Source organism: Diabrotica undecimpunctata, chromosome 8 (assembly GCF_040954645.1).
Source record: "Diabrotica undecimpunctata isolate CICGRU chromosome 8, icDiaUnde3, whole genome shotgun sequence".
Classification (NCBI taxonomy): Eukaryota; Metazoa; Arthropoda; class Insecta; order Coleoptera; family Chrysomelidae; genus Diabrotica; species Diabrotica undecimpunctata.
Window position 1 is genome coordinate 3,730,292 of NC_092810.1, and position 144,179 is coordinate 3,874,470.

Consider the following 144,179-nt stretch of genomic DNA (forward strand, 5'->3'; position numbering starts at 1 on the left):
ACAAAAGAAGAAAAGCCAAATATGACCTGGACATATCTCTCTCTTCAATTCTGACCCCCGGAAAGAATTTAGTGATTATCGTGATCGTCTTGAAGGGCTGTGTCGTCTGCAAAATGGGGGTTGTTTGAAATCCTTTAAATTAATAAAATACTATCTTATAAAAAAATCTAGCCTCTCTTTTGAAGGAATGAACTTAATCCAGTTGATATCTGGCTTTTATATATTATGTCTTACTTACTTACGACCAGATAGAAATAAGCCTGGCAGAAGTTAAGAGAGCAATCAAGACATTGAAGAACAAAAAAGCCCAAGGACCCGGAGGAATACCAAACGAACTAATTAAAAACGGAACGGAAAAGTTATTCCGCATGCTACATAGAATGTTCGAAAGAGGACTAAATGGAGAAGAAATACCTGCGGAATGGACACAAGCATACATCACATCCATACATAAGAAAGGAAACAGGAAAAAATGTGAAAACTATAGAGGAATTAGTATAATATCGTCGGTAGGTAGACTTTACGGGAAAATTATTAAGGAAAAACTAGAAACTGAAATAATAGGAAAAATTGGAGAAGACCAAGCAGGGTTCACAGTAGGAAAATCATGCCTAGATCATACGTACACATTAGAACAACTGATAGACAAGAAAATGGCAAAAGGTAGACCGGTCCATCTGGCCTTTGTTGATCTAAAGAAAGCATATGACTCAATACCTAGAGTCAAATTATGGGAAGCAATGAATGATCTCGGAATCCGACAAACACTAATAAAAGCAGTTAAAGCACTATACAAAGAAAACAAAGTAGCTATTAAATGTCGAAATAAAGCCTACAATCCATTTAAGACGACAAAAAGACTTCTACAAGGCTGTGCTACGTCCCCTACTCTGTTTAAAATATTCTTGGAAAAGACACTCAAACCATGGAGGAGAAAGTGCGAAGGAATGGGCATACCAGTAAGAGACGAATACCTATACACCTTAAGTTTTGCCGACGATCAAGTAGTCATCGCACAAGATGAAGAAGATCTCAGCTTTATGCTCAGAAAACTAGAAGAAGAATATAAAAACAACGGAATGGAAATAAACTTAGAGAAAACCGAATACCTAACAACAGAAAACAAGGATATGAGAAACCTAGAGATAGACGAGGGAAGACAAATAAATGGAACAGATAAATTCAAGTATTTAGGAACCATAATATCGAACCAGGGAACAACAGAAGAAGATATAAACAACAGACTGAGACAAACAAGAAACTGTATAAGACAACTAAACTCAGTGTTGTGGGATAAGAACATTACGATAAAGACAAAAAAGAGAATATATAATACCCTGACAAGAAGTATTCTGACATATGGGTCCGACTGGACAATAAACAAGAGAAATAGAGGTAGAATAAGAGCAGTAGAAATGGAGTTCCTGAGGAGAAGCTGTAGACTTACAAAAAGAGACAGAATTGAAAACGAAGAGATTAAGCGGAGAATGGGAGTGCAATCAGACATAATCGACTATATAGAGGAGAAGAGACTATCCTGGTACGGCCACTTCAGAAGAGCGGACAGAGGACGCTGGATAAACAAAATCACAGAATGGAGCCCGATTGGAAGAAGAAAGAGAGGAAGACCCCCAAGGTCATTCAGAGATGAAATCGACGAGGCTATGGAGAAAAGAACCCTGCGAGATGGAGACTGGAATGACAGGGAAAATTGGAGAAAACGGTTGAGTGAAGGAAGACAGTGAAAACTGTGGAAATCCTTAGTAGTAGTAGTATGTCTTACTAAATTGTACAAGTCATTGATGCTGTTTATTGATATGCAAAAATAAATAAAAAATCTTTCTTGATATTCAAGTAATTCAGCAAAACTGATATTAAGTTCTTCTTAATCCTCTCAGCCGTTAGTTGAGTGCACTTATCATTTCTTTTTTTTTCTTTTACGCCTCCAGACTCAACAAAACTAATGCTTCGTCGTCAGAAAAAGAACTATCTAGGTTGAAAACTATGTTTCAGGTTCAGAAAGAAACTGCAACGTTTGTTCCGCAACGAGAATGCACAACTCGAAACACCTGACCACTGCCAGAGGCTAATAGACTGCAAAAAAAAAGTCATACAAAGTCAAATAATTTATATTTATTATTTTATTTAAATATAAATTTACAATGATAAAAAATAGAAAATATTAATAGGAATAAATTCTCAATTAGCGTTAATTAAGCAGTATAAAAATATTATAAAGGCTACCGCGTCATGATTACCTACACTAAAACAATAAATAGCACAGCCAAAATTATCTAATAGTCTAGTCGGGATCTGTTTTCGATTGGACATTTTCCATAGGAAGCTATTTTTTTGCTGGAATCCCTTCAGGATGTGCCCAATATCGATAATCACGATATGCGCCAGTCGCAAACCCTGTGCTAAATTTTTTATTTAACAAAATCTGAAAACAATTGAAAATTTCTCATTTTTTTGCTCCTATTTTCGTTTATAATTCGGAAAATATTGATCCTAGAGAAAAAATTATAACAAGTTATAAGTTTCGTTATTCAATTCTACACAATATTTCGTTAGCTAGAAATTGAAAATTTAATGTTTATTGTTGAAAAATAGCAATAATTGAAAAAAAAGTACAAAAAAATGAAGTTAATCCTTTAAATGTTTTCGACTTTCTAAACTTGACATACAAGCTCCATATTCCGCCTAGAAAAACCTTTTAATATGTTTAAAACGTGTGCTAAATTTTGTTAAGATCGGTCGGATAGATTTTGCATAATAATTTTGCAATCCAGCATACTAAAAAAAAATCGCAAATTTTCAAATTTATAGTAGGCCCTAAATAAGGCTCTCAGATAGTTGCAAATTTTTTTACATATAAAGGAAGGCTCAAACTTTCAAACGCTTTTTGTAAAATTCAAATCGGTTCACTAGGAGAGCTTAGAAATTTTTTTAAAGTTTTAAACATTTTTTATATATATTAGGCTTATAAACAAATTGAATAACTTTACGAGCTTTACACATATCAATTTCAAAATTTATACACTTAAAGAACATTAAAAGACGCTTCTTTAACCTTTTCACAAAAAAAGATACATTCGGCTTACTGGTTGCCGAGATATTGAAGGTCAAAGTTGGCATACATTTGCCGTGTAACCATTAGTGATAGAGGGCTCGTTTTTAAACAAATACCCTTGTCTTGTCAAGTACTTTTTATATGAAAAGATGTAGTGCTTTTTATGGCAACATCAATAAAAAAGACAAATAAAAAACCGTTTTCGCGTAAAATGTCGCTCGGAATGCATGAGAGGTGGTGGTGGGGGACATTCTCTCGAAATGTGAATCGGCGAGTTCAAAATCATAGCGCGCGCTAAAAATTGCATTATCTCGGCTTCTTGTTAACCAATTTTGCTCTTTTTTTTTTTAATCGATGTCTTGGACGACAAGGATTTCAAATATCATATTTTCAAATACCATTTTTAATTGCAAAATTGGGAAATTTGCAATAAACAATTGTATGTTAAACAAGTAATTGCATTTTTTTCTTCATGCATTTTTTTAGGGCTTGCAATTTATACATTGAAGTAAATTGTTACTTTTAGTAAACAATTATGTATTTTTAAATTGTTAATAAATAATTTAAATTGTTAAAACAAAGGCGAACGAAAAATTTTTTTTTTCATAAATAAACTTTATTTTGACTCAATCTTCAATAATTTTTTTAAAGTCTTTTTCTTTTTTTGGAAGGACAAGAATCTTCAGGTCTGACCTTGACCTTCAATATCTCGGCAACCAGTAAGCCGAATGTATCGTTTTTTTTTTAAAGAAGCGTCTTTTAATGTTCTTTAAGTGTATAAATTTTGAAATCGATATGTTTAAAGCTCGTAAAGTTATTCAATTTGTTTATAAGCCTAAAAAATGTTTAAAACTTTAAAAATTTTTCTAGGCTCTCCTAGTGAACCGATTTGAATTTTACAAAAAGCGTTTGAAAGTTTGAGCCTTCCTTTATATGTAAAAAAATTTGCAACTATCTGAGAGCCTTATTTAGGGCCTACTATAAATTTGAAAATTTGCGATTTTTGTCCAGCAGGTTGGATTGAAAAATTATTATGCAAAACCTATCAGACCGATCTTAACAAAATTTAGCACACGTTTTAAACAAATTAAAAAGTTTTTCTAGGCGGAATATGGAGCCTGTAAGTCAAGTTTAAAAAGTCGAAAACATTTAAAGGATGAACTTCATTTTTTTGTACTTTTTTTTCCAATTATTGCTATTTTTTCAACAATAAACATTAAATTTTTAATTTCTAGCTAACGAAATATTGTGTAAAATTGAATACCGAAACTTTTAACTTCTTATAATTTTTTCTCTAGGATCAATATTTTCCGAATTATAAACGAAAATAGAAGCAAAAAAATGAGAAATTTTCAATTTTTTTCAAATTTTGTTAAATAAAAAATTTAGCACAGGGTTTGCGACTGGCGCATATCGTGATTATCAATATTGGGCACATCCTGAAGGGATTCCAGCAAAAAAATAGCTTCCTATGGAAAATGTCCATTATGGTCTGAATTTCTACAGACCCGCCTAGTTAATAAAGTTATCTGAAGAATCGGTAAATATTATATTAATATGAAATATAATATTGTAAAGAATATTTAATATTCAAAGTGTTGTAGTATGCATAATATCCACCATCCATCGAAAATTCTGACTACTTCATAGCCAGTACTCATTATACTACGCATCTGTGTGTTTGGTTGCCTACCAGTCAAGCGAAAGATCGATATAACTTGTTCGAGACAAGACTGTTGGAAAACGTTTAAAGAAAAGCCACTCGTATTCCTTTGGGACCGAGAAGACCTTCTTCTGCAAAAAACTTAGTATAGCTAACCTAACTTCTTTTGAACTTCGCCCACAACGTGGAGACTTAATTACAAAATGGATCCCGGGAAGTTTTATGGCTCATCTAAATATGTTAACTGTAATCCTGGTGATGGAGAACTAAATCAAGACGATTTAGGTTCAGATTCAGATAATTAGTATATTCCTTTTAAAGGAGAACTAAGTGAAGACCAATTAGGTTCAGATTCTGATAATTTGTATATTCTTCGATGTCGCTAGTCCCAGTTTGATAATAGTAATAGCAATGAACAAAACAATTTGGATAAAAATATACCTACTTGCTCTGGTATAATTAGAATTGTCAAAAAAAAAGAAACCTGAAAATTTTTTATGGGAATCAGGCCATTTGAAGCATTTTAATAAAAGTGATTATGCATTTATAGGCATTGTAGATCTACCAGAATGTATCATTGTAGAAACTTCTGCAGATTTTTTTTTGTTTCCAAGAGAATTAATATCCATGATTGTTGATCAATCAAATATAAAAGCTCTGCAAGATAACATAAACAAACCTGCCAATATTATTGAAAATAAAATGGAGCAATTCATAGGAACTGTAATATTTATGTAGTTGGTGAAATTACCGTCATCAAGACTTTACTGGAATGCAACTGTAGGTCAATCACAAGTATTTGAATCTATGACCTGCAATAGATGGGAAATTATAAAGCAACACCTTCATTTTAGTGATAATAGTAGCTCTGTTCCTATTGGTAATACAGGCCATGATAAACTGTTCAGAATTCGACCTTAAAAAGACTTTTACTGGTTCCCAACGAGAAACATCTAGCTGTGGACGAACAAATGATCCCTAAGAAATGCCTGTACCACCTCAAAAATATAATCCGGCATAACCTCACAAGTGGAGATACAAAAATCAAGTACGTAGTGGTGTATCAGGTTTTAGTTACGACTTTGATATTTTTGCTGGTGAACAAAGCAATACTTATTCAATGGAGCGCTTGATTTATGGGTCAGTGGAAATGTTGTCACTACACTGACAGAGACAGTGCCAAAAAACCTTAATCAAAATATTTTTCAATAACTCAGATTTATCTGAAAAGAAAAAACGTAGAAAGAGATTCCATGCCCTCAATCTGTACTGGGGCTTTACAGAATCCATCGAAGATCAAGAAAATAGTATAAACGAATTTTGTTTTCATATGATGAATCTATGTGTTGTGAACGCATGGATACTCTGGCGTAGAAAAAATTAATAAAATTGCTATATGTCCTTATTTGGCTTCAAACAAGCCGTTTCTGAACATTTATGTAAATCTGGGAAGTCACTACCAATAAAGAGAGGTCGTCCAGTAGGACAAAATGGAACGCCAACGTCTAGTCATCAAGAAACTCCAACGTGTAGTGGTTAAGGAACTCTACCTGTGTTGTTTTCACCAGGAAAGGGTGTTGTAGTGTCATTCATTGGAATTGCTTGCACTTCCACCTAACACGTTACAATTAAAAGTAGGATTACCAAATCACGACAGGCAAGTACAACGTCGGTAGATCTTTGAACCCTTTGAATTTTTACAAGAAATTTTTTGGAACTTTGGGACCTCTTCACTGTAACAAACTGTTTTCTTATCGAATTAACAGTTTCTTAGTTTTTGAATGTTGATATAAACTCCTGGACAAAATTAACGCACCACTCATATTTTTCTCAATAATTTTTATTTATTGATAATTTACTGTACGACAAGTTGCCTATGGACCTTGTTTGACAGTGACAGTTGTTATGTAAGCTAATAATAGACTAGTTTTAACAATAATTTGTATTAAACTTCGTTTTAGACTAAAAGTGAGTTAAATTTTTCATTAAAAGTGCCGATTATAGCAAAGTGTTTGTGACAAACAAGCTTTTTATTGTGATATTTTTCATCATATGCATGTTTGGAAGTTCATTTGTATAAAAATCAAATAAAAAAATGAACCGCCAAAAAAATTTGTCAATGGAGAAGGCAGTGCGAGCATTGACTCTCCTAGATGAAGGATATTCAATGCGATACGTTGCAGGTTTGTTAGAAAGACTACGTTAGGACATACGTTGTTTGTTATCAAATCGATGATCGTTTTTTGAGACAATGTGCTCTTAGAGATAGGAGAGTCACCAGCAATTTGCTAAAAAATGAACTAGCAGATGTTCGAAATGTCGCGATATCATCTCGAACAGTTAAAAGACGTTTACATGAAGTAGAATTGAGCAACAGGAAACCGGCCAAAAAACCCTTGCTTACCAGAGAACACAGGGTTCAGAGATTGAATTTTGCAAGATTGCATCAAAATTGGACCATCGATGATTGGAAACGAGTTCTTTTGGCGGTGGCTCTAAAATGTTTTGGGAGGGGGAATTTGCTTTGCAGCTCGTACGGAGTTGGTCCCGTTGGTCCCGGAATTTTTTATACATGCAAGACAACGCTCGTCCTCATGTGGCTCGATAGATTTTTGGCTACCTAAATGATGTTGATATTCCATTATTAGAGTGGCCACCTAACAGACCGGATGTGATTCCTGTAGAGCATCTATGGGACTATCAAAAAAAAAAGATTCGAAGTCGTAGACCCCCTATTGACAATCACAACCAACTCATTGAGACCGTTATTGAAGAATGGGAGAATATTCCGCAAGCTTTTGTTAAACATTTGATATCAAGCATGCCTCGACGCATAAATGCAGTCATAAGAAGTAGAGGAGGGTCTACACGGTATTAGTGTAGATCCAGATGCATTTTATGGTGTTACTTTACTATTTTTTTTTTATTTTTGTAATTTGGAGTTATGCTAGCTTATTTACGCATTTCCGGCAAAAACAAATTTTTAAAGAAACAATAAGGCAAATTAAGGTCATGATGGACTTATTTAAATCATGTTAGACTTATTTGTAGGTGTTTATCATTATTTCAATGTAACTTAGTTCTATTTTGTGTTTATATTGTAAATATTTAGATTAATTAAAGTGGTGCGTTAATTTTGTCCAGGAGTTTAGTTGCACAAATTATTCTGCGATTTAAGATATTTCACCAAAAGTAAGTAATGTTTATTATGATTATCAATACAAAATAAAAAAAATTGTATTTAGTTGTAATATTTTCTCTTAAAGAATTCTGACTGTACTATTTAGCGCTTGCAGATCGAGCGTTTTGACATCAGAAAAGATTCGAATAAAATTGTAAGCCAGGCTATCTATTTATTTCTTGCCATAATTTTGTTTTGATTTAGATGCACCAGGTTTTGGTTTATTAAATTGGTAATCTGCACATTTAGGAATATGACGTTCGGCAGCAGCTTCGTTAAATCTTCTATTACAATGTGGGCATTGGACATAGTCGGGATTTGTCGATGGTGGGGGCGGTGGGAGATCTGATAGCTTTCCTCCTTTAGACAGATGAGCTTGAGCTTCTTTCGCTGCTCTGATAGCTGCTATGAACTCCTCGTGCGTCCTTCGCCAGTCTTTTTTTGGAGGAGCTTTAGTAGATGCCTAGAACATAAACAAATTGACATATAAACGTATGGTAGGAAAGAAGTGGTATTATGGTTTCATGTCCAGACATAAAAAAATATTTTACGACAGGCGGAGAAAATATCAATGGCAAGAGCTGCAGAATTTAGCAAAGCACGAGTTGATAAATTCCATGAACTTTTACAAAGAAGTTGTGAAGAGGAAAAATTGACCTCCACACGCAAATTCAACGTCGATGAGACAGGTTGCAACCATACAACGGTAATGTCAGAAAATATTAACCAAGAAGGAAAAACATCAAATTGGGAGTATTTCTTGTGCATAGAAAAGGGTAAATACTACTGTAATTTGTTGTGCTAGTGCAGCAGGGCAGTTTGTACCACCCATGATAATTCTTAGGAGAGAAAAATTTAGAAAATAAAATTTTTAAAATTTAAAACATGTGTAATACCATAGATTTTTAAAAAGTGGTCCAAATTAGAAAACCTCACACTATATTGGTCTACTGTACCTTCATACTATTTGCTTTAGCCTTTCCCTTGGATGGAATAATATATGACTCCAATTCTGTACCCATAACCCTGTGCTTTGTGGCGTCATATGCTTTCCTTTTCTTCTTGCCTGTTTTTGAACAAACCTCTTCGTGCTTTTGAACTCGATCCTCAGCGAATCTTCTGCCACAATAATTACATTCGGTGAGATCGTCCCGAGTTACTACGGACCGGGGACTTTGCTGTTTAGCGGAAGGGCGAGATGATGACGGTGCCTTTTGTAGGGATTTAGACTAAAAAACATATTTTGTTAGTACAAAAACAACTTTTCATGTTCTAAAAACATATTATACCTTATAAAAATAGATTATACTAAAATAAAATAACCAATATAATACAGGGTGTGTTTTTTGTGCGACATTGGTCTATAATTCCATTGTGGTACAAGATATCCAAAAATTTTATTTAGAAAAAATGTAGACAATAATATTCTTCATACTAAAAACATATCTGAAATTCTACAGGGTGATTATTAACTACGTAGTATACCAAACATACAATTTTTTAACAAAACAGCGACGACAAGGATTATAATGGTGAAGAAACGGAAGAAGAAAATTTCATTGAAAATAGCAACCAGTATAAGGTTGCTAACGTCAACAGCCTGAATAAAACTGAAAGTCGCAATTCAAGAAAACGTAGTTGTTTAAGAAGAAGAACTGGCTTCAGCTACGTTGGTTACAAAAGAATGCGCGAAGGAAAAGTGTCTCATATTACAACTAGAACTCCAAGAAAAATTAAAGAACGCTGCACTCATAACGTTACCGGGGAAAATCAGAAAAGCAAGTACATTAAGATAATTTTTCGATGATCGTAGAAAATTTTTTTAACAATTTTGGAAATTGAGGGGAAAAACAGGCTTACGTGAAAGGCTTAATAGTTACTAGAGATATTAAAAGAAGAAGGAAACAGGTTGATAATAAAACAAAGAAGAATGTAGGTCATGACATTTATTTGCCAATCAACGATGGCTGAAAAGTCAAAGTTTGCAGAACGTTTTTGTTGAATACCCTGGATTTAGGTCATGGTACCTTAAATAGATGGAATCAGATTTCTAGTATCTTTTCCATGATCACGAATGACAACCTGGAAGACTCAGAACATGAACTTAATCAGATATATCTAAAATCTGCTAAACGAAAAAAAAAATCTATTGTGCATGACAAGATTCGAGAAGGGCTTTTTGGAAAGTGGAGAATGGAGAAAGTTTTTTACCAAAAGTTCCCAGCGATTACTGTAGGTCCTTCTCCACAAAGACTTATGTAAAATCTACTTTTAGGTATATGTGCCATATGTACTCTGTTTATGAAGAATGGTGCAAAGAGAACGAATTGAAGCCTGGGTCTATAAAGCTTTTCACTGGTGTTTTGAAAGAGGAAAACATCTCAATTCGTAAGCCCAGGAAAGATCAGTATAATCTATGCTGCGGGGAAAAGCTAGGTCTTGTAGATGAAAATACATTTCAAAACCATATTAAAATAAAGATGAAGCTAGAGTTTCGCGTGAAGCTGAATAAATTGCTAGCCATTAGAAACTTTTCAGTCTAAAAACTCTGGCATCTAAGATGTACTATAAGCAAAAGTTACAAACCCATAATTTTAGCATCTACGAAATAAATGATAGTAAATAAATCATTTCATCTCAAACTTCGATATAGGCTATAAATATGTAACCTTAATTTTAAATGGTTGTAATTATCAAAATCGAAATAAACTTTTAGCTTTTGTCTTAAGTGATACTGCAAAATCTAGGAATATTATTATTGAACAATTATACATGGAAAAGGGGCATACTATGATGCAAGCGGATTCTGTTCATTCCACTCTTGAACCTTACGTTCAGCCTCCCATTAACTCCTCAGCGGATTACATATCTCCCATGAGAGCAGCAAGGCCAAAGAAACCATACCATGTTATTCCTTTGGACTATACTTTTTTCTTCAATTATGAAGTACACTGCCTTCACTAAGACCAGGTAAAAAGGTAGGAGACCCTGTTGTCACCGATATTCGTGGTCTAAAATACTTGCCTAACGGAGAGATACAGTTTTGACTCTATGCTATAATGAATCATGGGATAGCTTACCTCATAGACGAAAATGTGGCAATGAAAATCCAAAATCATTGTATTTTGCTCCACGTCCTATTGCAAAAACTAAATACGATCATCTCATGGACAGTCAGTGATAGAACCAGACCACCATGCGTTTTATGACGAATAACCGTACGATAAAGAAAAATAATACTAAAACATAATCTGTAATTTTTTTTCTTTGTTGGTAATACCGTTTTATACTACTACTATCGGTTTACAGCAATCTCCGACGCCTTCCGACTCCTAACCGCCATTCTTCTCTATTTAACCATAGGCCTGGAGGTATTTCTCTTTCCTCTAGTTCTTTTTCAATTCCCTCTCTCCAGCTTCTTCTCGGCCTTCCTCTATTTCTTCTTCCTTGTGGTGTCCACGTCAAAATCTGTTTCGGAATCCTGTCATCTGGCATTCTCTGTACATGGCCGTACCATATTAACTGTTTTGTTTTTATCTCATCAACTATTGTATGCTTGACTCCCATCATTTCTCGTATTCTCTTATTTGGTATCCGATGTCTTTTTGATTTGCCTGCTGCTCTTCTCCAAAAGTCTATTTCTGTTGCTAGTAACAGTTTCTCTGTTCTTTGTTTCTTTGGCCAAACTTCACTGCCATATATGATTACACGTTTAAGTATGGTGTTGTATATGAGTTGTTTGTTCGCTTTAGATATTGTTTGGTCCCGCAGAATGGATATGGCTTTTCTGTCTTTTATAGCAGCATCGAGTGTTCCATCTTGAGTTATCTTCATACCCAGGTACTTGTATTCATCACAGTGTCTAATTTCTACCCCATCGTCTAATATAATGGACTGCTTTGTCCCTCCAATACACATGGTTTCAGTTTTCTTAATGTCGACTTTAAGACCCAATTTGTTATATTCTTCTATTAGCTTCCGAGTCATGTAACTCAAGTCGTCATGATCCTGAGCAATCAGTATTTGGTTATAAGCGAAACATAAGGTGTACAGTGTAGTCTCGTCATTGAGAGGGATTCCCATGCCATTACATTTTCTTTTCCACAGCTTGAGTGCTTGTTCCAGATAAATTTTGAAAAGGTTAGGCGAAATACAACAACCCTGCTTTAGTCCTTTCGTGACCTTAAATCCCTCAGATATCCTTGATCCAGTTTTAATTTTTGCATTCGTTCCATTATACAGACTTTGGACTGCTTTGATAAGACCATGCTTAATGTTGGTTTGCTGTAGGGTTGACCATAGTTTACTAAGGGGTACATTGTCATATGCTTTTTGTAAGTCTACATACACCAGGTGAACTTCTTTATTGACGACTGTTTTTTTCTCAATAACTTGCGGAATAGAGTACAAGTGGTCTACTGTGAATCATTCAACTCTAAAACCAGCTTGCTCCTCTGCTTCGTAATCTCTATAGTCATTTTCTATTTTGTTCTTAATAAGTTTCCCATACATCCTACTTATTGTGCTGTTTACCGCAATTCCTCTGTAATTTTCACACTGATCCTTGCTGCCCTTTTTGTGGATAGTTGACATGATAGATAATTTCCATTCTTTTGGTAATTCAATCCCATTTAAGCAGTCTTGAAAGAGTATTCTTAACTGTTCCTGGAGTTTGTCTGTGCCGGCTTTCACTAATTCTGCAGGTATGTTACCAGGACCAGGGGATTTTCCATTTTTCAGGGATTTGGTTATTCCTTCCATCTTTGATTTAGTTATTTGTAATGGTGATGAATTTATACATATACCTATCGTGTTGTCTTCCATGCTAGTAAATTCTGGTCTTTGTTTTGTTAGTAATTTTTTAAAATATTCTTCCCATGTTTCTGTTGTTATTGGTGATATAACGTCTTTTTTCTTTTCTCTTTAATTTTATCAATTTGTATATACTTAGACTAATAAAACCCTTAGATGTGATTAATAACTATAATTACCTCATTTTGCTCAAACATTAGAAAATTTTGTAAATGGGCTAAATTTATCATTGAGAGTTTCCAAATTCTTTAAATCTGCATAGATCAACGCTTTTGTGTTTAATTAATATCTGCCATGTTGCATTATTTGAACTAGTAACACCTGCCATGTGTCAAATTAAACTATTTTTAGTTAAAATTATCTTAAAACTAATATTTAACCATTATTTATGATCCTCACATTGTATAAACATATGCAAATGGTATGAACAGGAAATAAAATAAGAACTAAGGGGTTTGAACAAAAATTTGAACAGTTTTTTTCCTCTCCTGTAAAATTTGGCATAGCAGATATTACACGCGCAATGACGATGTACATGGTGTTGATTTCATAGGGATTTAGAAGTAAAAATGGTCATAACTTGTTAAATACTCTGTAGAGTAATGCAAAAATAATATTAAAAGAACTTTGATCAGATAAAAGGCATATATCGAGCACAGTTTAATTTAATCTTGCCCAAGTACTTTCGATCCCTAGATCATCTTCAGGGGCATCTGAAATAAGCCAAGAAACGTTTTTTTATAACTAAAGAAATTGATTAACTTCGATAAAAACTCGAAGTTTATGGTTGATAAAGAGTTTTTATGTGATTAACGTTTATAGACTTACTTCGTCAATTGCGGCCTATCCGACAAGAACAAAATGTCATAAACATATACATGTACATCTCACTACACTGCAAAAGGACAAACAAACACTTTAAATTATTTAAGAAAGGCTACATGACTTGCAGAAGCCGGAGACAGAATGGCTCCCGATCTAACGGAAATGTTGGGGTGACATGTGACAAATGACAGCTTGGATGAGCAGTCACAATCATAGATATGTGATCTGCACCTTTTACAATTCTATAAAACTAAGTATTGACCAAAAGTCCAACTGACACTACTATAGGAGGTCACTGATGAAATATACAATTATATAGAATATTTTTTAAGTAGTTTGAATAATCCAGATCTCACACTCAAACCTGTCTGTAATAATTAAGGTGTTAGTTTGAGAGCAACTGAAGTCGACGTAAAGTAAGAATGCAAGAAAAGGACTAAACAATATATTAGACAGTGGGTAGTTGACTACAATAAAATGGTCTACCAAGCACTATCTGTAATGTAGAAAGGACGAGATCTGACTATGTAATTAAAATACTAAAAATTGAAAATCAAAATTGAAAGCAAAGTATATAAATGGGGTGTAATCCAAGTAGTTCAGTTGAACCCACAGTCAATGGTATAACTATAAAATTAATATGGATGTGCTCAGTGCAGGAAGTCTAAACAGTCGAGCTGGGTCCCCTATGAGGTGAAGCTGTAATAAAGTTTTTAAAAATAGGTTTAAATTTAGTACAATTTAAATTAATTTGAGTATTAAGACAGTGAGAGTTTTCATTTGTTTCCCTTGTAATCTCCAAATCTTCCAATAAATCCAACTCCATTTAGTTTTTCTTTCTACTAATGTCATGTAAGATAAATGAACCAGTGTTGATGTTAAAATTGTGTTTACTGGATAATAAGTGTTGACCAAAACTTGAAGAGTCAAGTTGACTTGACTCTTCAAGTTGACTTACTGGATAATAAGTGTTGACATGAGAAGTCAACACTTATTATCCAGTAAACACAATTTTAACATCAACACTGGTTCATTTATCTTACATGACATTAGTAGAAAGAAAAACTATATGGAGTTGGATTTATTGGAAGATTTGGAGATTACAAGGGAAACAAATGAAAACTCTCACTGTCTTAATACTCAAATTAATTTAAATTGTACTAAATTTTAACCTATTTTTAAAAACTTTATTACAGCTTCACCTCGTAGGGGACCCAGCTCGACTGTTTAGACTTCCTGCACTGAGCACATCCATATTAATTTTATAGTTATACCATTGACGGTGGGTTCAACTGAACTACTTGGATTACACCCCATTTATATACTTTGCTTTCAATTTTGATTTTCAATTTTTAGTATTTTAATTACATAGTCAGATCTCGTCCTTTCTACATTACAGATAGTGCTTGGTAGACCATTTTATTGTAGTCAACTACCCACTGTCTAATATATTGTTTAGTCCTTTTCTTGCATTCTTACTTTACGTCGACTTCAGTTGCTCTCAAACTAACACCTTAATTATTACAGACAGGTTTGAGTGTGAGATCTGGATTATTCAAACTACTTAAAAAATATTCTATATAATTGTATATTTCATCAGTGACCTCCTATAGTAGTGTCAGTTGGACTTTTGGTCAATACTTAGTTTCATAGAATTGTAAAAGGTACAGATCACATATCTATGATTGTGACTGCTCATCCAAGCTGTCAATTGTCACATGTCACCCCAACATTTCCGTTAGATCGGGAGCCATTCTGTCTCTGGCATCTGCAAGTAATGTAGCCTTTCTTAAATAATTTTAAAGTGTTTGTTTGTCCTTTTGTAGTGTAGTGTGATGTACATTTATATGTTTATGACATTTTGTTCTTGTCGGATAGGCCGCAATTGACGAAGTAAGTCTATAAACGTTAATCACATAAAAACTCTTTATCAACCATAAACTTCGAGTTTTTATCGAAGTTAATCAATTTCTTTAGTTATAAAAAAACGTTTCTTGGCTTATTTCAGATGCCCCTAAAGATGATCTAGGGATCGAAAGTACTTGGGCAAGATTAAATTAAACTGTGCTCGATATATGCCTTTTATCTGATCAAAGTTCATTTATTCGAGCATTCAACCTTATATTTATTTAATATTAAAAGAACAAGAATTATGATAGGAATGTAAAAATGAAAAAATATACAGGATGTCCCATTTAAAAAAATTGTATGTTTGCTATCCCACGTAGTTATTAATAACCCTATAGAATTCCAAATATTTTTTGAGTATGTTTATAAGTTCGATTTACCTTTGTACGGTTTAATTTTAAAGCAGAATCAATATTTTGACCTCTAATCAAACAAAAAATAATAGTCTAACGAAACTTGGTTTACCTTATCGTTCATAGTAGGAGTAGAAGTATTTTTCTTTACGGGACTACTTGGTGTGCTACTTTTAGGAGATATAGGTGAATGTGCTGCAGAATTCCTTTTTGTGTTCGGTAAGTTGTTCTTTTTCGGTACTGACTGTAATGTAAAATAAAATTATATATAAATTGAACTTATATGTCGGTTGTATATAAATGTCAAATAACTGATATTTTGTCAGTGTCAAAAAATATCAAAATATAATAGTTTAATGTAAAATTTCTTGCACGTCATTGAATAGTAGTTAACGTGGACTTTTATCTACATTTGTAAAAACGTTGAACATTACAAATTTGATTTTGGGCTTATTGGCTTTACCTTATACAGATTCACCAACACAATCTTATTTTAATACATTTACACAGATTTTAGAAAATAAAATCTTGTTTAGATTCACTTCTTTGTTCTCTCCACGTAACTTTAAAATGTCGGTTCGGTTTTCTTCATTTTGTGACCTATACGCATTTTAGTATTGAGTATTATATATTATGACAGTTATGATCAATCAGTGACTTAATAAAACAAGAATTTTGATGGTAATATTATTTTTTGCTGTCAATCATGTCTAAACATGATTTTACTACTGTCAAAAAATTAAAATAACCATATTATCTTAAATTTAGAAGTTACCACGTTACAAAAAGTAGATTCAATAGAAAGGCGTGTAAAGAAACAAACTCCCATTTCTTTTAGACTCTTTAACCCTCCGGAAGTCGCGGCTGATGTGAGAGATACATTAAAAACATTTTTCTAAATATTTTAAAAGAAGTGCATCGTATAATTCTACGGCACTGTCTAGCTTTAAATTTATGTTTTAGGAATGGGAAAACACACAACGTCTGCTTTCAGGTAATTTCTAGCAGTTGAGAAGTGAACGTTTGTCGTAACCGAACAGCAGTTGTATCTGACAGATACCGCGACCTCGCAGATGGAACCTATATTATTTCGTGTTTATTTCGTTGTGTGATTTATATTATTTTCACAATGTCGAAAAAGGTATATAAGTTGGATGATTCAAAGAATGTTGAAGAGCTTCAGAGTATGTTTCTCAATTCTGACGATGAAAATGAAAGAAATGAGTTTGAACACTAAAGTGGCGTGGACGAAATCGATTATGTCGAAGAGCGATCAGAATACTCAGACAGCGAACAAGACATTTCTGGTGAGGAGAGCGAAGAGAACGTTTATGAAAATGGGGAGTATTTTTTCGGAAAAGACAAAGTAACAAAGTGGAGAAAAAAGCCAATTTACGGAAATAAAATTAGGCGACAGAAACAAAATATTCTATTAATTGCTTCTAGTAAAAAATACTGCAAAAAATGCAAAAACTGAATATGAATGCTGGAGCTGTTTACAATAATAATAATATCAGCAGAAAAAACCAAATCTATGACAACATCTAAATACCCACTACGATGTAAAATGGAAATTGATGGAAAAATAATAAAGCAGGAGGTAAGGTTTAGATATCTGGGAATAGATATAACTAGTTATGGAGATGTAGAAGAAGAAGTACGACAACAAAGATTAAAAGCAAGTAAAGCGAACACTGGATTCCTGACAGATAATCAGGGAAACATAGTACTGGAAATAGAGCATAAAAGAGATATTTGGATTAAATACGTAGAAAAAACTTTTGAAGATATACGAAGTAACTGGTATTACAACAAACACCAATTGCGAATCTGGACCACCATTTACAGTCGAAGAAGTAAAATATGCCATCAAAAGCACCAAAGATGGTAAAGCAGTATGCCCTGATAATTTTCACTCAGAATTCTTAAAACTTATGGACTATGATGGCATAAAATGGTTAACAAATATATTTAACAGTATATATGATACGGGCGTGGTTCCCCAAGAGTGGTTAGTGTTAACTTTTATAAATCTTCCAAAAAAACCCAATGCGAAAAAGTGCGAAGACTATAGAATTATAAGCCTTATGAGCCATTTACTTAAAACATTTCTAAAGGTCATTCACAAAAGAATATATACAAAATGTGAGGAACAACTAACAAGAACACAATTCGGATTTCGTGATGCTCTGGGAACACGGGAGGCCCTTTTTGCTGTACAGGTGCTATTTCAGAGATGCAGGGATATGAATTGTGACATATAGGTATGCTTTATAGATTACCAGAAGGCATTTGACAGAGTAAAACATGACAAATTAATGACTCTAATTCAAGAAATTGGAATTGACAACAGAGAATTATCAGAAACATTTACTACAATCAAACGGCCAAAATCAAAATAGAAGACCAGTTAACTGATAAAATTGCAATAGAACGTGGAGTACGACAGGGTTGTATTTTGTGTCCATTGTTGTTCAACATTTATTCTGAATGGGTATTTAAGGAAGCTTTAGACGGTTGTGCGAAAGGAATACTAATAAACGGTGAATGGTTGAATAACATTAGATATGCAGATGACACTATAGTTTTTGCCGATAATCTGAATGACTTACAGATATTAACAAATCGCATAACAGAAGTCAGCAACAGATACGGACTTGCTCTTAACATAAAGAAAACCAAATTTATGACAATTAGTAAAAAACCAATACTAAACGCTCATCTTACAATCAACCAACAGAATATCGAAAGAGTCGAGCAATATACATATCTAGGCACCAATTGGGACCACTCAACAGAAATTAAACAGCGAATAACAAAAGCAAAAGCAGCATTCGTTAGAATGAGAACCATTTTCAACAGTCGAGACATATCATTAAAAACAAAATGCCGTCTATTGAACTGCTACATATTCACAGTTCTGCTCTACGGAATGGAAGCATGGACACTGACTGTTGCATCTATGAATCGGCTCGAAGCTTTCGAAATGTGGTGTTATAGGCGCATCTTACGTATATCCTGGGTTGACAGAGTTACTAATGTGGAGGTCCTGCGTAGAATCTGGAAAGAATGTGAAATTCTCATGATCGTCAAAACTAAAAAGTTGGAATATATAGGACATGTAATGAGAAATCAAGAACGTTACGGCCTTCTCCAGCTGATTCTCCAAGGGAAAGTAAATGGTAATAGAGGACCGGGAAGAAGACGCATTTCCTGGCTTCAAAATTGACGAAAGTGGTATAACACGACTACCACTGAACTGTTCCGCGCTGCAATAAATAAAGTAAAGATAGCCGTGATGATCGCCAACATCCGGAACGGATAGGCACTTTAAGAAGAAGAAAGCGACAGGATCTCTTAATGACACAATCTGGAAGAACAAATACCTAATTCAATACACAAAAACAAGAATTTATAAAGCAGAAATTAGACCTATATTAACATAAACGGTGGAGACAAGACCTGACACATAGAGAACTAAAACATACTAGAAACCATAGAGTTGAAAATACTTCGACGAATATCAGGGAAAATTCTGTCCGATAGAGAGAGAAACGAAAACATAAGAAGATCATGCAATATGAAAGACATAAATGGATAGGTGACAAAACGGAAACAGGAGTAGAACGAACACATTAGTAGAATGGCAGAGGATAAGATAGTACGAATAGCACGAGAAGAAGTATTGACAGACCAAGAAAAAGATGGTGTGATAATTTAAACAATTTATTAGGCTAATATTAAGTAAGAAACTGGCTTTAAAGCCTACATAAAAGAAGGAAGAAGAAGAAGAAGCCTCAGTAATTTTCAAGATGCTCAAACTCGACATAAATGACAACTAAAAAAGACTCTACCTCTAAGAAGAGGTATGGTACTGTACAACAGTAATAGGATTATAACTACGTAAATTCATTATTCTACATAAAGTGTATATTTCATTTTAAAATACACATAACATTATGAGATATTGATACTATTATTTTTGAACAGTAATCGATACGGATAAAAAACAATGTATATAATTATCTTCCTTTCTTGACCCTGCTACCTACTAATTTATAGTTAACGACCTTGAACATGAAGTATTTTTCAGAACTATGTTTTCAGGAAAGTTTAAAAGCTGTTGCGTGTTTATTGTATCTGGCGTTAAAATTAACGATTTTTTTTTAAATAGCTGAGTATATTGGGCAACCAAAATTTGTTGTCATAACCTAAAACCCAGTGGGGGCCGGCCAGGGTCGGCAGGGTGTGAGTCTGGTTACGATAATTTAAAGGGTAATGTAAAGAATGAATTTAGTTTTGCAGGATACATGTAAAAAAATTAAAGAATGTCTTTTGACGTGACAACGTCTTAAATTAGGTTCTGGCTCGGAGTCACTCATGAAAAAGTGTAACGCCCGCTCACGTCTGTTACGATGAGTCACCGAACGAGAGAGAGGCCCGCCGGACCGGCGAATGCCTTGCGTCTCTCTCCCACTCAAACATGATCGGTCCGCTGCGCGCGCAGCACTAGAGAATTAGGCGCGTTGAATCGGTGCGTGCTTGTGTCTCTGTCTTTCTCGAGCGTTCTTGGCGTTGGAAAACCGAGAAAGCGTCATAATACGAGTTCACACGTGTGGTTAAAGTATCGTCAGCTGTGTCTGTAGTGAAAATCTGGAGTGCTTAGATTCGTCATTTACAACAACTACAACAATAAAGGTAAATAATTGTACACTAATATTTCATTATCGTAAACTATGATTGATTGATTAATTGTTAGATTGACACAAAAGTTGAGAAACTGAGTTTATAGGTTATGCCATACTATTGACAAATTTGATAGTGTTAAGTAAATTATTAGTTTAAATCACTCTGCAATCAATCGTAATTCAGTCGATTGAGAAGAAACAGCGCGTTTCAACTGCAAACAACTATTGTGCAATTTAATAATATTCATATCAATAAATATTCTACCGAGAAAAAGACGTTGTCACGTAAAATCTTCGCCCGTAAAACCGACTTTACAGGCAACCGATTTTTTTTTGATAGTTTTAGCGGATTTGCTTCACTTTTCTCAAGCTCACCTAAACTGACGAATATTTTAGAACAATTTGTGTCGAAATTTATGCCAACAGTTCATAAGACGCGATGGAATTTTAAATCTAGAGTAGTTTTTACTATAGCAGATTTTCGTGAACAGTTTTTGGAAGTTTTTGATTTTATTATTAAAGGCGACAATTTTGAAAATAATGATATCTCGATCCGTGAAGCAATCGGTTTGAAAATTTTAATAAATGATTAAACTCTTTTAACATACTTTTAAATATTTTTCAGTTAGTGTTTACCCAAACCGATTTGATATTCAATGTTGTTCAAAATCAGTCAACTGACATTATTTGTTCAAAAAATAGAATAAAAAACCTGGTGCAAAATCTCAGAAATTTTCGTAATGATACTGATTTCCAATATATACGAAGTGATGTTTTGGATTCGCATGATATTTCCAAACCCCCCAAAAAAAAAGACAAAGGCATACTACGGAAACAGATCTCGAAAAACGAGTATATTTTGAAATTTTGGATACCATTTTTATGCTAATAAATACTCGTTTTTTTAGTTTTGGAGATTTGCTAATTTTTTTAATAAAATAAAATTAGAAAATAAATGAAAAGTTTTATATGCTGATCCAAATATTTTCGGAAGCTGAAATAAGTTATAAGTTATGTATAATTTTATATACTGCAGTTCATTATGACAACCTATTATTGCTTGTCAAATTTAACGTGATACTTGGCCGATTTGAAATTAAGCTCCAGCCACGATGCGCATTCGACCACAACACAATTCGTCCTTATTATTTCTTGGCTCTTGGAAGTGCAAGGAACTTGTATAGTCTACGACAAAGTTTTTTTTTATTTTACTTATGTTTAAAGTTACTGTGTGTTGAAGAAAAAATATCGTATTACAATAGATTTGACTTTTTAAATAATTATTGTTAAGTATTTTAAATTATAAACATGGATTTTCATTCAAAATTAGAAGGCAGTCTTGTCTGGACAAACGAGGGAGGTAATAACAAATATAATTATTTTTATGCAGAGCCACTATAAAACGGATATAGCCACTATAAAACGGATCTCTTGTAAAATGAAAAATACAGAAGAAGGTGCTTCTACATCATTTTCGACGCCCAACAAAAGAATGAGATCTGCTCCAAAATCCACCTTGGGCGATTGTGACAAAGGTTTACTTCGGCGTATAATAATAAATTATTATGTCACGGAAAAACGAGTTCCTACATTGCGACATATAACAAAAAAAAATTAATGAAAACAATATTTATACAGGGTTGCATGAAACTTTGAGAAAAGTGATGAGAGATATGGGATTTCGATGAAAGAAAGCGAAGAATAACAGGAAAATCTTAATGGAAAAACCCGATTTACAAGTTTTTATTTAAAATAAAAATTATTCTTAGGCTATTTTATTGTGGCATAATAATGTAATTTACTATTTTTATTGGGAATAAGCTACAATTTTAGTTTAAAATAAGTTTATTTTGAAGTTTCGAGTTCCACTTTGGAAATCGTTAACTCAAAATACGAAATACCAATAAATTAAACAAATTTTGTTTTTGGTACTTGGTAAAAAAATTCTTCTAATAATTTTATTTTATCTGACTTATTCATATTGACAACTCAGTCACTATTTGAGATATATTTTATACGATATATTTCTACAAAATCTCCTTACGGAAATAAAATATTCGGGAAAGTTAATAAAGTTATACAGTTTAGTACCTAAATACCGGATGTTGACAGCCATCCCAACGGGGCTGGTATTATTCTATTGTAAAGAAATAAACAACAGATTAAAATATTTATGACATACTAAAATTTAGAACTACTGCTCTTTTATTCTTATACAGTTTACTGTAACGCAAATGTAAAGCTTTCATCTCTGCCAATATTCCTCTTATAAAATTACAGAACGAGACATTTATAGAAGTGTTCGAAAAAACTTTCGCTTCAACATGACTGAATGGTCAATATTAATGAGTCAAATAAAATATAATTATTAGAAGAATTTTTTTACCAAGCAACAAAAACAAAATATTTTGTATTTTGAGAAAAATTTCCGAAGGAAAAATTGAAAAGTCAAAATAACATACAATATAGACATATCATAGAAGTTCCATTAATAAATAAGGTCACTCTCTGTAAACTTGTAGTACGGAGTGTACCAACGAGGCGAAGAGACCGAGCGCATTATGTATCTCTTTTCTTCCGAATGCGTTCTCACTTAATTTTCTACGCAAGTGGACAAATTTGTCAAGTACAGTTCATCCCAAACCCTTCTTTCAGTGCGTCATATTTGATCGAATTCTCTCTAACACATTAAGCTAGAAGTGACAAAAAAACGTGAGTCTGTGATTATTATACATAAAACTTAGAAAATTATTTATCGTCAAGCTAATTCTACTTACGGATGTATAATTGGCTGGAGTTTAGAAGACGCTAAATAGATATCCAATCAATGATGCGCATAAATATAATTTGACGCAGATTGTCTCGATTGTGACAGTACTTTCACAATGTCAACTGATAAAATGATAATTGTCATTCCAGGTAAGTATTATCAGACATTTTACAATTTAATTTTGTATTTATTGCCATACAAATATTTTAAATATGCCGAGATATATCGAGAAAGAACAAAATCTAATATTAAAATTATTAAATTATTTTCAATTAGAAAAAGAGAGATTACGATCCTGCAATTGTCAAATTTAACTAAAATGTCATGTAATAATACTCGACGTTCTTAAAATCCTATATGACGTCAAAATTAGTGACGCACTGAAAGAAGGGTTTGGGACAGACTGTATCACCTTAAATTTGACAAGCAATACCGAAATTGATAAATTATTGTCATTAGTTCTCTTATTATCACCAACTTCTGCCTCAAATGAACGAGATTTATCTTCTTTCAAAAGAATCAAAACGTATTGTCGAAACACCATAAAACAAGTGAGAATGTCAAGCATAATTCACTACCATAAAAACATTACTTACATTTTCAGTTTTAGCGGTAATTCCATTTGTAACAGGAGCTTTTGTGTATAATTTTTTAACAATTCCATTATTATTATTATTGGTTAACATACTCTCTTTTTCATATAATTGTGTGTGATCAACTTCATCGAATCCTATGCGAGGCATCTCTTCGTTTTCCAAACTATCACTTGAATTGTTGTTATCCAACATTTCTATCATTTCTCTGTACGACTTAGAATGAATCGCGTCAGTTCCATCATCAATATATCTACCAGTTTCAAAAGGTTCTTTTCCTAAAAAATAAATTGCTGTGCTACAGAATTAATACGTAAAATAAGAAAAAGATCAGAATAAAATCTATCTATATAAAAGGGTACTTGAAAGATGACAGGTCACACCGTTCGTCCAGTAAACTAACGACGCCATCTAGGAAAAAATCTGAACTACCGCCATTTGACATTTCAATGATATTTTGTTCTTGAAAGGATACGTTTAATATTAGTATAATTAATAATTAATTTTAGTAATATTTTAAAGTTAGAATTTAATACAAAATAATTTAAAGCTTGATGTTAGTTTAGATAATTTTAAATGGGACTTTATGACAAGTGATACCTCTTGAAAGGTATTGAAAATACCTATTCAGTCATAATAATTTTCTTTGAGTTTAAGCTCATTTTGATATATAAATTAAATAAATACTAAAATTGTAGCTTCTCATTTAATTAATAAATATTGAACAACCGGTGTTCAAAATGTTGTTATGCAGGGTAAAGTATTTGGCAGAAGAGGACCGGGACGCCGTCGTATCTCGTGGTTGAAAAATCTCCGACAATGGTTTGGGATGACCTCAGCGGAGCTGTTTCGCAGAGCAGTCAACAAAACCATGATAGCCTTGATGATCGCCAACATCCGGACCGGATAAGGCACTGAAGAAGAAGAAGGTGTTCAAAATGAACTCAATCTACATTCTGATAGTTATGCATCCTATTTCTAAACTTTTGCCCTACTTGTTCAATTGCGTCGGGGAAAATTGTCCTACATTCTTTAACAATTCGTTGTTTCAAAATGGATAGTCTCTTCTCCTCTATATAGTCGATTATGTCTGATTGCACTCCCATTCTCCGCTTAATCTCTGCGTTTTCAATTCTGTCTCTTTTTGTAAGTCTACAGCTTCTCCTCAGGAACTCCATTTCTACTGCTCTTATTCTACCTCTATTTCTCTTGTTTATTGTCCAGTTTTCGGACCCATATGTCAGGATACTTCTTGTCAGGGTATTATATATTCTCTTTTTTGTCTTTATCGTAATGTTCTTATCCCACAACACTGAGTTTAGTTGTCTTATACAGTTTCTTGTTTGTCTCAGTCTGTTGTTTATATCTTCTTCTGTTGTTCCCTGGTTCGATATTATGGTTCCTAAATACTTGAATTTATCTGTTCCATTTATTTGTCTTCCCTCGTCCATCTCTAGGTTTCTCATATCCTTGTTTTCTGTTGTTAGCTATTAGGTTTTCTCTAAGTTTATTTCCATTCCGTTGTTTTTATATTCTTCTTCTAGTTTTCTGAGCATAAAGCTGAGATCTTCTTCATCTTGTGCGATGACTACTTGATCGTCGGCAAACTTAAGGTGTATAGGTATTCGTCTCTTACTGGTATGCCCATTCCTTCGCACTTTCTCCTCCATGGTTTGAGTGTCTTTTCCAAGAATATTTTAAACAGAGTAGGGGACGTAGCACAGTCTTGTAGAAGTCCTTTTGTCGTCTTAAATGGATTGTAGGCTTTATTTCCACATTTAATAGCTACTTTGTTTTCTTTGTATAGTGCTTTAACTGCTTTTATTAGTGTTTGTCGGATTCCGAGATCATTCATTGCTTCCCATAATTTGACTCTAGGTATTGAGTCATATGCTTTCTTTAGATCAACAAAGGTCAGATGGACCGGTCTACCTTTTGCCATTTTCTTCTCTATCAGTTGTTCCAATGTGTACGTATGATCTAGGCATGATTTTCCTACTGTGAACCCTGCTTGGTCTTCTCCAATTTTTCCTATTATTTCAGTTTCTAGTTTTTCTTTAATAATTTCTGACGGCCAGGTCAGAAGAGCGGACAGAGGACGCTGGATAAACAAAATCACAGAATGGAGCCCGATTGGAAGAAGAAAGAGAGGAAGACCCGAAGGTCATTCAGAGATGAAATCGACGAGGCTATGGAGAAAAGAACCCTGCGAGATGGAGACTGGAATGACAGGGAAAATTGGAGAAAACGGTTGAGTGAAGGAAGACAGTGAAAACTGTGGAAATCCTTAGTAGTAGTAGTGTTTCAAAATGTTAATATTGTCGGTTGTTAAAGCATAAACTTTGGATTTCAAGTATCCAAACAGAAAAACATCTAATGGTGTGAGGTCCGGTGACCAAGTTGGCCATTCTATCGTACCTCGTCGTGCAATCCATCTACGTTTACCGGCTACAGTACGTACCATTCTGCCTTTGTGAAAATTTAAACGTCTCTTTAAACAATAATTACAAAATGTTAACTAAGAACAACTAACTAAAAACAACTTGACTAAACTAGAAATCAGAAACAGAAACAGAAACTAAATATTGAGCTATAAACGATTTTGCAAACTAAAAACAATTAAAGAATTGACAAACGTCGACTTTTTTGACAAATAACCCAAGGCGGACGTAAGAATTTTGATTAATTAAATGCCAAACTAGAATTTTAATTCCCTGATTTCTTTATCAACTCCTTCTCTCCAACTTCTTCTAGGCCTTCCTGGTCTCCGCCTAACTCTTGGTTGCCATTCAAGGATTTGTCTTGGTATTCTATTCTGCGGCATTCTCCTTACGTGTCCGTACCATCTGAGTTGTGTCGTTTTGATGTCATCAACAATATTATGTGTAACCCCCATGATTTCTCGGACTCTCTCGTTTGTTATTCTGTCGCGTATGGAGATTCCCGCCCAGCGGCGCCAGAAGTCCATTTCTGTTGCTCTAAGTATTTTCTCCGTTCTGTCTTTTAGGAGCCACACTTCGCATCCATATGTTGTGATACTTTTTATTATGCTGTTGTATATTTTTCTTTTATTTTCCTTAGAAATGTTTTTATCCCACAGTACGCTGTTCGGTAAGGCTATGCCTTTCATTCCCTGTGTATTTCGTTCCTTAATGGCTGCATCTAATTTTCCATCCTGAGTGATTTTTACTCCTAGGTAGTTGTAGTCCTCACATAGTTTGATCTCTTGATTTTCCTCTACGAGAAGGTTATGTTGATCTCCTCCGATACTAGAATTTTAATATTTATTTAATTTATTCGTCAAAATCACCTTTTAAATCCAAACAAAATTATTAAGATTGAATAGGTACTCGTATATTAAAATAATTGTAGTTTCGCAATTAATTAATAATTATTCTAACGTTCGCCTCTGGTTAATTGTCAAAAAAGTTGACGTTTACGTAAAAATAATTCGAGAATTGTCAACTTTGTGACAATTACCCAAAGGCGAACGTTAGAATATTTATTAATTAAATGCGAAACTACTATTTTAGTATTTATTTAGTATTAAACTCAAATAAAATTAGTATGGTTGAATAGGTATTTTTAATATCTTTTAAACGATGTATTACTTGCCATAAAGTCCTATATAAAATTATCTGTCACAGTGGCGCTGAAACGTCATCTGTCACTATTACGTCACCTGTTATGACTAGTTGAGAAGCCTACGTCTGTTTATTACCTTCCTCCAAATTTCACTATTATAACAATAACCGTTCAAAAAATACGAGGAAGGAAATGGACTTTTGACTAAGACTGTATATATTTCTTAATAATTATTACTTACCATTATCATTTTCATACAGCCTATTTACAACTTCTCTTTTTTTAACCAGTGGTTTTCCATTTTTTATTATACTACTACTGCTTTGCACAGTACTTTTAACAGTCGTCTTCATGGTTCCATTTTTTCTTTCAATATTTACGTTTTTATTATTACTTTTTGATTTTAACGGTTCTAAAGGATAACTTTTATCAACTCCGGCCTTTTGTCTCCGTTCGTCGAACATTTGGCGTACTTTACCTCCAAGCAAACCAGTATTTGAGGAATTTAGACTATCATTACTGCCGGCACTGCCTCTTCCAACTCTATCAAACGCTCTTTGTTGTTGATTTTCGTATAACTTTAAAAGCTTTTCTTCTTTCTCTTGCATCTGCTTCTGTTGAAAACGAGCCTGAAACAGAAAAGTAAATGTTTTATAACCGTAAAGGTTTTATTTCAATTAATAACAAATTTTGGAGTATCTGATAATAAGAAATAAATCAATTTTATTATTCCACGACTAAAATAAGACATATTCTTTGTATGGAATATAAACAACCTACAAGGAACTTTCTTTAATTAGCTATATACCATAAATAACAAAAATTTTAAAAATAAAATAGACGGCTTAGGTTTCATATTGTTACAACGTACCACTGATATGCCTATTCAGCCTCTTGGCTTCTTTAAATCGAGAACTCATGGCAAGCTTACCATGAGTTCGCTAACCTGACACTAATTCGACTAATCTGGTGCTAAATCAAAATATTGCTATTGATGAAAGCGATATTGTGCACACAGAGCATCTCAAAGAGGTACTTATCAAGAGTAGTTATCTTCCAAATGGACAAAGTGTTATGTGGACGGAGTAATTCTACCTTCTTTACATTATTGTCTGGAGTAAATCTCCAATAAATAAACTCTAAGATTTAAATACCAGCTTGAAGGGTACTACGCATAAGCTTGGTTGATATAGTGACAAACGAAGAGGTATTACAACGTACAAAAAAACAAAACCAGGTAGTGAAAATTGTAAAAATACGAAATTCAAGTATTTTTCCCGTGCCATGCGACACCCAAAACATTATGGAGTCTACCATCTTATTATTTATTGCAAAATGTGTGAAAAAATGGGTCTTGGTGGAAGAAGAACATCATAGCTCGGTAACCTATGTGAGTGGTTTAATCAGTCTTCATTGTCACTCTTTAGAGCTGCGGTAAAAAAGTTATAAAAGCCAACATGATAGTCAACGTTCAATAATGGACATGATATGGAGAGAAAAAGGGTTTTTAACACAAATTGTTTGCATGTTATTATGGTTTTTATATTTACTACGTGGTCATAAAAAACACATTCAGGTGATTCCACTGGGTCTTTGTTCCGCAAATTATTTGGCAATTAAAGTTGTATAACTATATGCATTATGTTTGAATGTCAAAATATCTACAGAAATTAGAAGGTTTTTCATTTTAATAACTTAGAGTGATAAAAGATCATTAATGCATTTAGAATAACCGAAAATTTTAATATGTTTTGGACCATTGTTTTTTATTTATTGCAATGCGCGCCTGGTATGCAAAATAATATTTTCATTTAGGTCTTTCTAATACATCTCCACTTGACATTACGGCGACATCATCAGACGATACCTCTAACTCTAACTGTGAACGTGATAAATGAAAATAACTGTCTTTCCTTTACTTTCTTCTGTGTCTGTAATTCAGAATCCAAGAAGCAGAATAATATTTACTAAAACCAATAAATGGTTTCTTAAAAAACTGCAAAAAAGTTACAGACTTATTAAGAGTGGAAAAGTATGTAACACTTCGAGTGTGGTTATGTACTTAAATTTATTACTCGACTACCTCGAGGAAATCAATTTAAAAAACTCTTTTATAGCAGTAAAAAATAAGGTTATCAAATACTACAATAAAACAAATTGGGTGTACTGTATTTCTCTAGTAATCGATCCCCTTCATAAATGGGAAGCTTCTGATTTATCAGAATGGAGCCGTTTCTTAAAACAAAAAACAGGCAGAGACAAAATATGAAAAAAAGAGCCTTAACCTGGAAGCAACAAGAAAGTTGGATGTTTTTCTGAGTCCTCAAGTGATAAGAACGATCTCAAAATTGTGCTACTTTATAAGAGAAGGGTTCGCCCTGAGGACGAACTGGATATCTAGCAGAAGAACGAGAAGACAAAAACGTGGACATCTTATCTTGATGGAAACACAACCAGAATAAATTTGCCTCCCTGGCTCTTTTGGTCGGAGATATCCTATCAATTTCAGCTACGTCTGTATTAGCAAAAAGGCTCTTCTCCAGAGCCGGCTTGACCATGAGGAAACGAAGAAGCCAGCTCAATGAGGATTCAGTGACTGCGATTTTTTGTGTTAAGTAATGGCCAAAAGACTTTTTTTGGTTTAATTAAAGAATACTTGTAGATACAAATAAATAAAGATTTGTAAAATATATCGATATTGAAATAAGTTTATTGGCTTGTGGCTCTATTATATATACATAGACGGCATTACATTTTTTTTAAATATAAGAGCAAAATGCTCATCTTGCAATAAGATGTTTGTTTTACCCCTATAATACGCTTCATCCAGTACGTATGAAGAGTGTGAAGATAACTTAATTATCAATTATTAATAATGTGATTCTGATTCATTTGTGGAGTGAATCATCATTCCTAAATATGCATATTTGTCCACTTGTTCGACGTTGGTTCCGTTTATTAGAAGATTCTCGTTATTTCTTATGTTTTTGATATTTTCATAAATTTCGTCTTCCTGACATTCATTTTTAGTCCGTACTCTTTTCTATACTCCGCTATTATGGTCACCAGTCTCTGAAGATCTTTAATATTTTCGGCTAGGATCACAGTGTCGTCCGCATATCTAATGTTGTTAATGGAAACTCTATTTACCTTTATTCCAGATGTTTCACTTTGCGATTGGCGACAATACGCATCCCTGTCTCACTCCACATCTAATTTTAATTTCCTCTGACAGCTGTTCATTAACACTTACTTTTGCTTGCTGTTTGTAGTACAAATTTGATATGATCCTGAGGTAGTTGTAATCAATCTTCTTTGATTTCAGGACATTTATTAATTGTTTACGTCATACTTTATCGAATGTTTTATTATAGTCAATAAAACATGTGTATATATCTTGATTGACGTCCAGGCATCTTTGTATTAGTATATTAAGTGAAAAAGAGCTTCACGCGTTCCTAGGCCTTTGCGAAAACCAAATTGTGTATCATTAACGTCTATATCCAATTTGTGATATATTCGGTTATGCACGACTTTTAGTAGTAACTTTAGCACATAAAATATCAAGCTAATGATGCAGTAATCGCTGCATTTTCTTGCGATTTGGACCCGTCTATCCAAAGATAGAAGAGTAAAAAGTCTCACAAGGAGTACGACAGGCTTGCGTCTTATCACCGCTATTATTTAATTTGTATTCGGAGTCTATATGTAGGGAAGCATTAGATGAGGTCCAAGGTAAAATCAATACCAATCGAACTAGATAAGCAATACCGCCATAATATTAAGCGATGCACAAGAACTGTAAAAAAGAATAAATAAATTCAGTTTGTCATAGCGAAATATAAAGTTTTCAAAAGTAAAATTGTAGCATTTTTAAGGATACCAATAAATTTATATTTGTATGCCAAGGGACAAATAATAGATTAGGTAACCTCCAAAAAATATTTGGTAACAAGCAAAGAAAACATTTATTAGCATAAAAACATTTCTTATAAGACTAGAACTTAGTCTTGAGCACAGAATCCGAACGATCAGATGTTACAATTTTTCTGTTTTGCTGTATGGCCGTGAAAGTTGGACAATGGACTGAGAAACAGTAAAAAATAATAGTTGCATTTTAAATGTGTATACAGACGGATGCTACGGTTTCCATTGATACAAAAACTTACCAACAATGAGGTACTTTGGAGCCTGAGTAAACAAAAAGTGCTAAGCATGATCAAAGAGAGAAAAATACAGTACTTGAGTTATGTGTTAAGAGGTTAAAGCTATAAGTTACTCAGGATCATATTAATAAGTAAATACAAAAGTAAAATATCAATAGAAAGACACCAGAACTCATGTCTGAAGCAAATGAGGAGATGTTATGACCACTCATCCTCAGAAACTTGTCGCGCAGCAATTTTAAAAGAAACATTTTTATATCCAACCTTCAAATGGAGATGGGGGAATAAGAAGATTTTTTGTTAATAGCTTTTTTGTATCTTTAATAAACAAGGTAGCGGGTAGATACACTTTACGATCCTCGTAAAGATAGGTCTACTTCAGGGTCGCGACCATGCCAACACGAGCCGTGGTTAACTCTCACTCCCTTTGACTGAGAGGGCACCACATCACAACCTATGATTCTTGTCCAATGACTCCGAATTGCATAACCTTTCCCAGCATTTTTCTACCAACCAGCACAAGCCAGCGTGTTAGAGAAACGGCCAGTAATCTTCGTAAAATGAGAAACGAAGAAATTGCATGGCCACATTCTTTAGAATACGTAATTAAATTATCCGACGTACGGCGAAGAGGTGAAGAACAAATGATACTTTCGTCGGGAAACCTATTGCATTATAAAGAAAACTCTTCTAATTTATGGTAAATAAAAAACATACAAAGAATATATTTACAATAAAAAATATAAGTGATATAGTTATATATCTTATCTACAAAGTAAACGAAAAGATTCTAGTTCAGATCATCCTGGTAAACGTACCTACCAGTGCCCCTACAGACAAATAAGTTTAATGGTTCTGCGATGACGTTACCACTGCGATACAAGACGTACCAACCAACTATACTAGACCTAACGCAACAAAGAAGGAAAATGAAAGATAAGTACACAATGAACATTGCAGAGCTGAGGAATTTAAACGAAACCATTTTAAAAGCCGTGAGGAAAGATACAAGGAAGTTTTAAAAATAAATAAACGGCTTATACTATAGAACAAAACAAAAACCTTAATGTTCCAAAACGTTGAAAGTTGAAGACAGGAACGAGAAATATTTATAAGTTAAAAAAAAACAAGGACATGCCATATATAAATAACAAGAAATCTTGAAAATCATCGAAGAAGATACAAAACATTATATTGTAGTCGATGCTCACATGTTTAGCAGTGGACAAAACGGCTGATGATAACGATGATCCCTTAAAATAGATATACCTTACTTGAAGTTTTAAGGCGAATGAATAGAGAACGTGAACTCACAGAAATTGTCAAGAAGCGTAAAACGTCTTATCTTGGACACATATTTAGACACGACAGGTATAACTTCCTTCAGCTTATTATAGAAGGGAAAATAGAAGGCAGACGCGGCCCGGGTAGACGACAAATGACCTGGCTGCGCAACATCAAAGATTGGACAGGATTAGACTTTCAAAGTGAAATAAGGAGAGCCCAAAATAGGGAAGACTTTGCAGAGGTCATCGCCAACATTCGCTAAGAAGACGGCATCTAAAGAAGAAGAAGATACCTTGCTTTGACGAACTATTGCCGCAACCCTACATTTAAATTTAAAATTATTATTTTTGTAATACTCACATAATTTGTTTTAAACATCTCTGGAGTTTTGAAATACTGTGCTGCCCAAGAACTCTCGATATCCATTGACACAACGTTGTTTAAGCTGGTCGATAAATATTTATTCATTTTTTATACACGAAAATATAACTAACGTACCGTACTTTATTTTAAACAAGAAATGGTATATAAGATTGTCTAGTTAATGTGTTTTTGCTCAACAAAACAAAAATATTTTGTACTAGTTAGTATTTTTATAAATTAAAGAATAATTTCCTAAAACAAGCTATGTTATTAATTAAAATACTTGGCCGCTTCAAGTAAAAATGTATTGCATTTATTTGTTGTCTAGTGTGTTGTGATTGTGCATTAATAAATTAATAAAAATGATCTCTACTATGTAGTATAAAAAATAATAATTTCAACCCATCACTTATAAATTATTGACAACTTGTACAGACGTCAGGTGTCGCGATACAAAAGATTGTCGTGAAACACTCGTTCGAACATCTACGTCGGATCTCTAAACTAGACCTCTACCGTGGATTTGGTATGCATGAGCAAACAACCCCCGTTGACGAACATGCGCTAAAGGGGGACGGGTAGCGAATGCAGGAACTGGGGTTGACAGGTATCTGTGGAGCGTGGGTTAAAAGTAATTGTGTTTTGTATGTTTTTTTTTCAAATAAAAATCAGCTGAGTAAAAAAAAGAAAAAAAAACCAACATCTAAATACCATTTATAGTCATGTTGGGTATTGATTTTTATTTTCTACCTTCTTTTTGTATTTTTGTAATTATTAAAATGATTCTTGTATTTATACTTTTTATTTTAGTAAATATATACCGTTCTTACAGATCTTCTTTTTATAATTTGTTACATACATACACAGAAACTAGTTCTTTTTCTTCTTCTTCTTTCTCTTCCTCTTTATAAGCAATTCTGCTTGTTCATTGGTGGATTAATATGTACCTCTATCGAAGGTTGTTACTTCATCTTTTGCGTGGTCGTCCGATACTTTTTTTTTTTTGCCGATTGATGTCTTATCTCTTGCCATTTTGATAACACAGGTCTCCACCATTCTGCTCATGGATTATTCCATTGCGTATTTCCTTTAATTCGTCTCATTACTCTCATCTCTGCCATTTCCAGTAGCCTTTGCGTTGTGGCTGTATTGAGTCTTGTTTCTGAAGCATATGTCATTATTGGTCTTACACTGGTGTTCCGAGAATCTGCCTAAATAAACAGAGGCTATTTTTGGAAAGCCATGTTCTTAGAAATTAAACGTAAAAAACTACGTCACAGATCACGGGAATTATTATGCATCGTAAGAAGGTCGAATCAATTTTAAACAGTTAGTACCAGTCCACTTTTGGGGCGTATAGACGTTGTCGTTTCCGCTAATATTCGGAGATTGAGAGTCGAGAAGTGCTTTTCACCGTTGGGGGTTATACAAATGTTGCTAGTTATCTCGAAATGAAAATCATGGTTTTTTTATCGATGAAATATGTTCGCAAGTAGTTGGAAAGTATTCGCACGTAGCGTGGAGAATAGTAATAGTTCATCTATGGTAACTCGTATCAATACCATACATTATAATTTGAAGTATTTGTAATAGTGTAAAAATTAGCTAAGAGTAGTTAGTATTCATGCAAGAATAAATCCAAGTGTTTCAACCACATTAAGGTTCAACAACAAGAAGGACCTGTAAGGACAGCCAGGATTCCAGTTTTAACCTTGCTCAGGACAGGACTTGGTAGATATAAAAACATTTTGACATTTTATTTGAATTCTGAACTATTTCGTCATGGTATATAGTGTTTACTGACTTCATATTTCGGTACAAAATTGTGCTAAATTAATATTTGTATAAGGTCCATGCTTTTAGTATTAGCGTTTATTCAGAAATAAAATCTGTATTTACTATACTCAACTTTTTATTCTAATTTATATTAAAAAAGGATTAGACAAACTTACCATCCCGGGACGGGGTGTGATTAAAATCAAGCGTTGGTGAAATTAATACAGTCCATTAGGGGTCATTCGGACGCCTCTTAGTTAATAATAATAAGGCACATAGCCCTCATTAATCAACTGGCTTTATAAATTCTTGACTTCATCTCAGTGTTAATGTGTCTGTTTCGCCATATAGTGTTATTAAGGCACCCTGTCAGTCTATTTGCTTTTACATCTGGTTGGTTCTTGGCTGACTACTATTGTTTTAGTTTTTTGAGGTGAGATTGTCATATAAAATTCTTTTGCTTTTATGTTAAATCTGTGGGCCAGTCTTTGCAGATTATCTTCGTCTTGGTCTATCAATATTGCGTCGTCAGCGTAACAGAGTATTTTTATTTCTTTGTTTCCCATTCTGTATCCTCCTCCTCTGTTAACGCTTTTGATGATTTCATCCATGATCAAATTGAAGAGCATTGAATCCTCTTGTCTTATTGCATAGTAACCCCTATGAACCAACATGGTATTCCATTTTATTCAACTACCTCATATGTGGTCTCCCCAGTTTTTGTTTGTATGTCTAGGGTCTCTATTAATGTTTAATAATCTTAATCCATCTCCCATCTTTTTTTCTAATAGTATAACCTACATATTTATACTTTATTTTTGCTCTTTGGCAGGTAGTATTTTTAACTTTTGTGCCGTTTTTTGAACTAATATTGTAGCAATGAACATACCAATGAACATGATGAACAATGTCTATCATAGGCGACTTTTCGGGAAGATTGAGAGGTGGTGATCCTTCGACTGAAATGTCGAGATCGCAGAAGTGCAAACAAGATGCCAGACGTTCTAGTCACTGATCTGTGTTCTTAGTATTCCAGACGAGAAGACATGAAGCCACTTTATTCTCATTGCACATAACCTTTGTGCTGTTAAACGAACTGCAAGCTAAAAGCGTCTGGCCATGAGCTAGACGTGAGCTTGTAGTACGTGCCCCCTTTGGCGTAGAAAAGTAGGCTTCTTGGAGGAGACTCGCTCAATGTGTGGACCTTATTCCCACCTGCGTTTACCTGTTTGGCCATACTGGAAGGAATAATGGGCAGGTGCTCCTATAGCAGCACAGGTACTACGGAGAAAGTGGAGACCTAAGCTGTAGCAGCCAGAGTACCATTCTGGTGTCACTGTTATTGGACATAGGGGTAATGGTTTCACTAATGGTCATATACCCAAAGATCAGTTGTACCAGGGTCACGCTTGCCTCATTTTGTTCGTTTTGAGTTATTGAGAATACCTTTTATTTTTCAATATGTAGCTAAGTTTGTATCTTAATTTCTATAGTTTGATTGACTTTATTTACTTTTATTCTATCTATCTATCTATACAGCCCTTGCTGTCCAATTTTGGACACAGGCCTCCTCTTCCTCCTTCCATGTCTCTCTATTGTACGCAGTTTGTATCCACTTAGGGCCTGCGTGTTTCTTTAAGTCATCTGACCATCGCATTTGTGGCCTTCCTCTTTTTCGTTTGTAACTATATGGTCTCCAGTGTATAATCATCTTACTCCATCTGTCGTCTTTCTGTCTTATGGTATGTCCAGCGAACTTCCACTTAAGGTTTGCTATCTGCGTTAATACATCGATCACTTTTGTTTTGTTGCGGATCCAAGTATTTCTTTTCTTGTCTGATTGCCTGATGTTCACCATTTGCCTTTCCATGGCTCTTTGGGTTTTTGCTATTTTTTCCATGTTGTGGGGTATAGTCCCCCATCGGGCGCATCCCCGGGTGGCGGATAGGGGAATGTCTCCCAGATATGGGTGGTACCGGGGAAATGAAATACCCGACGTGGACCAAAAACTAGGAAAACAGTAGCGTCTGATCCAGAGTGGACGGCTACGAACAGAGTCTGACCCAGAGTGGGCGGCTGATACAGAACTGACCAACCCGTCTGGCAAGCGAGGTGTTTTAATACCAATAAACCCTCTTCAGGAAACATGTCGAATTATAAAACAAACGGAATTTAATTTTATTATGTGTCCCAAATGGGACACACACATATAATTTTCAACACGCCTACTTTATTTGTCATCACCTTTGTTTTGTGTTTTATGTTCAATCCAAATTATCTGGCTTCTTGGTCTAATTAATGTACCTGAGCAGAGTATGGGTTACTTGAGACAGACGGTCAAAGTCCATTCTGATGTCACTGTCGGTAAGCGTTGAATCTGCATTACCGGTTGAGCATAAACCTTAGCCAAGACTGGAACCGTTTGTCAACTGTCAATTCATCTTCTTTTTCTTGTCTAATGTCAACTGTCAATACTTCTTTGTCTGTCAACTATCAATTCTTCTTCTTTTTCTTTGCTAATGTCAGAAAATATGAAATTTGGAGACTCATAATACATAAATATGCAAGTATAAATGCAGATCTATTAATTTATTTAGAACAGCAAGTTTAAAAATAAAAATAGCCATTATGATTGCCAACCTCCGTAAGGAGATGGCAAAAAATATTAGAAGATATTTACGATGGTGTCAGATACTCGAACTGATGTGACAATTTTAGTTTTAGTCAATTTTAAACAATGTTTAATTTATTTATGTTTTTGGAATACCGAAAAAAACTTTCTAGAGTTTTAGACACGCAATAACCAAATGGATTATTTAGTAAATATATATATATTAATTCAGCATGAAAACATTTATGTTAAGAGCTAAAAAACATTAAGATTTATTTCGCAGGCAGGTTGAAATAAAATGTAGGACTATGTTACCGCAACAGTACTTAAAATACAATTAAATACCAATAAACATATGACTCAGCTGAGAGTTTTAAAAAATACTGTAGTCGTAGGTGTTGCAGGTGACCGTCACACAACCGCCTCATTACCAGCGCACGGTACCAAAAAGGTGAATTAACTGTTAGGCCGATCTTTTAACATATTTTATACAAACATTTGAAAGGCCATAAAAGTTAAACACAATTTTAGCAAAATATAAAAATACAAACATGGAAAGAGGCAGTACTCGTCACGCAAGTGGTTGTAAACAATTTACTTGAATGTTTCTTCATTTTTAATCTAGTAGAGTGATTTGATGTGAAAACTGGTTGTTATCCTGAACCAACTTTAGCATCTTCTTTTAGTAGAGAATACCGTTTCCTTACATTTGATTATTAAATTCCAACTTCTTCTTCTTCCTTTGCCCTATCCGTTTCGGACGTTGGCTATTAACAAGGCTATTTTGACTTTGTTTACGGCACCTCTGAACAGTTCGGTCGATGTTAGTCCGAACCATTGTCGCAGGTTATGCATCCATCAGTGTCGTCTTCTTCCCGGTCCCCTCCTACTGTCGATTCTTCCTTGGACTATTAACTGTAGCAGCCGGTACTTAGTATGCCTCATGACATGTCCGAAGTACTCAAGCTTCCGTTTCTTTATAGTGAAGATTATTTCTTTGCTTTTGCCTATTCTCTGCATTACTTCTACGTTAGTGATGTGGTCTGTCCAGGATATCCGAAGAAAACGGCGATATATCCACAGCTCAAAGGATTCTAGCTTCTTCAGGGTGGCTTCCGATGTGGTCCATGCCTCTGCTCCATAGAACAAGACCGGGAAGACATAACACTTGACCAGTCTTAATTTTGGTTCCATTGAGATTTTGCTTGTGAACCACTTTTTCATATTGTTGAACGCGTTTCGCGCTTTTTCAATTCGTGATCTTATTTCTGTTGACTGGTCCCATTTTGTGTTGACTGTGGTTCCAAGGTATGTGTATGTCTCCACTTGTTCTATTTTTCGGTTGTTTAATGTCAATTGCATCAGAGGTTGTTGTGTTCTGCTGATGAGCATGTATTTAGTTTTGGTTGATTCCAACTAGACCTGGTTTATGCAATTTCAAGATGATATAAGATTTTAAATGTAATGATTGGATTGATGTACACCTTATGTTTCGCTGATGACCAAATACTAATTGCTCAGGATCATGACGACTTGAGTTACATGACTCGGAGGCTAATAGAAGAATATAACAAATGGGGTCTTAAAGTCAACATTAAGAAAACTGAAACCATGTGTATTGGAGGGACAAAGTAGTCCATTATATTAGACGATGGGGTAGAAATTAGACACTGTGATGAATACAATTACCTGGGTACGAACATAACTCAAGATGAAACACTCGATGCTGCTGTAAAAGACAAAAACATACAGGGTAGTAAATCCATATCCATGATGAACGGCATTCTGTGGGACCAAACAATATCTAAAGCGAACAAACAACTCATATACAACACCATTCTTAAAAGTCTAATCACATATGGCAGTGAAGTATGTCCAATGAAACAAAGAACAGAGAAAATGTTACTAGCAACAGAAATGGACTTCTGGAGAAGAGCAGCAGGCAAATCACGAAGAGATCGGATACCAAATGAGAGAATACGAGAAATGATGGGAGTTAAGCATACAATAGTTGATGACATAAAAACAAAACAGTTAATATGGTACGGCCATGTACAGAGAATGCCGGATGACAGGATTCCGAAACAGATTTTGACGTGGACACCACAAAGGAGAAGAAAAAGAGGAAGGCCAAGAAGAAGCTGGAGAGAGGGAATTGAAAAAGAACTGAAGGAAAGAGAAATCCCTCCAGGCCTATGGTTAAATAGAGAAACTTTTGGCAGGATGAAACTGTTACAAGTTAAAGGCACGCTTTTGTAAATAACTTATCTACTGGTTTAAACCCACCATCAGGAAAGGGACGCAGGCTGATAATAGTACACATTGGCAGTTCAGACGGTTTTGTTGAAGGTGGTTTATTAACTTTTGAATCAACTCGAATCAACTGAAGGAAAGAGAAATCCCTCCAGGCCTATGGTTAAATAGAGAAGAATAGCGGTTAGGAGTCGGAAGGCGTCGGAGAACGCTGTAAACCGATAGTAGAATTGGATTGATAATATTATGGTCTAAAACTAGGGTCTAGTAAAAATCTTTGACTAGACAGAGCAGGACTTATAATGGGTAATTTTCAAAGACTATTACTATCAAATATTTTTACGGATCATCTAGAAAAAAAAATTTCAAAATATTTATACTGTAACCATTTAACTACCCATCAGCAATGGTGATTAGCAGTGGAAAACAATATAGTTCTCATCCTTGTTTTTTAAACCACACATCTTATAATATATCTTCAATAATTTACCGAGTTTCAAACTTTATTTTGAGATAAAGAAAAAGTTTTTATTATTTTGACGTGACAACGTCTTAAATTAGGTTGTGGCTCGGAGTCACTCATGAAAAAGTGTAACGCCCGCTCACGTCTGTTACGATGAGTCACCGAACGAGATAGAGGCCCGCCGGACCGGCGAATGCCTTGCGTCTCTCTCCCACTCAAACATGATCGGTCCGCTGCGCGCGCAGCACTAGAGAATTAGGCGCGTTAAATCGGTGCGTGCTTGTGTCTCTGTCTTTCTCGAGCGTTCTTGGCGTTGGAAAACCGAGAAAGCGTCATAATACAAGTTCACACGTGTGGTTAAAGTATCGTCAGCTGTGTCTGTAGTGAAAATGTGGAGTGCTTAGATTCGTCATTTACAACAACTACAACAATAAAGGTAAATAACTGTACACTAATATTTCATTATCGTAAACTATGATTGATTGATTAATTGTTAGATTGACACAAAAGTTGAGAAACTGAGTTTATAGGTTATGTCATACTATTGACAAATGTTGATAGTGTTAAGTAAATTATTAGTTTAAATCACTCTGCAATCAATCGTTATTCAGTCGATTGAGAAGAAACAGCGCGTTTCAACTGCAAACAACTATTGTGCAATTTAATAATATACATATCAATAAATATTCTACCGAGAAAAAGACGTTATCACGTAAAATCTTCGCCCGTAAAACCGACTTTACAGGCAACCGATTTTTTTTTTAAACGCTCAATTTATTTATACCTGAATTAGCTGTGTGAGTATTATACTTAAATTAGTCTTATGTAGAAAACATCCACTTAACGTTTCTTTACTTTATTTTCCAAATATTATAAATAAATGACATTTTTCATTACAGATTCGTACGAACTGGCCTACGTACGTACAACTTATATGCAGCAATTCAATGTCGACTTTCACATGTCTTACGAAATCGGTCAGGACTCACTTGATTCGTTCGATAATGCTTTTGTTTGGCCGGCGCGGTGTCTCCTGTTATTATTTTTCCATAGATGGAGATAGTTGAATGCCAAAAATCAGAAGTAGTAAGTAGTATTCTCGGTACAAGATCTGACAAGGTGATAAGAGGAGTCATGTTAAGTACGTTGTCAATAGTTATTAGAGATTACATAGTATATTTTTAATCTCAAATCTGATCTTTTTTTTAACTCTGTTCTGCATTCGTCATTGAACCAGTGGTTTTTCTAAATCTTAAAAAAACCTTAAAAACCATATTTAACTTAAATACATAAATTACACAAACAGTTTTACACTTCCTTGTAAGTTTTTATAATATAAAATTATATTCTATTTTATGTTCTTTGGATACAAATTTCAATTTTGTATTATTTGAAACGGAATTAGGTTAAGGTAATTATTTATGCTAGGAAATCGCTAACAACCATTTTGGTGGTATATTATTATGTAGGTTAAAGTAACTTTCAACAATACAAAATGATTTATTAAGTTAAAAGTTAATTATCGGTTTATTTGATATTACGCAAGGTTTATAAATGGATATTTGAGTTGAAGGTTCCTCCCTGATTTTAATGACGTAATAAGTGATCAGTTTGCATGGTTGAATGAATAAAAGAAGATTAGATGTGTTTTTTGTTAAAAAAAAAGCAAAACCAAACTTTAGAAGACTTGTTTTTCAGAAGGACTCCTTTTCAGAAGAAGGACTGAAAATTGACAAGATATGGATACCAGTATTAAAATCCAAAAACACCCTTCCCGCCAAACACGAAGAAAGAAAAGCTACTACAAACGACGACACGCCCCCTTAAACCGAAACCAGTGGAGGGGAGGCGAGTGGGAAATATAAATAGTGCCTCTGTCGTACGGCCGTAGCGTCCTCCTGGTTTTCAGGGGTTTCTGGACGATCTACAACCGCCGCTATCGAAGAGGATGTCAAGTTTCGAGAGTCCATCTTCGTATTTAAGGAGTTGATTGAGATACCGGCCGCTACGGGCAAGAAGTTCCGCCGAGCCTTTGTGGTAGGTGAGGGGACACCGGTAATCAGAATTCTCTAACAGTTCGAGCTTTCTTACAGACAAAATATTCTTACACTGAATTAATATGCATTAGAATTCTGATGCGTGGTGTATAACTCAAGTTCCACAAAGATGTCGGTCTTCTCGCTTTGTGTAGCCGCGTTCCCTCTCCTCGAGAGAGGTACAAGAATGCCGACAATGTCGACTCTTCCTGCTGCCAGTCCCTTCGTATAGCTACCTTTTTGTTAACAGTAATTCATATAGTTACTATTTACATATGGTTTTGGAGACGAAGCGGTATTGCAGCTCAACCTGATCGGAAAAGCAATTACAAGTCCCCGTCGGGACTTTTATTCGCTCTTTACCGTGACAGGCCCAAATAACGCTGTGGTCAGTTCGACACGATTTGAGATAGTTCTAAGACCAATGTCTTTTCTATCTCAGAAAGTCGTGTTCTACTGTCAGGAAGCGTTTTGTAGTCGACACGCCGGTTCTCGTACACTTGATGATTTAACTTCTAAATTGGATAACCATTATTAGGTATTATTCTTCAATTTTGGATGTCTTCGACGATAGCAGGATATTGGTTAATTAATAAAACTCAAAGGTAGCTTGGTAGCGCACCGAACCAACAAGGTCTTACGGGGCTAGTAGTGTATGACGACTGGATCCCGTTCGGAAGATGTGTTGCTCTTTTATACACACCGTGTTTGAGAATTTTCAGCACACTTCCGCCGAGAGGCCAATGACAGCGCAGTTAATACCGAGCGCTGTGGTTGGCCGGCCAAAGTAACAATCTTTGTCGTGATTGGTTACCTTGGCGACACCTCCGTAATACAACTCAGCGTCAATTTCAGGTTACAAGCGAAGCAGTAACATCTCCAGAAGATGCCAACCCCTAGTGTTTGCGAAACGTCGAAAACTAATCTCAGAATACAACGACCTAACAGCCCGAACAAACAGTTTAACAAGTTAGACGATGGCCGTGAAAGCGTAACGCAGTTTATAAGAAGAATTCCCACGATTACAAAAGGTTTATTCTGTCATCTTAGCGCTAATTAATTGTTTCTTGCGTATAAAGTAAATTTATAGCAAAAATGAGACGAAACGTCAGAAAGGCAAGTTTTTCATCAACAATGTAGCCAATAAAATATGCAAAACTATGTTTTTAAATACGCTGGCAATTTAAAATTCGGTTGTTATATTGGCTTTAAAAAAAAGACAACCTGGGGATGAGAGTTATTACTCTAGAGGACTAACTGAAACTAAATTTTACTCTTCAGAGTTTAAATATCAAAAAATGTGTCAACTTTACATAAAACACTGTGCAGACATCACTAAACCTACGTCTAAAATTGCTAAAAAATTAGTTTATACACATGTTTTTAATACACAATTTGAGCCTAAATTGAAAGTTGTAAAAAATAACACATGTGATACTTGTTTTATGTACTGTAGCCAATTTTAAGTAAAATATAGGACTCCCTTTTAAATTCAACCGACCAAGAAAACCTACAGAAAATGTATGATGCTCAATTAGCCGATCTAAAGCAAAAATATGATTTAAAAAATGCTGATAAGGATATTGAGAAACATACTAATAAACAAAAAGTATTGACTGCATATCTGTAAAAATGTTTGAAAAAAAATGTAGTTGAAAATATTTAGTATTAAAAAATTTATTGAGACAATTAGGCGTTTCCACACTTCTGTTTTATGTATTTAAGACTTTCCAAACTACATAAACTCATAAGTGTTACATATGGTTGAACTCATATTGAATGGGAGATTCCAATAATGACTGAATATACAGAATAATCAATTTGAAAAACCAAAGTTACTTACTAATAATATAAGAGAAATGGCAATTCTGACAACATTGCAAATATCAAATATGGAATGTCTGTATCCCAAAACAGTTGTACCTCAAATTTTGTTCTAGCAGTTTACGAAATAATTGGCTGTTTCCAGACTTTTGGGCGACTCTCTATATTATTTCTTAACAAATACAGTTTTTATGTTTATTAGTAAAACATTATAGCAGACCTGTAATAAATTAATAATTCATAACTACAAGACGACCACAAACCATCTGATATCCTTGCTCTTATTTCTAGCCAAAACCAATTAAATTAAATATAGATATCGAACAATATAACCTTAACCTTGAGTATGTCAACAAATAATAATAAGGGGACAGGCACTTTCGTGTCTTCTATAAAAGGAAATGTAATCGATGGATGGCCCAGTTTTTGTAAACTTCATCGCAATAAACAAAAATGTAAATATTGCGGTGGGTTATTTTGTATGACTTTCGGAATAACCAAATATACTAAACCACTTTGATAATATTGGAGGAGATACACATGAAACCTTAATAACATTTTAAAAACGATACAAAATAATAGAAAACATATTAACATTGTATAAACAAAAGTTTTAAACTCACCGGAATTTTCCTATATATTTAAATATAGCAGAAAAATGTAAAATGTTTCAAAATATTAAAAGCTTAACACTAGAAAGTCGGAGGGGCCAATTTGGCCCCTGTTGCGATTTGAAGTTATTGTAGTTCTTTTATTTGACACAATAATAATTTCATATTTTATGACTTTTAATATTTTGATACAAAGTCTTATTTAACGCAAAAAATATTGTTTACTAAATTTATTAAATGGATTTTCTAACAAACCTACCATAGAAGTCTGAAGGGGCCAAACTGGCCCTGTATTAATTATTATCGTTTTCTCGGAAATTTGACGATTTCTTTTAACTTTCTGTCGGATAGATAAAATTATGTTTATGTACGTTTGTTCCTAGAAGGTATTTTGTTACATACTGTTTGTTCCTTTAAAGTATTTTGTTTATTGAGCGGTTTATTAGGTTCTGCTGACTCTCGTTTCTAGAATATTGAAACATTCGTTCAATTGTGAAAATTCAAGACGACTGTAAAGATGTCTCGTCGTGGACTATCAGAGCTTGAACTTCTTGAAGAAATACGAAAAATACAAGAAGATGTTTCGGGAGGTGAATCTGAATTTGCAGAAAATAATGAGTCAGACGATGAACAATACGTACCACCACAAAATAATGATTCAAGTGACTCTGATGCTTCAGAGCAGTTAGAAAGTTTTATTGTACAAGACTCACCAATTTATGTAAACACTGCTTCTACAACTCAACAGCACGAGTCAGCTAATTTTATCGTGAATCCAAGTGCATCTACGCCAAGTCACAAGAGAAAAAGAGGTCAACAAGGAAAAACTATTTCAATCGGAGACATCGAAGAATCGAAAGACGGAACAACGTGGAAAGTTATTGATTCTGGATCAGTACCTGGTAAGATTATGATTTTTAGTATCTTCATATTCATTGAATGTTTGCTCATTACAGGACGCCGCGCTCAGCACAACATTTATCGAGAGGAATCAGGTCCTACGTCGTATGCAAAAAGGAACGTAAGGAACAATTGTGTGGTAAGTGCTTGGCATCTAATAATCAACAACAGCATGTTACGTCATATAAAAGAATGCACTATTGCAGAAGCACATCGATGTTTGAAAAATGACACATGGACTATAACGTTGGAAGAACTGGAGGCTGCACTTGCTATTATGTAGGCAAGAGGAGTCTACGGCGAAAAAAATTTCCCAACCAACAGCTTGTGTTCAACAGTATGGGGTCCTCAGTTTTTTAGACAAACTATGCCACGAGACATTAGGACATTATAAAATATCTCAGATTTGACATAAAGCAAACGAGATCTGAACGATTGAAAACCGACAAATTTGCTCTAGCCTCTGCGGTTTGGAATGGATTTATAGAAAATAGTGGTGCATACTACAAACCGGGAATAAAACTTACTGTGGACGAACAACTACTGCCTTCTAAAGCCAGGTGCCCGTTCACACAGTACATATCAAATAAGCCGGATAAGTTTGGCATAAAATTTTGGCTTTTGACATGCGTGAAATCAAAATATATTGTAAATGGTTACTCTTATACTGACACTGATCATCTACGCAAGAAAGATACAAGTGTTGGTGAACATGTTGTTTTGCGGTTAATGGAAAATCAACTGGGAAAGGGCAAAAATGTTACGACAGATAACTACTTTACATCGTTAAAATTGGCCAAGGCATTGCAAAAAAAATCAACAAGTCTTGTGGGTACTTTGAATCGCAACAGAAAGGAAGTTCCTCTAAGCGTAAAGAGTAAAAATGGAGAATTATATGTTACCCATATATTCCAGAGCGACGAAAAGATAACACTTACTGCATACCAAGGAAAGAGTCACAAAAATGTGCTTTTGTTGAGCTCATTACATCAATCAGTGGATGTTGCTGTCGAAAAAAAACTTCCTCAAACAGTAAGTTTTTATAATAAAACAAAATACGGGGTTGATGTAGTGGACCAAATGGCGCGTCCTTATACTACAAAAGTTGCTTCAAGACGATGGCCAATGCACGTGTTTTATAACATTCTTGACTTAGGAGCAATAAATGCATGGATTATTTATAAAGAAGTTACTGGAAGTAAAATCAGTCGTCGTAAGTTTATTTTTCAGCTGTGTGAAGAATTACGGGCTCCATACCTTGCCTCCCGAAATCTGGTACTATACCCAGCACCACCGGATTTACCAACCACCAGCACTGTTAATAGCCAAAAAAGAAAAAAATATCAGTTAAAAATGTTTTGTAAAGGAAATCATACTTCCAATGAGTGCCACGGCTGTAACAAGGCAATGTGTGGCAAATGCGAAAAACTGCAAACTGTATGGTGTTCCAAATGTTTAAAATGAAACTAAAAAATTAAACCAAATTCTATCGTCAAGAGATATAATTTCTTAAAACTGTATATTTTTATTTTTTGTTTATTCCCAAATAAATAGTTAATTCTAAACTTGGTTTTTATTGATTTAGGAACTTGGGGCCAAAATGATCCCTTTGGGCTTTCTAGGTAGGTATGCTAAGCCCGACTTTCTAGTGTTAAAACAGTTTGAAATATTTCGACACCAATAAATGGATAAAATCCTGTTAAGAAGAGAAACTTAAAAAAAAATATTCAAAATCTATTTAAAAAAATATCAACTATCTAATCTAAACCATAAAGTTGGTCATCTTTGACAAACTTTGACAGTTAAATCACGAGACGTCAGGAGAGTGATTTTGTGAAAATTTCATAAGCGAAAATTGCCGAAAACTTTTTAACCCTTTTGATTTTTGTCAAAAATATTGAAAAGTATTGATATTGAAAAAATCTAGTTAAGAGGAAAACTTTATTGACAAAAAAAATTTTTGGTGAAAATTATGGAACATCATGCAACAATGTAATATTAAAGTCACACTATTTTAAAGCTACAGTATACACTATACAGTATGAAACTGCAAATAACAGTACAGCCTGGAAATTTGCATCTTGACCTAGTGCTCTCATCCCAATAGGGAAAATGATCAAACCCATCTTTACGGATGCCTTCTTGGGGTATTTCTTTAGTGGATCCCTTTTTCGTTTGTTCTCGTACATCTGCTGAATGCTACTACTTGACAGTCTTCCTACTCTGTTCTGTTTAATTGATTTTCCGGCTTTGCATAGAGTATCGGCTATTGCTAGTTTGGTATCCATAAGGGGTAAATCAAATTTCTTCGCTCTTTTGGCTAATAACCAACAGTTAACGGCTGTCATGTCAATGAAATGAAAAAATATTCGTCAATATTTTTCGACCTGATTTTTATACGATAAAATCCTAATATGGAACAAGAAGATCTACACCTCCCATGTAGTTATTGTAGATTAGGACACTGTTAGGACAAGTTATCATTTTATGTATACTTTCTTTTTTGAAAGATTTTTTGTGAATTTCTGCTATTTTCGTTATGGTGGTACATTTTTCACTCGTAAAATTTCTCATCCGTAGGAACTCAGAAAATTGGATCCAAATAGAGCTTCTGGACCTCTTCTTGTTCAATGGGACATTTTCCGAAACCAATTTTTGGATTTCTTCACCCGACTCTCATCAAAATCTTGATTTTTCGTCTGGAGTTATTATATCTGTCCAAAATTGATTACGTCTTAATGATGTTTGTCAAACTGACAACAATAGAATTACGAGACACATTCGTGATGAATCTGTCATAATTTTGTTGCTGAGAAATCACGGGTAGGAAGGAGTTTTGTCAGTAGGAAACGTGCCACTGCTATGACGTGTTATAAGTTAAAAATATTCTAGTGAAATAGTCTTTCTGGCATATTTTTACATAAGGCAAAATATTGTAAAACCGAAACGGAAGAAAAACAAGGATATTATGATTTAAAAAACTGATAATGACTCCGAACAGTGCAGAGCTATTTAGAGAAACTATACGACTATTTAATAGAACTTTGCAAATATAAAGTTAATTTAAATCGTTATTTTTTACATAAATTCATTTTGTTTTGTATAAAAATATTAAAACAGATAATAAAGCTGAGATAATAAATTCATTGAGAGCGGATTATTCATATAAAATTATTGGAACGAACAATAATGTATTTATGATATAAATACAATTCCCTTTAATCCAGCACAATTAAATCAATATAATCGTTTACTCTTTGACCTTTGGTAACTAGACTGGCGAACAAATTGATATAACATACATTTGCTTTATTGCACTGATCTAGTTATATAGATTTTACACAGAACCCCATTTTTTAGTATGGAAATTAAAATCTGTTTTTAAAAATATTTAAATTTTATTAATAATTTCGGTTTAAAGACAAAAACTGTTGAAATAATCAATATTCAAATCGAACTGCTTCATAGAACGAATAATAAAAAAATAATTAAACCGAAAGAGGAAAAAAAACAATTAAATTGAAGGAAAAATCCATGAAAAAGATTTTCATAGATTTTCATCCATGAAAAAGACGGCTTTCACCCCCCAAGTAAAAGCAAACATGGGCTTAAGTCAGCCAAAAGTAAAGTAGGGTGTTTGTCGGTCTGTTGTAAATAAAAATACTTAACTATTGCTTAAAGGTTTCAGCAATTTGCCATTTTCAATAAGCGCTTTATTTTATTAACAATATTATGCAATCATATTTCATGTTTACACTCTTTAGAAGTTTATCATGGATTAAAAAATTTTTATGTGACATTGACAGATGATATCTGGCAGGTATCTTAAAACAGGAGTAGTTCAGGATCGTATCTTAAATATCTGCCATGGTGCATTTAAAAACAACTCAATTTATTAAATTATGATACATATTGGAAAGATCTTTGACGTTAGTCTTATTATTGATAGAATTTGGATCTTTTTTTATGTGAATCATCTCCAATATTCATCTTTTAGTGTAATTTTGTTCTTTTTCCAAAATCTGTACATTTTCAAAATCAAAAGAATGGCTATTTTCTAGAGAATGTTTGGCTAGGGGTGTTGTGTTTATTCCGTTGGTCTGTACACTATGTTTGTGTGCAACAACCCTTCTATGCAGGTATTGTTGTGTTTGCCCAATATATGTTGAATTACAGTCTTTACAATTTATTTTATTAATAACATTTGGTTGATGATTTTTATTAACCTTGGGGTTTAAATTTTGAAAAATGTTTTCAAATGTTTTTGATGATTTATCTCCAACACTAATATCATACTTTGCCAACATTTTTGACATTTGTTCAGAAAATCCAATAATGAATGGTAAGGATATATTGTATTTGTTTGATTTAGTGACATTATTATTATTGCTAGGTCTCGTTTGGGTTTTTTTTGGTTTGGTATTGGAATTAGATTGATTTCTGATAACATAACTTCTTTTTTAAATTAGATAGTTGTAAAATTCTGGTGGATAATATTTTTTTTTAAATCTTTAACTTTTCTCAGATTTGCGGAATGGCATTGTGAGCTAGATAGCTTCACTGCTCTGTCACTAAGACTGAACAGAATACTTCTTTTATGGGCTATGGGTCCGTTGGTATTAAAATTTAGATATCTTTCGGAGCAAGCATTTTTTGTAAACCAGTTAGTTGTTATTACCATTCAATTTACTTATGAAAACAATAAAATTACTTTTCTTGTTTTAAGTTTATAATATAACAACACTAATAACAATCGCCTCTCTTTGAATGTTCTTAAGATCTGGTGGGTAAGGATCTTTATGTTCTACCAATGTAGAATATCATACCAATGCACTTCTATTACACAAAAAAGTATTTTATTGGAATTAGTAAACGCACAGATTAATTAAAATATCGAGTCCACAATATTATTTTGAAAATCTAAAAGTTAACAGTATTTTAGGACAAAATAAGAACAACATAAATTCAAACAAAAATAATATACAGTTAACGACATTGTTTTGTTTACCATAGGAATTAAGATTTATTGCAATTCCATCTCTAGAGTATATTTATTATAATGCTCTAAAACTCATTTTTTGGTTGTTTTTTAGCCTTAATAGCAATACAAATAAATAAGTAAGTAAATAAATAATATGCTTTATTGTCACTGAATATTGTACAAATTTTATGGACAAAGCTTATAACAATAAGACAAAAAAGAAGAAAAAAAATCAGAATAAGAATCATTTGTACTTTTAAATAAAAAAAACAATAAAATTTTTCCAAATTTAAACATGAAAAATACTAATTATTTAAGAACCCACAAACTTTGTAAAATGTACCTAACAAAAAAAAAAATTAGGAAAGCAGTTTAATGAACTGAGGGCTCAAATATTCCACCTTCTTGTGCTACACAGTAACCAAATCTGTCATACAGATTTCTCCTCATATTTTGAAGTAGGGCTGGTGTAATGCTTGCAGAGAAATGAAGTATTTTTGCCCTTAATTCGTCTAGGTTTGTGGCCCTTTCAAACTGATGCCTATAAATGTTTTCTTTAAGAAAACTCCAAAAAAAAAAAAAGAAATCGTTAGACGCCAAGTCACAGGATCTAGCAGGCCATTTAATTGTACCACGTGTACTTATCAGTCGATCACGAAACGTTTGATTGAGGAAGTCAATAGTTGCTCTAGAGTTGTGAGCCGAACACCCGTCCTGTTGGAAATAAGCCTCCTCAAAATTAACGGGAAGGCGTCGTACTACTGGAATGATCTTATATTGTAAAAGTTATAAATATTTGAGCCCGTTTAGGTTTCCATCTATAAAAAATGGACCGACAATATGGTCGCCTACCATCCCAGTCCAAACATTTAACTTCTGCGGATGCTGCGTTCGCACTGCAACACTGAGGTGCTTATGTTTTTGAGAATAATACCTTGCAACAGATGGATTGTGTTTTTTATGTAATAAAAATGAAGATTCGTCAGAAAATGAAATATTTTTTAAAAAGTGTACATTTTCATTCTGTTTGTCTAACACAAACTCACAAAACTCCATCCACCTAAAGTTATCTTACGGAAACAGTTTTTGTGTTGGTTGTATCTTAAAACAGTGACACCCATTCCTTCTGAGAACTCGTTGGACAGTTCGAGCATTCACGTTAACTTCCCTAGCAATTTGTACACTATTGCAGGGTTCACTAGCTTCTACAAAAACACAAATATCAATATCCCTGTTTTGACGCTCCTCATCGACAGGTCTAACACGTGGTTCATTACCTTCATGACATTTTTTATAACTGTTTACACATCCCGAAGTTTGAAAATGTTTAATGGCATTTTTAACTGTTGTAACACTTGGTGGGGGTCTATTTTTGAAGACAACAATAAATAAATCAATTACTTCGCGTATCGAATGACCCTGAAAGTACCATGTTACAAATTGCACTTTTTCTTGGACGGTATACAACGTAATAGGCATTTTAATAATTATTTGTTTGTTCTTTCAGAACTTCGTTTGAAATTTTTAATGTTAATGTGACAATTACGACAATTCGTACCTACTGTGAAATGAATATAGAGGTAGAAAAATGTAACATGTCACAGCGATTGCCACTTTGTTGTATGTTCAATCAAACAATGTCGTGATCTGTATACATATTTTTATGTGTGTATGTATGTTTACTGCATTACTGATAATACAAAATTTTTCTATTATAAGATATAATAATTATACCTGTGTAATAATATACAACTATTTCATTATCGATAACACACTATAGGTGTTGTGTTAATTACATTTTAAAATCAATTTTCTGTGTGTGTATTCTAAAAAACCGTTACAGCTGATTATATCTTCAGGTAGATCTCAAACTGTCTAGGTACATTAAAATTGCGAAAAGTTACAGTTATTTGAGTATCACAGAACTAGGTATTTGCCCACTATAGTTTGCAATATTAATATTGTACATTGTTACAAACAATGGTGGTCTGACAAAAGTTGATATGGTTTTTTTCAGGCCCTTCACTTAACCGTGGCATATTTTTTATGTTTTAGGCATGTCGAGGATCATTGCATAAAATTTAAGAAAAATTTGACAGTTACTAGTATTAGGTTTAGTATCTCTTATAATATAAATGTGGCATTTTATTGAAATATGGATTAAAAAATAAAAAAATGTGTTTTTAGTTATTTTTATATAAACTATTGTAAACTAGTTTATTTGAAAAGAAAAACAGTCATTTAAATATCACTTACATAAAAAATATATCAACAATAAAATTAAAGGAAAGATAAAACCCAGCAAGGAACAGTTTTGTTTAATGTTAGGTTAGAGCAAATTTCAACAAAATGAGAAGATTGTTATGTACAAGGTATTTAAAATTGGAACTAATAGTTGGGTTGGCGAGGTGCTATGTTTTTTCATCAATGAAAAAACTGGAATCACTCGAGCTGTGGGTGTATAAAAGAATTCTGAAAATATCGTGGACAGAACACGTCATAAACAAAAAGGTTCTGAGAAGGATGAATGAACAAATAGAAATTTTAAATATAATTAAAACAAGGAAATTGGAATATCTCGGACATATTACACGTGGGGAGAAATACACGTTGCTCCAACTGATTATGCAGGGAAAGATTCAAGGAAAGAGAAGTATAGGAAGGCCTAGAATGTCATGGCTGCGTAACTGGAGAGAGTGGTACGGATGTACATCAAATGAACTTTTCAGAGCAGCCGTCTCAAAAGTCCGAATAGTTATGATGATGACCGACCTTCGCCGTGGAGATAGCACTTGAAGAAGAAGAAGAAGACCTCTGCTCACCGGTATTAAGGAAATATAACCAATTAGTCCAGGGAAATATGCTTTTTTTCGTGAGACTTGTCCGGCCAGGCAATCGAGAGTTGTTTTGAGTAGTATGGACCTCTATAACAAGAAGTCAATAAGTTTCCCTCAGTCGATTTTTTGGACTTAATTAATTATTAACAAATTAAGGTCAAAAAATGGTAAATTTTCGCTTTTTTCGTCTATCAGCAAAAAGTAAACCGTTTGAAACAAATTTGAGAAGAGAAGAAACTTATAAGTTATATGAAAACCTTCAAAATGGCGTTTTTCAAACGTTCCTATCCTTATTTGTTGCTTAGAACATCGCAAAATAAGTCAAAAATTTCGGTTTTTTTTTAAATGTTAATAACCTTTTTCAAAATAAAGTTGTAACCTCTATATTACACACAATGTTGGGCCTTGTGGTACTTAAAATAAGAATAAAATTTCAAGTCAATCGGTAAAAGAGTTTAAAAGTTATTTAAATTGTTTGTCCCAAATTAACGTCTTTTGCAACAATATAAGTCAGAAAATTAAACAGGTATATTAAATATATGGATAGATTCTATAAGAAGAAGATTTATTCTATCAAATAATTGATGGATTCGACCGTTACTTGATGGAAATTCATTTTATGTAACAATAAAACACTGAAAACTTTGTTTTCAAAACTTCCACAAAATTTATTTTAAATTCTTATCACTACAGCTGTTTCGGCTGATTGCCTTTCTCAAGTGATCTGTTTTTGGCATGGGTTTACACTTTATAGTCTCTAATGGAATAGGTTGAGGAGGGGAGAACTGTTTGTCTCAAGCTGGTCATTCAGAATTATATCTGTGTTTGTTAATTTGTTGATTTCCATAGATTCTAACAAAGATAGCTTAAGGCCTTCATTTTGAATGTGGAGAATTTTAAATTCGTCATTAAAAGAATGATTATGATCTAGAAGGTGAAGTGCGTATGTAGAATCTGTTTTTCTATTATTGAAAGCCCTTTTATGTTCTGCTATTCGTTTATTAAAATTTCTACCTGTTTGACCAATGTAAGTTTTTGGGCAGTCGCCACATTTAAGTTTGTACACACCACTGTGTAAGTGTTTTTCATGTTGGCTCTTGTTGTTTTTAATATATTTGCCTAGGTTGTTATTTGTTCTGAAAGCTGGTGTTATTCCTTTCTTTTTTATGTGTTTGGCTATTTTTGTTGATATTTTGCCTGTATAAGTAATCGAGCAGTAGGTACTGGGTTTTTTCTCTGGAGGTGGAAATACTAAGTTCAGGGCTTTCTTGTGTAGTTTTTGATTTAACATTTTATTAATCGTTTGTTCGTTGAATTCATTGTTTACTGCTATTTGCTTAATGATATTTAATTCTGTCTCAAAATTGTATTTTGACATAGGAATTGCTGTTAATCTATGTAACATACTATGATAGGCTGCCAGTTTATGTTGTGTGGGATGGGATGATGAATTGTGAATAGTCGTGTCAGTATGGGTAGGTTTATGTATGGAGAAGTCATGTTTGTTTTTAAGTCTGGTAATTTTTAAATCTAAAAAATTTATGGATTGATTTTGTTCTGTTTCTATTGTAAATTCAATATGACTATGAAGAGAATTAATACACGATAAAAATTGGTCGAGTTGCCTGTTAGTTCCTGTGAAACATACCTACATATACATATTCTATTAATATTATTTAAAAAAAAAATGAGGAAAAATAATTTAAAATATTGCAAAATAATTTGGTAAAAACATAATTTTTTGCTTATAAACAATTAGAATAACCTTTTAACCATTGACTGCAAAAAAATGATTCTTAGAGTTAGATAAATCAATTGATTTAAAGAGTAGTTTCACCGGTAAAAATAAGATCAGTTGAAAGTAAAATTAAAATCAGATAATTTACATATAATTAAAATTTGTCTTCTTTTAAGAAATAATAATCAGAGCAATTTTCACAGTAAATTAAATAGATTTGATTAAAAAGGAGACAACTAAATTAAGATTTCTTTTGTTTGAAGATTAGATAAAAAATTGTGCACGATCTTTATATGTTTTATATGGTATAATAAATAAATGGTATTTGAAATTTTATAAAATTTATGTTGGTTATACTAATTCTCCTTGTATATCCTGAAGAAAGCAAGCAACAAAGATACACTAGAAGCCACGAATTGAAGGTAACTTTTATGCAGTAAAGTAACTCTGAGAAATTTGATTTAGGCAAATGTCTCAATGTATTGTTTATTTTATACCCATTATTTAAAAAAAAAAAAAGAAACTAAACCTAACCTACCCATCTAAAGAACACTTACTGAGCATGTACAACCTAATATTCTCAAAAAATGTATTTTCAAACTCCTGGAGTTACATATTAAGTTCAAATTTTGTAACACAATCCATACACGCTAATAATTCTAAGTATTTATTACGATTCATCATCATCCAGCCCCATTTTCACATCCATTGTTGGATATAGGCCTCCTCCAAACGTCTCCAGTTCTCTCTATCTCTAGCTGCTGCAATCCAGTTTGTTTCTATTCTCCTTAGGTCGTCGGTCCATCGGGTGGGTGGTCTGCTCGACTTCGCTTGTCGGCTCTTGGTTTCCACTCCAATAATCTCTTCGTCCATCTTCCGTCTTCCATTCTAGCAACATGTCCAGCCCACCTCCACTTTTGTTTATTGATTCGCAGTATAATATCGTCTACGCCAGTTCGTCGGCGTATCTCCTCATTTCTCACGCGATCTTTCAAGGTCAGGTTCAGCATTGATCTCTCCATTCGCCTTTGTGTTACCCTCAGTTTTTCGGCAGTAGCTTTCGTTAAAGTTAGGGTCTCTACTCCGTAGGTCAAGACTGGTAAGATGCATTGGTTAAATGCCTTCCTTTTCAGGTGAATTGGGGTATTTGTTTTAAAAATGTCTCTCATCCTTCCATATGCCGCCCATCCCAACGTAATTCGTCTATTTAACTCGCAGGTTTGGTTGTCTCTGGTTATTCTAATTTCATTACCCAAGTATGTGTATTTATCGATTAATTCTACCTTGTTGTTATTGATCTGTATCTCTTCGCTGAGAACCATATTGGTCATCATTTTGGTTTTCTCGAAATTTATCTCCAGCCCAGTTTCTTGTAGTATGTCATTCAGTTCTTGGAGCATGTCTTTGATCTCTCCCAGATTATCTGACAGAAGCACGATATCGTCCGCAAAACGTAGATGGTTTAATCTTTCTCCATCGATGGATATTCCTTTCTGTTGCCATGTTAGTTTTTTAAATGCATACTCAAGAACGGTAATGAACAGCTTTGGTGACATGGTATCACCTTGCCTGACTCCCCTTTTATCTTTATTTTATTAGTTGCTGAATGTAGACTTATGGTTGTTGTGGCATGTTCATATATATTTTTAATTATATTACAATATCTGTGGTCGACCCTGCAATCTTGTAGTGCTCTTAAGATGAACGGTAGTTCCACTGTATCAAACGCCTTTTTAAAGTCTACAAATATCAATGCCAAGGGACGGTTATATTCGTTAGTTTTTTCTATCAGGGTTTTTAGGCACTGCAGGTGATCGTTTGTGCCGTAATTAGGGCGGAAACCGGCTTGTTCCCGAGGTTGGTAAAAATCCAGCTTTGTCTCTAATCTGTTCGTTATTATTCGGGTGTATAATTTATAAAGATGGTTAAGGAGACTGATTGGTCTGTATCTTTTCAGGTCTGCTATATCTCCCTTCTTGTGTAAGAGTACAGTTATTGAATTATTCTACTTTGTTGGGATATTTTGATTTCATAGGCATAGATTAAAGAGCTTTTGAATTTTGGTTATCAGTACTGAGCCTCCTATCTTTATCGCTTCCGTGACGACACCGTCCGACATTTATTACGATTACTAGAAACGAATTGATGGAGAGTAGTGAATCGATGTGAAAAACCGCTATTTTGCTACCCGTGACGATTTCTCGTTGCGCTAATTTCGTGACGCTCTCCTCAACATTTAACTATAAAGAAAAAGTAATACAATGCTTTGCTTCAAAAAATTGGAAAATATTAGTTCACACAAAATATTTAAATTGGCGTACAATCATGACAATGATTTCATTAGATGAAATTTGATGCAACGGTGATTATTTATTACATAATTATTTTTTGTTCATGGTTTAATAAAAGCATAGCCTTAACCATATAAACTTATCCTCGTACATACCTGCGTTTAGAAACGTGGTGACAAATTAACCAATTAATATAATATTTATGGCGCTCATAAAAACGCCTCCAGTAGCAGTTCATTAAACTATTAACAAAATTGGAAAAAGTAGCGATCTATTTTATAATTGATTTCAGTTTACTGTTAGAGTAGTTTTTAATCATATTAGTTGGGCTAGGTGCCTACCCACTACTATCCTTGCTAATAATGATAGTTTAAATTGGATGCCTATATAATATACTAATCAGATAAGTGGGTAAAAAATTTTTTCTTTTGACAAACCTTTGACATTTCTATTATAATGCTATTATATTATGTTATGCCTGGTTTGCTGTAGACGAGACTACATATACAGGGTGTTTTAAAAAAAGGTAACCCCGTCTCTAGGGTAGGTAAAAAACTAAAAAATAATTGGGGTTTGCTTAGTAAAAAATTTTTGTAACGCCATCCGTTTTCAAGATACAGGGCGTTGAAGAAAAAAAAATTTTACGCATTTTTTACGATTTTGCCAAAACTACTGGCAACATTGTAATGAAATTTTATACGAATATGTTTTGGAAGCTGATACATGCCATGAATTTGTTTTTATATCTGATTCTCATAGAGGGCGCTAGTTACACGGATCGTACTAAGTATTAGTCAATATAACTTTTTCAAGAGTATAATTATTAATCAAAATTTCAAGTAAACTTAAACATCATTAAATTTTACACGAAAAAGGTACTCTTGGTAAAACTCGATACTGTGTACCGTTTTCGGAATATTTTGATTGGAAAATTATGAAGTAATAATTGATGCTGGTAGTAATGATAAAGTTCTAATAGGTATACCTCTATTTTCTCCAAGTGTGCCATGGAAATCTGACATTTATTGATTGTTATGACGATAAATCAACAATAATTAGAGTTTTGAAACCTTGTTATTTGTAAAATCAAATCAAAATGTACTCAAATGTTGAATACACTGACATGTTATTCATCATTCAATCTTCGCTTATCCACTGCTGGACATAGATCTCCCTCATAATTTTCCATCTATTTCGATCTTGTGCCTCTTGCATCCAATTCCTATGACAACGTTTTAGATCGTCAGTCCAACGTGTTGGTGGACGACCTCTGCTTCGGTAGGCATCATCTCTTGGTCTCCATTCCAGTATCCGCTTTGTCCATCTATTATCTGTCATTCGAGCCACGTGACCTGCCCAGTTCCATTTCAGTGTTGCTACTCTCTCTACTGCATCAGCCACTCCTGTTCTTTGTCGTAGCTGGCGATTTGGGATCTTGTCTCGTAGTGAAACGCCCAACATAGCACGCTCCATCGCCCTTTGACACACACGGATCTTTTGAACTGTTCTCCTTGTCATGGTCAACGTTTCGGCACCGTAAGTTAACACTGGCAAAACACACTGATTAAACGTTTTTCTTTTAAGGCATATTGGTATATCAGACGATTTGAAAATATGGTTCAGCTTGCCGAAGGCTGCCCAAGTCAGTCTTATACGACGGAGAAGCTCAACGGTTTGGTTATCTTTTCCTATGCGAATCTCATGACCTAGGTATTTATAGGCCATTACCTTATATTTATAGGCCATTATAGACCAGGTAATGGCCTAATGACATGTTATTAACCTTAGGCGAATGTTTAGGATGTTCTAGTGCAGCTGTGATACGTTATGCAGAAAAGTTTCCTAGAAGAAACTTACTAAGTAAAAAAACATTTAGAGCCGTTGAACGACGTTGTCGAGAAACTGAGAATGTGAGACCAAATAAAATAAATTCTGGTAGACCAAGAACAACAAGAACGATTAATAAAGAAAATAATATTTTAAATTTACTTGATCAAGATCCAACAGTTAGCGTAAGGAATATAGCAAGACAAACAAATACTTTTCCTTCAAGTACTTGGCGGATACTGAAAAAACAGCAATTACATCCTTATCATTACAGACAAGTCCAAGAGCTCTTGCCAGATGATCTACCGGTTAGAGTGGATTTTTGTGAAACATTGCAACAAAGGACAGCCCACAATCCAAATTTTTTAAAATGCATTCTTTTTACGGACGAGGCCACCTTTACGCGACAAGGTATTTAACTCCCATAATGCACACTACTGGTGTGATGAGAATCCACGAGTCAAAAGGGTATCACATTACCAACACTCATTTAAAGTTAATGTTTGGGCAGCAACTTTAGGTAACAAATTAATAGGTTATCATATTCTACCTGGAAATTTAAATGGTGATATGTATATTGATTTTTTAAACAATTCCTTATTCGAGATATTAGAAGATTTAATGTTAACGAGCGAAGATCTTTATTTTTTATGCACGATGGAGCTCCACCACACTTTGATAGACGGTATCGTAATTGGTTGAGTAATCATTTTCCGAATCGATGGATTGGTAGAGATTCAGAAGCTCCGATTAATTGGCTTCCTCGGTCATGCGATTTTAACCTTTTGGACTACGCAGTTTGGTAGTATATTAAGGAAAAAGTTTATGCTACAGAGGTAAATTCACGCCAAGAATTGGAAGAAAGAATTCAACGTCAATTTAATGACATCATAGCTGATACCTTACCGTTTAGAGGGTAATGGAATCTTTAGAAAAAAGAATAGACTTTGTGTTCGGGAAAACGGAGGGCATTTTGAACACTTACTGTAATTGAGCTTTATTCTATGTTCTTAGTCAATAATTTAATTTTCTTCTTGTGAGTTTTGTTTAATTACTAACTATTTTATACCAGCATCAATTATTACTTCATAATTTTCAAATCAAAATATTCTGAAAACGGTAGACAGTATCGAGTTTTACCAAGGTACCTCTTTCGTGTAAAATTGAATGATGTTTAAGTTTACTTGAAATTGTGATTAATAATTATACTCTTAGAAAAGTTATATTGAATAATACTTGGTACGATCCATGTAACTAGCGCCCTCTATGAGAATCAGACATAAAAACAAATTCAGGGGATGTATCAGCTTCCAAAACATAATCGTATAAAGTTCCATTACAATGTTGCCAGTAGTTTCGGCAAAATCGTAAAAAATGCGTAAAATTTTTTTTTCTTCAATGCCCTGTATCTTGAAAACGGATGGCGTTACAAAATTTTTTTAATAAGCAAACCCCAATTATTTTTTAGTTTATTACCTACCCTAGAGACGGGGTTACCTTTTTTTAAAACACCCTGTATTTGTGGAAAGAGACTACATATACTAATTTAATCACTTTGGGAAGAAGTCTTGACGAAGGAATATTTAGGGTGCTTTAAAAAAATGAAAGAAATAAATAACAATACAATTTCAAGATTCGTGAATGAAGCTTTAACATATTTTTATCTTCATGGGGTTGTATCCACCAACAAAATAGTATTAGAGCTTTCCGATACTGCACCATATATTATCAACACAATATTAAATCTGAAAGGGTTTTATCCATACCTTATTCACTGCACGTGTCTAGCATACGCCATGAATCGCTTTGCTAAGATTATACGGATGCAATTTTCTACAAATGTTAATTGATTTGTTCATACCAAGCATCAGTCGCATCCTGTTCGTTGATGTGAAGGTATTAGTGATTGCTAAAAAATTCTTTTGGACACCAGATCCTTTTGTTGTAAGTAATTCTCCATCGGAAGTGGTAAAGAGATTATATGAGCCTCTAAGAGGAACAAAACGGAACATTACTGCGGACAATTGATTTTCAAATATACGAATAATCCAAACCTTGCTTCGTGATTACAAACTCACATTTATAGGAACTGGTCGCAAAAATTAAAAGGAATTACCCCATAAATTTTCTAAACCCATAAGCAGACCTATTCGATTCAGCATGTTTGCTTTTTATGATGATATAACTTTGGTGTCATATACATCAAAAAGAAATAAAGTCATATACATCAAAAAGAAATAAAACGTACCTCTCCTGTCTATGATGATACGACGATATCATGACGATACAATTGATGAGGACTAATCCAGTACACATACTGCTGACATTACCCAACTATGCAGGTACTCACCCTCCTGCTTCACGCATAGATACTATCCCCCTCCTACTGCCAACTTTCGCTAACTAACGCTCTCCCGATCCCTCAGAATTCTTCTTGAACCAAAATTTTACCGAAATTTAATGTGTCACTTACAAAGTTTAGTAAGGCTGAAACCAGCCGAGATTTGATTAGGAAATCCTTACTAGAAATTCTTAATTTTTAGAAATTCGATCGGGTCATCTACACTGACGCTTAAAAGAGCGAAACGGGAGTTGGTTGTGCGGTTACCACTACGGAAATAGTCGTTAGATTATGGAAAATACCCGCCACATGTAGCGTTCACACTGGTGAACTGTGTGCTATTTACCAAGCCTTCAAACTCTTCACAGCACCCAATCAATATATTGCTATCTGTACAGACTCCCTCGCCTCTATTAATAATCTATTCACTAATCACCTTCTTTTAGAAGAAATCCATGACACTTACCAAAACCTTATCATCCACGACATCCATATTACTATCGTATGGATTTCCTTCCACATCAGGATTACGGGTAACGACAATGCTGATCGTTTTGCCAAAGAAGCTGCTGTATTCAATTGTACACTACGTAATATACAAATCGCCAGTGACATAAAAACTAGTATAAAGAAACTCGTACTACATTATTGACAGAGTCATTGAAACCAATCCACTACACTTTTATATCAAATAGATCAGACGATTGAGCGGTTCGTTATCCCTGGTATACCTAGAAATGAGATGGTGGTTGCTAGAAGATTACGTATCGATCACACCAGACTTAAACATGGTCACCTAATGGATTCTTCACCTAAGCCAATCTGTCACTATTGCCAATCTCCACTAAGTGTTCTACACATCCTTGTGGACCCTTATTATAATAAACGACGTCAAGAACTGGGCATGAAGGACGACATCACAGATATATTATCGAACCAAAGCCAAGTCATCACATCTATCCAGTTCCTGAAGCTAGAAAACTCACTAAATAATATATATAACTATATAGTATGTAATAATTATTGTATTTTATATATAATTGTATTCACGGTACGTCGTGCTAATGGCTGATGCTGTCACAAGCACGTCAAATTAAATAAAAAAAGTTTAATTATCAACTCATTTTAAAAATATTTTGAAAATAACATTCGTAAATACTATTTTTATATTTAAAAAATTATGACACAACAATGATGATCAATACTATATTGTTCAATCAAATTTGCATTTAAAATTAGTTCTTCGATGGATAAGTCATCCATGCAAATGAATCACCGCTATAAACAATCTTATTGTTCTAACACATCAGTCCAAAAAAATTTGGTTTTGTTTTTAATAATTATGGTTATATTTATTAACCGCTTGAGTGGACACGAGAAACGGTAATTAATCTTCGTAAGATATTACGTATTACATCTAGGATTTGAATTGTGAATAGATTTATTTTTCTTTATTTGTTTTCAAGTTTAGCCAAACAAAATAGGTTCATCTTTTACTTTTACATATAGAGATTATTTGAGACCTCTATTTGCACAACAACCAATCCCCACCCTGGCAAAATTGCCGTAAATCGTAATTTTTTACCGTGAATGTATTTGTAAAACGTGAAGCCACAAAATTCTCTATCTATCTATATAAGGATTTTTACAGCTGTCGCCGCCTTCTTTCTTTTAGCCAACGTCTCCAGTCCTTTCGGTTCTGCCATTCTCCATCTCTAAGGTCTCGTCTTTCCATGGCCTCGTCCACTTCATCCCTCCATGTTCTTCGGGGTCTACCTCTTTTCCTCCTTCCTATTGGGCTCCAATCCGAAATCTTTGCTATCCACCGTGTATCATCTGTTCTTCTCACATGTCCATACCAAATTAAACTTTTTTCTTCGATGTAGCTGAGTATGTCTTGTTCTACTTCAATTCTTCGTTTTATCTCCTCATTTCTGATGCGATCCATTTTTGTTATTCTGCAGCTTCTTCTCATGAACTCCATTTAAGTTGCTGTGATTTTGAACCTGTTTCGTTTATTTATTACGCAATTATCTGCTCCATAGGTCATTTTACTGCGTACCAAGGTGTTATAAATTCTCTTCTTTGTATTTCTGCTAATCTGTCTATCCCACAGTATCCCGTTCATTTGTTTAATACATGTTCTTGTGTGAGCTAATCTGCTGGTTATCTCTTGCTCGGTGGTTATATTTTTTTTGAGAGTATGACTCCTAAATATTTGAATTTGTCAGTGCCGTTAATTTCCCTATTATCGTCCATTTCCAAGTTTCTCACCGGTTCTTGCTCTGTTGTTAAATATTCGGTCTTTTCTAGATTTATTTCCAGTCCATTTTTTGTGTATTCTTTTTCTAATTTTCGGAGCATATAGCACAGATCTTCTTCATCTTGAACCGTTACCACTTGGTCATCTGCAAAGCTTAATGTGTACAAGAAGTTGTCCCGGATTGGTATTCCCATCCCTTCACATTTCCTTTTCATGGTTTTAATATTTGTTCGAGGAATATCTTGAACAGTGTCGGAGATGTAGAGTTGTTGTTGTAAAGGTTTTTTACGGCTTCTATTAACCTCTGAGTTATTCCGATTTCCTTCATCGTGTTCCATAGTTATTTTCTGGGGACCGTGTCATATGCCTTTTTTAAGTCTATGAATGCCATGTGTGGTCTATTTTTTCCACAAAATTCAAGGTAGTTTCACAAAATCAGTATCAAGGAGTCCAATAAATAATGAACAACTAACCCTTGGTGGACAGCAAATAGAGAGAGTGACAAAATATAAAGACCAAGAGATCAGGAGATCAGGAGATCAGACCAAGAGATCAAGGTACGAATAGAAATGGTAAGGGCAGCGTGTTTAAAATTCAAGCAATTCTTATGTGACAAAAATCAGAATACTGATGAGAGTGAGGTTTGTTGAATGTTACGTCTGGTCCCAACTCTTGTAAGGGGTAGAAACATGGACGTTAAAAGCAGAAATAGTTAAGAAGCTTGAAGCCTTTGAACTTTGGATATACCGGAGAATGTTAAGAGTTTGATGGACTGCCAGGTTCACCAATGAGGAAGTGCTGAGTAGAATGGGTCGAGACAAAAAATTGTTGAGAACAATAAAAGTTCGCAAAACCTTGGACAGATACTGAGAAATGATAAATATAGTCTTCTGCAGGTCATCATACAGGGTAGAGTCGATGGCAAAAACGGAATAGGTAGAAAGAGGAAGTCATGGCTGCGAAATATTCGAGAATGGACAAACATGACTGTAGACGAATTATTCCACGTTACAAAAGACAGAGAAACTTTTAGAAATGTGGTCGCCAACCTCCGTTAATGAGGACGGCATAGGAAGAAGAATAATTTTAATGGGAGTTTGGTAGTTATGTTACGAAATCTACGTCTTTTTACAAGGAATCCAGTGGCGTATTCAGGTCAGATTGTCCAAAAACTGGAGATTGATTGTTTTGCAAGTAGAGGTGTCCCCCTCACATACTTACCAATCAAATCCACTTATTTCGAGGAAGAATGAATAATATTAGAATAAAATATAAGAATTTTTAAAATAATTTTTAGGGGTACCTAACTGTACGATTTCTTTACTATGCATTTATACAATGTACACAGGTAAAAATAAAAACAACATACTACTTTTTATAGCAATTATAGCTAAATAGAATCAGGTAATCAATATTCATTACATTGTATAAGAAATAACCTTCCTACGGATAAATTGTTTATAGAAGTTTACATTTGTAACACATATCGTGTAGGTTTTGTAGTCAAAACAAATTGGTAATTACCTATTATCATTGCTTACGTAGTTAACGGTAAAAAAAAACAAATAATGAAAACTCACCTGCATCTGAACCAATTTCGATGTCATATTGGCTGATTTTATGGTTGGAATGTTTGCCTTTTAATTTATTGCATTCTGTAACAGATAAACAGTTTTTTAGGTAAGATGAATATTTACAATACTTGGATACTATATTATAATTTACAATAATAAGTATGATCATTAAAAAAGTCGTAATATCACCTATTGGATTCTTGGTTTTGATACAGAGACAAATACGTACCTACAGAGACTAGTATATATATATATATATATATATATATATATATATATATATATATAAAAAGAGATGTAATATGAAAAAACTAACTATCCGTGAATAATTGTTGACAAGAGTAGTATTTAAATTAACCTGGACTATTTTGGAAAGCCCGTTTATGTACTACTAAACGTTTGTTAAAAGTTCTATTAGTTTGACCGATGTAAGTTTTTGGGCAGTTGCCTTGTTTAAGTTTGTGATCACCACTGTGCAAGTGCTTTTTCTTTGGGCTCTTGTTTTTATTATTTTTACCTAATTGTTGTTTGTTCTAAAAGCTGGTGTACCTGATGTGCCTTTAACTCTTGGGTCAAAAATTCACCAATGCAAAAATTAAAAAGGAATTTAATATTCCCATTCAACAATGCATTTTAATATCCTACCTGTGAAATAAATTTATGTTTTCTTTGGGTTGTTCCCTATCCCTTTTGTGACCTTAAACTTACAGAATATAACAAAAATAACGTAATACCCAATTTTTTAAAACACACTTTCTCCATGTTCTCACATAGTATAAAAATTACCATCTTATATATACGGACGCATCTAAGACCGCAAATGGAGTAGGAGCATGCTTTTTGATATCACATGAACATTCCATCTATAAATTGTCTCCTAAGACAAGTATTTTTACAGCAGAACTATTTGCCATCATTAAGGCCCTAACCTTTTTTCTAGAAAAAAAACTTCCCAAATCTCTTTTATCTGATTCACTTAGTTGTCTGACATCAGTTTCTCAGATTTATCACTCTCATCCAACAAAACAGCAGAATAAGTTAATTTTATACCGTATATATCAAAATTAATTGTCAGTAGAGTTCCTCTGGGTACCGCCACACGTTGGAATAGATGGTAACGAAAAGGCAGATAGTCTAGCTAGATCTGCAATAACCAATACAGCCGCATCAGTGGAAAATCTAACGGTACATATAGATTTAAAACCTTACTTAAAAGCAAAATTGCATGATGTTTGGCAAAACCAATGGAATAGAAGCACCACTAAATTGATAGAAATAAAATCTTCCGTCCTTCCATGCAACTTTTGGCCTTCAAATCGATAACATCAAGTCCTAATAACACGTCTCAGATTAGGACACACTTCTACAACACATGAACACTTGTTGCAGAGAGAAGAGAAACCAGTGTGTTTTGTTTGTGAATGTAAAGTGACTGTTAACCACATTTTGATTGAATGTCCAATATACTCAGTTGAAAGACTATATCACTACATTCCAAAAACATTAAAAGAACTAGGAAAATCTAAACACGTAGCTGACTTGATAGAACTCTTGAAATCTATAAATTTTTTTAATCAAATTAGTATAATACATCAATAATTAAAATATATATTGTATACATTACTATGTAATTGATATTTTCTATATGCCTATTTATGTTTTTATCACTTTTTGTATTTTTCTTATGCTAATAACCCTATCTATCTATAACCCAAAATCTATTTATGTGTTGAATATAGGCCTCTTTCATTTGTCTCCATTTGTCTCTGTCTTCTGTTTGTCTTTTCCACATTGGACCTGCGCTTTGCTCAATGTCATTTTTCCATCTCACTTGCGGTCGACCTCTTGACCTTTTTGCAGTATATGGTCTTCAGCGGCCAATTTCTTCATTCCATCTTCCATCCTGATATCTTTAGTTATGCCCAGCCCATTTCCATTTTAATTTCAATGCATTTTAAAAATAGCTACTTACGATTACCTTATTGGATTACATTCATGAACATACTCTTTTAATTAATCAAAATGATAATAACCAATAAATTGACAATCAAGAAACTCTATTGTAAATATTATTAATAAATCTTAAGTATTGAAATTAGCACTACGCCCATGATTGATGACCTAATATGGACAAGTGCTCTATTTTTTTCACTAAAATCCATATATCGTGTCTAGGTGTGACATCGTTTACATCAAAAAGTCGTTCACCCAACCCTTGGATGCCCTACTAATTGAAAAGTAAACCCGTTAATAGAGCAACGCAGTTGTCCTACATACCGGAAATATACTTTTACTGAATATAAAGCAATAAAGCATACAAACGTTGGCCGGGAAAAGTCATTTTTGAAATAATGATCCAGATTTTTACTGCGGTGGTAAATTAGTAAAATTGGTGAAAGCTTTTGAGACGCTTTTTATAACATTTTTTTTTTTATTAAAGTAGAAAATTTTTGACATTCACAACAGATTTGGCCAAAATGACTAAAGAGTAGTACCTAATTCTTAAATCCAATGTTTTTAAATTGATACATGTATTTTTGTAAACTAGTCCAGTAGTAGTTTTATACATTGAAAATTAATATTGTTCTGAAGCTATTTTCTTGTGGCAGTTTAAATTAATTAATATTTAAATGGGAATAAGCCACAATTAAAGGTTAAAAAACATTTATTGACGTTTCAATTTCCACTTCGGAAATCGTTCTCAAAATACAAACATTAGTAAATTAAACAAATTTTGTTTTTGTTACTTAGTGAAAAATTCTTCTAATAATTTAATTTTATCTGACTCATCTATATTGACAATTCAGACATATATTATACATTTTAAAGTAGACGACTTTAAAATGATATTGCCAATATTGTTGAGTTGCGTTCCTGGGACGACTTTACTTATAAGATAGTTCATTCGATTACATGAAATCAACTTTAACGTGAGAATATCCGTCAGAAAAAATCATAACATGTAATTCGTCTTTAAAAAGACAAATACATGCCATGATGACAGTAAAATTCTCCTGTTAGTGATTCCATAGTAAATTATGAGGGAAAAACCAGGAAAAAAACCTCATAATACTATCCCGACATGGTAAGTATTTGATCTTGCATTTAGTTTACCTTCAATAAATACCAAATTCCGATTTTATATGTTTGTTATTTAAAAAATATAAATGATGTATTCTCTATATGTTACTGACTTACCAATACTGGTATTTTCCTTTTAATAACTTCCTCTTTGAATATGGGTAACCAGATCCTACTACATTCTGCCGAGGAATTTGCGACACAATTGGTCTCATTTAGCATAATTAGAGCCGCTTTTGATTTTTCTCTTTTTACCATCAGTTTCTTTTAGGACTATATTTGAATCATTCCATTGAACCCTATGTTCATTATCCCATGCATGTTTACATATTTGGGATCTATCAAATTCTCTATTTTTAATAAAGGATTGATGTTCACTTATTAAAAATTATTGTTTTATTAAAAAATGATTATCCTTTATCGTTTATAAATAAGGAATTTTCAACAATCGATCGAATAGAACAAAACAACTTAGAACGAGATCCTACAGCATATACAAGGAATAATACGAGGAAAATAACAATACCATACATAAGAGGATTATCGGAAAAGCTTAAAAGGATAGGAAATAAATTCAACATTTCAACAACATTCAAAACAACAAACACGTTGAGATTTATTTTGTCCAAAACCAAACCTAACAATGAACAAGAAAGGACAAAGAATTGCATTTATAAAATACCTTGTGAATGCGATCAGTTTTATTTAGGTGAAACATCAAGGCCATTAAATGTTAGAATAAGTGAACATCAATCCTATATTAAAAATAGAGAATTTGATAGATCTCAAATATGTAAACATGCATGGGGTAATGAACATAGGGTTCAATGGAATGATTCAAATATAGTCCTAAAAGCAACTGATGGTAAAAAGAGAAAAATCAAAGAAGCGGCTCTAATTATGCTAAATGAGACCAATTGTGTCGCAAATTCCTCGGCAGAATGTAGTAGGATCTGGTTACCCATATTGAAAGAGGAAGTTATTAAAAGGAAAATACCAGTATTGGTAAGTCAGTAACATATAGAGAATACATCATTTATATTTTTTAAATAACAAACATATAAAATCAGAATTTGGTATTTATTGAAGGTAAACTAAATGCAAGATCAAATACTTACCATGTCGGGATAGTATTATGAGGTTTTTTTCCTGGTTTCTCCCTCATAATTTACTATGGAATCACTAACAGGAGAATTTTACTGTCATCATGGCATGTATTTGTCTTTTTAAAGACGAATTACATGTTATGATTTTTTCTGACGGATATTCTCACGTTAAAGTTGATTTCATGTAATCGAATGAACTATCTTATAAGTAAAGTCGTCCCAGGAACGCAACTCAACAATATTGGCAATATCATTTTAAAGTCGTCTACTTTAAAATGTATAATGTATGTCTGAATTGTCAATATAGATGAGTCAGATAAAATTAAATTATTAGAAGAATTTTTCACTAAGTAACAAAAACAAAATTTGTTTAATTTACTAATGTTTGTATTTTGAGAACGATTTCCGAAGAGGAAATTGAAACGTCAATAAATGTTTTTTAACCTTTAATTGTGGCTTATTCCCATTTAAATATTAATTAATTGAAAATTAATATCTCCAATTTGTCCATTCTTTTTCGTCAACTACAACAACATCTACCATAATTAATTATATTGTCTCATATTTCTCACCCCTTGATGTACGCTCTACAATTATTAATACAGGACCATAATACCTATCCAAAATTATTAAGAGACTATTGAGCTACCACTATTGAGAACACTCGATACTATTAAACACGACAAACTCATAGAACTATTACATCTTACAGTACTTGACACTAAGGACATCCAGATTATAAAAAATCGATATTGGAATCAAACAGCCCACATGAAGAATGGACATATGGTGAGTGAAAACGTAACCATTTCGAGAGGGGTTAGACAGGGCTGTATTCTTTCGCCACTGCTTTTCAACCTGTACACGGAACAAATATTTCTAGAGGCACTGGAAGAGTACAACTAGGGGATCAAGATTAATGGCGTACCAATAAGTAATTTTCGATATGCAGATGATAATGCTATACTGGCCGATAACATCGAAGATTTACAGATGATGCTAAATAGAGTAAATACAACTGGCAACCAATTTGGACTGAAGATCAATAGAAAGAAAACTAAATTTATGGTGATCAGTAAAAAGAACATTCAACATATCGACCTGAATATTGAAGCTGAACCTATTGAAAGAGCACACCGATTTAAATATCTGGGATATGCAGTAAATGATAAGTGGGACCCAGACGTAGAGATTAAGATCCGAATTGAAATATCAAGATCCAAATTCATTAAAATGAAAAAGCTTTTAAGCAACCGCCACCTAAGCGTTAACCTCCGAACGAAATGCTACGTACTCTCTACGCTACTTTACGGAGTTGAAGGGTGGACCTTAACAGCAGCAACTATAAAGAAGTTAGCGGCTTTAGAAATGTGGTTGTATCGACGCATACTGAGAATATCTTGGACATACAGAGTGGCCAATACAGGTATTAAGATGAATGGGTAAAGAGGTGTAATGAATAACAACTGTTAAAAGGAGGAAAGCGTCATACCTGGGCCATGTGTTCCGTAATGATAAGTACAGTCTGCTACAGCTTATCGTGAAAGGTAAGATTGAAGGTAGAAGAGGTTTGGGCAGAAAGAAGAAATCCTGGCAGAGAAAGTTGAGAGGATGGTTTCAAATACCAGAAGCTACGAGCATAATACATGCGGCACAAAACAGAGAAACCTATCGTTTGATGGTCGCCAACCTTCGGTAGAAGACGGCACATAAAGAAGAAGATTGACATACCAGTAATGCTATGTTTTCTACACTACATGAGGTCTGTCAAGCACTAAACCATAATTATTACACTGTCACTGTTTTTGTGACTATGCCAAAGTTTTTGATTGTGTGAATAATGACATTTTGATAAAAAAACTAAATTGCTACGGAATTTGAGGTATTTCTTTGAATTGATTCCAATCTTACTTGAGGAATAGGAAACAACTAGTTAGAGCAAATGATACTGCTTCTAGTCATAAACGCATTGCACGTGGAGTACCGCAAGATTCGGTATTGGGTCCTTTACTTTTCTTTATCTTAATAAATGACATCACTAATTTAAAAATCGATGCAAAAATTTGCAACTCTTTATGCAATTATAGCTTCTGATCTACTTAAAATAAAAACCTGGCCCGACTCTAATTTACTCTCTTTTAACATGGATAAGACAGTAGCATTATCCTATAACGAAGCTCTTTAACCCTTGCTTCTGAATAACAGCCAGATCATTATCGTTGATTCTGTAAAATTTCTTGGTATTTTTATAGACATCAACCTTAAATGGTCCCTTTATATCGGTTTGTTAAGTAAGCTAGCCTCAGCCTGCTATGAAATAGATCTGTTTTGAAGAAAATCAATTTGACATCTTTCAAAATAACATATTTTTCTTTGTTTGAGTCTCATCTTCGATTTGGCCTTCCTCTTTCGGGTTCTAGTACAGCTGCTCAATCTGATGTTATTTTTAAATAACAAAAAATAGCAATACGGTATCTTTTTGGCCTCAATAGAATAACACATTGCACAAGCTACTTAAAAAATCACGGGATTTTAACTCTTCCCTCTTTATATATTTTAGAAATTGTTTGCTTAATTCGTAAACAAATATATGTATTTCCAATGACTACTCCACCAGACATTCAACCTTTGATTATGTATTTACCGATCCCGTCCACTGAGTCAGTAAAGAAATCTATATTATATTCGGCAAAAAAATTATAAAACCATATAAGTGCATATTTTCAAGATTTTTAATGCATATTTTACCAATTTTAAATGCATAATTTATTGTCAGAACCATAGTTATTTAGATTCAAAAACAGTTTTTAAATGAAGGATGTGGTTTTACATGAAAACCTATATATTTGGTTATATTTGGAAAAGTGTTTTATGATTATCAATTTTATGAGCATTTTATAGATTCCCACTATTGCTTACTCTACGTCAAATAAATTTAAATAAAATAAAACTCTTTTGGTAATAAAATTTCACCATAAACTTCAAGAACATTATTTTTAGAGACTAGAATATGAATTTTCTCTGCACTATAAATGTTTGACTTCAGCGTAGATGGTTCTAAAATTTTTTATATCGTTCTTCTGCATTTCCATCCACTTTATTAACTTAGGTGAACGTCTATGTATATTTACTTTATATTAATATGGGGAATTGTAACTATTCGAAAGGAAAAACTGTAGACTTGAACCACCTGAAGAGTTGAGGCTAATTTGAAATTGGAAATTACTATTTTCTTTTGTATGATCAATTTATTAACTAAAGAAAATTTGGATGGAGATTCGTTACAAACTTATATTTGTGATTTTTGTTTTGTGAAAAATTATACCAAAGTAAGATGTAACTCATTAGTTCACAAAATAATAAAAATCTGCCACTATTATGCAATACATAAATGTAGATGTAAAATGGAAAGGAATAAGGAAAAATTCCTCTTTCAATTATATACAAAATGGTTAAAAATGAACACTATTATCACAAGAAGCTGTCGCAAAATTTAAGTGAAAATACTTAAGATATATGTCAACAGAGATTGCAGCATTTTTACTTTACCTCGTACATCATAACTTATAATGGTTAATTTTTAAAGTTAAATGTGTCGATAGCAATGACTAAAGTAAACTGTATACCCAAGCTTAATCAAGCCATTCAAAGCGATGCTGGGAATATTTATATTCCACTATGCACCAACAATTTACCCATATAAATTACTATCATTCTTGTACTCATTGCGTCGAGTAAGGATGATAAATACACGAAGACGGTTTCGTTTCGATTTAATTTGAGTCTTTTACCACTCCTTAACACGTTTTTCTGGGTCTACCCGTCATCAGAGAGAGTTTGTAAGAAGACTACTACTACTACTACTACTAAGGATTTCCACAGTTTTCACTGTCCTCCTTCACTCAACCGTTTTCTCCAATTTTCCCTGTCATTCCAGTCTCCATCTCGCAGGGTTCTTTTCTCCATAGCCTTGTCGATTTCGTCTCTGAATGACCTTCGGGGTCTTCCTCTCTTTCTTCTTCCAATCGGGCTCCATTCTGTGATTTTGTTTATCCAGCGTCCTCTGTCCGCTCTTCTGACGTGGCCGTACCAGGATAGTCTCTTCTCTTCTATATAGTCGATTATGTCTGATTGCACTCCCATTCTCCGCTTAATCTCTGCGTTTTCAATTCTGTCTCTTTTTGTAAGTCTACAGCTTCTCCTCAGGAACTCCATTTCTACTGCTCTTATTCTACCTCTATTTCTCTTGTTTATTGTCCAGTTTTCGGACCCATATGTCAGGATACTTCTTGTCAGGGTATTATATATTCTCTTTTTTGTCTTTATCGTAATGTTCTTATCCCACAACACTGAGTTTAGTTGTCTTATACAGTTTCTTGTTTGTCTCAGTCTGTTGTTGTGTAAGAAGACTCAAACCAAATCAAAACACACCGACTACTCTGGCCATTTTAGAAAAAATAATTCCCAGAGTATGCTACTAGAGACCTCTAGTGAGGAAAGATGAAGTTAAATGTGTCGATAGCAATTAAAGTAAACTGTATACCCATGCTTAATCAAGCCATTTAGAGCGATGCTGGGAATATTTATATTCCACTATGCATCAACAATTTACCCATATAAATTACCATCATTCTTGTACTCATTGCGTCGAGTAAGGACGATAAATACAAGACGGTTGCGTTTCGATTTAATTTGAGTCTCTTACCACTCCCTAACACGTGTTTCTGGGTCTACCCGTCATCAGAGGGTCTTCGTACAAACTCTCTCTGATGACGGGTAGACCCAGAAACACGTGTTAGGGAGTGGTAAGAGACTCAAATTAAATCGAAACGCAACCGTCTTCGTGTGGTTAATTTTTAGTTTTTATGCGAGTATTTTTGAGATTTGATGACAAGAGTACCGGAGAAAAAAGGAAAGAAACAAATAAAATTTCTATATTTAGAGAAATTTGGGATTTTTGTCAGCAACTATCAAAAGGTCTTCGAGCCATACAAATGGGCTGTATGGCATTAAAATTTGGGCAGATGCTGATACCAAGTCTCCTAATTTGTGCATCCTTCAAGTCTTCAAGTATATACTGGCAGGAATCCTGAAGATTCACCAGAGAAATCCAAGACTATCGAGTAGTAACCGATTTAGCAAAACTATACCTACCATAACAGCGAGCGAGCCATTACTACTTATAACTTTTTCACTACTGTTATACTAGCGAATTACCTACTGACAAAGCTACTAACTTTACTTGGTACCATTCGCAAAATCAAACCAGATACACCATTATTTATAAACATTAAATCTGGACCTTCACAGTGGTCAATATTTTCATTTATTAATGATCTTTCCATGGTGTCATAGGTTCGGAAGAAAAATAAAATGGTTTACATTTACACAATTAGTGTGGAAAATATGGAGAAACCAAGTCTTATGATATTAGATTATAACAGGATCAAAGGAGGGTTCGACAACGCTGACAAACTCATACGAGAATATTTCTGTAGTCGAAAAACTTCTAGATATCTTTACAAATATAATATATTATTTGTTCTTTGGAAAAAAACAAATTCGTTCTCGCCAAAAAAAATAGACAACAGACTTTTAGTTTAATTAACATAAACAACAATATACAGATGTATTTTTAACTTATCAACTATAAATTAGCAATTTTATTAAAATTATCTTTACAGATAAAATACTATTTGACGCTTCTAGCCAAAAAATAATCTGCAACACACCTACTTGCAAGCCCAAAATGGGAGAGGCAGAGGTTATTGAATTATGTATTTGTACAAAAAACGTATAGACCAGGGAAAGTTTTTTTTCGTAACACTGAAACGGTTAGACAAACAATACTTATTTTGAGTAGTATAGACCTCTGTAATAAGAGCCTATATTTTTACTGTGGGGAATTTAACATGCAATACCATGCAACATAACAGCAAAAAGTTTACCACGGGAACCTGCATATTATAAACGAAAGAATAAATTGGTTTTAAATATTAAAAAAAATATTTTTTGTTGAAAATTTGTTATAAATCAACAACTTTTTGTGGTAAAATTTGGAAAAAAAATTGCTTAAACAAATTAGATGGTTCATTTGACAATTTATCTATTTAATTAAAACATACTCGTAAACTATGCAAAAAAGTACACACAAATTATAGAAAGAAGCGTCGAAATCTATAAACAAAAACAGGAGATGCAGTTAGCAACTCCTTCACCCTCCATCGCTCTCGCGAGTTTTAAGGCGGGTACACATTTGCGAGCAGAACTGTTCGCGAACCGTTTGTGAGCGCTATATTCGTTAATGTGTACGGCAGAAAAAACCGCTTGCGTACTGTTTCATCGTGACTCGTCGCGAACCAAATTGTTGCGGTTTATTTCACGACTTCAAAGGAAGCTCGGCTTTCAGTTTGGACGGCGCTTACTAGACGCAGCGAACATTTTTATTGTCTCTTATCTTATCTAAAGTCTTATCAAATCGACATTGTGTGAATGACGTGTTCCATCCTAGAGAGACGTGAGAAAACAGTAAACTGATTATTGTACATATTTTTATTTTTGTTAAACAAGCAAATGCTGTTTTGATTTAACATTTTCGATTGTGCCTTTCGTGTGTGTGGGGGAGACTGGTGTGGGTTGTTACAAATCTCACAAATTGTTTTTTTGAGTCAGTTGAAGTTTTTGAAATTTTTAATTTATTCTAGCCTATACTAGGGAGTCTATTACACAGTATCTTTGGCTCAAAAGCTGGTTAAGTATTACAGAAATGATTGCTGGTGTTGATTGTTAGAGAAATTAACCCATAGAGTAAATAAATTAAATAGAAAGTAGTAAAAAATATATTTAATACTACAATGACAGAAAAGAATATGTGTAAGCGTTCGAAATAAAACCAATAACAAATTCTGGTAACATATTTTTAAAGAGAAAACACTAATCACAGTCAGATTTACAATTAAAGCAAATGTATAATGGGCTTTTGTTTATACAGTTTAAATGGGTAACGTGCTTACATTCTCGACATTGTACTAACCACCAATCTTCGGAGCTTGATGAATATGGACCACCGCATACCAAGCACAAAACTTCCTCATTGGAAGACTCTTTTTCGGTTGCTTTCAGGGCTGCTTTTCTCTTTTTGATATTTTTCTTTAATTGCAAAGATTTTGTCTTTAGATTATGTTCAACCTGAACTTTACGCTTGAAGGTGTCCCTTTTCTTCGAATTTTCTTCTTCAATCAACATCTTCTCTGGTGTATCAGTCAGAATATAGCTGTCTTTCGTCTCGTTCTTCCTTCTTTTTTGAGTTTGGTTAGATATGCTTTCGGCAGTGGCTTAATATCTTGAGGCGAAATAAATACAGCTAAATTATTAGGCTTGGCTGACGGAATAGTGTGTATTTTAGGTGACAAGGTAGTGGATGGACCCGGTTGACTTTTCAAGTGACTGTTGTCTTGAACTGTAGGTGGTTCAGGTTGATTAATTTCTATGGTTTCTTCATATAGAGGTCTATGAGTTACGGTCTATGAGTTGATGCAGTAAAATCACTATCGTTGGAAAATATCTTGATTGACAGGCCAAATACCAGTGCAGGAGAAACCAGCAAGAATATTGACAGGCATAGTGGTCAAAGGAAATGATGTTCTCATAATTGAAGACCAATCGTATAGTCATTCTTTTTTCAGCATTGTTTTTCATCCACTGATTTATTATCTAAAGGTTTAAGCCTATGTGAAGTGTGCGGCAGAAATGAAAGTGGAGTAATGAAATTAGCTCTCCAAAATTCAATCAGAGAAATTGAAATATGAGACTAGTGGTTGTCTAGCAATACAAGCACTTTATTGGCTTCACTTGATTTTACGTGTTTCGTAATAACAAGAAATTCATTATCTTGCGTCCATCCAGACTTATTTCCAGTTCCTATACACTCAACTGGTCCATCTCTAATAAAGTGGTCTTGAAAACGTAACCGTGTGAAGACGAACATTGGAGGTACGGTATTCCCCACTTGCTTAGTTTTTTTTCTAGCTATAACTTTGGATAGCTTGTAAGGCTCAAAATTATATCTGTCTAATTTAGTTGACAATTTATTAAAAAAGTTTACATTTTCTTTACTAAAATTCATTGCTCGTGAAGGGCTAGTAGCTTGAGGTGTACAAAGACTTAAATTTGAATTTCGTCGCATGAATGCAATAAGCCAATCTTCACTTGCACGTTCAGTCGTGTCCAATTTTTCTGGGCAGGGCAGTCTGTTACACTTTGCAAATTGAAAAGCTAACTTGCGTAAATCTTTTGTGGTAAGTCCGAAATACAAATATACAGCAGTTTCGCAGTATTTAGCAAGCTGTAACTCCATTTCGTCATTAAATACTCTGTTGTGAGGATTGTATCCAACCAGAGATTGTGAGTTTTCAGCTAACGATTTAACATAGCGATATAAAGAATCGTGACACATACCATAATCTTTAGTCACTTTTCTAATAGATTGGTTAGTATCTATTTCCTTCCTAGCTGCTTCGTCATAAATAACTATTGGTGTTAACCCCAATAATTGGTTAAATGTGCACTGGAACCAGTCTCTTAAATTGCGCAGCCAAGATATACGTCGTCTCCCCACGCTTCGTTTGCCCTGAATCTTTCCTTGGATAATTAACTGGAACAATCGGTACTTTTTCCCTCTCATCACATGACCAAAATATTCCATAGAAAATAATTAAACTCTATTAAATAATAGTATAATAGGTGTAAATTGTAACATGTTAGAAACGACACGGCAGTGTGTGTTACAATCGACACCAAGTTAACCTATAAATAAGAAAGATGATTTTTGTATATATTATGCCCTTCATAGAAAAAGTTAGCTACAGTAAACGGAGGTAAAGATGTTAAAAATCAACAATTTGTGGCGCAACTAAAATTTACTTTTATGATGATGATAGAAACAAGTGACTCTAACTTGTGCAGTAGGTTACGGCCAACTCTGAAACTACAGTCGGTGGTGTGAGGCAGATATCCGTCTATGCATATTAGTGCGTTTTGATTTATCTCAAATGATTGCGCCAATATCACTCTTGTTACAAATGACACCAGTCTCCCCTACGTCTCCAAAATGTGTACGCATTTTGACGTTGAGTTCGCGGTTTTTAGTTTAATTGGTTTAAATTTTGTACGGAAAATAAAATATTTTGTTGACTGAACATGAAGCTAGAAACGTGACGTAATAAATACCCTAATTACAAATTAAATGAATATGACGTGTCCCTAGAGACGTGAGAAAACAGTAAACTGATTATTGTTAAACAAGCAAAAACAGAAACATAATCAGAAACATAATCAGTACCCAAATTATAAATAAAATGAATCATTTCGCACATATGTGTGTTCGTTGTTGGTTTGTCGCTTTCCATGGATCGAGATAAGTATGCGATCAGTACGATGTAGAATATTTTTCAACGATCTGTACGCGTACGGTTCGCGAACAGTTCTGCTCGCAAATGTGTACCCGCCTTTAAAGCCGGCCACCTTCTTCTTGACCTAAAACCTTGTTGTTCTTCTTCTAGTGTTATCATTTGATTTAGTTTATTTGTTATTACTTTGTTTGGTAATTTGGTTGTTGTATTTAATAAACTAATTCTTCTGTAATTTTCCGAGTCCGATTTGTCTCTCTTTTAAAATAGAGGTATTAGGATGCTTAATCTCCATTCTTCAGAAATTCTGTTTTGTCCTAATTGTTGTTTAGTCAAATCTGCTGCTCGGTACTTTAGGAGTTTGTTTGGTATTCTGTTCTCTCTTGGTGATTTTCTTTTGTATAAAAATGTCACAATTAAAACTACTCCATAATTTTTTATATTACCATATTTTATATTATTTATAACGAAATACTAAACTCCAAAATATTAAAAGAGTTTTTTGTAACTTGTGGTCACGTTATCTTAAATTTTATAAATACTTCTCTTAGATCATCAAAAATTCCAGATTTATTAAAAATCAGTACAGTTGTTCCAATACCAAAAGTTAATAATACTATTAAGGCGGATGAATTTAGACCTATAAATATACTTCCGCCCATTGAGAAATTATTAGAATTGGTAGTATATGATCAAGTCATGGATCACATTGATAAAAATGAAATCTTAATGAATACTCAGTCAGGTTTTCGTAAAAAATATTCATGTGAAACTGCACTGCAACTTTCACTTTGTAAATTCAGGTCTGAATTGGACAATAATAATTATGTAGTAGTAGTATTCCTTGATTGAAAAAGAGCGTTTGAAACTATTGATCGTAATATACTTCTCACTAAATTAGAAGGCTATGGTATTGGAGGAAATGTTCTTGAATGGTTTAAAGATTACTTATTGAATAGAAAGCAACGAGTGAGGATTGATGATATTACTTCTTCTGCAATTAGTGTTAATATTGGGGTACCTCAAGGTAGTGTCTTAGGACCCCTTTTATTTATATTGTATTTAAATGATATAAACTTGTTTGTTGATTGTGATTTCTTTAATTTGTATGCAGATGACACCCTACTTGCATGTTTTGATTCAAACTTAGAAAATGCTGTATCTAAAATGAACTCAGCATTGCAGTCTGTTAATAAATATTTGAAGATCAACAAACTAAAGTTAAATGTGTTAAAGACAAAGGCTATGATAATACAAATACTCAAATATTGATATTAATACTATTAATCTTCAAATTGACAATGACAAAATAGAAATCATTACAACAATTAAGTACCTTGGTTTTAAATTAGATAATTTATTGTCTTTTAATGACCATTTTAATTACCTATTAAAAAAGATTTCTAAAAAATTATACTTTTTTTCAAGAATATCTAAAAATTTGTCAGCTGCAACTAAAATTACAGTTTTTAATGCGATTATTCAACCTCACTTCGATTTTTGCTCGTCAGTTATTTTTCTCTTCAATTTAAATCAATCGGCCCAGTTGCAAAAATTACAAAATCGTGGAATGAGAATCATTATTGGTGGAAACAGATATACACCTATAGCAACAATGTTTAGCATGCTGCAGTGGGTTTTAGTTCAACAAACGGTCTTTTACCTTACAATGTTGTTTATTTATAAAATTCTAAATAATTTGGCCCCTGCTTACTGTTGTGAGTTTATTACACGTAATTGTGATATTCACAATTACCCTACTCGAGGTGCAATTTACACATTGTGAAAACAAAAAGGACGGCTTCAAGAAACTCTTTGTTGTTTAAGGGTTTTGATCTTTTTAATAAGCTTCCTCAAACAGTTAAATGTTGTTCATCTATACAAATGTTTAAAAGCAAATGAATGGACCATATTAAAAGCACCAATAGTTAGGTAGTTGTTTTGTTGTCATGTTTTATGTTATATATTATTGTTTGATATTTTTTAATAAGTGTAGATACTATATTTTAAGTGTAATTGTTATTTTTATCATATACGAATGTTATAAATTGATTAATTTTGTATGTATTAGGGCTTTCCCCATTTTTGAATCAATAAACTTCTTCTTCTTCTCTTCTATTAAAGAAGCTAAATTGTATATTATTGCCACACATTCACGATATATAAACCAATAGAATAAATATGTTTTTTGTTCTTTTTACAACACGCCAAATGATTTTCACCCAACAAAACTTTTTGTGCACCTGTACTTATCTGATTGATTATTGGATGTAGAAGAATGAAGGTATGCGTTTACGTGGGGGAGCCAGAAATCTACGTAGGTTTCATGGAATAATTTGTAAGGAAAATAAAATCAATAAACTATGGAAATGAATGTAGTCTAGACACGCTTTCCGTTTTCTGTACATTCAAAGAAGTAACAACATGTTACGACAAATATGATATATCAGCTACTTAATTGGTTTATTGAATACATTTCGCTTTTTTTAATTTTTTAAAAGCTTCTTCAGTTCACTGCAAATATTATGAAGAAATTTATAGGTAAACGCCTATAATATTAGATTACTATACTTATATATATATAAGCGGGGATCCTACAGCTTCTGCCGCTTCCCGCATTTCGATCGCCATCTTTTTCTATCTCTCCAGGTTGTCTTCATCAATGGCTCTATCTTTCATGGTTTCCATAACACCTTGTATCCAAGACTTGGCTGGTCTTCCTCGTTTCCTTCTATTACTTGGATTGTATTCCATAGCTCTTTTTGGCCATCTGTTGTTGTCCATCCTCTGTACGTGTCCATACCATATTAACTGTCTAGTTTCTATTCTTTCAGAAGTTGTATGTACTCTATCTGTTTTTCTTCTAATTTCAGAATTAGGTATACGTTCTACTCTTGATATACGGCAAGCTCTTAGGTAGTCCATTTCAACCGTGTCAACTTTTTTCTTTCCTTTTACTGTCATTTGCCAACATTCTGCTCCATATGTAAGAATGGGCTCTACAATTACTTTGTAGATAGTCATTTTAGTTCTCATAGTAGCTTTGTTGGACCAAAGTATCGAATTCAGAATTTGAACACTCTTCCTGCCTTGTTGCACTCTATAGTCTATATCTCGTTCCGTTGTTCCTTTACTGCAGATAATACTTCCCAAATATTTGTATTCGTAGCACCTTTTCATTTGTCTAATTTCCAAATCCGGGTCTTCGTCTTCATTCCCTATTCGCATATATTCTGTTTTAGACATATTCATACTCATCCCCCATTTTTCGTATTCATCTTTGAGCTTTCTAAGCATATAATCTGCATCTTCTTCACAGCTTGCAATTAGTACTTGATCATCTGCAAAGAACAGCGTTGTCAGATAATGGTTGTTAAGCTTCAACCCCATTCCCGCACATTTTTGTCTCCACTGGTGCAGTGCTTCTTGGATATATATTTTGAATAGGGTGGGGGAAAGACAACATCCTTGTCTCAAGCCTTTCGTTACTGTAAATACCCTTGAGAAAGTATTTCCTGTTTTTACAGTGCTTTGAGGACATTTATAGATGTTCAGTATTGCTTTTAGATATGTTTTACTAAGGTCCGTTTTCGTCAAGACACTAAATAAGAGTTTTAAAGGAACTGTATCATAAGCCTTCTCCAGATCTATAAATACCAGATGCGTAGGGAGGTTTCGAGCTGTTCGTTTTTCAATTACTTGTTGAAGGGTAAATGTGTTGTCCACGCACGATCTTCCTGCTCTGAAGCCGCTTTGTTCTTCAATTTCTTTTTACTCCTCTTCTATTCTTCTTTTCAATATACGACCATATAACCTTCTTTTCTGTCTCCCTTTTTATAAATGGGGCTAATGTGGGCCAAATTCCAATCGTCTGGAATCGTTTGGCCTTCAATTAAGCATTTATTAAAAATATTCACTATGCTTGTCAAAAGATTACTATACTTACAAAACAATTTGTTTCATGTTGAAAAAAAAAACTTTCAGATGTTCTAGAGAAAGCTATTCATCATATAGAGCAAATATTTTACCTACAAAGCACTAAAGTCTATTAATTTAATTGTCATGTTAATTTAAATTTTACCGACGGATTCATTTGGTTTACTTGTGGTGACAACCAAAAAGACACTGCGTCTCGCTTGTATAGAAAATAGGAGCTACAGCACATGTGTGTATTCTATTTCTTAGTGGGTAGTGGTACCTTCTATGTGCGAATTGTTGAAGAGGTATTGGTAAAAAACTTATACTGCGTTCGTGGAATAATTTGTTCGACGAGAGGTTGTGAATGGCGGAATTATTAGACTATTATTTGTTGAGCACGGAGATGGAGTTTAATGTGATTCTTATTGTGTAAGTTTCCCATCCAAGCAAAATATTACTAAGAATCATTAAACGCCGTTTGCAACAATACTTAGACAAACAAATTCCCCAAGAACAAGCAGGCTTTGTCAAAGGGAAGGGTACGAGAGAGCAAATCCTTAATATGCGGCAGCTCATAGAAAAGGCCCGCGAATTTAAAATTCCAATAATAATCTGTTTTCTAGACTACCAAAAGGCATTTGATTGTGTGAAGTTCTCTGGACAGTTCTTCATGAGATGGGAGTTCCAGATCATTTGGCAATATTAATTAAAAACTTATACGAAGATAACTCAGTTAAAATAAGAATTGAAAACCAGCAATCTGATACCTTCAAAACCAGCAGAGGTATACGATAAGGGTGCATACTATCTCCAGACCTGTTCAATTTATATGGAGAATACATAATGAGGAACGCACTCGATGGATGGAGAGGCGGCATCTCCATTGCAGGAAAAAAGATCTCAAACTTAAGATTCGCAGACGATACAACACTGATAGCAACATCTGAAGAGGAGATGTCGAGACTGATAAAGAGAGTAGAAACCGAAAGCAACAAGTGTGGGCTCAAGATTAATAATCAGAAAACAAAAATCATGATTGTGGACCACGCGAATATCCTCCAAACAACAGGCGCCCTAAATCAATTCGAGAAAGTAGACGAGTTTACGTATCTAGGATCTTCCTTAAGCAATACAGCCTCCTCCCATACGGAAATTCGCAGAAGAATAGGGATGGCCAAGAACGCGATGAGTCGACTGTCAAAAATATGGAAGGACCGCTCTTTATCCAAAAAACTCAAAATGAGACTGGTACGGACACTTATTTTTTCCATCTTCAGTTACGGTGCCGAAACATGGACAATAAAATCAGAGGATAGGAAAAGGATTGACGCATTCGAAATGTGGTGCTGGAGACGAATGCTACGCGTCTCGTGGACGGAGCACAGATCCAACCAGTCGATTCTCGAAGAGCTAAACATTCGGATCAGACTCTCCTCTCAGTGTCTTGCAAATGTTTTAAAGTTTTTTGGCCACATTGCGAGAAGAGACAATGACAACTTAGAAAGACTAATTGTGTGCGGAAACGTAGAAGGACGTAGAGGCAGAGGACGCTCACCTATCCGATGGTCAGATCAAGTACAGAAAGCCACTTCTTCTTCAAGTGCCGTCTCCATCAATGGAGGTTAGCGGTTATGGTGGCAAACGTTTGTCTATCTTCAGCTGTTCTTAAGAGTTCCTCAAATCCAAGTCCTGTCCAGTTTCTGATATTACGTAACCAGGACAATTTTTTTCTTCCAATTCCTCGCTTTCCTTCTATTTTGCCTTTTATTATCAACTGAGGGATGTAGTATTTCTCGTTGCGCAACAAATGCCCTAAATAACTGGTTTTTCTTCTTTTGACTGTTCTCAATAGTTCTTTTTCTAAATTGAGTCTCGCTAGTACTTCTTCATTTGTTTTTCGTGCTGTCCAAGGAATTTTTAAAATTCTACTAGAAATATGCTTCTAGAAAGCCACTGGAGAGACGTTTTCCGAGTCCACGAGAGCAGCCCAAAATCGCAAAAGATGGAGAGAATTGACAGCCCGCATTGTAGGAAATCACGATCCTCAGCAATGAGGAAACGACAAGAGAGAGAGAGAGAGAGAGAGATTGTGTAAGTTGAGAGGGTGATAAATCTAGCTGAAATTATCAATGTGAGTTTGTTTATTAAGGGCTGATGGATGTTTAAGTATATGTCACATTTCTAGGAGGGATATCTTAAGATAATTTTGTTGTTTGACCAGTATTTTGACGTTTGTGAAGTCAATTTCATGTTTGGTTGAGATGGCATATTTTGCTAAGGTACAAGAAGGTTTGGAAATTCCAATGTCGCTTTTATGAGTAATTAGACAACCTTGAAGGCAGCGGCTGGTCTTGACAACGTAGCAGAAGTTACACTCTGCACAGTGTATGTGATAAACAACATTAGTATGTTCAAAAGGGGTCCATATCTTTAGAACACTTTAAACAGACCCAGATTAATCTTATTTGCTTTCCTTTTTATGCATAGTTGAGATGTGACAACTTCCATTCTTTTGGAATTTTGTTCTCGGTAAGGCACTCTGAATAGTCTTAATAAATGTTGAATAGTCTGTAAAAATTTTGTGTTTCATTTCTAATCAATTCTGCTGGGATGTTGCCAATATAATTTACTATTGGTGTGTTTTATACAGAATTTTTTATTTAATTATTTGTCTGTCTATAGATGATCCTCAAACAAAACTGTGGAAAGTCCTGGAAAGTGGGATCATTAGTGTTAAGGATTGTTGAAAAATAGACATTTGTCTCTTCTTCTCTGTTTCTTCTAACTTAGTAAATTTGAGGTATTTATTTATTTATCGTATGGCATACAATAAGAACACATAATTAAAAATCAATATAAAACGTTACATGAAGTATTACAAATGAACATCTAATGTATTATTAGTATAGTGTACACCAAGTCCTCGTAGACACTGCTTTTTTGATTCCTGGCACGTGGTTACTAAACAAATATGGCATATTTTGGGTGGCCAGAAGTAGAAACCTTATCTTTGTCGAGCTTATTACAGTGCAGTTTTTGCATAAAACATTTTTGTAAATATCACAAGGATAACCAAAAACTTCCCCTGTACCTTTATTAGGTTCTTTAAAAACACAGTTCTTGGAATATTTGCCACATATTTCTGCCATTTTTTTAAGGTTATGTCAACAAATATTTAACAGAATTTCAACTGTGAATCACAATTTTCAAAATAAATTTGTAAAATATGAAAGGCGTCAAATCTACTCATGCTGAAATGCCAAACCAAACTTAACATAAATCACTTGATCGCTGTCAAAATGGCCAACAGTTAAAAAAGTGTTACCAACTTTCATTTCTATACCTCTAAAAAAACACCCTTATAACCATATTTATCGTACGAAATATATAAACTGGCTAAATACGGTCCTGGCTACAAACTATCAAATAATATTAAAATAATGGTTTTATTTTCTAATACAAATGCCTAAATACATTATTCGCATTTACTGTTGTATGAATAGCTTCAAAATTATGATTCACAATTTGGTACTAAAATTATTATTACATTTGATAATCTATAAGATATTTTGCACAGTTTATATTCTATTATAGTCACCAACTAGATTGTTAACCACGCTATAACAATTAGCATTCTAAGAATTCTCGAATCGTGCTTCCAAATGTAGTCTGTCTGTTCATCGAAAGTAGTTAGCAAATATCACATGTTTCTTTGTCAATATTTAATGGTATTCTTCTATTTTTAGACAATGAATTAGAGGCGAATAATGATGTTAGCTATAAAAAATATCAATAAAATGTCTAGTATTGTATAGATACATTAATATATTTTTAATATAAACGATTTTAAAAATATTTGCTTAAATTCAATTTGGAAGTCTAGTAGAGAAATATATAGTCCAATATCTCATATATTCTTCCGTGATGAAACTGACCAACTCCTAGTAGATGGTCGGCTTGCATTTGCCGAATTAATTTTTAGTTAAAAATTTTCCTTTTTTACTTCCATCACGATACACAAATACGTATTTGTGTATCGTGATTCCCATGTTTTCGATCCACTTTGATTGGGAACATAAACGTTTGGAACCTAGTGGAGGTTCAAACTGTCCTTAAAACCTGTTTTTTTGATATTAGCCTTTTAATATTTCCCATATGAAGAATTAAAACCATTATCAACACGGTTGTTATTTGCCACATATTTAAAGATTAGTTTGCATCACAGATAATGTCCCCTCTGCCTTTGGATAGATTTTAGCGGGCTCGTTTATCAATAGGTTTTAAAATGTCTTGCGACGTTGTCCGATGCCTAATTTCCATGACACTCTATCATTCTATTGGCCCTCTCTAAGATCTCTTGCGCTCATCGCCTTCGTTACTCCTTCTCTCCAAGATTTCTTGGGTCTTCCTCTCTTTCTGCGGTTTGGTGGTATCCATTGCATAATTATTTTTGGGAGTCTTGAGTTATCCATCCTCTGGACGTGTCCGTACCATATCAGCTGTTTTCTTTCTATGTCTGTTGTTAGAGAGCCATCAACCCCCATTCGCTGTCTTATCTCATCATTACGTATTCTCTCTTTGCGTGACACTCCTACTGATCTTCTAATAGCGTCCATTTCTACTGCCTCCAGTTTTCTTCTGTTGTTTTCGGTTATTCGCCAAGTTTCCGCTCCGTACAATAGACTGCTTTTAATTATTTCTTCCATCTTTCCGCTGATACTCTGCACATTCCAGGTGCCAATGTTAATAATCCTTTTCCGTCGCCAAAGTCGTTTATTATTTAATCCGTCCGAGATTCCTAAGCAATCTTTAGGCTTTTTGGTATTTTTCTAATTTTTACAAAAGACAGGGAACCGGCCTGACATCTTAACCCCCTACCTGGAGGACCAAGTAATTTGTTTTCAAGGTTTTCTTCCTTTAGACTAGTTGTCTTCCAGGACTATAGAGACTAGTCTTCCCTTAACTCGGTTTTTCCGCTTTCGGGACAATTGGATTTCTCTAGTCCACTCCGAGCAAATCTCGTTTGCTCCGTCCACCATTGATCTTCGCCTGTAATCCCAGGCAGGAGCCCTTACAGGGTACTATCATCCGGGCTAGATGAACCCTGGTTTTTTTACGAGGTTGTTACTCCTACCCCATCCTCCTTCACCCCCCCTTCCATCCCCAATTTACCCAGCCGTTATGCAGGTGGAGTTCTAAAGCTCATATAACCAGTTTTAAATGTATCGTGATTAAGGTTATCCATATAGAACTGGTCTCTACATAGCCAGGATATTTGTCGTTTACCAGGACACATTTTTCCTTCGATTTTCCCTTCATAATAATGTGGAACCACAAGAAATAACAACAGAGGGAAACGAACATCTTGGTGGAACGATGAAGTGAAAAGAGAAATAAAAGAAAAGAAGAAATTATGGAAAGAATACATCCAAGACAAAACACAACAAAAATATGAAAATTATAAGAGACAAAGAACAAAAGGTAAAGAGATAGTTAAGAAAGAGAAAAAGAAAAGTTGGGAAAAATTCGGGGAAAAAATGGAAGAAAACAGCAAAGAAAACGTAAAATTATTTTACAGCACACTGAAAAACCTAAGAAGCAACAAAGAAACGAAACTGAAACAAATAATGAACAAGGAAGGAACAATAATAAACGACGATAAGACAATAATGGAAAGATGGAGGGAACATTTTCAGCTGATACTGAATGGAAATCAAGCGAATACAATGGAGAAGGAAAGCCACAACAGGAGAGTATCCATGAGAAACACGGAAAATCCAGAAACTATAGAAAAAGAAGAACTGGAAGAAGCAATAAGAAAGATAAAGATTGGAAAAGCACCAGGAAGCGATGAAGTAGCACCAGAAATGATGAAATATATAAGAGTAAAAGCAAAAGAAAAATTGGTATACATATATAACCTAATATGGAAGAGAAAAGTAATACCCAGAGAATGGACAAATGCAGTAATTATACCTATATACAAGAAAGAAAACACAAGACTCTGTAGGAACTATAGAGGTATATCACTACTATGTGTAGCAGCAAAAGTATACGAAACCATAATAGAAAGGAAAATTAGAAAAGAAATAGAACATAAATTAGAGGATGTACAAAGTGGATTCAGGAAAGGACACAACACACAAGACCATATATTCACCATGCAACACGTAATAGAAAAAGCCTTAAAGAAAAATAAAGAAATACATCTGAGCTTTATAGACATGGAAAAAGCATTCGACTCAGTCAAAAGAAAAGATATATGGGAAAGCCTAAAGAAGAAACAAGTAAGTGAAGAACTGATAGAAGCAACAAAGAGTATATACATGAAAACAACAAATACAGTAAGAATGTTAAATATACAGTCAGAACCATTTGAAACAACCCAAGGAGTTAGACAAGGGGGAAGTCTTAGCCCAGTACTATTCATAAATGTAATAGATGAGATAGTGAAAGAATGTAAGAAAACATTCAAGAAATACTGCATCGGTTGGAACAAAATGCAAATAATAAATGCTGAGATGTGTATATTTGCAGACGACATAGTATTAATTGCGGAAACTGCAGAAAAAATGAAATACAACTTAGAGAAATGGAACCTAGAAGCAAGCAAATACAACTTAAACGTAAACAAAGAGAAGACTCAAATAATGAAAATATCAAGGAAACAAGGGACGGAAGATCAAATAGAAGTAATGATAGACCAACAAAAAATAATACAGACAAATTCATACAAATACTTAGGAACAGTAATCAACAACAAAGGAGATATCGAGGATGATGTTAACAACAGAATAGAAAACACAGGAAAACTATTCCAAGCACTAAATAGAGGATTCCTTAATAACAAAGAAATATCAACAAAGACCAAGATGACAATATACAAAACAATATATAGACCTACAGTGACATATGGAGCAGAAAATTGGATATTAAACAAAAAACATCAGAGCAGAATTCAGGCAGCAGAGATGAAATACCTCAGAAGAACGATAGGAGTAAAAAGAACTGATAGAATCAGAAATGAAGAAATAAGAGAAAGACTCAAAATCAAACCGATACTCGAGTCAATCAAAGAGAAAAAATTGGCATGGTTCGGACATCTAACCCGGATGGACAATAATAGACAAGTAAAAAGAGTGTGGGACGCCAAACCAATAGGGAAGAACAGAAGAGGAAGACCCATTAAAGAATGGAACAGTGACATCTCGCAGATACTGCAGAGTAAGGGTAAGACTTGGCAGGAAGCAACACAGATGGCATCCAATAGGAAGGAATGGAGAAAGTTCGTTAAGAGCTAGGACACCTCAGAAGACTGTCAAATATTGTAATTTAATGAATTGTATTGTAAACGGCCCAATACCGAAAGGTACAAATGGGTTCTACTGATTAAGTAAAGTAAAGTTCCCTTCATAATCAGCTGCAACAACTCTTACTTCTCATTTCTAAGTACTACTCATCCTATTACATCCTATTTTAAGTTTCTTGTTTCGTGAAAAATGCCTGTATTTATGAAATTTCTGGCTGCAATTTGTTCTTCCAATATTTTCATTGTTAACACGCCATCTTTGGTTTTTGTTGCGCTTTAAGTTTTTATTTTATTAAAGTCGAATCGGATTTAAATGGATAAATCGAAACATATTAATATTTAATATTAGCAATCTACAGAAAGAAAGAGATACAAACGGAAAACGAACATCAATTCAACGGCGTCTGTTATTTTTTAAAAAATAGCAGCATAGTAGGTAATTATAGGTCAAATCGTAACTGGATATAGTTTAAGGGTATTTGAGAAAGTAGGTTAATACGACTTTGAAATTCACATTTTGTTTTGTTTGTGTCAACATAAAATACCGGAAAATTATATTTGTCAGTGTTTTAATTCCACAATGGTGGAAATGGTATATTATAAAGCTTTTTAGTATAGTTTACATCTTATCTTTGCCTTTTTACATTATTATTATTAACCCATTAGTGTCCAGATTATTTTTTCACAGTTGTTAATATGATGCTAATATTTTTTGGAAGCAGTTATATTAACCCTTCGCGGCACGGGTGAATTCGTTTTACACCAAAGGTCGCGTTGTGTCTAAGAGACACACATTATGTATTTAAATATTTTACAAAAAATGAAAAAAAAACAACTTTTTATGATACAATTTTTATTGTCTACCTTTTTTTATAACACAAAACATATTTTATCAATTTAAACAAACAACAATTCTTTATTTGGAACTGATACAAGCAAACCTCAAAAAAAGACAAAAATGGTAAATTTTTGCAAATATTTTTCAAACTTTAAAATTTTGTGTAACACAATCTTGACACATGTACATGTACATCTTCTTTTTCGATTTCGACAGTAGTAGCATCTTCCATGTTGTACATCGTCAGTTGATTGTCGTATGGCTACTTCTGAACTCGTTAAACGCTGTTTCTCGTTTTATGTGCATGTTTTTCGCTCGAGAATTAATGCTTTCTTTAACTAAATCAAGACCAACATTTATCGAATGCTGGTCGAATGTTGGAATCGCCTAATGCTGACAGATCGTAACCCACAAAAAATTGAAAATTCATATTTTTGTGTCAAAGGCAACCAACCGTGCATCCCTATATGCTGTTAAATTTTCGTAACCTAAATAAAATAGTAAGGTGGCCATTCCCGCGATTTCTAACAAGTCCTAACCCGCTCGCGTTGTTTGTTTACTTCCAATTCATCTTATCCCACAGTGTAGCTTTAATGACAAAGCGTGTTGGTAGTCAAAACAGTCAAGAATGTTAGGAAGGGAATATACTGGTTATAGAAGGCTACAAAACATTGTGAAACATGATATTCTACGCTTTGAACGTAAAATGAAGCCAGCCTGTGTCTCGAAGTTTTGCGCTACCGCGCCGACTCGCTTTTACCAGACAATATCAGAAAACTTAAGAAAAGAAATATTTTTAAAATTTTGGTAAATGTCCTGGGAACAAAAAATGATGTTCTTCTCTCATATGGTTACATAAAAGGAGAAAAAAAGATGTTATGTAGATGGACCTTCCAGGCGAAGTGGTACCTACGAATACTTTCTGACAGTAAAAGGCGATAAATTACAAGTCTGCAAATTGATGTTTCTTAACACACTAGGAGTAGGAGAAAAGATGGTACAGAACTGGGAGAGTGCGGCACGAAAAGATGGATTTCTAGAAAGTTGTGACATGATCCAAACAAGGATCAAAGAAAAAAGAGAGTCTACACCAAAAGCAAAACAGGACATTTTGCGAGTACAGAATTTACGAGAGTTTCTGAACAGGCTGCCTAAAATAGAGAGCCACTATTGCCACTATAAGTCTACTGGAAAGTTATACCTGGAATATAATTTCAAATCGAAAACTGAAGTATATAATCTTTATAAAGAACAATGTAAAGACAGGGAGACATTATCAAATTGTAAATTCTCTACAGAATTTGAGGAAATGAATTTAGCATTGTTTAAACCACGCAAGGACCAATGTAATATATGTTCATCTTACAAGATGAAACAGGTTACAGATGAACAATACGCATCCCACATTAGAGCAAAAGACCTAGCACGCGTCGAAAAAGAAACCGATAAAACCAGAGCCATCCATAAAGAAATTTACTGTTTTGTCGTTGATGTGCAGGCAGTCAAATTGTGTCCAGTGTTACAGGCTAGTTCTTTGTACTATAAAACAAAGCTACAAGTACATAACTTTACAGTATATAACTTGGAAAACCATCGCAGCATGAATTTCGTTTGGAATGAGACTGAGGCAGACCTTGATTCATCTGTATTCACTACGTGTTTAATAAAACATCTAGAATAATATTTGACCTTTGAAAAGAAAAATGTTATAATATTCTCGGACGGCTGTAGTTATCAGAATAGGAATGTTGTCCTTGCGAATGGTTTATCGGTTTTAGCTTCCAAGTATGAAGTCGAGATTGAGCAAAAATTTCTAGAAAGAGCCCACACTCAGATGGAGTGTGACTCTACCCACAGTCTAATTGAACGAAGACTAAAAAATCGGCAAATATTCCTACCCTCAGATTATATTTCGGTAATATCAGAAGCCAGGAAGAATCCTGCACCTTTGGAAGTATCCTATCTCACTCACACTTTTTTTATAAACTACAATGACTCTAAAAACTTTCGCTACAGCTCAATTCGTCCAGGTAAATCAAAAGGAGATTTGAAGGTAACAGATCTTAGAGGCTTAAAATACCTACCAAACGGGGATATATTATACAAAGTGGCCCATGATCAAAAATATGAACTCCTTCCTCAGAGAAAGAACACCGTCAATCACGATTTGGTTTACGATCAACTTTATTCAAATAGATTAAAAATAACCACAAAGAAATGGAAGGATCTTCAAGATCTAAAGTCTGTATTACCTGCAGATGTGCACTACTTCTATGATACGCTGCCTCACGAAGACTTAATCACCAAAGACAATAACAAAAATCAAAAAAAGAAAGCCAAGATTTAAACTTATTATTTAGTTATTTTATTTTAATTATTCCTAAAAATGTTAACTGTAACGTTGTCTAAATGGTATTCGCTTAGTTTGCTACATTTTATTTAAAGTAAACACACATTTGTATTTGTTTTTATTTGAAATTAATAAAAATAAAAAAATAAGGATTATGATTTAAAATGACCTAAACCACACTTTTATGAGAACACCTTGAGTTATAATAACTTACATTTTCTAAGAGTTCGATATACTCGTAAGCCGCCATGACGTTGGTTACAATATGTCGTATCTCTTAGTAGCCTGATCAAAATTAAACAAATTTATATTTTTACAATAAACTCACTTAGTAGCCATTACTTAATTATTTATTTAAGAAAACATTACACAAGCAATCTTTTATAATTATGCTATACAGTTTTTTGTGCCTCTAAAATTTTCTAAAATTGGGTTACGACCTATCAGCATTAGGGTATCGATTTTTGAGGTAATATTCCTGGCCAAATTTTCGTCGGGATTGTTTGTTTTGTAAACTACATGTCCATTGATGCCGGCAATGTTTATTATATTATATAATATTACCATAGGCCATCTTCTGGTGTTCCTGCTAACACTGTAGGCAGCTGATTTTTGATCAGCACAATCTACACCACCTTTTATGTTGTAAAGTGTGCTAATTATAGGTTTATTTTTTTCACCAGTTTTTCACCAGTTCTTCACCAGTTTCGGAATCAATTCCATCATCTGTATGTAGGGAGGAGACAGCAAGAACCACTGTGCCTTTTTTTGGAATATGTCATACTAAGGTAATATTTTTCATAAAACCAAACATTGAAGAAATCACTGGTTTTAATTTACCGTTTAAAAATTCCAGTGGAATTTCTTTTCCATTTTTTCCGATGGTAGCAACTACAGTTATATTATGGCCTTCTAGAAGTTTATTAACAAGAGATATGGTGGTAAACCAATTATCAAATGTTAAATTGCGACCTGATCCTAATATTGAAGCGCAAAGCCTGAGTACCAAGGCTTCAGTTTTATTACTAATTGCGAAAGGTCCCTCTGGCTGCTTTCCTGCGTATATTTCTAAATTTGACACATAAAATATTCTTGAGTTTACCATTGCAGATACCTTAATCCCATACTTTGCACTTTTGCAGGTTTGTTTATGATATAAACGCGAAACGAACATTTTCCCCTAAATGCATATAAAAATTGAGTCTACTGGGACAAAGAAAAGGTGAGTTAAGTGTAAAAATGACAATAAGTCAAAATACTATTGTAAAATGTGCCATGCATTTTTATGTCTTTAACATGTCAATATTTATTGTGATGAATGTTCAAGTTAATCATTTATTTTATCATTTTTAGTATTTTTAGTTTGTTTCAGCATTACTTTTATGTTTCTTTAAAATAAATATCTTATGTTTTATTAGTGTTTAAATAATTTTTTTTTATTGTAACGTTTTTTTTGTATCAAAATGTAGGGTTGTAAAGAAATCTCAAAAAATATTAAAATAGTATATTATGCAATATCATATTTAATATACGTATTTATAAGAAGATAGTTAATTAATAAAGGCAAAGAAAATATTTAGAAACATACAAAAATATATATTTATATTATATTTATATATTGGATGTGGTGAACCCGGCGCTATCAAATTTGTATTCAAAAGAGGCGATACCATCGCAGGGTTAACAATATAATATCAAGATCTTAGTGTTCCGCAAGTAGAAATCCTTTATAAAATATTTTTTTCCTATTTAGTTTGAAATCCTCTATACCGCGTGTATCACCAATACAGAACACCTGATTTAGCTTTAATTAACTTTGAAACTTTGTCACGTAAATGAATCACCTTTAAAATATAATCATTTTTGCATAAATTTACTCTGTTACAACAAAAACCGTATATGGCAAGCGAGACTTCAAATACCAAGTGAATGAACTCATTAGTATTCATTTTATTGACCAGATGGTTAGTTTTTGCTAGTTTTTGTTGACAGGGGCGTGATTATAAGCGGATTATACTTTGTTAAAAAGGATATATATGTCAGTGACCATTTAAGCTTTGATAGTTCTTATTAATTTGTTATCGTAAAAAAAATTTTGCTATCCAGATTTTAATTAAATGGTAATCAAAAAGTTAAAAACAAGTAAACTTTATTTAACCCTGCTGTCCCGTTAGATTCAACTACACAAATGTACTGTTCGGGTCAATATGACCCAACTATGGCTTACGCTCCTTAATCGAAATAAAATAAGCTAATAGTGCTAAACAAAACTTTACTAACAAAAAATTATGGTTAACTAAGCAAAAATGATGTTGTTAATGTAAATTAAACCTTATTAACAAAAACAAAAGGTATTTTTTTCTTTCATTAACCAGAAAAGCCTAATAACAAATATCTACAAAATTTAATTCAGTTTACAACTGGGACAGTAATAAAAAGAATGGGTTTTACAAATATGTTTATGACATATACAACATAAAATATTAGTCTTATTATCGTTTTTAGAACAAAATTTACAGCGTGATTGTTTAGCAGGTGGAGTTGGATTGTTCATAGACGGTTCACACGAACTAGAATTTCCATCTTTTCTACTCACTTCTGCTCGTGTCCTTTTTACCAGTTCTTGTGAGTCTTTGGTTCTTGGTAATTTTTTCCTGGAAAGGATAAGTGGTTTCACCAGTGTTTTTCCCAATTCCTCAAGAAAAATTCGCCGTTTTGTAAGTTGATTCGTGTTCCATTGGGGATTTATTGATGTCCATAAAACGAACGCGTTGTAGGCAGAAATGTCCAGCATATTATAAAAAACAATCATGGGCCAGCGATTTGTCTTTCTCTTACATGTATATGTACCAACAAGCTGATCTAGAGTATCCACTGCTCCCTTACTGGAATTATAATCTAAAATAATTTGGGGCTTTTTGTCATTTCTGTCACTAATAGCCTTTTTATGATGCAAAGTACTCATAAGAACAACATTTTTATTCTTTTTAGGAATATAGTTAACCACAGTGGTATCTTGCGTGAAGTAAAAATACGAACTATGAACTTCTTTATTCGCAATTTATGCTGAAAGCTCTGGTTTATTTTTTCTTATAGTCCCCAGCATTGTATTTTTTCTTTTTAGAAGAAGTTGGCCTAAATTGTACGATGTAAAAAAGTTATCGCAAGTAATATTGTGGCCTTTCAAATCATTAGTTAAGTCGCACACCACACACATTCCCTGATTTCGTTCTGGCGCGGCACCTGCTTCTTTTCCTGTATAGATCTGCAATTTTAGAGCATAAGAACTTTTGGTGTCACATAAAGCCCAAATTTTTATGCCATATTTCGCTGGCTTGCTTGGAATGTACTGTTTGAAGAAACAGCAACCTCTAAGAGCTACTAATTGTTCGTCGATAGTAACATTTTCATCAGGGTTAAAACATTTTGGTAGATTTTCCACCCATTTTCCCCAAATTTCACGTATTGCAGCAAGTTTATCTAATCGTCTTCTATCCTGTCTAGTAGTCTTGTTATCAAAACGTATCACTTGCGAAATTTGTGTAAACACTTCAAGGGACATTGTTGCTCGAAATATACTACGACCAGTTTCTTCATTCCACAAACTTTTAATTAATTCACCATGGGACTTAAAAACTCCAGCTAACAATAAAAGACCAATGTATGCTTGAAAACCAATTTTATCCAAGTCTTTCCAGTTGGTTCCAAAAACATGCTGGCCTTCCATGTTTGTCATATTAATAATTTGGTTTGCAACTATGTCAGAAAAGAGCACGTCAAATGAATTTTTCATATCGAAAATTCGTGCACATGCGTACTTTGTAACTCCTGGAGCATTATTTATAACATTGGCCGTAGAAAAACGACCGCGTTGATAAGGAGGATCAAGCGACCACTGAATATTACCATATTTCGAAGGAACTGTTACAGAAGGTTCTACAGGATGTGGTACGTAGAATGGAATAACAGAATCATCACTACTTTCTTCTTCACTCTCACTACTTGTATGGTTTTCTGTTTCTGATATGTATTCATCACTGTCTGACACGTTCGCGAGCTCGCGCAGCTCTTTTTTGGTTAGCGTTCTTCGATGCGACATTATCAACATGCAAAAATAGACTGAAATGTATATGAATGGCATGAATGCGCTTAACATATCATCAGTGTCCTACCACTTGTCTATCACCCCCACTTCCTTCTACATGACGTGCCCTTCTACCTGACATCGTCCAGCTACACTTCAAATTTTTTACAAGTTCTAGCTTGCAGAAACTTGTTTTTGTTTATAAACTTACATGACTGACAAACACTATTAGAAAATATAAAACACTGCCAACTAAACATACGTACACAGGAAATTTTTAACGGTTTAAATACGTGGGTCATATTGACCCGAACGTATCATAGGTAACAATTTAATTTTTATCAAAAAAATCAGGAAGTTGAAGTTTTATCTCATATGCAATTGAAAGACCTCAGATTAGGTAATAAAGTCACGGAATACCAAAACGTTACGCCGCGTAATAATTTGTAAAATAAGAAATAATTTTTTTTTGGGTCAAATAGACCCGAACAGGACAGCAGGGTTAACAAAATATTTACTTTTTCCTCTTACTATCAAAAAATATATAGGGTCGGCCACTCAAAAGAGTCCACCCTGATATTTGGCAACATTCATAGAATTTTGTAAAAATGCTTAAATAGGTCGATTTATATTCTAAAGGGGATATGTTTTAACGATATAGATATCTGTCAATTGTCAACGCCCTTCCTTCCAGTATATTCCAACTGTTATTGTAATTAATCAATCTGTATAAACTAGTATAAGATCATTGTTATTTCTTCAACGGTATGTATTTTTGGATTTATTCAAGACTTTAATCAGAACCTACGCCCTTGTATATAGCCACGTATTGATATAAAATTTTAAACACTAAACACCACAAAACATAAAAACAATATTTCTTTCTAACGACCTCAATTCCGCCCAATTTAATCGTTCAGTCCGCCCCTGATTTCCTTTTACAACCTATACGGAGATAAAAATTATAGGAACACATGAATAACAAAGTGTTCCCTTTGCTTCGTAACCTTGACTTTCGAGAATATTAGATCAATAACTAAGTTGGATGGGCATCATTATCAATATCATATTGTCTCTAGGAAACGTCTGGTTTTTTTTTAGCATTTTAATAGCATGGGGGTATGAAGTTCATAATGGGAGGGACTTTCTAAGACAGGATGCAGGACATAAAATATTTTTATATTTTGAATGGTGATAAACTAAAATATAATAACTACGAGCATAAATTAAGGATGGAAAGCGACATCTACGGTACACAAAAACAAATATGTAGATTTTTAAGAAACCAACGGAAAGAAATGGCAGAATTAAAGGAATACAATAACATACCAGCAAACGAATGGGAAAGATACTTGACGGAATTGTTTTAAGATAAGGAAAAAAAAGGAAGTGTCCTCAGTCACTTTCTGAACCTGAGTTCCACTGAGAAGTGTCCTCAGTCACTTTCTGTACCTAATCTTTACTGCTGACATACCTATTACAGATGATGTCACAGTGGCGACTTTTGTCCATGATGCAGTTGTTTTAGTTTCAAACAAAGACCTAGATATAGCATCTGAAAAGCTACATAATTACTTGCTTACATTAGAGAATTGGTTGGTAAAATGAAAATTTAAAGTCAATAACAAAAAATCAGCCCAAATCTCATTTACACACTTGCCTTGTCCACAAGTTAGACAAGTTAAACAAATGAATTGGTTACTTGGCAGAAAGTCACAACTGTCATTGGAGAACAAAATTCTGCTTTTCAAAGTCATACTAAAACCATTATGGAATTACGGCATAGAATTTTGGGGCTGTAGCAACCCTTTAAACACAAAAACCTTCACCACAGCCAAATTATCAGTAAATTAAATCAGCCATCAATGGAGGAACGCAGACTAAAGAGGACTTGGATAGAAGACCTGGTTGCATAGGACAAAATGGACAACTGTTGCTGGACAATACCCAAATCAATTCAATATTGTCCTCACATTTACTAATGTCATCACAGCTTAAACAAAGAAGTAAAAAAAGAGGTAAATAAAGCCAAAAATGAGATGTGGAATAAAGCCTGCGATAACGTAGAAAATTTTATGGGTACAGCAAGAAGCAAAGAAGTCTGGAAAACAATTAAAGGTAGTAGAACAGATAGAAAAGAATGCAGTAGGTTAACTCTAATAGCCCCAGAATTATGGGTCGAATATTATAAACAAATGCTGACAGAAGATCGAACAGAATTCCAAGATATTGGCTACCAAAAATATGATATTTCCTACCGCGAAGAAACTGAAATAACACCAGAAGAAATTAAAAAAACACGCCAACGCTATGAAAAATGGAAAGGCTCCAAGACCGGGGGGAGTACCCATTGAACTGATTAAATATGGTCCTGACAAACTATTTCAGCTATTGGCCTATACTTTTAATTTATTCTTGAAAGGAGAAGAGCTGCCCCCAGAATGGAAAACTGCATATATCAGCAATCTATACAAAAATAAAGGCGACAGAAAAGATTGTAAGAACTACCGAGGCCTTAGTGTAACTAACTCAATCTGTAGAGTCTACGGGAAGATAATTAAAAGCCGAATTGAAGATTGTTGGGAAGACGCTGAAGATCAGAGTGGCTTTCGTACTGGTCGTTCTTGTATAGACAATGTGTTCTGCCTAAAACAAACAATAGAAAAGCGTTTGGAACATAATATGGAGACACACATGGTATTCATTAATCTTCAAAAAGCGTATGACAGTGTCCCATTAGCCAAGCTATGGCAGGTGCTAGAAGACAAGAATATTCCACCGATTTACATTAATGCTGTAAGGGAGTTGTACGATGATATGACGAGTGTAATAAAGATTGGACAAAAAGTGACAAAAAAGATAAAAGTGACCATGGGACTTCGCCAAGGCTGCTGAATTGCACCTACACTCTTTAAGATTTATTTGGAGGGGGTTTTGGATATTTGGAAAAGAAAATGTGAACCTATGGGTGTTAAAATTGGAGACAATACACTGTACAGCTTGCATTTTGCTGATGACCAAGTAATACTTGCAGAAGATCAAGATGATATCCACTACATGTTACGAAAAATAGATGAAGAATATACTAAGTGGGGCTTATCAATTAATCCATCAAAAACAAAGTACGTAGTAGTGGGAGGTGAAGGAAAGCACTTAGAACTAGGAAGCAAACAAATTCAAAATACTGATAGCTATAAATATCTCGGTGTAAACATTACAAACAATGGTCGGAATACAAAAGAAATAGCTACTAGAATTGGTCAAGGAAATTCAGTAATACGTTAACTGAATAGTATACTTTGGAACAACCACATCACCCGAAACACTAAAATTGGGATATACAAAAGTATCATAGAAGGCATTGCTACATATGGTTCAGAGCTTTGGGTAATAAATAGAAATGACGCATCCAAAATAAAAGCAATGGAAATAAATTATTGAAGAAGATGTTGCCAACTCACTAGAAGAGATAGAGTAAGGAATACTGAAATCAGAGAGCGTATGGGTATAGACATTGACGTCCTGGAAACTATAGAATGCAAAAGGCTGAAATGGTATGGCCATGTAGAAAGAATGAATGATCAACGATGGCCAAAGAGAATGTTACAGTGGATCCCCACCAACCGCAGGAAAAAGGGAAGACCAAGAAGATCGTGGAGACAAGAAGTAAAAGGTGCAATGGAAGATAGGGGTCTACAAGTAGATGACTGGAACGATCGCAAGCGTTCGAAGCTAGGTTGCGAGAAACGGCGGCAGCTGTAATAAACTCGTTATATATATATATATATATATATATATATATATATATATATATATATATATATATATATATATATGGATAATAGTGTCATAGTAATTGTTTATTTTAACCTACTCACTAAAAATTGTACAATGGGAATTCACTCTATAAAATATTGCGGTTACCATAACTCCTAAATAAAATCAAACAAATATGTCATTTATTTAGATATGCTAAAAAAATTTAAATTTTTATTCTTATAGTTGTAAGTATTAAAATATTCACTTTGTTTACACATAATAATTAATGATTCTAATAGATTTACAGTTTTCTCCTGAAGAAGTCACAAAATCGTGACGAAATATTGAGACTGAACAAATAGAGTTTTATTTCCTGACCGATTGCTGATACTATAAATCAATATTTAAAACAGTACGGTCGAAAAATAATTTGAAAAATAAAATATATATATATATATATATATATATATATATATATATATATATATATATATATATATATATATATATATTTACTAATTACTCAATGTACTGTTTATGAGTAGATTATAAATATGCATTTAAAAATAAAAAAAAATTCAGAAATTTGAATAAAAATTTTATAAAACTTGTATAGAAATTATTTTAGGCTAAAGTCGGCCATGTATGTAAATAAGTTTCTTTCTACAGAATTACATTTCACATTATTTTTAAAGTTGAAAAGCTAACAATTCCATAACTTCTTTAATTTTTTAAAAATGTTTGTGTACTGTTTTTTATTTTCTAGTATTAAACTAGTATAAACATATTATATTACTTAAAAGGTTATATTATTAAAAGAAATATTTTTATAAATAGAAACAAAAATTACAAGAAACGTGTGTTGTTACATCGAGCGCAGCATAGTAAATATTAGGTCAATCGATATGGAAGGTACTAGATATTATAGATGCGGATTTGCAAACTTGTAACAGGGAGTTTCATAAATACAGAATTTAAATCTCAACTTTCATTTTCTGTTTATTTAAAATTAAAGAAAGGCTAATATTGCATACCTTTTCGTTAAACTAAAAATTATTTGTTTTTTATCTAAATTTCTCTCAACATATTTCCAAAAGGGATATTAAGTTCAAATCCACAAGGAAACTAAGTTCCTGTAGGTGGCTGTATTAATATTCAGTATGTATTATATTATGGAAAATAAAAAACAAACTATGGGAAGTCCTGGGCACATCAAACATACATCAAACATTGGTTAGTGCTCTCAAAGATCTATATTATGGTTCAAAATCCCAAATGAAATTCGGAAACCTCTTAGCTGAAAAATTTGCAGTTACTAAGGGTCTCAGACAAGGATGTTGTATCTCTCCGACTCTATTTAAGATTTATATCTCTACAGCTCTGAAACAATGGAAAAGGAAAGTCAAAGGAATGGGTATACAATTGAACGATCAGGATTACATAATATATACTTTACAGTTTGCAGATGATCAGGTGGTGATCTCAAATGACAAAGATGACATGGAATACATGCTTAGAAAACTAATTGAAGAATACCAGAAATGGGGATTAAATATCAATTTAGAAAAAACAAAATACCTCTCAATTGGAGCTGAAGTAGAACAACTCGATATCGATGACAATCAAAAAATAAATCCATGCAACGAATATAAATACCTGGGCGTCATCTTTGACCGTAGTGGAAAAGACGAACGAGAAATAGAACATCGAATTGTACAAGCACGAAGAGCTATAGCATGTTTGAACGGAATTCTATGGAGTAAAGAAATATCAAAGAAAAGAAAATGGAACATCTATGAGACAATGGTTAAAACTAGCCTACTTTATGGAGCTGAGACATGGAGAATAACCGAAAAATATAAGAAAAAGGTCGAAGCCACAGAAATGGATGCCATCAGAAGATCGATGAGAATATCAAGAGCCGACAGAATACGGAATGAAGTGATAAAACAACAAATGGGTATAGAGGGCACTATAGTTGAGGATATTGAGAGAAAACAGCTCACATGGTATGGGCATGTGAGCCGAATGGGGGACGAAAGATTGCCTAAAAAACGATGATCTGGCAACCCCCAGAGAAGAGGAAACGAGGAAGACTACTACATAGCTGGAACCTGGGAGTTAGGAAAGCGATTAGCGCTCGAAATCTGGACGAAGACCTAACTCAAGACAGAATACAGTAGCGTTTGTGAGTCGGACAACGTCGTAAGACGTTATAAAAAAAAACCGAATATATAGATATAAAAAACAAACGGAAAACGGAATTATCAGGATTTGTAAATTTACTTATTTTTTAGCGTTTAGCATTTTGACACATCTACAATACTACAATAAACATTACAATAAACTTTATAATTGACTTGTTTATATAGTTAATCGACTTGATCGTCACAAACAGGAAGTTTTGTGAACTGCCCTCGTAGGCTCGCTGGTGGCACTCCTCCGTTATGTGCTTGATAAATTGGACATCATCGCAGCTGCATGACGGTGATGATAACTTGCCCCATTTGTGCAACATATCTGCACATCGATCATGTTGAGTTCTGATGCGCTGGATTTAATGGATTTAACCTACCAGGTCTTACGTGGTAGGTTAAATCCAGGAGGTGTTTCTGTAATGCAAGGTATGGCTATATTTGGTTCAGCTGCCGACCATTCATGGATCCATTTGGTGATCATATTGAACCCTGTGGCTCCGGCTGATTCTGCAGTTTGTATTGGAGATTTTCTGGAGCGCAGTCGACTTTTTGTTGCTTCTTATATATAGTTGTGAATCGGTAGAGCCGTGTTGCTAAGGATCTTGTTATATTCGTTGGTAAGCAGATTGAGTCGGCAAAGATGTGGTGGTGGAATGTCGCTCAGCACTGGTAGCCAATGTTTTGGTGTAGATTTGATTACTCCAGCGATCATTCTCATGGTGTTTATTAGCTGGACATATATCTCTTTAACCTGAGCACTGTTGATCCATATTGGCGCGCAGTATTCAGCTACGGAATAAACAAGAGCTAAGCCTGAAGACCTGAGTGTGGATGCCCATGTCCCCATGTTGCGCCACAGAGCTTCTGAATAATGTTATTTCTGGTTTTTAGCTTCTCGGCAACTGTACTTAAATGTTCTCTAAAGTTTAATGATCTATATAAGGCCAAGTCGAGATATTTTAGATGTTTATTGTGATTGCGTCGTGTTTTATCAAAGTGAACGTTTAGAGTTCTTGACGCCGGATTGTTGTTTAGGTGGAAGCACGTTACTTCGGTCTTAGAGTCATTGGGGCGAAGTCTCCATTTTTAAAAGTAATTTCCCATAACCTCTAGGTCTTTCGTAACAATCTCTTCAGCTTCTTCTAGTGTCTTTGTTTGGGTTAATAAAGCCTACTCATCTGCATAGCCAAACTTTGTTGATGTTGTTGCCGGCATGTCTGCGATGTACCGTTACCGAGCCTTGTAGCAGACCATTTTTGAGTTTTTTGTGGATGCTTACTTCGAATCCCATAGTTACTTGAAATACTCTATCGGTAAGCATACTTTCTATTAATCTAGCCGTGAATTTGCAAGGAATTGTGCATAAAAGTTTATAAATAATTCCTTCTCGCCAGACGGTTTTGAAAGCTGCTGACAGATCTATAAACACAGCAGAACTCTTTAATTTTCTTTGAAGGCCAACTTCCATGTAAGTACAGAGAGATAACACCTAGATTGTACAACCTCGATTTGGTCCAAAAACTGCTTGTTCATTTGATATAGCTTTGAGGATTGTTGGACTTATTCTGTTAAAAATTAGTCGTAGCAATTGGTTGAATAACGTATTGGGTGGTCAGCTGGTTTACCCGGTTTTAGTATTGCTATAACTTTTGAGTGTTTGAATTCCCGTGGGACTCTGCCGGTCTGAATTATTTTGTAAAGAAATGTGTTAGCCAGGTTTTTGTGTATTTCCCGCAATTGAGTATGAATTCAAGGTGAATGCAGTCGAAACCTGGAGCTTTACCCGGGGAAATATCTTTAAGGGCGATACATATTTCTTTAATTCTGAAAGGGCGAGAGTAAGATAATAGTTAAGAATACAAAACAGAAGACAGAGATTAAAGAAATTTAAAATAAAATGAAGGAGATAAAGAATTGCCAAAAAAAGGAACTAGAGAATCTGGAAATCAAGTTGAAGAATGCTATTCAAGAAGACACAAAAGAAGTGGGGAAGAGAATTAAACGAGTAGAAAGTCACAGAAAATAGAAATCAACAAAAATTCGGAGACAGAAGAGAAATACTTATCCATACTCCAGGTGATGGGTAAATAACACCCGGTTCCTTTGATTAGAAAATGAAAAAAAACTATTATGTTGAGAATGTCGAAGCACGTAAGGAGAATATCAGTAACCATCTCAAGGATGAAGCGAGCCTATGGTTTGACAGTAAACCGGATGAATGTACTAGTTGGAAAAACGTCGAAAAAAGATTTTTAAATTATTTCTGGGGCAAAATCCAGCAACTAGAAATCAACAGAAAAGTTCCGGACCGGGAGATTTAATGAAAGGATGGAAATGTCAGAAAAAACCTATGCGTTACAGGTCTTCAACAAGGTCAAACATTTGGAATACATTTATTCATCGAAAAAATTGATAAAATTGATTGCCAGACATTTTTAAGGAAGCGTTAGAGGACCACTTCGATAGTGTTTTTTGTCAATTATGTCAATTTTGACAAATAAGACAGAAGAACTAGAAGATCACAAGAAACACAAGACTACAGAGATCGGAGACAAAATTATCGTCAAGAATGGCCAAAAAGAAAATTTATCCGGCAGAGAGTACAAAACTGAAGAAAAAAGGAGAGAGAATCACAAATGCAGGAAGTAACAAGGTAACGGAGAGAGATACAGGGAAAATCGTAATAGAAATACATACACAAACTCTAAAGAAAATAAGAATTTCAGGAGAACAAATGAACACAGACAACAGATAGAGGAAAATGTAGAGCCTCAGAAAGGCCTTACGGTTATTATAAATCTGACGCCTTACTTCCAGAAATCAACAGAAGAATGAAACTAGCTTGGACATCTTTTGGTAGAAATGCAGTTATATTCAAATCAAAGATGCCAATCCACCTGAAGAAAAAAGCATTCGATCACTGTATACTCCCAATCACGACATACGGATGCGAGACTTGGACTCTAAAGAAAGAGATAGAGAGATAGAGACAGAAAACCAAGGTTATTGATGTAATCCATAGAATTAGATCTTAAAAATGGCAGTGGATGGGCCATTTAGCGAGAAGAACTGGCAATAGGTGGTCCACTCTTAAGCATCAAGCCGCAAGCCCTTGTCTCTTGCTGTAATGTTCCATCATAGGCTGATCATGAACCGGTCACACCTGTTTAAAATACTCACCAAAGTCATAACTACTCGACTAACAAGAAAATTAGACGAATACCAACCATATAAACAGGCAGGTTTTAGAAAAGGCTATTCAACTTCCGATCACCTGTTAACCACAAAAATATTAATAGAAAAATGTAACGAATACAAGTTTCCAGTTTTCCTAGCATTTGTAGACTACGAAAAAGCTTTCGATACCATAGAACACACGGCCGTAATAAACGCAATGCAAAATTGTAGAATAGACAGCAGATATATTAACTTAATAAAAGAAACTATGAACCAAGCTACAGCTACATACTACCTAAATGAAAATGAACAGACGAACCCTGTACCATTAAACAGGGGAGTCAAACAGGGAGATACTTTATCACCCAAACTGTTCACCTTAGTTTTGGAGGACGTTTTTAAAAACCTAAATTGGAAATATAAGGGAATAAACATCAATGGCCGCTACCTCAGTAATCTACGATTTGCAGATGACATAATCTTCTAAAATAGGACTGAAAATGAATTTAAACAAAACAAAAGTCATGCACTCCGAAGACACCGTGACAATAATAAACGATAAAGTTATAGAAAAAGTTGAAGAATATATATACTTAGGACAAAAAATAATACTAAATAGGGAAGTTTAAACCGAAGAAATAAAAAGAAGAAGAAAGTTAGCTTGGGCAGCATTCGGTAAACTGAACTATATACTCAGAAATCAACAAATTCAATTACATCTTAGATCTAAAGTTTTTGATGCATGCATTATTCCGATATTAACTTATGCGGCACAAACATGGACAATCACAAAAAAGAATATGAATATACTTAGAGTCACCCAACACGCGATGGAACGAGCAATGCTAGGTATATCACTTAAGGACAAGAAAATAAACACATGGATAAGACAGAAAACCAAAGTCACCGATGTGGTGCAAAAATCATTAAAGTTGAAATGGGAATACGCTGGACATGTAGCTAGGAGCGATCTAAACAAATGGCACAGATCAATTTTAACCTGGAGACCATACCAACACAAAAGACCCAGAGGCAGACCTCCTATGAGATGGACAGATGATCTGAAAAGGACTGCCGGGAAAAATTGGCTACAAGTAGCGTACAATAAAAAACAATGGAAAGAAAGACTTGAAGAGGCTTATGTTCAGATGTGGACGTGAATGGCTAGACGAAGAAGAAGAAGAAGAAGGCTGATCAGACACCAACCATATTCTAGTCTAAAATCATTGTTAAGCTAAGCTTAATTACAGACTGTTTCTGGACCAGCGCATTTTACGAACATAAATGCTACTGTATACTTACCTATGGCAAACAAAATAAAACTAATAGCTGCGCTAATATAGCAAATTTTTGTGAGTATTTAGAATAATGCAATAAATAAAGAAAGAAGGCGATAAATGACTCAATTCAAACCCTGTTTAAGAGTTTATATCTTGTTTTTACATCAAAACGTACAAAAATCAGCAGTGCCTGTACGTATTTGTCTTGAATTATGTTACAGACAAAAACATATTCCTTTTAATTTCCATTTGTTTCAATTTAAATATATAAAATAATTTTTATAACGATTTAAAAAATGAGAATATCAAAGATGTTTTAACCCTTAATAAGATAACGGGAACATATTTCCCACTTTACTTTGCCGCCAAATTTCGATTGTCGCTGTCAATACACAGAATGTTGAATTTTGTGATATTACGTATTCATTTCATGGATAAATACACCAACTATTCTGACAGTTATTCCATGGATCTGATTTTTAGTTGACAATCGACAACTAGATTTTCATAGGTTATGATATTTCTTGCCGCTAAAAGTTGATTTTTGTTACAATTTTGCAAATTATTTGGTGAATCGGCTCCAAAAATTCTGGTAAGTACAAAGTTATTGTATTATTGATATATATATTGCTTGGTCAAGCTAAATACATTGTAATTTGTTATACAAATTTATGAAAAGATAGTTATTTTTGTCTTTGAAGTTGGTGGGAAAATTATTCCCCATATCCAATTCCATAAAAAAAAAACGCAAAAGTCATGCACCAGAAACATTAAAATTTCTGTTATATTTTAGGATTATGAATTCAAGAAGGGGATTATCAGAACGTGAACTCCTTGCTGCCTTAGAAGAAGATTGGTCTGATGTTGATCTCGACACTGATGATGATGATGACATTTTTATACCATCCCCATCTAATTCTGTTTGCGTTAAGTCCGATGGAGATGTTATTGATAGCAGAATTGGGCAATTCCTTGGTGAATCTGATGAAATTGTTCCTTCTACAACCGTTGATGTAAATTCCACAACTGAAAGAACCTCTGAGAATAAGAAAATCAAAGTGTTTTGGTAGAACAGAGTCCAGTGGTTACGCTAACTAATTTTTACTGGACAATGGACCTCTGAAACAGGTGTTCCAGAAATACCAAAATTTGAGCCTGTGTTACAGTCAAATGTTCAATTCACCCATAAAAGTCAACCAATATTTTATTTTGAGAATTTCTTCCCTTGTGATCTAATAGAACAAATTGTTGCTCAAACGAATTTATATGCTGTACAAAAAGACAGCAAAAATTACAAAAACACTAGCCAAGAAGAAATAAGGGCATTGCTAGGTGTTTTTATTTTAATGGGACTGCACCCTGTACCAGACAAAGATTTATATTGGTCAAGTGATCCTTTTTATAATAATCCTGTTATCTCCAAAACTTTTACAATAACCATTTTCAAAAAATTAATAGAAAATATCCATCTAAATGACAATTCAGCAGCTGCAGAGAGAGGTTCACCTAACTTTGATATACTGTATAAGATAAGACCATTTATAGATAGACTAAATGAAGTTTTCAAAGAACAAGCCAAACCTGGAAGTCGATTTTCTATTGATGAATGTATGGTGAAATTTAAAGGACGTAGTTCTATCAAACAGTATATGCCCAAGAAACCGATTAAGCGTGGTTATAAAATTTGGGCAAAGTGTGATGCTATTACTGGGTATCTGTACCAGTTTATTATCTATACTGGAAAAACTGAAGGCATTAAAAAAGGTGGCTTGGGATACAAGATTGTAACTGAATTATGCCAAGATATACCACACAAATATTTGGTTGTTTTTGATAACTTTTTTACGAGTTGCAAACTGTTGGAAGATTTATATGCTAAACAGCTGTATGCTATAGGTACAGTTAGACCTAATCGCAAAGGTTTGCCCGATTTAATGAGGAAAAAGCAAACCAAAAATGAAAAACTTCGAAAGAATGAATTCTATTATTTGAGCAGTGGCCCTATAACAGCAATAAAGTGGTTGGATACCAAAGAAGTCACGGTTATTACAACTGCTAATCAACCACATGAAGTAACCATGATAAAACGTACACAAAGAGATGGCACAAAGAAAGATATAATGTGCCCAAAAGTTATTGCAGATTATACACTAAACATGAGAGAAGTTGATCACTTTGACCACTTTAGGGCATCATATCCCATAAGCAGGAAATCTAGAAAATCGTAGATGAGATTGTTCTTCTTTCTTTTAGATGCAAGTGTAATTAATGCATATATTATGTACACAAGAATTCATGATCATAAACATACCTCACAAGGATTTTAGGCTTCGCCTTGGAAGAGCTCTCATAGGTGACTTCACAGTAAAGGCATCTCGACCTGTGATATTTAAAAATAAAAAAACGGGCAACTTTGGTGTTCCAGACGAAATTCGGCTGAGAAATGTAGGACCACATTCACCAGATGTTCATAAAAATTATACAAGATGCAGATTTTGCTCAACAAAAAAAGAAGAAAAACGAACGAACATTATATGTAGTTATTGTCAAGTAGCTTTATGCCCAAAACAATGTTTTAAATCATTCCACACTGCTGTAGTTGAGACCTAAATTAGTTTTGTCACCCATATATGCATTTTTGTATTTTTGAATTAATAAATTGTTTCACAAACTGTATAAGGGTAATTAATTTCCCACCTACAAAATTTTTTTAAAGAACAACGGGAAAATAGTTCCCACCACTATTTTTTTTATTACTTTTTCAAATTATTTTATATTTCAACAAAAATATGTTTTATTTACCTCCTTTAGATACCAAAAGTATATAAACAAACAAATTAATTCTCCTTATATCCCATGTCTTATTAAGGGTTAACTGTCTCTAAATCTGATTATTTTGCTACCTTTGTTAGCTAATCATTGTATACAATGACAACAAACTGCAAACAGGTGTTCTCAGAATAGTAATAAATAACATCAACATCATATTTCCGACTTACCTTTCCTGTACTACTAAGAAAACTCTCCCGTGCGTCACACTGAACAAAAAAATAATGCCGGTGTCACGCGAAAAAGTAAAAGCGGGCGGTGGTAATACGCGGCCCGATGATGAAATTTCCTGCAATTACAGTTTCTTTGATGCGCGACCGTTCACTTCGAACGCGACGTCTGAAACTGAACAAGAAACCGTTTGTGACTGACTGTGAGCTGCGGAGCGGAGCTGAATGCGACGCGATCTGAAACGGTATTTAATTGATTGATGCTGGTTCACCTGTGTCACCTCTTTGTTTCTGCAGGAAGAACCACAAAAGATCAGATCATCGAGCAAGAACAGAAACATTTACTAAAAAAGTTTTCTTAAATTATTATATATATATATATATATATATATATATATATATATATATATATATATATATATATATATATATATATATACATATTTGAAAACACTTTCTTGGAAATAGGTTCAATTCAAATTAAATACTTTTTATTTTAGATGACGTTTTGACAGGTAGTCCTTGTCTTTATCAAGACTTTATCTAATATTTATCTGGTGTGAAACATAGTAATATACTTAACTATAGTTTATTTTTATGATCGAGAGAGTAATTAGCATAATTTTAACTAGTAGCTCCGACCACTCCATGGGCGTGCTCAAGATTAATTGAAAAATTACTTTGAATAATTGTAAAAAATAAATGAATTATTTCAGTGTTATAAAGTGTTATGTGTATGTAAACAAAAGTGACCTCTTTTATCACACACTATATTAGAACTGACTGGCCTACATTAAAAAGGGTTTTAAAAAATTCACATTTTTTTTAATTTTTAAAAATTACAAAAGAGAAAAATAGTTTTTAAAACCGTCTAAGGTATGTTAAATAGATGAATAAAAATATTAATATAAAACTTACAGCTACTTGTTACAAATCCAAATCAGATTCAGAAGATGAACTTTCCCAAGATTTATAATAACTGGCTCGATCATTTTATCAGTAATATTGTCCAGCTTCCACATTTTTTCCTCTTCTTTAATAGTGTGATTTACTGCCTTTTCCCAGTTTTCAGGTTTTACATTATTTACGGCCTCCAAAAACAACTGTTTAACATCATGAATTTTAAAAGTGGTATTTTTTCTTGAAACTTCACTCTTTATCTGTGCCCATACCAGTTCAATCGGGTTTAATTCTGTCTGGAGTGATAACTTGCATTATCCATTACTATTACACAGTTCTTAGGAAGAAGATCTATCATTTGTTCGAACCATTCTTGAAAGACATCAGCGTTCATGTCTTCATGGTAGTCACCGGTACGAGTTGATTCAAAAGTTAATAAACCACCTTCAACAAAACCGTCTAAACTGCCAATGTGTACTATTATCAGCCTGCGTCCCTTTCATGATGGTGGGTTTAAACCAGTAGATAAGTTATTTACAAAAGCGTGCCTTTGACTTGTAACAGTTTCATCCTGCCAAAATTTATTTGGTGTATGACCCTCGTTGATCCATGTTTCATCAAGATAAAATATTTTTCTTTTTTGGTTTCTCATTTCCTTTATGGTTCTTAGAAAATGTCTTCTCCATATGACAATATCGCTTCTTTCTAATAAAATAGACTTTCTGGGATTCTTTTTCCAGCGGAAGCCTATTTCTTTTAAAAGTTTCCATAACGTACTTCGACTCATTTCTGGGTAATCCTTATCATCTCGAACTAAGACAAGAACTTTATCCAATGTTGGAAATTCTTGTCTAAAGAAGAATTCATGCACTTTCCGTCGAAGTCCTTCTTTAAAATGATATTCTATTTGAAATTTTGGTTTCCCTGAAGCATTACGTGGCATTTGAAAACTACCACATTTCTCTTCTTTAATAACTCTGTAAATCGTAGATTTCCCAACATCAAGTGTACTGCTAACCAACTCAACGGTCTCATCAACACTTTCACATAAACGTTTGTCTGTAAATGATTTAAAACAATTAAATATTAATGTTTTTTCATTAACTGTTAGAGGACCAATTTTTCGGCGTTTACACGGCACTTCCAAATTCCATAACACTTCCATAACACTAGTATACACAATAAACTGCACCTTGCAACTGAAGTACCTACTTTTAGTGAACTGTTAAGAATTTCGAATACGCCACTTGGAACTTCCTATATACAAAATGGAAAAACCCACTATCACATTTTCTGTGGAATAAGTTTAGAAGGTAATTATCTAGTCAATTACTGTCGTAGATTCCTGGAATTAAAGAATTAAATGTTTGATTGTTGAAACCCTTACTTCGTGGAATGCACTCATTTCAGATAAAATAAAACGTTTTATTTTATCTAAAGAATTAAACTTTATTTTGCAAATAGGCAAAGAATTAAACTTTATTTTGCAAATAGATAAAATAAAACGTTTTATTTTATCTTAAGAATTAAACTTTATTTTGCAAATAGGTAGGTACTTATTAAACTTTTATTGGTTATATATAACCAATAAAATAAACATCTTACATTTCTTGCAAATTCATTAGTACCTGTTAACCTCCATCACTCCGACACTGGCAACCTTATTTAGGGATTAGTAACCCTCACAACTATTGTATTCTATTCTGCTCTAACCTTTATACCTGGTGGTCATACTCAATTTAAAATTGTTTTCCTATATACTTCTGTAAACTTGTTGACAAATATCTGTTTTTCATTGAGTTACCCGTATCAACAGTTTAGGGATTTGCATACATAATTTATTGTTTTATTACTCTCTCATACATAAAAATACACTATAATGAATGCAGCGAGAGTGAAACTGACAAAATCTTAGTTCCAATGTTTTATGAAAAAGAACTAGTTTATAATATTCTGGACGATGCGAAAACATTGTTTCAGGAAGGGATTTTTCCTCAAATTCTAAATAGTGCTTTAGTTGTGCCAATGCATAAAAAAGACGACAAATCAAAATTTGGTAACTATCGAGGCCTATCACTTTTATCTGTGTTTTCAAAAATATATGCGAAGGCATTTCATACACGTCTCCTCTCGTATATTAACAAGAACAACATTATAGAAAAGTCTCCATTTGGTTTCCGTGAAGGTATATGTGTGTAAGATGCACTACTAGCGCTGTACAATCATATTTTATCGAAGTAATAAAGTTATCTCTTTGTTTTTTGACTTCTTTGGAAATCATCCAATACTGCTGGAAAAACTTTATCATAGTGGTGTTAGAGGAACTGAGTTAAAGTGGATCCACACCTTTTTATCGAAAAGGTTTCAAAAAAAGGTCAATGTAAATGGGAATATAATATTTTCTTCAGAAGAAAGTGTCCTCTCCGGAGTTCCACAGGAAAGCATCATTGACCCCTTTTTTATTTTTGATTTTCGTCAATGATTTAAATCAACTGATAAACGATAGCTCAACATGTTTAGTTCAGAATCCATTAGATAATTTTTCTGATGCAAGTGTTCGAGTAGAAAACGTGGAACAGCAATCAGGCTGTTATGTCACTCAATTTGCTGACGATACCACAGTTGCACTAAATTCCAATAATTTTTTTCATGTAGTACAAAAAGCAAACTGTCTTGTAAAAAGTATGTCTCATTACTGTTTAAATAATGCCCTAATCTTAAATGGATCAAAGACCAATATGGTAACCTTTTCACTTTTTGAGTCCATTAGTAAAACTTGATAATGGGTCAGTGGTAAATAGCCACTCGACTAAGATGTTAGGTGTTTACCTGGATTCTAATTTGTCTTCGAGCTCTCACGTTGATTATGTAGTGGGAAGATTGTCTGTGCACTGGAATGTTCTATGGCAACTTAGGAATTTTGTCTTCCTAGATATCTTAAATTTTTACTATTTTGTTCATGTACAGTCAATTTTGCAATATTGCTTAGTTTGTTTGGGAAATTGCTCGCGAATTAATGAGGTGCTTGTTCTTCAAAAAAAAAAAAAAAATATTCGTACCATGACGTTTAGAAGGCGCTTAGATTCCTGTAGACCAGTTTTTAAACAATTAAATATTTTAACTGTAATTTCGCTGTATATTTTTAGTTGTGTTGTTTACGTAAAGTCACATAAATGCAATTTTATTTGCAGAAATGATGTTTCCTTAATGAGTGGTTACAATTTTCGTTACAGAAATGATTTGGTGACCCCTGTTCGTCACTTGACCGTTGTGGGCAAGGGTCCTTATCCAACATGCATTCGTTTGTATAATAAATTACCTAATTATGTTAAAGAGTCAAATATTTATGTATTTAAGAGAACAGTTAAGGGTTTACTTCTGGTAAACATTTTCTATTCGATAGAGGAATACATGCAGGCATCTTTTTAACAATTTGTATGTTTTTGTGTATATTTTATATGTTTTTATGTTAACTGTATTTATGTACTTATAGTTTTTACTGATCATAGTTTGTATTTGACGCATTTCAATACTTGTAAAAGTCAGATGAAATAAAAAATATTGATTGATTGATTGATTGATCTTTAATTTTTTAATATTATTGGTCGATGATGCCCTAAATAAAATCATGGTGTAAGAAATAAATCACTATGCAGAATTTCTATTACTAAAAGCAAAATATCGATTAAAAAAAGTGCATTATTAACCAACATTATTGGTCCACGGATATTTCACATTAAGCTTATTAGTTCAGTGATGATTCGTGACAGATTTTTATTTTTGTTAAAGTGTTGGAACTTTATCGAAGGTACTCGCGTGGACAGACTATATAAACTTCGCCCCATTATTGATTCTATACTTCAGAATTTCATAACCTGTATAGTTTCCGGTTAAGATTTGGTCATAGACATCTGCGGAAAGTGAGAAAAATCAGACAAAGTTTGCATGTTGTTATATCATTCAACCTCAAGCGAGGTAAAGTCATGGGAAGAAAACTGAGATTTATTAAAGTGATAAAATAGGTTGACAACAGACCAGTTTTAGTGTTTACAACATTTGAATATCATAATAGCATCTTGGTTAACTAAGGTAAAGAAAAAAATGATCAACCGAATCCACTGAAACCACAAGCTAGCCTTAATTATAACCCAGTAGAAAAGGGTGTTGATTTTAGTAATCAAATGGCTTCCGACCAATGCCTAATACGCAAATCTCTGAAGTGGTACTGAAAAGTGACAGGGGAATTAATATTTAGCACTGAAGTAGTCAATGCTTGGTTGCTAAATAATAGCAAAGGTGAAAAAAGTAATAAGTTACTAATACTTGACTTTCGACTGGAGCTCGCAAAGACATCGGCAAATGGAGAAAAATTTGAAACCTCACGACCACTTGCACCCAAAAAATACCTTCTTTTTCTTGTAGTTCCTTCTCCTACCGGAGGTTGGGATCATGACAGCTATCGATACCTTATTGGCGGCTGCTCTTAAAAGATCCACTGAGCTGCAACTATACCACTTTCTTAGGTTTCTTAGCCAGAAAATTCTTCTTTTTCCTATGGATTTTTTACCCTTGACTTGACATTGCATTCTGAGCACAGGACAATTAGCTTGATGAACCATATTCTGAAAGTGTACTTACGAGTGATACACGAACGTATCTATAAAAAGTTAGATGATAGAATAGCTGAAAACCAATTGGGATTCGGAAAGGGCTTTGGCACCAGAGAAGCATTATTTACTGTACAAACACTACTCGAGATGTCAATTGCGACGTATTCATATTTCTAGTCGACTTCGAAAAGGCTTTTGACAAAGTACAACACCGAAAAATGTCAAAAATACTGTAGAACAAAGAATTAGATGACAAAGACATGAGAATCATTGCCAATCTATACCGATATCGAAAAGCCATAATACGAAAAGACCAACAAAAATCGAAATAAATACCTACAAATCGTGGAGTAAGACAATGATGTGTGCTTTCCCCTTTACTTTTTAATATGTATTCACAAGAATTGTTTAAAAAGGCATTAGAATGCGCAAATGAAGGTATATTTATTAACGGAGCACTTCTGAATAATCTTAGATAAGCAAATGACACAATACTCCTTGCGGACAGCAGTGAAGGACTACAGATCTTGGTTGATCGCATTACCCAATACTGCGAAAGGTATGGAATGGCACTGAATAAAAATAAAACAAAAATCATGATGGTAAGCAAGAACAAGATTGAGAAAGACAGCGTTTATGCTAAAGGAAAACTTTTAGGCAGGGTGCACAGATATCAGTACTTAGGTTACGAACTAAATGAAGAATGGGATAGAAGTACGGAAATAAAGCGGCGTATTGAGATAGCTAGAAGTGCTTTTAATAAGATGAAAGCAATATTATGCAATGGAAAACTCAACATCGAAATTAGAACTAGAGTATTGAGATGTTTCGTCTTCTCTGTCCTGTTGTATGGAGTTCAGGCCTGGATAATTACAGAGGCGACAGAGAAAAAACTCATTAACTTTGGAATGTGGTGTTATCGAAGAATGTGGAAAATATCTTGGACACAACACATAACAAATGGGGAAACGCTACGAAGAATGAAAAAAGATAAAAAAATACTCAACACTATACACAAAAGGAAAATGAGCACTTTTGGTCACATACTAAGAAACGAGAAATACGAATTGATGCGGCTGGTCATACAAGGGAAGGTGGAAGGGGAAAAGAGGACTGGGGAGAAGACGCACTTCCTGACTGAAGAATCTGAGACAATGGAGTAGGAAAACGTCAATAGAACTTTTCAGAACGGCTGCAGATAGAGTCAAATGGGCCATGATGATCGCCAATGTCTTTAGGGATGGGGCACGTTAAGAAGAAGATGAACCTTAACATCTCCTATTTCGCACCTCTGGTAATTTGGCCTAAATATTCCAGCTTTCTTGCTTTCTTGCAAAAAATACCATGATCATTCAATCTCGGCTTGTCTGCTGCTGGACATAGGTCTCTTTTATAATTTTCCATACATTTCTATCTTATGTCTCTTCTGGCACAGCGTTTTAGATCGTCAGTCCAACGTGTTGGTGGACGATCTCAGCTTCTGCTTCAAAATGTCGCAGATAGTACAAGATCACGTCCTTCAAACATCCATAACCTTGTCCAAATTCGTCTGTTAATTGCCTTTATCATTTTTTATAGACCAAAAATTCTGCTTAAATTTACATGTAAGTAATCTTTTATCAAAGAGTTCTTTGGTGATATTTGTATCAGTATATTGTTAAATCTCTTTGCAGATTTTCTCTATATACTTGTTCTTGTCTCGTATACAAGCAGCTTAAATAGCTCTAGACAGCTGTCGGTACTAGAAATGCATAAGTGGGTTCTTAATTCCAGCTATTTTTAGTTTTCTTCGTTCTTCAACAAGTTCGAAAATATCTGCAGACATGCACACTTTTTGGATGCGGTTCTGTAGAGATCTGGATCATCGTATATTTAAAAGATAACTAAATCTTTCCAAATAGTAGATAAGATATTTTCCATGAGTGTTAAATGTTGGTAAACGTTCGTGGTAAAAATATATGAGAAATAAGGCTGGTTTTGACTCGTTGTTTAGAGCTTTATAGTACCATAAGAGAAAGAAGAAATGTGGATCTTCTTCTTCTTCATGTGCCATCTCCTGTAAGAAGGTTGGCAACCATTATGGCAATTCGCACTTTCAATACCACTGCTCTAAAGAGGACAGCAGAAGTGCAGTTTAACCAAGCTCTTCAAACTGTTTAACCAGGAGATGCGTCTTCTTCCGCGACTCCTTCTACCCTCTATTCTTCCTTGTATTATTAATTGCAGCAAGTTATAACGCTCGCCCCTCATGATGTCCCAGATATTGCAGTTATTAACCAACTTATTCTTAATACCCTTCTTAGGTCCATAACTCGAAGGCTTCTAATCTGTCCGAAACATGTCCAAGCCTCCAACACATAAAATAATACGGAGAACACGTAGCATCTTGAAAGTCTTATCTTTAAAAAATTAAAATGTAGGTACCTGCTGCAGATTATTTTTTTCAGTTTGTTGAAGGAATTTCTTGCCTGTCCTATTCTTGCCCTAATCTCTTCTGTGTACTCATTATTTTCGTTAATAATTGTACCCAGATATTTATATTTTTTAACTTTTTTAATTTGTTTTCCATGTATTGTTATGTTTTCTTGGCGCTATTGGGCTTTTGTAATTACCATAAATTGTGTCCTTTTTGTGTTTAGGGACAGACGTTTTCTTCACTGACTTCTACCACTCTGTCAACCATTTGTTGTAAATGCTCAAGACATTCCGCTAATCAAATAGTGTCGTCGACAAACCGTATATTATTGATTGGTCAGCCATTTACTTTTATTCCCATAGTTAGTTCTTCTAGTGCTTCCTGGATTATTTTCTCTCAATACAAATTAAACAAAGTAGGAGACAGGACACAGCCCTGCCTGACGCCCCGCTCAATCTATATTTCATTTGAAAAGACTTTGTTCTCTTTTACCACAGCGATCTGATTATAATAGATAGCGCTAATGATCCTGATGTCTCTCATGTGGGTAAAATGTTGATAACAAGGGTAATATGAGTCCAATGTCCACTTCTTATAGTAAACCAAGACTTAAGAAGACAATTGGAATAACCTACGTATACAGGATTATTGTACGTGGATTAAATTATATAAATGTAAATAATGATCTATTTTATTCAGTATTGGGATTAAAATTTTAAGAATACCTGCTTCATTTATTAACTTCAACTTTTCCGTAAATATTATGCCAAGCCTTAAATACCCAATCTATAGGTAGTATTATTTTTAAAATTAGAGTTAATTAAAAGCCAATAAAATAAACTCCAAAACATTCAAGGTTTTGATCGTATTTAGTTAGTTTGTAATAAAATATGTTCTATAAAAAATTCGTAAAATAATTCAATTTCAAATTGTAGGCGAATTCGACACCATAATTCTTAAAAGGAATGTCCAAACAAGGAAGAGAACAACGTGATTCATTCTATTGTTGGTGTATGTAAAGGTCGATTCAAACTGTTTTGTGCAAAATCTAAGTATGTTGTAGGTGGAAACACTAAGAACTAACCAGTTAGCGACAACAATCAGCCGGTACTGTCGCTTAAAAAAAGTTGTTTATTGGGCGGAAAAACATTACGTAGGAATCTGTTTAAGTCAATAAATACGTTCAAAGTGGTATCAGTGGTAAAATTACCATGATTTACAATATATTAAAAGAATCCATATAAAGGTAAATTAAAGAGTATAATTTTATTAGTCCGGCAGCAGGTAGCAACTTTATGTATGCATGGAAAGATGGATAGTTGAAAACTATTCTTCGTCTTCTCCAATCTTATGTAAATTTTTTTCTAAATACGAATATGAGTCCGCTAGATGCAAAACTCTGTATTTGCAAAAATTGTAAAAATTGAGTTTTAGCTGACAGTTATTTGTCACATGTTATAGCTATCTGCTGATGTAGAAATTCAGCAGCAAAGTAAGGTATTTACTAAGAAAAAGGCATTAGAAATCTTGAATCAGACGCAAAACTCTGTATTTGTCAGCCTATGCCAGTTGCATAACTGTGTAATTGCAATTGGCCAATCGCTTACATTGTTTGAGTCACATGACACGTCTCATGTGCACATGTCAATTATTCCATCATTCGCCATTAGCGGTTTCACTGTTTGTTATTTGAGTACTAAAAACACCAAGTTTATTGCAAATAATTAACATTATGGATCTTCATGTGCATATTAGACCTTGTGAAAAAGGAAAAGGGAGAAAACGAGTTGTACAAACAGAAAAATGGAAACGAAATGTAATGAAACTTAAGAGGTAAGAGGTATCTACAATTAACTAGATAGGTTTGGGACTTATTGTCAATATTTTTAGGCATAAACCTAAGGATTTACCCGGTTTTCCCACCTGTAACCATACAAAGAAAGTGTATTGTTGTATAGATTTAAAGATGCGAGACATTCAGCGTTTCCATAATAATCTGTATTTAACAACTGACAAAATAAAACAAGATATTTTTTTGCTGAAATTTTGTGAAGGTCAAAAGCCCAAGAGATCAGGTACAAACCTACATGGAATTTCAATTAAATATTTTGTTCCCACAGTAGAGGGTGGACTTTAAAGAGTATGCAAGACAGCATTTCTTGGAATAACTCATTTAAGTTCTGAAAGAATAGAGCGTGTTGTAAGAACGTTTGTTATCCGGGGTGAAATACCAAAAGAAAGAAGAGGGGGAGATACAACAAAAGGTAGATTTGATCCAATAAACTTATCTATCCAAACATTTATGGGGCGTTTGAACGGTGCAGAGAGTCATTATAATAGAGGACGATCGACTAGATTGTATTTACCATGTGATCTGAATTTTACAAAGCTTTACAAAATGTATTGTCAACGTCATCCACATCACTCCGTAAAGTTATCATATTTCCGAACATACGTTAATGAACACTACAACATATCATTCAGCACTCCCTTAGTAGATGTTTGTTCTGCGTGTCTCAGAGCGATGAAATTTTGAGAAAAGAAAATTCAGAAGAAGAAAAGTTAAAGGTTATAACAGAGCAGAGAGTTCATACGTTAAAAGCTAAAGCCTTTTATTCTTTGTTAAAAAATGAATCAAATCATAACATACAAATATTTTCTTTTGATTGTCAAAAAAATCTTTCTTTGCCAAAGCTTCCCGACCAGGCGGCTTATTTCTCACAGCAAATAAATTTTTATAATTTCACCATCGTGGCTGGAAATTCGAAATCCAATCTTTCTTCTGCAAATGTGACGTCATATGTGTGGCTGGAGTTTGAACATCCAAAAGATTCAAATGCTGTTGCCTCTGCTGTACATGATACTCTCATAAAATTCAACTTTAAAAATCAAATCAAAAAAGTTCACCTATTTGCAGATGGATGTGGTGGACAGAACAAAAATAGCACGATGATATCTGTGATAATCTACTGGTTGATTTATGAAGCACCTGGTCACATCAAGGAAGTGGAGTTTACGTTTACTGTTGTTGGTCATTCCTTTTTGCCACCAGATAGGATTTTCGGTATGATAGAAAGGGAGATAAAAAAGAAGAACGTTGTAATAAACAGAAAAGAATATGAAGACATAATTGGAAAACACTCAAAGGTGCTGAGACTTGGTAAAGACTGGCAGATATCAGACTGGAGAAAGACGAGTGACGTTGTTGTTAAAAAACCTTCCCAATGGCATTTTAAATGTAATGCAACGAAACGATTTATATTTTCTAAGGACAAAAATTATATGGCTACGGTAAGGGGGGAAATATTTTATCGTTCTGACATAGGGTTCAGCAAGTCTATAATACGAAAAGGGAAAAAGATTTCTTTATCGAAACCAAAGTTACAACAGATTGGATGTTCATTGAAAGGAGATAAATCGTCTATAGGCACTCTCCTTAGAAACCATTTTGGTGAAAATTGGAGAGACCAGCCGGATCTCAAATTTTATAAAATTATAGATACTGGCGTACAAGCAAATAATAACGAGAGTGCTGCAGAAAATGATCATATTGATGATGAGGACCCACAGGAACTTAGAGTTTAGGAATTAATATAAATATATACATATTATAATTTGTAATACCTTTTGTACTTTGAATAAAAATAAACTTCACTAAAAGTTTACTTCCACATGCTTTCTTCCTTATTCCTAACACACTAGGTTTAGAAAACAGACTAATATAACAACCACTAATATCGTTAATGGTTGACTATTATCATGTATTTGCAAATGTTAGTTGCATAAATCTGTATTTACATAGTTCACTTACAAAACTCGGTATTTTCAAATTTTTCTTCCTTTTCTAGCAAACCCAATAACTTTTCTAAGAAAAAAATCATTATATTTTACCTAATAAAGCATTTATCTATCACAAAAAAGTGCCATTTATTATGTCTAAGGTTTTTTGCAAAATTTATCAGTTTTTTGCAAATAACTCAGTTTGACTTATACAGTAAATATAAAGTTTTGCATCTAGCGGACTCATATGTAGATCTCCCATCTCAAAAAGTGGTACCAATTTTCATAAAACAAAATTATTCATACATTTTCAAACTTGAATATCTTGTGTCGTGTTGCCACCGTTCCATTTTTGAGAAATGTAGCCTAGTAATCTCCAAAAAGCACATAATCGAAAAACAAATCGGTTCATTTGCACTTGCTGCTGAGACCATTGACAAAAAGCTAATTTTCGTTGATAATTATCGACTGTCATTTCTTGATGTAACTGTATGCGGTAAGGATGCAGTTTATGTTTACGAAGGAATTATGTTTTTGCCGCTCAAGTTTGGCTAATATCATGTTGACGTACATGAGTAATACAAAAACTGTCATTTTCAAAGCCTACCGTTTACAGTTTAATAATATTAAAAATGTTATTTTTTCAAAGCCTACTATTTTACCTTTGTAACTGACACAAATGGCCTTTTACTTAATAATAACTGTGCATCACAATCGACAGTTAGGAATGTTTTATAAAAAATTCCTAACTTGGAATACTCCTGATATAACAATCTAAAAATTGCTTTACCTTATGTAAACTCATTCAAAATTGGTTGTTGTATCGGTTTCGTATCCCATAATATTTATGTTAATGTGTATTTGGCTTTTGCTTTGATTTGTTTCTACATAGAGTTTTATATAGTCTTCTTCTTCTTCTTCAAGTGCCATCTTCGTTCCGAAGGTTGGGGATCATCAGGGCTATACGTATTTTCGAAACTGCTGACCGAAACAATTCGTTGCTGCTACAGCTATACCATTCCCGTAGATTCTTTAGCCAGGAGTTTCGTCTTCGTCCTATGGACCTTTTTCCTGCTATTTTCCCTTGCATAATTATTCGAAGCAGTTCATATCTTTCGCCTCTTGTAATGTGTTCCAAGTATTGCAGTTTTCGTTTTTTGATCGTAAATATGACTTCCTTTTCTTTATTCATTCTTCTCAAGACCTCGACATTTGTGACTCTCTCGGTCCATGATATTCTCAGGATTCTGCGATACATCCACAGTTCAAATGCCTCTAATTTTTTGGTATCAATCTTTTTCAACGTCCATGACTCCATTCCGTAGAACAGCACAGAAAGTACGTAACATCTCATCAGGCGAAGTTTCATTTCAAGGCTCAAATCTCTTCCGCAGAACACTCTCTTCATTTTAGTGAATATGGATCTGGCTTTTTCTATTCTTATTTTGATTTCTGCTGAGCTATCGTTGTCTTCATTTATAAAAGTGCCTAAATATTTGTATTTACTAACTCGATCGATAATTTCATTATGTAAATATAAATTTTGGACATTTTGTGTTGATTTCAATATTAAAATAAATTTAGTTTTCTTTATGTTCAAAGATAGTCCATATTCTTCGCTGCAGTCTGCTTATCTTATTCACCAATGTCTGTAGCTCTTCAGGTGTTTCTGCGATCAGAACGGTGTCGTCGGCAAATCTCAGATTGTTTAATCTAACACCATTTGCTCAGAGACTGTTCTATTCATTACGTCTTCGGAATAGAGATTAAACAGGGTTGGTGACAGTATACACCCTTGTCTCACACCTCGCTTTATTTCAATTTCTTCAGTGGTATTATTCTCTACTCTCACTACTGCTTTCTAATTGTAGTACATATTTGCTATTAGTCGGATGTCTCGTTTATCTAAATTCTTTTCTGTCAGGAGTCTGATTAGGTGATCATGCCGCACTTTATCAAAGGCCTTGTTGTAATCTATGAAACACATGAATACATCTTGATTTATGTCAAGACATCTTTGAGACATAACGTTCAGTGCAAACAACGCCTCTCTTGTTCCAAGTCCATTTCGGAATCCAAACTGGGTATTATTGATGTCCATTTCCAGTTTTCTGTGTACTCTAGAGTGTATAATTTTTAGGAATATTTTCAGTACATGGCTCATCAGACTGATTGTACGGTAATTACTACATTGTTTGGCATTTATCTTTTTTGGTATAATAACAAAAGTGGATAAAAGCCATTCTTGTGGTATTTTTCCTGATGTATAAATGCTATTGAAAAGTTCAACTAAAATGTGAATCGAGTCTTTTTCTATTAGTTTAAGGATTTCCGTTGGTATTTCATCTGGACCTGGGGCTTTACCATTTTTCATTCTTTTTAGTGCGTACATTACTTCTTCTTCCGTTATTTCTGGACCTTCGTCTCCTTGTATGTTACTTAGCTCAGATTGTTGTCTATCATCTGCAAAGAGTTCTTTAATATAGTTTTTCCATGTCTTCAACTGTTCTTTTAGTTCTGTTATTATGTTTCCGTTGACATTATACAGGGTATTTGGTTGCTTACGTTTTTGTGTATCTGCAAGTTCTTTCACTTTTTTATGTACATTAAAAATATCATGTTTTGCCTGCAATTGCTCTATTTCTTCACATTTTCTTTTATAAAAATCTTCGATGAAGTTAAATGTGTCGATATCAATTAAAGTAAATTGTATACTCACGCTTAATCAAGCCATTAAGAGCGATGCTGGGAATATTTATATTCCACTATGCATCAACAATTTACCCATATAAATTATCATCTTTCTTGTACTCATTGCGTCGAGTAAGGACGATAAATATATATATATATAAATATAAATATACGATATAATTATATATATGATAAGATGAAAAGAAGTTTTGTAATATCAATTAAAAAAATAATTCAAAAAATGCAGTTTATTTTATAAATAATTTAATGTACATAGTAGCTTTTATAAAATATGTCCCCATCTTCGATGGATAAAATTGGCGCATCTCTCGGCAATCATGACAGTTGGAGCATTAGTATTAGAGCTTGTAACCACAGGCATAGCCGAAGCGTCCGATACTCTCAAATTGTGAAGACCAATAACCCTAAGTTCTTGATCTACAACAGACCATACATCGTCAGTGGAACCCATACGGAGTGTACTGGCTTGGTGATTTTCTGGACCAGTGTCGTAGCGAACTGCACAACGCCAGTAATCATCAGAGTCAAAGCTGTAACATACAAAGTAAGCACTATTAATTTTTAAAACATACATGAAACATTTCTACTTTTAACTGAGATATTTTAGTATCTATATTAATAATTAAAGGACAGTAATGTCCATTTTCTTCTTTTTGGCGAATTTAATATTGAAAAGTAAGATAAAACTGTCAATCAAATTACCAATGACGGGGAAAAATATACAATAAAGCCCAAAATAAACAGTACTGAACGTGTAATTGTTCTATTGTTTTAAAAAAATACATATTGACACTTTATATTATATTCTAAATGAGCTCCTCCTCTCTCAATACAGACTTCATACCGATATTCCAGATTTCTCGTAATGTTATGGAATAAAGGTTGTCTCAAGTCCGCGAAGAAGGCTTTAATGACATCCTTTAACTCATTGATGGTTTTTGCTACCTGTTTAAAAACGGCAGTTTATGCCATGCCCCAAATATATGCGCCTGGAGATGTTAAGTCTGGAGAACGTACAGGAAAGGGGAAGTCAGTAAATCGTGAAATGAATTTGTTTGAAAAATGTCCCTAAAGAAATTGACGAAGTGACTTGCCTACCATTTTCTTCGATAAACTATGAACCGATGCTTCAGTTTCCCGAAACTGCACACCAGACACTCACTTTTGCGCTATGTTAAGGAACTTTTTAAACTTTATCTGGTCTGACAAAGCCTAGAAATCGATTTTTTATTAAAATATTTACATGGCCTGACAAATGAAAATGTGCTTCGTCTGAAAACCATACATTTTTCAAAAATTCAGAATTTTCATACTATAATGCAAGAATTCTGGCACAACATTTTACTCTACTGTGATAATCCCTGGGATGTAACTGTTGATGTACCAGAATCAAATACGAAAATGCACCCAGCTTCTTTAGGATTCTTTGCAAGGAAGCTCGTTTTAAGCCAAGATGCAATGCTGTTTTTGCTTGTTCTGACGTGTGTTGATGAGTGGTTCTGTTCCATTTGCAAGGAAAAAAGAATTCAAGACCTGATCCAATGCACCAAATGCCGTTCACGGAGCCACGAACTTTGTACAGCAAATTGGCATATTGGCAATTTTTCTCTATGCTTACAGCGCAAAGATTATGTCGCACAAGATGTGAAGTGCTTTTAAAAAGATTTGGTGTTATTATAAAATAAATGATAACTAAGCATTTAGAAAAGTTGGGTTTACATTTATAGCGCAAAGAGAAATTAATGTACTTACGTGTATTGGTCAGCACAGGTTCCATGAGTGACATTATCATAAACAAACTGCCATTTATCTTTTAAAGTTGGACTGCTTGTAAGCTGTTGAACAAGTCTGATAGCATCAATCAGTCTATCTTCATCTTCTTTCACCGTTAAGTAGTTTCCTACCATATGTGGAGGTGCAAGGGGATCGTTAGACTTAAGCGTAATTCTACCACGACTCTTTGTGTGTAAATTAACAGCACTAATAGAAACATGTTGTGGTTTTTGAGGATTAGCTGGATCAGCTGGTTCATCAATTTCACCGTCGGGGGAGCAAGTAGTTTGACTCAAAGAGAAGAACATTTGAATGTCTGGATCATCAGCGGTTGTATATTTAGATGGAAGTCGACTGGTAACAGCAAGTCCTAGAAACAATAAGAAAAGTCATATTCAATTTAAATTAAATGTAAAATAAGTAAGTAGACAAACTATAACAAAGTCAATAACTTACTTAACTAATATAATTAATTTACAATAATAAAATAATTTGTGTGTTGCAATTTTTAAATTATATATTTAAAAATTACTTATGACTTGTTTTAATCTGAATTTGTATCATTGGTTTACAAAATAATTTTAATTACTATTGTAAAAAATCAGCCAAAACCTTGAATACAGAACTTTAACCCTCCGTTAGGCACGTGGTCTACAACCGTAGACCACCTCTTTTCAAACACTTGTTAATCCCCCTCAACCCCCTGTGCGACCAAAGAATTATGTCGGGCATTGCCATGTTTGTCCTCGAAATTTAAACAAATCTTCTAGAAAGTCTTGTGTGAAGTGCGGAGCGTTTGCACGCAAAAACCACATGACAGAAATCTGCAATGATTGTTTTGCTGACTAAAAATGTGATGTTTTCTGTAATCCCTAATATAATTCTTCGTCATATAATTTTTTAATAGTACTTTTATTTATGTGGTTTTGGGTGACTTGAATATCCATCAATGATGACCCCCCCCCCCCAAGTAGCATCAGGAAACCTTCAAATATATCTGAACCTACTACAAGACTGGATGAATAGATGGAAAATCATATTATTACCAGTAAAAATAGAAGTCAAATACCTGGGAATGACATTTGATCAAAAGCTCACTTGGAAAGCACACATCTTGGCAAAAAAAATCCAAATCAACATGTCCATCAAACAACCACGTCACCAACAACAAATTGTCCACCAACAAATCCAAAAACACGTCAAATGAATTGGCTAACAGGGCGAAAATCACACTTATCTACAGATAATAAACTTCTCTTGTATAAATACATAATAAAGCTTATATGAACATATGGAGTGCAACTATTGGGCTGTGCAAAGCATTCTAATAACAAAATCAGTAAGAGAATTCAATCCAAAATACTCAGAATGATTTTCAACGTGCCGTGGTACGTTAGTAACAAAACACTGCATAATGACTCTGGTATATCGTTCGCTGAAGACGAAATCAGCAGACTAACAAGAACTTATTTAGAACATCTGCCAGCCCATCCCAATGAGGAAGCAAGACAACTACACCCCCAACCAGAAGTCAGACGAAGATTGAAGAGACAGTGGCCAACAGATTTTATTCACCAATTTCAATTATAATTTTAACTTTCGTTTCAATTTTAGTTTCAAATTATAATCCTACATTAATTTAATTTGTTATTGTTAGTATTGGGAGTGTTATGAGTACGTAATTTCTCCTCTCATGTATTTGCAACACTCACATTTACTAATAGCTTGTAATAGCAGATTGTAAATTTACAAATTTAATAAAAAAAAAGTGTTCAGAGGAATTTTCAGGAAAGTGTTCAAAGGAGGAAAATTTTCATAAATAATGTAAAATTTAACTTTTTTCTTATCAGCACTAAACAATATTAAAACCAAAATTAATAATTTTTTTAATATAAAGTCTTCCTTATCGGTCTTGTTTTTTTTCGTTTATCTACATTAAAAAAAAACTTACCTGAGCTAGCGAGAGGTCCAGTTCTTTTTGTAAGATAATCCTGTAAAGTTTGCCATGTAATAATTTTGGTATCAACTGTACTGTTAACCCAGTAATTCATACTGAAAGCTACATGGTTAGTTAAATTGTGTCCTACACCGGGTAAATTATGGATCTGTTTAATTCCAACAGCATCCAAAGCGTCTTTTGGTCCGACTCCAGATTGTAATAAGATTTTAGGTGAGTTCATTGTTCCGGCAGCTAAAACAATTTCCTTGTGAGCTTTCACAGTGAAGGTTTTATTGTTGTAAACAAATTCAACTGCGTAGGCTTTTTTGTTGTCGTCGAATAATATACGGGTCGCAGTGGAGTTTAACATCACGTGCAACTTTGGATTATTTCTTTGTGGTCTAAGGAAAGCTTTAGCCATACTAACTCTGGAACCGTCTCTAAAAATGAAATAAAAGCATTAGGAAATTGATATATTTTATAAATATGATATATTTTTGATGAAAATCATAGTACAAAAACTCTAATACCGTGAAAACCTAACGTTTATTATACTATTGTAGAGATGCAAGAGATTGTTGGTGTCTTTAAATATATATATAATGCAGTATGATCTTTTTCCTTTATAAATAGAGTATTTGAATATATAAAAGGAATTTATTTGATACACCCCTGGCTGGTACGTTGCAGCGACCTGAAGTTTGTTTACCCAAGTATATTTGAGAACTCATCTGGGAAAATTTTAATTGCGTAATTGTCGAGTTAGACTTTGCCTGAAACGATTGCCTGCAAAGTAAAAACTGGTAAGGGAAGAGACAAGTCTGATAACGAGAGATTGGCGTGGGGGTGAAAGCGAGGAAAACAAAGCAAGGTCTGACAGAGAGTTTCAAAAACTGGCAAATTTGCGCATAATTCCATAAGTTGTGGAGAAGAGGGTGACTTAAGCTCAAAATGCCATGTGGCAGTGTTTGTAAAATAAGTTAATCACCGTTTTGTTAGCTTTATGGGATTTTAGCGTGACAAAGGGATTTAATAACAGCGCTCATTTGTCTAGGTCTATAAAATATAGATATGCTGATTTATTGTACTCGATGGCCTTTTCTGTGATTTGTTTTAGTACAAATAAGGCGCCTACGCAGGATCTTTCGGATCTGAATCCTTGTTGTTCATCTGATAAAGTTGTTAGTTTATTGATTTTGTTGGTTAAGACTTTTGTGTTAAGCTTAAGTGTCTTGTTTAGTAAATGTATACCTCTATAATTGTTAGAGTATTCTTTATCTCCTTTCTTGAACATTGGTACCATTATGCTGTTTCTCCATGCGTCTGGTATCTTACAGTGCAATATTAGTTTTTGTGTAAGTTTTGTCATCTCAACGGTTATTGTTTTTTCTTCGTGTTTTAGAAACATGTTGGTTATTCCTTGGTCCTGGTTACTTTTTAATTTTGAGTGAAGTTATGGCCATCTCTACTTCCTGAAAACTGGTTTTTGTCTAATTGTCCAAACTGATATGTCGAAACAAATACAGACCTGGATAATTAAAGCGTGGTAGATAGTAAAAATGCCCCAGAAATTTGGTCAGAAAATACTCTTAGAAATGTCAGAAGTACAGTCGATTTGTTTGTAAGGATTATTACGTAATTACTTGCTTTGAATGTACAACAAATAATTTGTAAAATTATTAATTCTTTATTGTAGTTTACTAAAAATGTTAAGCATTTTAAAACTTTTAAATGTATTTAATAAATTTGCTGTATGTTTCATATACAGTACAAGTTTTATGTACAAATATTATTACAATATTTAAAGGGCAGCTTTGGGGTCACTATTGACCCCATTGGTATTACAATTGGAGTCAAAAAAATCTGGTATTATGAGGGTTAAATTTCTGAAAACGGTAGAGCTGAGATAGAGGTATCTTAGTTTTAACAATTTTACATGTGAAAGCTTGGAAACATCAAGTAATTCAAAATAAATTAAAGTTGAATAAAGGAAAATAAAAGTAATAGAGGCAGCAGAATGTGCATTCGCATACGACTCAATTATAAGTACGAGAGACAATAACAACATTATTCAAAATTATGTAATATCAAACAGAGGAAAAGTTAGAGAAGCATAAAGAAGAAATAAACATAATAACAAATTCAATCACAACAGCCAACGATAAAAATACCATGATAAAAATGATAAACAATATCAGTAGACAATAAACTGAAACCCAAGGATGTTAAGAACTTTTATTGAAGTTATACTTCTATACGCACGGTCGCCGTTGGAAATTTGCATGAGAGTGAATCTGTGAAACCATTACATATGTAAGATAATGAGTAAGAGAGAGACAGAAGATATATTTTCTCTCTCTTCCTCTCTTGAGAATAAAAATTTTCCTTTTGTATATATATTTAATATATATATTATATATATATATATATATATATATATATATATATATATATATATATATATATATATATATATATATAATATTGTATATATATAATATTATATATAATATAATATGTATTAATATTATAATTTATGTGATATGTTTTGTATTATTTAAAATTAAACGTTTATAATTATTTTAGACTTTTGTATTTCAAAATAATCACTGTTTTACCGAGAACTGTCAATTTTGAAATCCGTTAGTGTCATGTCTAATTGGCAAATCCTTTACGTGTTTGGTTCATACGCTGGTGGTTGTGAGTTCGAATCCCAATTATGAATTTCCTTTTTTATTTTTGAAATATTTAAAAACCTCACGTTAATCTTATTAAATATATGTAATATAGGCAAAAAACATAAATTTTAAAATAAAATGAAAATTTAAAACATAATCCGAGTTGTTGGCTTTTTATTTTTATCTTCGTAAAGTAAGTTACGTATATTGGCAGTTTTAAATACTTATGAATATTATATTTTAATTTGTATTGTATTATTATATTGAATTATGTTGCGGTGTATTTATTGTATTGTAATTTTTATATTAATAACAAAATAAACAATGAATTTTACTGCAGAGTATGTGTAAATTTTTTTTCCATTCAACTCCTTTTATACATATATAAAAAAAATATGTATTTTCATTAAAATATTGATACAATCCTTCATTTACTATACTCCTATTACAGGTCAAATGTTTATATACAGCAAACGATGCACCATATACCTATATAACTAATTCTTTTTCTCTTTCTGCTCTCTCTTACCTATAGCATTACATATGTAATGATTGTGCAGATTGACTCCTATATAAATTTTTAACGGCGAACGCGTGTATAGAAGTATAACTTCTACCGGCAGTCCCACTGGACTGCCACACCCGTTCTTTTTAATATTTTAAGATAAATGTTTATGAAATCGCTTGAAAAAAATCACTAAAAGCTAAATTATTAATAAAAGTTATCTCTAATGATTTTATCATTTAATTAAAATCGATTCAAGGGTAATAATTTTCGGATGTAGATAAAATATTAAATTTTAGACAATGATATAAGTAAGTACGTACTCAATGGATTTTATCAATACTTTAAAGTGTTTACTTCTAAAAATATTTAGGTATTTTGTAAACAAAAATCACATAATTTAATGACGGAAGCTTACATTGCATAAGTAAAACAGATATTAGATACCCCTAGCACATTTTGTGTAGTACTTGAAGATAAGACATCGAGAGCTATGCTTCAACTTTGAATAAATTACTAATCGTGATTAGACAAGTTGTCAATTTTATTAAATCTAAATAAAACTCTTCTAAATTGAATATTTTTAGAATTACGTCCAAATTCTCACGGGAATAATTTTGTGTATTTCAATTTTTTTTTCTTTTAGTTTGAATGACATTTCATTGTTTAACATTACCATTACAGCAAAAATCACAAGTAATTGCTACATGATAAAAGTTATAGCAAATTATCAAATGCCATCAACAAATCGCAAACTGACAGTTTTTGATAATCTTCATTACTAGACTTCGGCAAATATGCATATTGCATATTTTGCATATTGTGCATATTTTATGCAAATATTTTATATTTTGGCATATTTGTATAAAAGTTTGCATAAAGTCCATAAAAGTTCAGATTTTTATACTGTATTTGAAAATTTTTAAACATACCAATTTATTTCAATTCTTGTATAAAATTTTGTAGTCATTTTAATCAAGAAATGATCTAAGTACGTAATCTCTACAGGTACAAAACATTTACGATTTCAAAGAAGATCAATTTAAGTAGCCCTCAACATTCTTAGAAAGTCTCGGTCACTGAGGCATTCAGTTATTGGATAATCGCTAAGGGTTCGCTCATTTGCATTTTATGATCTAATCCCCAAATCTATCTACAATTTATTGTATCTTAACAGCAGGTAAACGGCTAATAGTTTTGTTCCTAATTTAGGGATTTTCCAAAATCTCCCAGTTTATTGAATTAGGTACCTAAACATTTCTAATTTGATGCTCAGATTTGTAAATCATTTTTGTTTTGATATTCAAAGCGTAAACACTCGTTGTGCGTAACAAAAAGGAAGATTGTGATTTTATAATGCCTAAAACAACCAGTGCTTCAACTTGGATTAAACCTTATAAAGAGCTGTCTATGGATATGGGAAAAATCTACTGTTCAGTCTGTGGCAAAATTGTATCTAATATTTTCTATTAAATATCTAATATTTCATACATACAGGGTGTTTCCAAATGACACTTACAACGTTTGACTGTAGATACTTCTCGAAAAATTGAACAAAACGATATAGTTAATGAGGGGTCAAACTTATTTACTTTTCGAGATACAGGGTGTTAAAATTAAAAAAAAAATAAATTCTTTTAGTTAATAACAATAACTTTAAAACCAATAAACGTATTTACTTGAAATTTAGTACTCGTAGGTTGTTTTTAAATGAAAAATAGCTTCCTTTAGTGAGAAAAAATTGTCCATGGTACAATACAATGGTGTGTATTTAGAAAAATTTTTCACCTTTACTTTTTTTTATGAAGTCAGCTATTCTAAAACACAATTATTTTTATTGTAATTGAATTAACAAAAAAAAACTTTTGTTGAATTTTAAAATAAGTTATATGATGTACTAATGGTTAGTAACAAAAACTAATTTATGGATTAATACTGCATTTAAAACACTTAGCGAGTGTTTTTTTTCCAAACCAGTTATTTGACTAACCAAAAACACCTTGTATATTTTTATATTTTAAAGGTTGGGTTAAAATAAAGGTTTTTATTTTTATTTATAGATAGCATGTGAGAAGAAATTTCAGATAGACCAACATGTGAGAACTGCTTCCAAAAAAAAGGAAAAATAGGAGGAAAACATCAAACTTCAATGGCTAAATGTTTCCAATCTACTTCAAAAAAATTAGATGAGCAAGAAACTTTTAATGAAGACTTGTGTCGCGCATTAGTGTCTGCAAACATACCGCTTTCAAAATTAGCAAATGTAAATTTTAGTTCGTTTCTAAAAAGATATTGCAAACTTAATGTTCCAAGTGATCGGTCTCTAAGAAGAAATAATGTGAACGGGCTATACTCGTCGGTGTTAATTAATATTAAGGAAGAAATTGCAGATAATTATTTTTACATATCTGTAGACGAAACCACTGATTCCTCAGGAAAGTATATTGCTCATTTATTGATTGGTGTTCTTAAAGAAGATACCTTACCAAAATCTCATCTTATTTCATGCCAGCAACTCGAGAAAACAAATGCTTTAACAATTTCGCGTTTTATACAAGAAACATTAGCAACTTTTTTTCTTCCGACAACTATTCCTTCTAATAAATTACTGCTTATTTTATCGGATGCTGCTCCTTATATGGTGAAAGCAGGACAAAATTTAAAAATATTTTTCCCAGATTTAATACATGTTACTTGTGTAGCGCATGGATTAAACAGAGTTGCAGAGGAAATACGAAAAAAGTTTCCTCTTGTAAATACCATGATATCCAGTGTCAAAAAAGTATTTCTTAAATCTCCTATAAGAATTCAACTTTATAAAGAAATGCTACCTAACATTCCTCTTCCACCACAACCTATTTTAACGCGATGGGGAACATGGTTAGAAGCAGCTAATTTTTATGCAGATCATTTTGTTAAAATAAAGAACATAATTGATACGTTAACAGATGAAAGTTCCCAATCTCTTTTGGATTCTAAACAAACTTTTCAGAGTAACTTGCTTCAACAAGAACTTTCATTTATAAAATCAAATTTTAGTTTTGTTCAAAAAACAATTACTCAGTTAGAATCACCAAAACTGTCATTGTTCGAAAGTACAGCATTAATAAAAGAATTTGCGTCATGTTGTCGGAACGTTAGAGGTAATATTGGAAAAGATATTTTAAAAAAATTTGAAGCTACTATGGAAAAAAATAAAGGTTACCATATTCTTTCTGAAGTAATCAGTGTTCTAGCTGGAAATATTTCGGAAACAATTAATTTAGAACCAAATGTTTTGGTTAGTTTGAAAAATGCTCCCGTTACATCAGTTGATGCTGAACGAAGTTTTTCCATATATAAATATATGTACTCAGACAGAAGCCACAAGTTTTTGTTAGAAAATTTTGAACACCACTTGGTCATTTATTGTTACCATAATTAATTCTAAATAAGTTTATTCATACTTAAAAATGATGTAGTTAATTAAAATAAATGTAAATCTTAATGAATAGTAGGAAATATTTAGTTATGTACACTTTTTTTTTTAAATAAAATTGTTACTATTTTACGATTTTTTTATTTATTTGTATGCATATTTTGTAAAATATTTGCATATTTTCGGGTAAACACGTGCATATTTATGAGCATATTTTCTACATTTTTATTTGCATATTTGCCGAAGTCTAGTTATAGCAAATTATCAAATGCCATCAACAAATCGCAAACTGACAGTTTTTGATCATCTTCATTACTATGAAAAATGAGATCCAAGTACTCTACATTGATTTGGTGTGTTATTTTATTGTCTCAGGTTTAGGTAAGAAACGCATTCTCATAATAGCTTTGCTGGATAGTTTTTTGGGCAGTCAATGAGCCCTCTTATTTTGAGTGTGGGCAAGAAGCCAGTGGTTAATTATAGTCGTTAATAAATATACAGATTTTAATAGTTTTAAGAGCGAAACAATGACTAAGGTCTTCTGTAAAGTTCCTAGTAATGTATTCTCCATCCAAGATAAATTATGCAAATTCATGAAAAAACAGATGCTTTACATTATTAATGTCAGATTTGATCTGGTAAGCTTTAAAATGGTTTCGATACAAAATTAAAACTCTCCTCCATGCTTCTTAGTGCTAATTCGTAAGTTTCAATTCGTACAGAAAATGTGGTAGCCAGAATTTGACAATTCATTATCTGAGTAATCTTGATTTAGCCAAGTTTCTACCAGAATGATTATATCATTACATCATAGTTCCATTTGGAGATGGAGGGTTAAAATTCATCTATTCTAGTACGTATACCCAAAGATTCTGATAATAAATAAAAATAGTGGTTACCACGTTTGGTTTTCTAGAGAAGGTTTTTAAGCAACTATTGAAAGTCTCTTTGTAAATTTAGTGGTTAAGTTAGAGTTTTTCTTTTGTTCTCGAGCACGCAACTTTGTTAAAACAGTTCTAAACTGTTCGTGTTGAGGTTTCATTTCATCGTAACCTAATATTATGCCATCTCCAACGCGATTTCGCTTACTAACCCTTTCTTCACCAGCGACGTATACATAGAGCTTGGAGAAAGTGCAACTGTTCCCAGTGACGTATATATACGTTCTCGAGTGAAAACCTTTTTAATACCATGCCGTTTGTATACGGCATCAAAGTTTTTTTGCACCTCTGCCAGCCCGATTGCCGCATCTATCCGGCATTGTTACAGTGCCATCAGCCCCAATCCCGTATTGGTACGTTCGAACATGCATTGTGATGAACCCACTGCCGTATTGATATGGCAACTTCTGATACACGGCGTTTCGGTAACTGCCGGTTATGGTCGGGTTTTTGGTTTATTTTTAGCATGCGTCTTGTACCGCAAATATCACGTTAGCACTGTCACTGTTGCAGTGCAAACATATTGTGACATTTGAAGAAAATGAGTTTAATTTGAAAAGATATATTTTTCATTTCTAATAATTATTTCAATAGTTACAACTAGTTGTTGTAATCGTTATAATTTAACAACTCGAAGCAGCGCCCTTATTTTAAATAGCTAGAGGTTCTTTCTGTTGTTTTGTTTGTCCAGTTGATCCAAGAGATTCATGTAAATAACAGGTAAACTTGTGTACTGCATCAGCATGACTCATAGCTCTTGTCAAAATCCATTACCTCTATTTATCCATTACCTTTGTTTCAAGTTTTGTATTTGCCTCAATCCAATCCCCTTGTTTCATTAATTTATCTACGACCCAGCTACCCCAATAAACCCTGAGTGAGAAAATCACTAGACTGACGTCTCGTGATTGAACTATCAAAATTTAATTTGCAAAAATTGCCAGGCAACAAACTTTTATACCAGTAGAAAATATTATAACATTTTTACTCTAAAAATTATGTTTGAATGGTAAATATTATATAATTTTATTTTATTATGCCATAAATGCTGGTAATAAATTTGCAAATGAATACACATTAGTTGATTTTATGTAAGAACATTAAATTACACTACAATAAAAGGTGGTCTATAAATAGCAGACATTTATGAAGGACAAAAAATATTATTAGTAACAAAAATATTAATTGACCGATAATCAGTATTTTCTAATATTTTTTTGGATACTAGTACTATCATATTTAACCAACCAAATGCTGATTCAAAACTTTTCTTTTATAAATATTTATTTTCAAACAACTGTAATATTTTAAAATTAGACTTTTTATTTTATTGTTAATTAATTCAGTTTTTGTTTTTGTTATAAACTGCATGTAAATATTTTTTACTTTTACCTTATACTTTTAATTTTAGGGACTTCCCATCTATGTCGAAATTTTACCAACAAAGCACAAAATTAATTACTCATTTTTGTAAAAATTATTATACTATGCTTATCAAGGGGTTGAAAGAGAGAACTGAACACTTACTGGACTTGGGCGTAGGGTAAGCAAATAAATTAAAATTCTTGCGAACCGCTACTCATGTTTTGGTTGGAGACTGAGTCGTGAATAAGAATTCCTTTATTTGGAGGACTGGGAGTTACTTACTACAAAATAGAAATCAAATAAATACAAAGATGTCCTGGGCAATACTACACAAGAAGATTCGTAAACTATTTAAAATAGGACGTCATTTAAAAAAATCCTCTTGTTGGTGAGAAAGAAAGGCTTTCCTTCTCTTGGAATTGGATACATAAAAAAGCACTATCCCACACAAACTTGGGACAAATCTTGGGGAGGTCAAACATCGAATTGGCTTTCAGGTTATCCTATAGTGGGCCTCACTTATCCCTCAGACACGCTGTTTATCAAATTTCATGACACAGAATACATCAAAAACCGGTGATTATCTCGCTTCATAAAGATTGCCACATTCGACAGCATTTGAGCCTTATCACCTTTATTTTAACCAAAATTTGCCGATTTTTGAAACTATCACCGAAAAAGATCCTTTCTTGTTTAGACCCCAATTCGTTCTCCCCGCTTCTCCGACCCTTAACTCCAACTAACCTTTCATTGTCGCCCTCTCTGTCTGTCCCCATCTAGTTTCTAACTACCAGCCAATCGGAACTCTTTTTAATTACGCTTTTGATTCAATAAAGGACCTTAAGAGTGCTGAGCCTTCAAATTTTTTGTGGGAATTTATTTAGTTAAAACGCAAATAGACTTTACGCAGTTATTATTATTTTTAGATGTCTCGCATAAATACCTGAGTAGGCAAAACTTTAGATTATTATTACGTACCAGCCAGGGGCGTACCAAATAAATTTTTATACGTTTTAAATATTCGATAGTTATAAAGGAAAAACTTATGCTACAATTTATGAAACTTAGTAGTTGGTTGGATAGTATTAGTTCACTGTTTTCAGTGAATAAAGTATACTTACTTAATGTATGACTGAGGATTAGCAAATCCAGTATAGTTTGCACCGTTTAAATCTTTAGAAATTGGGAAACCAGCTTCTGCAGCTCCCTCAACAAAGGCTTTTGCTAAGTCGTGTAAATAATATTGGTCAGACACAGTAACTGGTCCACTGTAACCGTGGTAGTGAGAATCGTATTCTGCAGGCTAAAAATGTATATATAAGTAAGATCATAATAACCTTAGCAAAAAATAAAGTTTTGTGTACAAAAAGTATTTATTGTTGATTTATATATCCTGGTTTTCGTTTCCGTTGTGAGGTATTTGTTTCTCCAAATTGTGTTTTTGAGACATCCTGCTGCTCTGTTTGCCATGTTTACTTGTTTTTGTACTTCTTCTTTCACTTTTCCGTAGCTTGACAGTTTTATTCCCAAGTATTCAGTTTCTATCACTTGTTCTATTATTTTGTTATTTACGACTAGTTTACATCGTCTCGGTTCCGCTGATATCACTATCGCTTTAGTTTTCTCTGTTGAGATCCCTATGTTGTAAATGAGCGCCGTATCTTCGAATTCTTTTATTAATCTTTGTAGGTCATCTTCATTTTCGGCTGTTATTATGACGTCGTCGGCGTAGCATATTATCCTTATTTCCTTTTCTCCCATTCTATATCCTCTTCTTTTTTTAACTTTCTTTATGATTTCATCCATTAACAGATTAAATATTAATACCATAGCTATGTTATCTTTATATATATTCTCAATGGTTTTTATTAAATCCAGTGAAATCCATTTTCATATAATAAATGTATCGCGTCCCGAATTCTCACCCTATCAAACACTTTCTTTAAATCTATCAGACACATATATGCTGGTTTGTTGTATTCCAGTGACTTTTCTTTTATTTGTCTTATTACAAAAACTGCATCTGTGCATCATCTTCCTGTCCGAAATCCTTGCAAATTCTCTTGCAGAGATATTCGTTCGTTTATTTTTGTCGCTATTATTCTTGTTGTCAATTTGAGTGTTGTATTTAATAGATTTATTGCTCGATAATTATTGGGGTCTTTCTTATCTCCTTTTTTGAAGAACATCACCATGATCGCTCTCCTCCATTCATCTGATATTTTGTTCGTGGTGATTATTTTATTAATAAGAAGTTTCAGTTGTCGTACAAGGTGATCACCTCCATATTTTAACTACAAAGCGAAATGGATGATACAATATATTATTTTCATACACTTTAAGAATGTGTTCAATAAATTGAAATATATGCATTCTTAAACATACATATAGATCACTAAATATATATTTAAGGAACCAATTATAACAGTTACCTAAAAAGAGAAATTAGTGAGATTTGTAAGCTAAATATAACGCTACAACCATGGTTCTTGAAATGTTGTGAAATAACGATAATGATCTTTTAGTATTAAATTTTTTTAATATTATAATGATATTACCTGTAAATTATGTTCGAATTTCTTAAAGAAAGGCAGTACGTCGTTCCAGCCCCAACCTTTAATGCCTTCCCCACGCCACCTCTTATCAAAATCTGGTGGAGTTCCTCTCGTGAACATCATTCCGTTAATAACAGAGCATCCTCCTAGTATTTTTGCCCTTAACCAAGTGCAGCTACCATTAGTTCCTACACAAAGAAAATAGAAAATGTTATCAGGTCATCTATTAATATGAGATTTAAAATCTCTAATTTATTTAAAAATTAGCTTGACCAGGAAATTTTGCTGATGTGATATAATAGAAGAGGGGCAGCACGACTTCTGGCTATTTTCCCATGTTAAATCCCATAAGAAATCGCTAAGGTCCATTCTGCTCATTTTGTGATGGGAGTAAAACGGCTCGTCGGATCGTGACGTGTGAGGTATTGTCGGAAATTGGAAGGGGTAACGAATACGTTAACACAAAAAACAAAGATGACGGCATTTCCAAAAGGATACTATGCTTGTTACGTCTAAACGGCTACGGAATATATAAATGATAGTTTTTACATAAAATAGGGTTGTTGTTTTTATTTTTATTATTATTAAGGAATAAAACCAACGAGTTAATTCAACAATATATTAAAGCAAGAATTGTAGCCAAATTAAAGGATTACTCGGCATCAGAGGCAGCAAAATTTTTTAATATAAGCAGAACCACAGTTTTTCTTTTAATAAAAATAGAGGCAACAAAAAACTCTCGAAAGAACACGAGGGCCTGGAAGACCAAAAATGTACTAAATTTAGGTATGTAAAAAATAAAATTAATATTTTGTAATATATATATCAGCATTGATAACAGCTTGCAGTCTTCGGTGCATCTGCGTGAAAAGAATTATGAAATGCTTCTTCAAAGAGCTCTTTCATCCAAAGTTACGACAGGAAAATTTTCTCTTTTATGATTTTGATATTATATACGAAAATAAATATATTCAATACTAAAATCTATTTTTTTTTTATTATAAAAACATTTTATTAATACCTTGACATGCCACAGGTTCATCGGAGGTACGATAGTCCCAGTCAACAATTGGGTTAGTGTAATATTGTAAAATCAGTCCAGGTACTTGATAGGTTTCAGGCTCGTCAATTCCAGCTTCTATAAGTAAGACTGAAGACTGCTGATGTTCTGCCAGACGTCCAGTTACAGCTGATCCACCACTTCCGCCTTAAAGTACATAAAAATATTCAAATAGAAATTATTTTTAGATTTTCCTATACTTTTTAGTGGAAAACGAAATTATATTGAGTTTTTTTTTTTAAGTCCTTTCGACTCACTCATATCTTCCATAAATACTTACCACCTATTACAATAAAATCATAAGATGCTTCAGGCTCGTGTCTGGCATGAACTCTTCCACAAACGTCTGATACATCGCACGTATTCCTGATTATGGCATCAACTAAACTCATAAAAACTATGAAGCTGCCTCCTCCACAATTGTTACCCAAATAGGGCCCATAGTATCCGGGATTAACGCAACCACAATCCGCCATTGTAGCTCAACTGAAACCAATTTAAAATGTCAATTAATTAAATTATGTATCCCTTGACTAAAAGCACTAAAAAGAATGAAAAATGGTAAAGCCCCAGGTCCAGATGAAATACCAACGGAAATCCTTAAACTAATAGAAAAAGACTCGATTCACATTTTAGTTAAACTTTTCAATAGCATTTATACATCAGGAAAAATACCACAAGAATGGCTTTTATCCACCTTTGTTACTATACCAAAAAAGATAAATGCCAAACAATGCAGTGATTACCGTACAATCAGTCTGATGAGCCATGTACTGAAAATATTTCTGAATATTATACACTCTAGAGTACACAGAAAACTGGAAATGGACATCAATAATACCCAGTTTGGATTCCGAAATGGACTTGGAACAAGAGAGGCGTTGTTTGCACTGAACGTTATGTCTCAAAGATGTCTTGACATAAATCAAGATGTATTCATGTGTTTCATAGATTACAACAAGGCCTTTGATAAAGTGCGGCATGATCACCTAATCAGACTCCTGACAGAAAAGAATTTAGATAAACGAGACATCCGACTAATAGCAAATATGTACTACAATCAGAAAGCAGTAGTGAGAGTAGAGAATAATACCACTGAAGAAATCGAAATAAAGCGAGGTGTGAGACAAGGGTGTATACTGTCACCAACCCTGTTTAATCTCTATTCCGAAGACGTAATGAATAGAACACTCTCTGAGCAATCCGTAGGTATTAAAATAAATGGTGTTAGATTAAACAATCTGAGATTTGCCGACGACACCGTTCTGATCGCAGAAACACTTGAAGAGCTACAGACATTGGTGAATAAGATAGCAGACTGCAGCGAAGAATATGGACTATCTTTGAACATAAAGAAAACTAAATTTATGGTAATATCGAAATCAATACAAAATGTCCAAAATTTATATTTACACAATGAAATTATCGATCGAGTTAGCAAATACAAATATTTAGGCACTTTTATAAATGAAGACAACGATAGCTCAGCAGAAATCAAAATAAGAATAGAAAAAGCCAGATCCATATTCACTAAAATGAAGAGAGTGTTCTGCGGAAGAGATTTGAGCCTTGAAATGAAACTTCGCCTGATGAGATGTTACGTACTTTCTGTGCTGTTCTACGGAATGGAGTCATGGACGTTGAAAAAGATTGATACCAAAAAATTAGAGGCATTTGAACTGTGGATGTATCGCAGAATCCTGAGAATATCATGGACCGAGAGAGTCACAAATGTCGAGGTCTTGAGAAGAATGAATAAAGAAAAGGAAGTCATATTTACAATCAAAAAACGAAAACTGCAATACTTGGGACACATTACAAAAGGCGAAAGATATGACCTGCTTCAAATAATTATGCAAGGGAAAATAGCAGGAAAAAGGTCCATAGGAAGAAGACGAAACTCCTGGCTAAAGAATCTACGGGAATGGTATAGCTGTAGCAGCAACGAATTGTTTCGGTCAGCAGTTTCGAAAATACGTATAGCCCTGATGATCGCCAACCTTCGGAACGAAGATGGCACTTTAAAGAAGAATCCCTTGACTATGTATTACCGAGATTGTTGTAAAAATAACACTTATATTAAAATTAATTTATTTTTCGTTTTCACAAATATTGGCTCGAATCTTATGTGACAGACTGAACTTCTTGCCTCAAAATATTTATGCCGTAAATACCTTATAAGGGCCTTGGGCTAAACTGACGACGCTAGCTTGTCGACTCTTTTTGATAAGATTTGGTTCAGGCAGAAAGAAATGCAGATGTGATTGTGTGTTCTCAAGTGACTAGCTGAACGTGCGGCTGTGTGTGCGGTACTCGTCGGTACCTAAGCCATCTCTTCGTCTTCAAAATGCAGGAAAATGTGCATTAGTTTCCGCTACATTCGCGCTCTCCAAAAACGCCAGTATAACAAGTAATAATGGTTTTGTAA

At 33.6% G+C, this 144,179-nt stretch overlaps 2 protein-coding genes across 3 annotated transcripts in view; both read right to left on the minus strand.

Moving 5' to 3' along the window:
• Positions 1-7,922: 7,922 nt before the first annotated feature.
• On the minus strand, positions 7,923-111,308 carry LOC140449191 (uncharacterized). Of its 2 annotated transcripts, XM_072542353.1 has the most exons (7): positions 111,100-111,308; positions 65,600-65,674; positions 27,693-28,080; positions 23,870-24,144; positions 15,928-16,059; positions 8,874-9,146; positions 7,923-8,380 (listed from the first exon to the last, which is right to left on the minus strand). In XM_072542353.1, the coding sequence occupies exons 2-7, from the start codon at positions 65,624-65,626 to the stop codon at positions 8,090-8,092; spliced, it is 1,386 nt and encodes a 461-aa protein (XP_072398454.1). In that variant the 5' UTR covers positions 65,627-65,674; positions 111,100-111,308; the 3' UTR covers positions 7,923-8,089. The 2 variants fall into 2 exon arrangements, with proteins under 2 accessions (XP_072398454.1, XP_072398453.1); XM_072542352.1 differs by lacking the exons at positions 65,600-65,674; positions 111,100-111,308 and adding an exon at positions 33,265-33,757.
• A 14,421-nt stretch (positions 111,309-125,729) lies between these two features.
• The window catches only part of LOC140449192 (glucose dehydrogenase [FAD, quinone]-like), a 25,299-nt gene continuing 6,849 nt past the window's right edge, over positions 125,730-144,179 (minus strand). The window contains exons 2-8 of the mRNA XM_072542354.1: positions 142,032-142,237; positions 141,713-141,898; positions 140,695-140,879; positions 139,258-139,439; positions 129,242-129,669; positions 127,270-127,660; positions 125,730-126,047 (exon numbers count right to left, since the gene is read on the minus strand). Of these exons, the coding sequence (XP_072398455.1) occupies positions 125,780-126,047; positions 127,270-127,660; positions 129,242-129,669; positions 139,258-139,439; positions 140,695-140,879; positions 141,713-141,898; positions 142,032-142,227 (1,836 nt within the window). The 5' untranslated portion in view covers positions 142,228-142,237 and the 3' untranslated portion in view covers positions 125,730-125,779. The remainder of the gene's footprint in view (positions 126,048-127,269; positions 127,661-129,241; positions 129,670-139,257; positions 139,440-140,694; positions 140,880-141,712; positions 141,899-142,031; positions 142,238-144,179) is intronic.

Bases quoted from the DNA above. Each gene is read 5' to 3' on its own strand.
- LOC140449191 (XM_072542352.1), bottom strand. From the start codon at position 33,372: ATGAATAAATATTTATCGACCAGCTTAAACAACGTTGTGTCAATGGAT. The intron at 24,145-27,692 runs GTAAGTAATAAT...TTTATTTTTTAG, and splicing joins GCTGTATGAAAATGATAATG to GAAAAGAACCTTTTGAAACT. The intron at 8,381-8,873 runs GTACAGTAGACC...TTTATGTTCTAG, and splicing joins CTAAAGCAAATAGTATGAAG to GCATCTACTAAAGCTCCTCC.